The sequence below is a fragment of the Melanotaenia boesemani genome, chromosome 1 (genome assembly GCF_017639745.1).
Source record: "Melanotaenia boesemani isolate fMelBoe1 chromosome 1, fMelBoe1.pri, whole genome shotgun sequence".
Classification (NCBI taxonomy): domain Eukaryota; kingdom Metazoa; phylum Chordata; class Actinopteri; order Atheriniformes; family Melanotaeniidae; genus Melanotaenia; species Melanotaenia boesemani.
In genome coordinates this window covers 15,930,994-16,075,172 of record NC_055682.1, presented here as the reverse complement: position 1 = coordinate 16,075,172, position 144,179 = coordinate 15,930,994, and the positions used below count along the sequence as shown (strand labels likewise).

At 39.7% G+C, this 144,179-nt stretch overlaps 1 protein-coding gene and 1 long non-coding RNA gene across 5 annotated transcripts; both read left to right on the top strand.

The window, feature by feature from the left end:
* Positions 1-14,648: 14,648 nt before the first annotated feature.
* On the top strand, positions 14,649-15,495 carry LOC121646026. Its single transcript, XR_006011549.1, has 2 exons — positions 14,649-15,276; positions 15,360-15,495. It is a non-coding gene; the product is annotated as an uncharacterized LOC121646026 (long non-coding RNA).
* Positions 15,496-44,935: 29,440 nt separating this feature from the next.
* Positions 44,936-102,867, top strand: pcdh17 (protocadherin 17). Of its 4 annotated transcripts, none has more exons than XM_041990019.1 (6): positions 44,936-45,652; positions 46,374-49,170; positions 68,799-68,857; positions 69,281-69,453; positions 90,187-90,297; positions 98,053-98,124. In XM_041990019.1, the coding sequence occupies exons 2-5, from the start codon at positions 46,675-46,677 to the stop codon at positions 90,294-90,296; spliced, it is 2,838 nt and encodes a 945-aa protein (XP_041845953.1). In that variant the 5' UTR covers positions 44,936-45,652; positions 46,374-46,674; the 3' UTR covers position 90,297; positions 98,053-98,124. The 4 variants fall into 4 exon arrangements, with proteins under 4 accessions (XP_041845953.1, XP_041845960.1, XP_041845944.1 ...); XM_041990026.1 differs by lacking the exon at positions 98,053-98,124 and adding an exon at positions 90,387-90,443; XM_041990010.1 differs by lacking the exon at positions 90,187-90,297 and having other exon boundaries at positions 46,374-48,960; positions 98,053-102,867.
* The last annotated feature ends 41,312 nt before the right edge of the window (positions 102,868-144,179 follow it).

The following is a 144,179-nucleotide window of genomic DNA, read 5'->3' as shown; positions in this document are numbered from 1 at the left end:
TCCAGCTACCAGTACTGCCAAGTGCTGGGCACTGTGATATTTCCAGAAACAACCAAATTAATCCCAATCCTTATTATAGCTACACAAAAAAAAATTATTTTACATTACATAGTAATTACATAAAATCATAATTACAAAAAATAATTAGGAACGTCAAATCTTTGACAGCCCTTCTTTATAGTTGTTTTAATTAACCTACTGGCCATTACTATCTGTCAAGAGGCAGACAGGTTTGGACTCAGAAGATGACTCAGATACCCAGGGATAGGTTACAAACGTTTATTGTAATACAAGAAATGTGCAATCCAGTTCTTCTCTGGTCAGGCTTCTGTGGGTATGGGAGACAGGTGTCAGAAAGCAGGGAGCAGCAGATGACAGTGCGTAATTGTGTGGCTGACGTACCAGCAAGATGAGATCCAGCGGGTGAGGAGGGAATCTCACGATCTGAGCCAAGGAGATCCAGGGGGAAAACTGCTGAGCAAAAAGAGATTAGAAGCTGGATAATAACCCGCAGGTTGGATTGCTGACCAGGATGACAGCGTGGGGACAGGGAATCCTTGAGGGGGGTGAGGGGAGTAGTCCGTGATCCGTTATCCAAATCCGATAATCGATTCCAGAGGTCCGAGAGCCAGGAGATCCAAACAGAGACAAGCAGAGTACCAGACAGGGGACAGGCTGAGACAGAATCCAAATCCAAAAAGCGACTGGGTCAACAACAGACGGGCAAACAGGCAGAGAAATCAAGGCTGGAAGCGTACAGGGTAGAACCAAGACGATCTGGCAACTAGGAGAAGAAACAGGCAGGTATATAAAGCGCACAGCGCAGGTGGAGCGCATCAGCAATCAAGCCAGCGTGCTGAGCAGATGCCTTCAGGGTAGCTGGGGAAAACGGGCTCCGAACCACGGAACATGACAGTACCCCCCACAAAAGGGTCGGCTCAAGACGACCCACCAGGCTGACCAGGGAAACGACGATGGAAGCGGGCCCGGAGCGCAGAATCCACCACGAAGCGAGCAGGTATCCAGGACCTCTCCTCGAGGCCATAACCAGCCCAATCCACAAGGTACTGGACGGAGCGGCCCGAGCGGCGGGAGCGCAGGATGCGGCGCACAGTGTAAACAGGACCCCCACCCACGACCCGGGCGGGCGGCGGGGGCCGGGAGGCGGGCACCAACGGACAGGAGATGACAGGCTTGACCCGGGAAACATGGAACGTAGGATGAATCCTCAAGGTCCGCGGGAGACGAAGGCGCACAGCCGCCGGATTGACGACCTTTGCAATCGGAAACGGCCCCACGAACCTGGGAGCCAGCTTCCGACATTCCAGGTGCAGGGGAAGATCCTTGGCGGCCAGCCAAACATGTTGACCCACCTGGTAGGATGGGGCAGCCCGGCGCAGGCGGTTGGCCGCCAACTGGTAGCGCTGAGAAGTCTCCAGAAGCGCAGCGCGAGCGCGCCGCCAGAGACGGTGACAGCGGCGGACCGCCGCATGCGCCGAAGGAACCCGGACCTCCACCTCCTGAGGAGAGAACAACGGAGGTTGAAACCCATTCACGACATGGAAAGGTGACAGCCCAGTCGCCGCGGAGGGCAAAGAGTTGTGGGCATACTCCACCCAGGACAGGTTGCGGGACCAGGTAGAGGGGTTGTCAGAGCACAGACAGCGGAGACAGGTTTCCAGGGTTTGATTAGCCCTCTCCGACTGACCATCAGACTGGGGATGAAAAGCAGAAGAGAGACTGACCTGGATCCCCAACAGACGGCAGAATTCGGCCCAGAACCTCGAGACGAACTGGGGACCCCGGTCAGAAACTACATCCACCGGGATGCCGTGCAGACGGAAAACATGATCAGTCAGGAGATCCGCTGTCTGCTTTGCAGTGGGCAGCTTAGGGAGAGCAACGAAGTGGGCCATCTTGGAGAACCGGTCAACAATAGTCAGTATTACGGTCATGCCATTGGATGGAGGAAGGCCGGTAACGAAATCCATAGCAACATGGGACCAGGGGCGATGAGGAACGGGCAAAGGGCGCAGAAGACCAGCAGGACGCAGTCGGGACGTTTTGGATCGGGCGCAGACAGGACAGCCAGCAACGAAGTCACGCACATCTCGGCGACAGAGAGGCCACCAAAACCTCTGGGACAGCAGGTGGTGAGTGCGCGTGGTTCCGGGATGGCAGGCCAGGCGGGAAGAGTGGCAGAACACCAAGACCTTGGAGCGTAGACCAGGAGGCACAAACAACAAACCCGGTGGACATCCATCTGGGATGCCTGCAGTAGCTTGAGCCCGACTGACCTCCTCCTCCAGCTGTACCCGAGTGACTCCCAGACGAACACGGGCAGGAAGGATGAAATCCTCAGCTTCGTCTGCATCCACCCCCGGGAAAACAGTCTGACGAGAGAGAGCATCAGGTTTAGCATTCTTGTCTCCGGGACGGTAAGCGAGGGTAAAGTCAAATCTGTTAAAAAACAGGGCCCAGCGGGCCTGTCGCGGAGAAAGCCTTTTGGCCGTTCGGAGGTACTCAAGATTCTTGTGATCGGTCCACACCAGGAACGGTTCGGCGGCGCCCTCCAACCAGTGACGCCACTCCTGTAGCGCCAGTTTGACCGCCAACAGTTCCCTGTTTCCAACATCGTAATTGCGCTCAGCCTGGGTCAGGGTCTTCGAATAGTATGCGCAGGGATGCATTCTAGAATCGTCTGGACTCCGCTGAGAGAGGATAGCTCCCACACCGGAGTCGGAGGCGTCGACTTCCACCACGAACTGGCGAGAGGGATCAGGAGTGCGCAGAATGGGAGCTGTGGTAAATGCGTCTTTGAGGTGACTGAAGGCTGCATCGGCTTTCTCATTCCAGACGTAGGGATTCTTGACCGACGTCAGCTGATGAAGGGGGGAAGCAATGACACTGTAATTGTTGATATATCTGCGATAAAAATTTGCAAACCCCAGAAACCTCTGCAGCTGCTTGCGACTGTTTGGCGTGGGCCACTCATGCACAGCGGAGACCTTGGAAGGATCCATCTCCACACCCCCCGCCGAGATGATACTTCCCAGAAATGAGACCGAAGGACGATGAAACTCACATTTCTCCTCTTTTACGAATAACTGATGCTGGAGGAGGCGTTGCAGGACGGTTCGGACGTGGAAGACGTGTTCATCGAGGTTCCGGGAGAAGATGAGGATGTCATCTAAATAGACAAACACAAATGTATTAAGCATGTCCCGTAACACATCATTGACAAAAGCCTGGAATACAGCTGGGGCGTTGGTCAAACCAAAAGGCATGACCAGGTACTCATAGTGACCGTTGGGTGTATTGAATGCCGTTTTCCATTCGTCCCCCTCGCGGATGCGGACCAGATGATATGCGTTCCGCAAATCCAACTTAGTGAAAACAGATGCCTGCTGCAAAAGATCCAGGGCGGATGACATGAGGGGCAGGGGGTAACGGTTCTTCACAGTAATCTCGTTGAGTCCCCGGTAATCAATGCACGGTCGCAGCGTGCCATCCTTTTTATCCACAAAAAAAAAATCCCGCTCCGGCAGGAGAGGAAGAGGGATGATGAGTTTGGCCGATAAGGAGTCAGAGATGTATTGTTCCATGGCTTTCTTTTCAGGGGCAGACAGGGAATACAGACGGCCTCTGGGAGGAGCGGTGCCTGGCAGGAGATCGATGGCGCAGTCATAAGGGCGGTGTGGAGGGAGAGAGGTGGCTCTGCTCTTATTAAATACTTCCTTTAGGTCGAGGTATTGGTCTGGTACCTGCGAAAGACTGGGGTAGTTGGTCTCTGTGTCTTTTCCAACAGAACTAACAGGGGGAAATGATCGGAGGCAGGTGGTCAGACAGTTTGTGCTCCAGTTTATAATTCTGCCATTCTGCCAGTCTATCTGGGGATTATGAAGCTGCAACCATGTGATGCCGAATATGACCGGGATCTGAGGAGAGTCAATGACCAAAAAACTGAGGTTCTCATAATGACATTTATCCATAACCACCGCCACTGGTTCGGTTCTCATAGTCACCTGGTGAAGAAGATGGTCGTCCAAAGCTCGGACCTGTACAGGGTTTGACAGAGGGGAAACACGGAGGCCCAGCTGCTCCGCCAGATTCTTGTCTATAAATTCAGAGTCTGAGCCGGAGTCAATAAAGACAGAGAGTTCATGTTCTTGTCCTGCTACGGTCACCAGTATGTGGAAAATTGGTCGTGAGACGGATGGATCGAGGAGCGTTCGGCTCAGCAGGGTCCGCCCGTCCCCTGCTGAGCCCCTCCTTTTACTGGACAGACGCGGACCATGTGACCTGACTGACCGCAGTAAAGGCAGAGTCTGTGGGACATTCTCCGTTCTCTTTCTGCTTGGGATAGTTTGGAGCGCCCGAGTTGCATAGGTTCTGCGTCAGGGACAGAAAAGGGAGTGGCCCCTTTGACAGGGGGTGGTAAGGAAGCACTGGGAAATGCAGGAGAGTGGTTTGGGTCCCGGGTCCCTCTTTCTCTTCTCCTATCTCGGAGTCGTTGGTCGATGCGGATAGAGAGGTCGATGAGGGCGTTGATATCTTTTGGCGGGTCCCTGGCTGCCAGCTCATCTTTAATGCGCTCAGAAAGACCATTGTAAAACGCATCATAGAGGGCAGATGCGTTCCAAGAACTGTCTGCCGCCAGGGTCCGAAAATCTATGGCATAGTCCGTCACTGCCCGATTTGCCTGACTGAGAGAGAACAGGTTTCTGGATGCTTCCTTCTCGGGACGAATAGGGTCAAAAACCCGACGCAGCTCCTCCGAGAAGCTCTGAAAATTGCTGATGACAGGGGAATTCCGTTCCCATTCCGCAGTTCCCCACAACCTGGCTCTTCCTGACAGCAGGGATAGAACAAAGGCCACCCTGGCTTTTTCTGTAGGAAATGATGAAGGTTGTAATTCGAACTGTAGGGAACATTGTGTCAAAAAGGCCCGGCACTGACCTGGTTCTCCCGAATACCTCTCTGGCGGCGCCATGCGGGGTTCAAAGCCCGGAACAACTGTTGGGGAACTCACAGGTGGATGGGTTTCAACGGGAGCAGAAGGGGTCAGCTGGGAGATGCTTTTTGCCAGAGACTTGACCTGTACAATGAGTTCGTTTAAACCCGCTTCCTGTTGACAAATAGCCCCCTCAACCTTGGTACGGCAATCCATGGGTTCTGAGGAGTCCATTGTTTGGCCAGATCGTTCTGTCAAGAGGCAGACAGGTTTGGACTCAGAAGATGACTCAGATACCCAGGGATAGGTTACAAACGTTTATTGTAATACAAGAAATGTGCAATCCAGTTCTTCTCTGGTCAGGCTTCTGTGGGTATGGGAGACAGGTGTCAGAAAGCAGGGAGCAGCAGATGACAGTGCGTAATTGTGTGGCTGACGTACCAGCAAGATGAGATCCAGCGGGTGAGGAGGGAATCTCACGATCTGAGCCAAGGAGATCCAGGGGGAAAACTGCTGAGCAAAAAGAGATTAGAAGCTGGATAATAACCCGCAGGTTGGATTGCTGACCAGGATGACAGCGTGGGGACAGGGAATCCTTGAGGGGGTGAGGGGAGTAGTCCGTGATCCGTTATCCAAATCCGATAATCGATTCCAGAGGTCCGAGAGCCAGGAGATCCAAACAGAGACAAGCAGAGTACCAGACAGGGGGCAGGCTGAGACAGAATCCAAATCCAAAAAGCGACTGGGTCAACAACAGACGGGCAAACAGGCAGAGAAATCAAGGCTGGAAGCGTACAGGGTAGAACCAAGACGATCTGGCAACTAGGAGAAGAAACAGGCAGGTATATAAAGCGCACAGCGCAGGTGGAGCGCATCAGCAATCAAGCCAGCGTGCTGAGCAGATGCCTTCAGGGTAGCTGGGGAAAACGGGTTCCGAACCACGGAACATGACACTATCACAGCTGTGTTCTAAAAGGCATTAAATTAAATTATTTCTATTAAGCCCAATACTAATATTAGACACTAACTTGACATTTAAAAAAAAAAACATCTTATACTGCGTAAAATGCAAACACTGTTTTACTGCCTGGATTCACATATGAGGTACAAATCACTGTGCTCATGTCTTTAAGGTGCTAACTTATTACTGCATTCCTGTGATTTTCTCTGTTTAGAAGGCAAAGTTCAGATGAGTAAGTATTTAAATGATTCCTGCAAACTGCTTTATTGAAATTTGCACTCCAAATTTCCTTTTGATTGTGTCATTATGTACCACTAGAAAAAAGGATGTTTTTAATTTTCGAATTTGATAAGACAGTGATAGTCGAACTGTTAGGAAGCAGAATTGCTTAGTTACATTAGCAGGAAGAGTGAAGAGTGTAAAATAAGAAATTTTCCATCCTTCTATATTTACTTGGAAACATCATGAGCAAACATAGGGACAGTCAAACCACAGAAAAATATTTTCTTTTACCGTTTGTTATCATACCTGCAAACTATGTCTGTTAACAGAAGATTACAGTATGGGGCACAACAGCAAACTCAGATCACTAATAACTTCTGGAAATGCCATGTTGTGGACAGTAAAGAAAGTTAGCATTTATCTGGTAGGAACAGCAGAAAAATGTAGAGCTGTGGCTCCAGTGAGGGTTTTTCAGCGTTTCTTCCTTTAAAGTTGCTGATTAATTTAACATTCAAAGACAATGGTCTTTGTCTGGGCACTTTCAGATTATTTTAAGAGTATTTCTATGTAACTTTTTAAAGAAATATATTAGAAGTAAATATAAAAGTTTTCAAATATTTTAGTGCTATAAATTATACTCTAATCACAATCATCAAGTATAGTTCTATCCAACTAACCATCTGAAATCAACAAAAGAACGCACAAGCCACCAGTGTTTTAACCAAATCATAATATATATTCACAGCAACAATCTTACATGAGGAAATAAAAGTCAATGTTAAGTGTAAAAATCTTAATATTTTGAAAATGTACATTTTTTTGTACTGTTTCTACTTTTTCTGATTTTTTCTGTCATAGACAGCTGTGGTCGTTTGTGTTGTGATTAGGGGCGACAGAGCGCTGTCCGGAGTGGCTAAGGCCAGCGTCTTTGTCCCCGCCCCTGTGTGACTGGCACTCGTCTGGGCCAGTCAGGCTGCAGCCTACGGGGAAGCTCCGGCTGAAAAGGCTGCAGCCGAGGCAGGTCTGGAGGGGGAGAAGCCAGAATGGCTCCGGCCGCTCTCCCCCTCATGTTGTGCACCGGGTGTGTGTGTGTCGCGACCACCTCCTTTTCCACAATGGGTGCTTTAAGTGTTTAGTTGTGTTAAGTTTACTTTGTGGTTGTTTTAGTGCTGGGCTAGGTTAGTGTTTTATTGTGTTGTGACGATGGTAACTTTAGTTTATGGGCCTGCTGCTTTTGTTTGGTTATAGTTTCCTCACCGAGTTGCGGTTGTGACTTTGTGTGCACTCGGTGAGTGTTTGGTATAGGTTTTGGTTTGTTTCTTTCTGCAGGTCCGCTAACCCCAGCTCATCTTTATTTTGTTTTACAGGTTGTCCATCACTTTTCATGGAAATTGTAAATAAATGTGCTCTTATTATAACTTACCACCTGTCCACACCGTATTCTTTGCTACGCCCTTCCATACCCCTGAGTCGGGTCGTAACGGGGTAAAAAAATTTAATTTATTGTCTCTCTTAATATGTGTGTGATGTTTATTTACATCAGTAATCTCCAATATTAAACTATGTGCTTGAATTATGCATGCCCCTCGTCATCTTGTCAAAACATATCAGATTCATCAGGTTATGGATGAAGGATATCTACAGTGTCTGGAACCAGGATATTACCTGAGATCTTATTGGTCCTGTGAGTCTGGGCTTGTTGCATTGTATTGTGATTTAGAACTAAGAAGTTTGGAGCAAGGACTTAACACTTCGGCTCTTTGTTGTGTTCCTTAATCCATTTCTGCCATGTTTTTGCATTGCAATGGGCGCTACCTGTATCATGACAAGTATGATACACTAAGTGTGCTTGGTCTGCAGCAATGTTGATGTGGGTAGTAAGTCAAACAACCGAGTGAATACCACGACCCGAGGTTTAACATTAAAACACAGCCTTTTAACAAGTCGATCAATACTAGTCAAACATGGCCAAGAGCAGAGCTACTTTAGCCACTATGTGCGTGTGTCAGTATTTTTACTAATTCCACTCAATAATGTATTTTAATTAAAACTAACTAAACACACTGAGTGAAAGACATGAGGAGATTGGAACAAATCTGTATACAGTATTGCACCAATGCTAAATTTCTCCCTGTTTATGATTGTCAGTCCGTTTGAGCATGGAGAGGTAAATGTGAGTGTTGCATTTGTTCCATATGAGCACTAAGGTTTATTTAGAATGCAACTCAGACTTAGTGGAGCACATACAAACATGAACTTATGGTGCATTCCAGTTGTCTCGTAATATTGAAAGTAGGTGACATCATTCCCAAATAGTTGCCGTCCCAGTTGCACCAACTTGGAAGAAACGGATTCCTCCAAAACAGCCAATTTTTTTTCAGCATCTACAAATGCCGTACAAAACTAGAAAATCACAAACCCATTATAAAAATGTGCAGCAAATGTACCAGCAAATTTTTGTGATAATAATTCATAAACCACATATAATGACACGATTTTTCACAAATAAATTTGCAGTAATATGATTATCTATTACAACAAGTGCTTGAGTTTACACTTGAAACTTTAAATAAGTTTTAGTAAAGACAACAAAGGACTACAAGTAGTACTAGGTACAGCCATCTTTAAATCTGGAATCTTGTAGTTCTCATTTCACATATTCTTTCCAGTTTTTCACAAAAGCCATATCTCTGATTAGAGGCACTAAATGGCATTATCTTGATATATTACATTGACAATATTGGGTTAAATAATGTGACAAGGATTATTTTAACTTTTTTGTAGCTCGAAGGAATATTTTGAATCACTGCATATCAAACATTCATCAATTAATATGCTTTGCAGTTTAATTTATATCTGTAATGTTAAATATTTATAAAGTATAATGTAATTTTCATTTCACCTTACATACCTCATTTCATATGCTGTGATTGGTAATAAAGAATAAGATGGGATTATCACTCTGACTTCTAAGTCACAGAGACTAGTGGTGTTTCTTAAAATGTCTAAAAGTCTTCCTCATTCATTAGCAGCCATGCTAGCATCATTAAACAATAAATATGTTTAAATAAAGAATTGTCTGTCAGAAAAGGTCCAATAGAAAATGAAACAAAGTTCCAATCTTTTCCCTTGATGATACCGGAATACGCTACACATGTGATCATGCTAGAGTCAGTTCAGTTGAAATTAAGTTTGTTTGTATATTAATGAATAAATACAGAATGATTATAAACTGTTGAAAAAGAAATCTTCTGCCATGATCTATTGCAGGTATAGTTAAACCAGCTATTAAAAATTCCACATTTACTCTGGAAATGCTGTGTTAGAATAAAACACAGGAAGATTTTTCCTGCATTCATCTCAAACCCTTCCTGCATTTTCTTGGTGGAATGATTTAAGCCATCCTGAAGTCATGAGCAAGGATATCCACACAGGATTGCTCCATATTCTTCTATACAAACCTTCTATCACTCATAATGCCTACAGTAGAAAAGCCCCCACACAGAATGATGCTGCCATCACCATGTTTGACTGGAGATAATGCACTTTGTTTTACATATCAGAGAAGTTTATTTCTCTTGGTCTGAAAGCCACTCTGTTGCTTCTTAGCAAATTCTCTGCAAACTGTCCCAGCTGGATAATTTTGTGTAATAAATTACTCTCCATGATTGAAGGTAGTTTTTGACTTTGGCTAGCATTCAAGGGAACACAACACCTAGGTGTGCATACATTTTTGCTGAGGGTGTTGCATTTAAGGCTACGAGACTGGACACAGCTCACTTTTTCTTTACAGAAACAAAATGACTCACTGTAACATCTCACATTGAGGCTCTAAAACTCACAGAGGAAACTAGATTAGACTGATTACTTAGCTGGTGATAGTCTTTGGATGTCTGAATTCAACCAAATCTTCCCCTGTGCACTGTACAGTGATTAACAATACCAATATGCTGTAAACTGTGCATAGCAGCTAAATAACACCTTCACTGTCACGGCTGGATTCAGCCGTCGGAAGGAGGGAAGCAGGACCCAAATAGCAGACGAGATAATCGTAAATGGCAGAACAGGTTTATTTCACACAAGGGATCTGGATGGTCCGAGCTGGAGAGTGTCCGGGGTTCAGGTTCTCTGGGAGGAGAGGAAAATGGTGAGTGGAGTTCTAAACAACAGAATCCTGTGATGCCAAGCTGGTGAGCGGCTTACGGTATCCAAATGTAAACTGGAATGAAGGAGGAGGTAGGCTGTCACGGCTGAGCTGAAGGGTGGAAGGGCGAGCAGGCAGGTGGCAAGGTTTACAGCTGACGATCGGAGGAGGAGGACTGGAGGTCAGATGACTGGAATGCTGGAGTGTATCAAGGCTGGAGAAGAGGTGAGAAAGCAACGGTAAGTATACTAGACAGGAACAGTATTATTACTGGTAGCGGCCTGATTTACCACAAGAACAGTGAGATAATCTGGCGAGGTCTGGTTGCTCCTGCAGTCCTCATAAAGGGAGGCTTGATGAGGGTTGATGGAAAGCAGCTGCGGAGGAAAGAGCAGACCGGACTCCGCCCCAGGCTGACTGAAACCTGCACAGCCCCACCTAAAGCTCAGGTAGAGAAGGACATGTTGCAGAACCGTGACAGTACCCCCCCCTCAACGGGAGCCCCCCGGCGCCCCGGAAGAGCCCCCCCCCCCGGGACCGGCGAAAGGCAGTGATGAGAGCAGGGTCCAAGATGAACCGACGGGGCACCCAGGAGTGCTCCTCGGGACCATACCCCTCCCAATCAACCAGGTACTGCAGACAGCGCCCGCGGCGCCGGACATCCAGGAGGCGGCGCACAGAAAACACCGGATGCCCATCCACCACCCGGGCGGGCGGAGGGGGACCGGCCGGAGGGCACAAGGGACTAGACGACACAGGCTTGAGCAGGGACACATGAAACGTGGAATGGACACGAAGGGAAGCAGGGAGCCGGAGGCGGACCGAAGAAGGACCAACAACCGCCTCCACCTCATAGGGCCCCAAAAACTTGGGGGCCAGCTTCCTGGAGGTGGCTCTCAGGGGAATATCCTTGGCTGCCAACCAAACCCGCTGTCCAGGAGCGTACCGCGGAGCAGGGACGCGGCGTCGATCAGCCAGACGGCGGTTGCGGTCAGCTGTGCGCAGCAGAGCCATGCGAGTCCGAACCCAAACACGCCGGACCCGTTGGAGATGGTGCTGAACCGAGGGAACCGCGAGCTCCCTCTCCTCCTCGGGAAACAGGGGAGGCTGATAACCCAGGGAGGTCTCGAACGGTGAACAGCCGGTATCAGAGGAGGTATGGGAGTTGTGAGCGTACTCAATCCACGCCAGATGCTGACTCCAAGCCGAGGGACTGTCGGAGGCCACGCAACGGAGGGCGGCTTCCAGTTCCTGATTAAGCCGCTCCGCCTGACCGTTGGACTGGGGATGATAACCGGAGGACAAGGAGACCTTGGCGCCCAAGGCGGAACAGAAAGACTTCCACACCTGCGAGATGAACTGTGGTCCCCGATCCGACACTATGTCCGAGGGTATACCATGCAGGCGAAAGACGTGGTCAGCCAAGAGGTCTGCAGTCTCCGTAGATGATGGGAGCTTAATGAGGGGAATAAAATGAGCTGCTTTAGAAAAGCGATCCACTACAGTGAGAATAACAGTATTACCATGCGATGGAGGCAGACCCGTAACAAAGTCCAGGGCTATGTGGGACCACGGCCGGCCAGGCACTTCCAGAGGCTGTAGGAGACCTGACGGTGGTCGGTTGCCACTCTTATGCCGAGCACAGGTGGCGCAGGCTGACACGTACTCCCTGACGTCAGACCTCAGAGAGGACCACCAAAAGTGGCGCTGCAGCAGGGCGCAGGTCCGATGAACCCCTGGATGACAGGAAAAGCGTGCTGTGTGGGCCCAATGGAGGACTGCCGAACGGGCTGCAGCAGGCACGTATCGGCGGCCCTGGGGTCCGTTGCCAGGATCGGGGTCAGCGACCAACCCCTGAGTGATCTGCTCCTCGATCTGCCAGGAAACCCCGCCCACGTGACAGGCTGAAGGGAGGATCCGATTAGGAGTCTGTGGGTCCTCATCAGACGTGTAGAGACGAGACAAGGCATCAGGCTTGGTGTTGCGGGAACCTGGGCGGTAGGTGACAGAGAAGTTAAACCGTTCAAAAAACAAGGACCAACGAGCCTGACGTGAGTTTAATCTCTTAGCGTGCTGGAGATAGGTGAGGTTTTTATGGTCGGTCCACACAATGAATGGGTGATTGGCTCCCTCTAGCCAGTGTCTCCATTCCTCCAGCGCTAGTTTTATAGCCAGTAGTTCCCGATTACCCACGTCGTAGTTCTGCTCGGCAGCTGACAAACGTCGGGAGAAAAAGGCGCATGGATGCAGCTTACCTTCACCCTCTGATCTCTGAGATAGCACTGCCCCCACCCCGGAGTCGGAGGCATCCACCTCCAGAACGAATTGCCGATCAGGGTCTGGCTGAATGAGGACAGGTGCCGTGGTGAATTTCTCCTTTAGGCACCGAAAGGCTTGGTCAGCAGCAGGGTTCCAGCTAAAGGGAATTTTCACAGAAGTTAGTCTTGTCAGGGGTGAAGCAACTGTGCTGTAGTTGCGAATAAATCTGCGGTAGAAATTGGCAAATCCTAAGAATCTCTGGAGCTGCTTGCGGTTGGTGGGGACCGGCCAATCCTCCACTGCCTTAATCTTGGCTGGATCCGTCTTCACCTGCCCGCCCTGGAAAACATGACCAAGAAAGGTTACAGAAGCAGCGTGGAACTCACACTTCTCTGTCTTAACATACAACCGGTTCTCAAGCAGTCTCTGTAAAACCATCCGAACGTGCAGACTGTGGTCCTCTGGTGTTTTGGAGTAGATCAGGATGTCATCTAGATACACAAAAACGAACTGGTTCAGATAATCTCTCAGTACATCATTGATGAGGGCCTGGAACACCGCCGGAGCATTCGTGAGACCGAATGGCATGACCAGGTATTCAAAATGTCCTAGTGGTGTGTTAAATGCCGTCTTCCATTCGTCGCCCTCACGAATCCGTACTAGGTGATAAGCGTTGCGCAGGTCTAGCTTGGTGAAGATGGTCGCCCCCTGAATGGCTCGAAGGCAGAGGTGAGGAGCGGCAGCGGATACTTGTTCTTAATCGTGATCTTATTTAGGCCCCGATAGTCGATACACGGTCTGAGACCCTTATCCTTCTTTTCTATAAAAAAGAAACCCGCACCCACCGGTGACGATGAAGACCGAATAAGTCCTGCCGCTTGGGACTCCAGGATGTAGTGCTCCATGGCGGCACGCTCGGGACGGGACATGTTAAACAATTTACTGGTAGGCAGGGGCGCCCCAGGAAGAAGATCTATTGCACAGTCATAAGGGCGGTGAGGAGGAAGGGAAAGGGCCTTGGTTTTACTGAAGACGGAGCTGAGATCGTGGTATTCGGGGGGAACTGAGGACAGATCCACCTCAGGGACGGGGTCCAAGGGAGGCACACAATGAGGCTGAAGGGCGGATCTAAGGCAGTTTAAATGACAAAAGGGACTCCAATTCTCGACTCTACGTTCGGACCACAGGATGTGGGGGTTATGCTGGGCCAACCAGGGAAATCCAAGGATCAGGGGAGCACTGGAAATAGGGAAAAGGAAAAACTCAAGGAGCTCCCTGTGGTTTCCAGACACTATCAGGGAAATAGGTTTGGTCTTATGCGTGATCTTTGTTAAAAGTCCCCCGTCCAGAGCTGTGACTGTAATGGGCGACGGCAGAGACTCCAGAGGAAGAGCGAGTCGGGAGGCGACACCCGGGTCCAGGAGATTTTGTTCAGCCCCAGAGTCGACTAGGGCCGCGAGTTCGTGAGTGGTGTTGCCCGACTGGATCACAACAGGAAGGGTGAGACGTGGAGGAATGAGTTCTTGCGTCCCGCCCACCAGTACTCCCGCCCTTACTGGTGGGCTCTGTCTTTTGGCCGTACTGGGCATGCAGCGATGAAATGGTCCTTGGAGCTGCAATACACACATTCATTTGCCCTTATGCGGCGGAGTCGCTCCTCGGGACTGAGGCGGGCCCGTCCGATCTGCATGGGCTCCGGTGGTTCCTCTATTGTGGGTGACTGAACTGTTGATTTAGGTCTGGGAGGAAAAGGAGTTAATTCACCGAGTGAACGCCGGGTGGTTGAGCTGCTGGTGCGGACGTTCCGCTCCCTTCTCCGCTCCGCCATACGGTTGTCTAAGCGGATCACCAGGGTGACAAACTCCTCAAACGAAGATGGTATTTCTCTGGACGCCAGCAGATCCTTCATTTGACTGTTGAGCGCGTTCTGTAGAACGCCGTGAAGAACCGTAGAAGACCAACCCGTCTCAGCTGCTAGAATGTGGAACTCGATCATAAAGTCCGCCGCTGACTGATTCCCCTGTCTGAGGTTTAGAAGCCGCTGTATCGCACTCTCCTCATATTGAGGATGGTGAAAAGCCTTCTTAAAGTCATCCAGAAAGGTGGCAAATGGAAGAGTATCCAGGGAATTAAAACGGAAATAAGCCAGGGCCCATTCTAACGCCCTGTCTCGGAGTAGACCGATTATGTAGGAGATCCTCGAGGCGTCCGAGGAGAAGGAGCGCGGAGAACGAGAAATGGCCAAGTTGCATTGAAGCAGAAAACCACCACACTTCACGGGATCACCTGAAAAATGATCTGGAGTGGGGAATGAGGCGTCCCGAAACACTGGCTCACTAGTGACAGGATGAGGAACTGGAGGATCAGCCGGAGGAGATGTTTCCTGAGGTGGAGCAGAGAGTCGCTTGTGGATATCCTCCAATAATCCAAAAACCTGACCCAAGCGGAGATTTGTGGTGGCCTGTTGCTCGTCCAGGGAACGTAAAGCCTTCTCGTGCTCACCAAGCATTTGTCCCTGTTTGGACAAAGCCGATTTCCAGGCGTCTGCTGAGTCCATCTTGTTGGCCAGATTATACTGTCACGGCTGGATTCAGCCGTCGGAAGGAGGGAAGCAGGACCCAAATAGCAGACGAGATAATCGTAAATGGCAGAACAGGTTTATTTCACACAAGGGATCTGGATGGTCCGAGCTGGAGAGTGTCCGGGGTTCAGGTTCTCTGGGAGGAGAGGAAAATGGTGAGTGGAGTTCTAAACAACAGAATCCTGTGATGCCAAGCTGGTGAGCGGCTTACGGTATCCAAATGTAAACTGGAATGAAGGAGGAGGTAGGCTGTCACGGCTGGATCCTGAGCTGAAGGGTGGAAGGGCGAGCAGGCAGGTGGCAAGGTTTACAGCTGACGATCGGAGGAGGAGGACTGGAGGTCAGATGACTGGAATGCTGGAGTGTATCAAGGCTGGAGAAGAGGTGAGAAAGCAACGGTAAGTATACTAGACAGGAACAGTATTATTACTGGTAGCGGCCTGATTTACCACAAGAACAGTGAGATAATCTGGCGAGGTCTGGTTGCTCCTGCAGTCCTCATAAAGGGAGGCTTGATGAGGGTTGATGGAAAGCAGCTGCGGAGGAAAGAGCAGACCGGACTCCGCCCCAGGCTGACTGAAACCTGCACAGCCCCACCTAAAGCTCAGGTAGAGAAGGACATGTTGCAGAACCGTGACATTCACTTTGTAGAACAGTCACCATTCAGTGCTTCAGCTCTAAAAATATCACACTACTACAGAAAAGGGTTGTGATCTTGATGATCTCCACTTACATGATGACAATATGTGGATTGCCCTGGATATAAGATAATGGTATTTACTATAAATACTCATCTTGTGCAGGTGGGCACACACATGGAAATCCGCGTCTCACATTTGTCCTTTTGATTAATCTGGATTATTTCAGGTGAAAGTGTTTCAACTTATTTCCTTATATGAGTTGAGGGTAGTTATACAGTAACAAGTGAGAATTTTTTTTTTTCATCCAGACATATGTTACGTACTGCATGAGAGGTTCTTTGATACCAACCCAGAGTTCCATTGCTAACAAAAAAGGACCACTGCTCAGTTAAATCATAACTAAATAAATCAATAAATAAATAAATATAAGGGGGGTTATTAAAAACTGGGATGGGATGTCCTATAAAAATAATAAACCAATAAATGAATAAAGATCATGTAAAAATAAAATGGGAATTAAATGGTTCAAAGCAAGATCCTTGCCTCACAGACCCGCTGCCTAACACCTTTGATGCATCAGTTGTTGCCTGGACCTAGGCCCTTTGGCTGCCTGCGGTGCCGAAACTCCTCCACTCCCCTCCTTTGCCAACACCGGAAAATTTCCCTCTCTGTCCTTCTCTGGTCCTCATTATCTTTCATTCCACAAATCTTTTATATTTCCTTGACAGTGTCTGTGGCTCCAACCACAGAGTTTCCCACTTCCTCGGCCCTTCTCTTTTCCTCAGCTGTTCTCCATTCTGTCCTTCTCTTTCTACCACACCTGTTTTTAATAGGTCGTTACCTGACGATCCACCAGCCAATCCAGTGGAAGTTGAAGGTCATGTGTCACCTGCTGTAAATTAGCTTATTAGTGTTGTCCCAGTTCATTAAAACAATTAATAACATACCATTAAAAACTCACAGCAGACTTAATAGCCTAAAACAGTCCAACACATACAAGCAAACCCTGGGACAAAGTCTACACATGCAAATTGTAGTCCAGTCATATTTCCACACTTTGACACGTAATGCAGCACTTTCAAATGGACTGGAATAAAGCGTAATGCCATGTTTTATTTTAACTCAGGCATCAAAGTTTTCTCAGTAAAATTAAAATCCACTTTAATGTGGCCCAAACAACCCCTGACTTAGAAAATCCAAGATCTGCTACTGGGACAGAGAATTGCATCAAGCTGGGAAAATTTTCAAATGTGGTGGTCATTGCGCTTCACATCAATCATCAACTAATTCAAAATGTAATGTAATGAGTGATTAGTTTCATTAGAATTGTTTTTATGTCCATTGTATTTATGACACATGATGATTATACCAACAATTTTAGAAAAATAAGATTTTTGATTTGGCTTTTTAGTCTGAACCTTTTGTGGATGTAGGTTGCACAACGAGATGTTTAGTTTTTTTTCATCCCTTCTAGTCATGTTAGACATAAATATTAAAGTGAATAGATGGAAGAAAGGAGAAGGCTTAATGAATACAGCGTAGGACAAAAATTAGCCAAGCTTTGTAACTAGACACTCTGAAGCACTGACTCATTCTAATCAGAGATGCCCTTTAATGAGAAGTTCTGTGAATATAAGTGGTTTTATTAAGAAAGGCACAGGAGGATGGAAAAGTCAAGGGTCACGCCCGCTCACCTCTTTGGGCTTTGTTCTCCATTACCAGTGTGGTATACAGTGTTAATGGTTCTGTTTGCATTATGTTCCAACATCAAAGAGGAGCCTCATTTTCTTTCTCTTTAGTGGGAGAGCGGGTGAAGCAGCTGAAGAGGTGTGTGTGTTTGAGAAGACTGGTGAGAGTGTGAAAGGATGATGCTGTTGAGGGATAATGTGTGTTTTTTGGTTGCTAAGGAACTGTCTGGCAGACTGTCAGAATAAACAGAAGCAGAGAAAAGGATCAACGTAGAAAACCTATTTAGGATTTTTGTAAAGTCAGAGCAGATTCTTAAAACTTTTCACAAAAGAATTAAGTTGAACATAAACGAAGGGAGTGAGAGTGTATTACACATTTTTAATTTCACAAATTGAGTGAAGTCACAATAAGCAGTCATGAAAATCTAAAGTCAGTTTGAATAGAACAAGAAAAACATGCACTTTCAGGGTTTTCACTTTAATGTTTTCATTTGTCTAGTCTATTTTGTTTTATAGCTTTTAACTTTTATTTGCTAGAAATGTTAGAAAGTTGTTGAAAGAACTTGCATGTAAATATAAAATACAGTCTCACAGCAAAACATAAATATGAAAGCATAGTGTATTCATTTGTGTTCACAGACACCATTTCTGCTTTTTTTGTCATGCTGCCATTCACAAAAAATACTCCACACATTATCACTTTATTTCATGGTACAGGCAAAAGATGACATTCAAGATTTAAGAGGAGACAAAGTATGCATTTGGGGGTTAGAGGGATGAAACGTTACAAACAACTGTCAAGCAACTGACCTCAGCAACTAAATGTGTTAATTCTTTACACTGCCCACAGTGAAATAAGCAAAAGAGAATGTTTCTTTTTTATTTATTTTTTTTTTTTCTTCTTATTTTCCTTGCAATAATAATAAAAAGAATTTTATTTTTTTTTGTATAAATTGGTTTGTGTGGTGGAATCATCAGCCAGTTCCAGTTCAGAAGAGTGTGGTGATGCTGAGGGGCTTCACACCATACATTATCGAACTGTACCAACTGTCTAGCGAGTCAGACTCTGAGTCTGAGAGTGACAGTAGAGAAACAAACATGGCAGCAGCAGTAGCAAACACACAGCAGGGGAGCACAGATTGATATGCCTTTGTTACAGATGTTACAAAGAAATTATTTGTTCACAAATGTCATTTATTTAAAAAACATTTCTCTAATAAAATAGAACTATATACAAGAAAACTGAAATATTTAACTGATACTGTGATAGGAATACTGTGTAATTAAAGTAATTTGACATTATTTTAATTACCATTAGAATTTAAATGATTTGAATGGTGGTGGTTCTTTGGTTATAACATAGTTGAGCATGCTTATAGGTAAATGGAAACAACTTTTTGGTTAAATATTGCCATCATTTGTTACATAAGATTATTTATTCTAACCCCAGCCATGCATTTTTCATGGGTGGGAACAAAGTAGAAAAGGAAAAATGAGTGGAAATGAGAGAAAATCAACAGACAGAAAAATAGCTTGTAATGGATACATCTCAAATCGGAAATCTCTCACTTAATGGTCCAGGATTTAATTCTATCCAGCAAATTTATCCTTAATGGCAACTATCTTATTCAGCACAAATTCAATGAAAAGACGCTGAAAAGATGTTTAACAGCTTTGCCAGACGTCTATTCAACATTGGGATTTGGTTGAAAAGTGTGAGGTAAAAATGTGTCTTTTTCATGATGTAGTAAAGGTATTTTATTTTATTTCTTTTATTTTTACTTATTTACTTATTTTTTTACTTGTCCTGTCTAGCACCGTAGCAAGCAATATATATGTATGTATATATATATATGATAGAATAGAATAGAATAGAATAGAATAGAATAGAATAGAATAGAATAGAAATACCTTATTAATCCCTTTGGAGAGTCCTCAGGGAAATTTGGGTACCAGCAGCAATACAACACCAACAGTAAAGCAGGATAAGCACAAGATATAATATATACAGGTATAAAGTAAAATAAATAATAATAAATAATAATAATAATAATAATAATAAATAATATATATATATATATATATTATTTTGTTTACTATTTATTTATTTATTTATTTTTTACTTTAAATTATGGTATTTACATATTCTTACATATTATTTATTCCTTATTCTTTATTCTTTATTATTCATTTGTTTACACATTATCATAACTCCCCCACCCAGAATGGGCCAGCACCCACCACAATGTTCCAGTCGCACACACCGGGGAACCAGGGCACCATCGTCTACTACCCCTATGCCCATACCCTGTTTGTGAAGTTGGTTGTTTGCAATTAAAATTGAGGGGCAGTAACAACAATGGGAACGAGGCCGCATGGACTGCTCCCCCTGCACTGCACTACATGGAACGCCCCCTAAATGTTGTTTGTGTGCTGTGCTTTTTGTGTTTTGATGTCTAATCTGTAATTAAAACTGAAAGGCGAGTCGCCACAGGGTGCAGTCAATCAGGCCACTTAGATGGCCCTCTCCACTCCACCCAGCGTGAGGTGCATGCCTCCCTACACAACACCCTACATATGTGCATGTGAGAGAGTATGGAAGGAGAGTGGTCCAGGGATGTTAGTCCAGAAGGAAGTGAACTTCCTTCCAGAAGGTGAGCCACTGGTGACAGTAGGCTCCCATGTTGCTCTGGAAGGGCCCCCAGGGTATGGCTCTAATCGGGCTTTAAAACTTAGGCCCGACAAGGATCAAGCCCGACAGATTTCACCCGAGCCGAGCCTGACATTTTGATTGACATCTTTTTAAAAGCCTGAACCCGTTTACAGCCCGACATTTTTCAAATGTGCACTGCATGCACGCACACAGCTTTTTTGCCTTTTGTCAATAATGAGTGATTCATACATTTAAACATAATTTATTCATGACTAACATAAAGTTGGAACAAAAAAACAAAAGTCCTCCGTTAACATCGTTATGTCAACTAGGCAACTGAAAACTGAATTTGCCCCTTCTCTCAACAATCACCAATGCAAATATGAATAGGCCAACACGCTAAAAAAAACAAGTCTTTCTAAACTAATTAAATCCAGATAAATAGTAACTTAAGATGGGTGTTTAGCAGTAACATTAAAACAGAAGCTTTGCGGGATTTGCGTCAGCCTTTCTCTCCACAATCCGGCCTCAATGAGACAGTTAACAGCATCTAACAAAAGGATAATAGGCAATTAACAAATAAATTAGTATTTATAGTCTGTCTACATTATGCATTTAAGACTCAATTAATTATTTACTCATCAATATTAAGCTACATGTTTATGTGGAGGAAAATGATTGAATCCACTGTGGATGGCTTCAGCACAGTCCTGCGCTCAGAGATGGTGCGTCCAACAGCACTGAACACCCTTTCATTGCTGCTGCTACTGGCATGCATAGTACTGATCTGGCTATATTTGCAAGTTTCAGGTAGGATGGTTTGTTAATCTTCCACCAGTCAAGATCACCCATTTCATTTTCTATGACAGCAGTTTCAATGTAGCGAGTGACCTTGTCATCTTCCCAGTCAGCTTGACTGGTTAAATTTCGGCCAGAGGAATGTTGCGATCTTGTGGATGTCCTGTATTATCACTTTCTCCCACCAGAGACACATGCGATTAAGTGTTGGATACTTGTCTCCCTCAAGTTCCCGCTGTGCTTCATAGAAGGGCTTCAAAAAGTCCATCAAAAAGCCCAGTGTGTCTGGTGCTATTTTTTCAATGCGCGTGCTCTCCCCCCACGCCTCCAGCTTTTCGTGGAGCTCGTGATAAATGCCCTGTATAGAACTCAGTGTGAGGTACACTGTACTGAACTGAGTGTCGCCCATTTGCAGCAATGTTGTTGACAACTGCACAGCCAGTCCAGACTGTTTAACGTACCTCACTAATGATTTAGCTGCTGAAATGGTTTCTCCTATGTCTGGAGCACCGTCGCTTTGGATAACTCGGCAATGTCGAGTCCGTGGCGCAGTAGTGTATTAATGACATGGTCAGTGCAGTCCAATCTCTGGTATGGCCGCAGAGCTAATTTAATATTTGCCCCCTCATTGGTCACCCATACAATTTTGCTGAGAGAGGAAGCATCAAGGTCATTTTTTGTCACCAGTAGTTTCAATATTTCCCGTCTGATATTTTCTCCAGTCTTTGCCTCTTCCAAAGGGAACATTGTAGCTGTCAGGGTTTTATTCACCAGCTTCATATCCTCACTTATGAAATGGCATGTGATTGTCCTCTGTCCACATGTCTGTGGTCATTGCTACTGTGCCCTCCTTCAACAAAGACTTAAGTTTCTGTACTAAAGCTTCTCTCTTTTCCTCTGCCATGTCAGTGCACATCTTTGCAATTGTCACGTCACGGGGAATAACAGAGTTTACTGGTACTCTCCCATATGCAGCCCCAATATTTATTAGCTCTTGCGCCAGCTCTTCAAACCCCTGTCCATTTACAATATTAAAAGGCCTAATGTCTTTACAGCAAAAGCTGATACACTTCTCTGTCAATGTTTGTTTCATCTTTGCAGGGATGGGTTTTGATGCCTTAAAAAACGTTGTGATTTTATGTTGATCCTGGGCACTGGCATGTGTTGAACAGCTTCGATCAATGTGCCTTTTCAGCGATGAATTCCATGTCGTTTTGCTGTTGTATTTCAACAGAATGTCGCATCTTTTGCATTCCACATAACCCACTGGCTCATTACTGTTGTTATACACATGGTCAAAACTTTTCCACACCTCAGACTTTGCTTTCGCTGCAGGTGGAATCAAAACATAATTGCCAGAGGCTAAATTCCGTTTCACCTCCTCAGCATCCATTTCCGCATCTCCCTAACGCTAATTGAAACTCATCACCTGACCACTCATTTACCGCGCAAGCCCGAGTCCGACCTGAGCCCATTTAAAGTGAGAGAAATTAAGCCCGAACCCACAAAACCCTTTGGGTCCCGTCGGGTCCCGTCGGGTCCTGTCGGGTCCCGGGCAAAGATCTTGAGCTCTACCCCAGGGCAAGACAAGTCAGGAGCAGCCAGGACACACAGCGGCCATAGCCAGTGAGCCGCCACCAACCCCAGAAGACACAGACCCACCACTTGCCAAGGGGGAAAGGAGAGGAGGGGGAGGAGAACAGTGGGAGAACCCAGACCCACGGCCCACCACCTCTCCCTAGAGGAGGAAGGACAGATGCAGAATAGGCCTCCTTGGTGTTGGCATAAAACAAGTCCAATATTTTATTGTCTCTGGTGGGACAGGTGATGTTCTGTGTCTATGTTGGCAGAACAGATGATGGAGAGGCATGATTGAAGTCCCAAGAGATAAGGAAGAGGGCCTGTTGGTGCTGTGTCGGCAGCCTGCTGGAGACCGCTAGCAGGTTGTCAGAGGATATGTCCGCATTAGCAGAAGGGGTAGTGTATGCTGCTATCACAATAACCTGTGAACTCTCATGGCATATAATATGACTTCATGCTAACTGCCAACTGTTCAATGTCTCTGTTGCACAGTTCCTCTAGCTGAACAGCCAACAATAGAAGTTAGTCAACATTAATGTGCTTATACATTTAATACATACAATTTTCTGAATCACGGAGGTGATCTCTCATTCTCCACCACCTTGGGAGGTGTTGGTGCCCCTTGCGACCTAAGGGTCTCCAGCCCATAATCTGTACAGATGTATCTGTACACTGAGTGTCTATCTATCTTCTTGGTTATGGCCTTCTATGTATTTTTTTCCAGTCAGTATCTTACACCCAGCTATAAGGTGTTGGATTGTTTCAGGGGCTTCTTTACATAGACTGTACCTAAGAGCCTGCCTGGTATGGTAGATATGGGCCTCTATAACTCTGGTGCTTAAGGCTTGCTCCTGTGCTGCTATGATTATTGTTTCTGTGCTGTCCTTCAGTCCAGCCCTCTCTAGCTATTGGTAGTACTTGTTTATATCCACCACTTTGGCTATCTGTCAGTGACACATCCCATGTAGGGGTTTTTCCTGCCACAGTGGTTCTTCCAACTCCTTCTCCTCCAGTGACCATTGCCTGAGACAATCACTAAGTGCTTCAGCTCTTGGAGCCATCTTCCTGAGGTATTAGTGGAGCTTGGATGTTTCATGTTGGATAGTGGCCCTGATGCTCACTAGTCCTTGGCTACCATCTTTGCACTTATTGTAGAGCCTCTAGAATATGTATGTATATTTATGGACTCTAGACACCTTCCATGTTTTGTGAGCAGCTTTCATGTCATAACATATGTGGCCTGAACTTCCTCCTTTGGCCAGCTTATTATCCCAGCAGGGTATCTGGTCACTGGCAGAGCAAAGCTGTTAATTGTCTGGATTTTGTTCGTGCTATTGCGCTGACTTCTCAGGACTTGCTTTACCAGTTGGGAATGCCCTCTCTTTGTCACCATTCAGCCGCATTTCTCCAGTCGACATAACATTCCAATGTTATTGCTGTATATCCTCGTGGTGTTGATCAGTGTGCCAATGTCTTCACATTCTTAGCCTTTAGCAACCATGGGGATTGACGGTGATGGTACTGTATATATACAGTAGATTTTAAGGAAGTAAAATTGTGTTTGTTTTATAACGAAAATCTAAAAGCCCATTTTGAACTAAATTGATCAACTAAAATACATTTGCAATAGGATTTTTCTAAGATATACTTAATTCTTTTTATGACATTTTTCCCCATATCATTATTTTAAACCCTTAGAAAATAACAATCAACTTTTCCAGTACCTGTTTTAAAAGGATTTATCTAATTGGGATTGTAAGTGTTCACCATCATGTTGTGGTTGTGCCACGGCCTCCACAGCTATTTGCGGCTGTTTTAGTCAGTGGTTTGGTTCACACCGGGCATGCCGCAGTGCTTGTCAGAAGCGAGCCTATTTTTGACGGAGCACACATCCAGAACGCGTCAAACCCAGCAGCTCAGATAAGGGCAGACAGGAAGCAGACACAGGAGCAGTGTAAAAGCTTCCAGTAATTTTCAAAATAAAAGCCCCAGTGCACATTTGCTCTCGCTGAAATATGTAAACATTACGTCATTAATTAGTCAGTGTGTCCCAGTATTTTTTTTTTCATGGACAATGAGATGTTTATCCTGGAAGTGGAAAATCCAAAGATTCTTTAATTCTCCTGTAGTTTCGTGATCTCATGGATCCAGCTAGGTGGACTGTACTCGCAGGCGCTCCTCACCTGATATGCTGATATGGGGTAAGCAGTTAATGTGAAACCTTTAGCAGACAAAGCACATTGATTAATGTTTGCCCAAAAGTCATTAACTGTGCCAACCTCAGGTTAAGTTTGATCTAAATGCGGTCTGTATCAGATGTCTAAACAATGTAAATTTCAACATCTCTTTGGGTTAAATCTGGCCCAAATTTCACCATCCTTTTCTGGCTGAATTTGGGTTGCTTTAGACTACTAAACATCTTTTTTTGGGGGGTGGGGGGGTAAAGAAAATGTTTCAATGGACTGACCTGATTAAGGCATAAAACCAATGTCTGAGGAAGCCTGGTGTTTGGTGGGATGGACGTCATCATGTTGTAAACATAAACATGTAGAAACATCATCTCCAGGGTACAATGCAGCAGAGAACTACTGAAGAAAATTTTCAATACTAGACTTTCTTTTTTTTTGAGGTCTTTTGGATATCTGCTATGTTTTATATTGTACACCAACATATCTATTTTGTCATGAGATTAGGCTGAATTGGTTATGGTTATGGAAAAAAACTCTGATTAAGATATATTATATTTTCAGGGACAAGGAAAGGCATTCTTTATAACATCTTTAATAGTTTTTATTTGATCACATGACCCAACATAAACTGTAGCACTCAAGTAATGTAAAGCCATTGGTCAATGATTGCTTGTAGCTTAAACTATAGGCACAACACAGACATTCTTTGATTGAAAAAATAGATAGTGGCGATATAATTACCTATCTGAGGCCAGTTTGAAGGTTCATAAAAAGTCACAATCTAATGCTTGTTCATAACCTTATAAAGTTATAGGGGTTGAGTTGTTTTTAATGGTGAAAATCTGCTCTTCTGTTGTCTCTGTTTTGAGACTCAGTAAGCTTGGCTCCCTCTTCAGAATTTCTCTCTCCTTCTTTAAACTGAAAACACTTTGACCAATGTTTACTGCGTGTAGTCAATGGGAATTCATAGATACTTCAGGCAGCTACGAGCCAAATTGAAAATTGAAAAAGAATGAAATAGAAAATAAACAGATCCCTTGCTGCTCTACATGTATGTGGATGTGCAACAAGAATAGCTTTTTGTCCTTCCTTCGTTTTTTTTAAATCTTGCTGACAATAAGAAAATATGGAAAGACCAAAACAAATATTGTTTTCCTCACAGCACTGCAGAGGAACTAAGGTGACAATAAAGGACATTAATTTGAATAACTTTGATGTAGTTAAGGTGTGGGTCATCCCTGGTGAGAACTATAGATATATATTTTTCTGCAGACATGCACATTTATTTTTGAGGGGCAAGAGAAAGAGTTATTACTATGAAAATAGTAACCACAGTACTATAGTGTCTTGTTTATAGTCTTGTGAGAGACTACAGACATCCATCCATCCATCCATCCATCTATTCGTCTATAAGGCGGGATACACCCGTGATAGGTTGGCAGTCCAACATCGGGCCAAAACCACATATATGTGTAATCCAACATGCTTTCATACCATGAAAAAACTACTGTGATTTTGTCAAAACCCTTGGTATCTCTGAGACTCTGGGGGTTCATTGATGGTGGAGCCGTTATACGCTGGATGTAACAATATGAAATGCTGACAGTGAATGCCAAGGCAGGGTGCCAAAGCTGCCAAATATTCCTCAGATTTGCAACAACCAAAAAACAACAAAAAAAAATCCATTTTAGCAGGACTCAACATCACAATTTGAGGCCACACATAAGATTCAGACTTTATCAGCTTCCAGCAGGAAGGTTTTGGGTGTGATGGAAAGCAAAATACAAGTGAAAAGAAAATACAAAGTACAGAGAAAAAAGAAATTTAAACAAACAAAAGCTTTTTTAGATTACAACAATTAACAATAAACCACTTGAAAAGCTTCAGTGGTGGTAATGAATAAAAGAATAATGAATTAGAAAAATAAACATGTAACCCCCTAATCTGTTGACAAAGTTGGACAATTTTTTTGGCCTCTGTGATTATTTGTGGCCTATAATGAGGCACCACTTTCTGCATGATTTCCCTCTGAGAACAATTATTATTTGCACAACCACAAGAAGTGATTCATCATAAAAATGTAGACACCGATCGTCTTGGGATTTTTAACAAAGAACAAACAGCTTTTATGATGAGAACATTACTCCTGATGTGTTATCCATTTTTTAGCAGATATTTGAGTAAAGATGAAAAAGCCACATCTGACCAGCAAGCAAGCAGCCAAGCACTAGTGGAGATTAATACAGTACACTGAATAAATAATGCAAACCAAAAACAACAAGCTAAGAAACCACATGAACACATTAGAACTGTAACTGAAGGTATTCTGGGGCTGGAACAGACAAGGGTGCAGTAAAGACTGTACAACTAGGAGACTAGCCAGTTAGTCTTTAGATATAATCAGTTATTAACTGGAACATCCTGGTAGCAGTAGTTCTCCCACCTGTGTGGAAAATGATCAACAGCCCCTAAAAGCAAGTCTCACATGCAATGTCAGCACCATGAAAAGAACCTAAGTGAAGTCTAAAATGAATGTCATTGTTAACTTACTAATAGCTGCAAAGAAAATTCTGATATTGCAATAACTTCCAATTATAATGTCATGTGATTTTTTTTAAAAGAAGACTAATCTCTAAAAATAAATCACTATCAGCCACAACACAACAACCTCAATAATTTCTGGCAGTAAAACACCATAACAAGAAAGAGAGAGATCAGTCCTGCAGAGGTTTTTGAAGATAAGAGGGGACTTTGGTGGTCTGATAGCATTTAGCCCATTCCACCATCACTGAACCACAATTAAAAACAGTCTGAACTCACACTACCTTGTGTGTTGGGATGGCAGTACCAGATGACATTCCTAAGAAGAGCACAATTGTGGAAAAGGAGTATCAGCCTGTATGATTTAGTTTAATTGGCTTGGTGCAGACCCAGAAGCCTCTTTGTAGGCAAGCATGAATGAACTGAATTTATTCAGGCAGCCATGTGGAGTTCAGTGGAGTGACATGTGCTCTTTTTGGTTGATCGAACACCAGAGAAGTCATTGTGTTCAAGGCCATCTGTAGGGGTCTCTCTGTGCTTGCTGGGACACCCATTATGAAAGTAGATCTGTTGAGGTGCAAAATAACTACAGCCTGTACCAGGCATTGGATGGCTTACTAAGCCAGGTACAGCCTATTTTTTCAATCTTGTAAAATGTAAAATAATATGAATCGTTGTTCATTAATCCAGGATATCTTTAATATCCCACTGGGAGCAGTTTGTTTTACCATTACATCATAAATACTAGGCTCAAACTAAATACAACTCAAGTAAAGTTGTAAATAAAATATCAAATTAAAATCACACTTAATTGTTTAAAGCCTTAAAATCCTTTGATTTCCACCTAAAAAAAAGGGTAATGAAAGATGGGACAAATGAGTTCTTTGGTCTGTTTGACCTGCATGCTGGCAGACTGAATCTATGGCTACCGTATGTAGAAGCAACATGAACTCTTTGGGAGGGGGATGGTTTCACACATTGATTCAGTCAGGGTGCTCACTTTATGTAAGTGTGCAAGGTCTGATATGAATTGGACAAAGCTTAAATTCAGTTATAAATAAAAATAATAATAGTTTTTGTCCCAAAGGAGAAATGAAGTAAGATGTAGAACTTTACTCCAAAAAAACCTTCTGAATCCAGTTAGCGATTACACTTACCACTACATCACAGTTAAGTAAACAGTTAAGCAGGTCCTTCAATAACAAAGTAAAGTAATTTACTGATTATAAATGTGAGAGTAAAGAAGTGGTGGAGAGATAAGATAAGAGAAGCTGAGGAACAGTAAGAAGTAAGAAGAAACCAGAGAGGAAAACTCAGAAAGTCTGAGAAAACTTTGATTCCTTGACCCTTGGATTTTGCATTGTATAGAGGAAAGAAAGTAGACGGATTAAAGGGAGCTTGCAAAGACAAACAGAAGATGAGATGCGGTGGTGGTGGGATGTTAGATTCATACAGGTGCGCAGAATACTTAGTTATGAGAGACTGTGGTCTTGGTTTCTGACTCTGTATTCATGAACTACATGACAAGCTACAGAGTTATTCACAAATCTGAAACAAATCCAAAACAAGATGCAACACATCTTGTTTCAGATTTTGCCATTTCAGTGCACCATGTACAATAAGCATACTATTTCTCTCTTGTGCAGTGTGTTTTGACAGGGAAGTGTTGGCTGAAATCAAACATGGCACAATGGGTACTAGAAATGACAACTGTAGCATTTGAACAAAATTGTAGGCTACAGTATTTAGGAAATTTCCAGTCACCATAGAGTCAAAACCTTAAAAACAGTCAAATATTTAGATGTCCAGTAACATTTGTAGTTTATATATCTGAAATTATTGAATGAAGTTGATTATTCCTAAACTCTCACCAAGTCATAAAAACAAAACTATGTTCTTATCTTCTATAGTAGGAGGCACATCAGTATTCTGACTGCAGTACTCACTCTTGTACATAAAAACTTATGTTTCATACTTTTAATGTAGACCTCTGAGAATTAGTTCATTAAATTCTGTTGGCCACAAAAGTGACAAGAAAATGTTTTTAGTGTTAGTGTTACTGCATTTTGCTTTATATATTAATGCATTTTCAGCAAATATTGAAGCATTTAGGGCTTAATAGAAATGTGCTTGTTAACTTGTTAAATTGTGTTATGGGTCTCTGGACTCCATTTTCTGCCCTTCTGTTTCTTTCCTATCCTCCCCCTATGTGTTGTGTTTTGTGTGTGTGTGGGTGTGGCTGTTTCCTCTGACAGGTTCCTAAGGCACAGCTACTCATCACACCAGCAGTATATATAACACAGTCCATCCTTCATTTGGTGTCAGATTGTTGAACTAACATCATGTGGTATGCGGTTTACTTCATCTTGCTCATTTTACCAGGCCTAATTTGTGCATTGTCCTTTCAGAGAACACTGCTTAAGCCTCATTGGATCCCTAATACTGTAGGGTATATCTCACATCCTAGTCCTGAGCCATGCCTGCATTGACAGCCCTCTAGATGAACCCAAGAAGCCAAAGTTCATTTGTCTACCTGCTCATGGTTCCTACCAGTTTACAGGACTGTTTCTTCCCACAATAAAACCTGTTGTTTCCCAGCTGGAGATCCCTGTCTGCTCTTTGGGTCTGCAACCTTGCTCTCTGTGACATGGATATTGCCACACAACCATTGGTTTTTATTTTCTGGTTGCAACAAAGAGGATGGTTATGTCTAAATGCTAACACCGACACACACACACACACACACACACACACACACACACACAATGTTAATAGAATAGTTAAACATGTTAGCAAGCAAAGTATGTAGTGTTGAAAATGCAGAAGAAAAAAAGGTGGGTTGGTGTAGAGATGGTTCAACATCATCACAATATTTACCTTGCTGAAATTCAATCTACCTTCCAGCTCTCATAGATACACAACCAAATTATTGCATGGACCTCTCAAATGGAATTAGTTTTCCATTATAACAAACATCTATCATGACTGACACAAATCACAGAGAGATAGAGCCTTGCATGCAGAAATGCTGGTTATGCGCATTGATGTTTTTATGCTTTGGAGATGGGTTCATGACTTTCATGAGCAAGGCTTATTAGCAGTCTCTAAATGCCCTGGCAAATGGTTGCTCTATTTTATAACATGAAGCACTGGCACTTTCAAACAGGTAAAAGGGGGGTTTTAAAAGGACACATTTGAAGATAATTGCAGGAACACACAGGGAAGAGGATTCATAATTTACTTGACATTCAGAATTCTTTATTATCTGGCTAATTAGCTGCAGTTTGAAATTTTTCTTAATTAGAGCACTTGGTCTGCAAAGCATAATGGGACTGTGTCAGAATATATAAATTATATTTTTTGATAGATAGATAGATAGATAGATAGATAGATAGATAGATAGATAGATAGATAGATAGATAGATAGATGATAGATAGATAGATAGATAGATAGATAGATAGATAGATGATAGATAGATAGATAGATAGATAGATAGATAGATAGATAGATAGATAGATAGATAGATAGATAGATAGATAGATAGATAGATAGATAGATAGATAGATCATATTCTTCATCAATATAAAACAAGAATAACATCTAAAACTGAAAAATTTAACCATGTGAATGTGAATTCATCATAAAAGCTCTTCTAATGTTACCACCAGATGGTGCTAATGTGTTTGTCACCCTGTGTTTTCTGAAGTTTGATGTTCTATTTATGTGTTAAACATAAACATTGATAATGATCATTTAAATTGTCTTGGATAAAATTCCAACTGAAATAAGAATAAAAAGAAGATGAATATATGTCTGAGTTGCAGGGTTTTAGAATTTGTGTTCATGAATTCATTCATGTTCTTACACTAAATTAGAATGATATGGTTGGAAAAAAAAACTCAGAATGGATAATGCAAACAATACAAATTGAGTACAGCTTATCTCTGCAAACAGTTATTATAAGTCTTCCCTTTCCTTTCAAATATAAAACATCACACAGTGCACACAGTGCTCATACAAACTGCACTGAATACAAGCACCACAGTTCATGTAAGATATGTAAGTGATAACTGCAGGGTCTTTATGGAGTCAGAGGGTTGTCTCTGGCTGTTGTGTACATCTGCTCATAATGAACACAAGTCATATGCATACTTCAAGGCCTTGAGAGTCTACAAAGACTTGCATCACTTCTGAGGGAATCAGGTGCTGCACTTTAGCGTGATACACATCTGAGTGCAGGCACAACTCTATAGGGATGGGTTGAAATCTTTGTTTTGCTCTCAACCCCTTTGATATCTCCTGGAGGGAAGGTAAGGGGGGCAGGCCTTTGCTGGTAGAAAAAAAAAACATACAAAAGAGAATGAGAAAGCACGGAATATGAGGTGGGTGGAGGGTGTGATCATTTTCAGATGATGGGAAGTAAAAATAAATAAATAAATACTTATATTGTTGTGCCTCTACTGCCCAGGATTGTAGGATGGGACCTCAATGGATTACTCAGTTCAAGTGTTAGCTTGGTGTTATTTATATACCATGCTGTGTATAAGAAACAGTAGAGGGTGACATCAAGAATGCAAAATAGATACAGTGTCATCCGTCTGTTACTGTAAATATAGAACATTGAGCTCCACCCGTGAAACCACATTATGAACTTTGAGAGCTTGTAATTGCATCTAGTGACATGTAATCCTGACCCCTGAACAATCAATGTGTTCTCTGCCATACTTTTCAATCTACAGTACATATTTTATCTGGCATTTTAAATCAATATTTCTCATATTAAAAAATGTTTCAAATGTCTGTATCTAATGTGAATGTGGTCTCTTGTCTCTTGTACTGAGGCCACAAAAAAATATCACTCAACTCTGCAGGTCTGAGCTCTGCATGTTGTCAGGCAGCTATTTTTAAGGGCAAAATAAAAGATGGAAAGAAATGTGAAATAATGTTGGATTGAGGGAGATTTTTCACCATCAACCACAATCACGTTCATCAAAGAAGTCATGCAGCTATAAATGTAGGCTGGACAATCAGGCTTCTTTTTTTAAGAAGTTTTTTTTCCTTCCTAAAGTCAAAACAGCACTGTAATCTGTCCATATGGAAGACAAAACATAGCCAGAACAAGTTCCACAGTGACAGCTTACAGTATATACACTAAATGTTTGCTTTATCTTTACCAAACCACTTGTACATACAATCCAAAGATGTTGCTGTGTGATCTCCAGTCTATTCTAAATAGTTCAATTTCTGACAACACTGGCAGGTGATCTCATTACAATTATCTAACCCTCAATGTGTAATGTGAGCGAAGCGGTTCACTGAGAAAATTCAAAATTCAACTCACATTATGCTGCAGCAACAGCCCGTCCATCCATTCATTCTCTGCCATTTATTCGGAGTCGGGTCGCGGGGGCAGCTGCCTAAGCAGGGAAACCCAGACTTTCCTCTCCCCAGCCACATTCACCAGCTCATCCGAAGGGATCCCGAGGCGTTCCCAGGCCAGCCGAGAGATGTAGTCCGTCCAGACTGTCCTGGGTCTTCCCCGGGGCCTCTTTCCGGTGGGATGTGCCCTGAACACCTCACCAGGGAGGTGTCCAGCAGCAACAGCCACTTCAAGTCAAAATTGCTCCACCATGGAGAGTTTGATCAGGTCCAAACCAGCAACACTGACCATTGTTTTGCAAATGGGCTTAATATGGCAGTGATTTCCATATCACAATCCGAGGTCTCTATTTTTAATACTGTCAGCAAGTAACTGTACATTTAGAAGCAATCAAATCAAAAGTCCTGTTAGAAACAGTAGCACAGGCCCCAAGGGAGATTAGTAAATATTCTGGAATCAAACTAAGGAAATAGTCGGACAAGCAACATGAAACTAGCTGGAGATATGCAGCTGGAAAAAGTCTGTGGACAAGAACTGGGTACATGTGTACAATAGGTTCAAACTCATGAAATTCCAACATCTAAAATAGCTGCGTTAATGTGGACAAGGCCTTGGTCTAAATATGTCACCATAATTATACTGATGACACACAAATCTACATAACTATCTCACCAGCAGACTATGGTCCCATCCAAAAAATGATCAACTGCATCAAAGTTCCAGCACATCAAATTAAAGATTGGATGTGCCAGAACTTCCTTCAGTTAAATGAAAACAAAACTGAAATAATAGTTTTTAGATCCAAGGAAGAAAGATTAAAAATCAGTACTCAGCTTCAAATATTTAAGTTCAAAACTAAAAACCATCCATGATATTTGGGAGTTGTCATGAACTCAGACCTGAATTTTAGCAGTTACATTAAGACAGTTGTGAAGTCAGCATTTTATCATTTAAAATTTTCAAGGATTAAATGATGACTCAGCAGGATTTAGAAAAACTTGTCCATGCATTTATCTTTATTAGACTGGACTACTGCAATGCTGTCCTCACAGGTCTCCCTAAAACGTCCATCAGATAACTGCAGCTAGTCCACAATGCTGTCGCCCGACAAGGACCAAGAAAGTGGATCATATAACTCCAGTCCTCAGATCTTTACACTGGCTTCCTGTCTGTCAGAGAATTGACTTCAAAATCCTGCTGCTAGTTTACAAAGCACTGAATGGTGTAGGACCAAAATACATTCAGGATCTTCTGGTTCGTAATGATCCAACCAGATCCCTCAGGTCATCAGGGTCAAATCTACTTTCTGCTCCCATAGTCAACGTGGAGAGGCAACATTCAGCTTTCATGCTCCTCACATGTGGAACAAACTCCCAGAAAACTGCAGGTCTGCTGAAACTCTCAGCAGTTTTAAATCAGGATTAAAAATTTTTCTATTTGCTGCCTTTTATCAAAACAACTCTTAAATTCCCCACACTGGAACTTCATTTCTTGGATTTTATTTATTTTATTTGAGCTTTTTCTGTTTTTATTTAATTTGTTTTACTTCTTTTCAAAGTTTGTTTTTAATGCACTTGTTAATACGTCCTGCACTCTCCTGCAATGCTTTTAATGTTTTATGTAAAGCACTTTGTATTGTATTGTACATGAAATGTGCTAAACAAATTAACTTGCTTTGTCTATATTAATATTAAGTCATTTACTTCAGACGGTATAGCTGTGAGTAGCATTAACTTAGTTAATGCTAAGTTATGTTGGCTAACTATTATATGAGAAGACTACAAACTTTGTCACTAATGTTATGTGGCAACTTTGATCATGAGGTACACATCTTTTGTATTAATTTTTATATGATTTTTTTGCTGTTACAGTTTTTATTAAGGAGTGGTATATTGAAATATCAATACATTACTTTTCCATTTTGCAGCTGTGTGGCCAAAATGGCATTGAATGAATAAAACATATGATTTAAGGCAGGGTAAAACTATTTGTTTGTTTACTGATAACAAGTGCAAATCAGTAACAAAATGGGTTAGTAGGGATATGATTCAACACTGCAATCAACCCAACAACCATTTCTATAAATTTAAAAATTACATTTTTGCAAACAAAATATGGTTTAAGTTGTTTTAAATACTTTAATTTGTGAATTACCTTTTAATTGTTAAATGTAGTTAGACAAAGTAAATGGAGATACAATAGTGCATCTTTTTTTTGACAACAAGCTGAGAATTTGTCCTTTAGCATGGTGTATGTGTAATGAACTCCATCTTGATCCCTCCAGAGACGAAAGCAACTTGATGTGTTAAAAAAAAAAACTAGGATGAGTCAGTATTAATCTCGACACCAGCTCACAGATAAAATAAAGACATCTAAAAATGTTCCCAAGGTCTGAAATGCTGAAACTATGTCGTACTGTCAGTCCCATCTCCTTTAATGGGATGGGGAAGGTTACTCTGTATGGATGTTTGTCTGTCTGTGTGTCAGTTTTCTGACATAAGAGATGACCGAAGTGACTGCAGACCAGATGGGCCCTGATGGGGATGGCTTGATCAAGTGGAGCGTTATCAGACCACCCACTCCGGCTGACATAAGCTGTGAAAGCTAAGCGTATTAGGAGGCAGGGGGTCCACAGGGACTACAGAGCCTCTTCAGAGTAATATACTCATCAGGAGACAGACAGATACACCTGTTCACTACAGGGTGACTGAGACAGAGGTCACAGGGAGGAAAAGAGAAGAAGGAGTGGTTGAAATAGTGCAGAGACATAAAATAAAGGAGAGAGCTGTTGACGATGGGGGAGAGGGAGATAAAGAGGAAGAGACAGACATGCTAAGCTACAAAGGGAGAGTCTGTGACCATCCCCAGAGTAAAAATCGCCTTAGACAAGACAAGTTCAGCCTGCTCGGTTGAGTTGAAGCACAATCACCAAAGAGAAATTCTCAGATCCTGTTTTCAAATCCTCAGTGTTTTAAAATCAAAATGCCAATGCTACCCAGAAGTGTTGTTGAGTGAACTAGAATGATCAAGATCTTGGGGATAATTTTAAGGATAGTGGTTTAATATCAGGGATGATTGAGAGTTCTATATACCCATAACTATTTAATACTCCAAAGGAAAACAGTGCACAATCAAATCAAAATATGAGAGACTGGAATGTTTTTTATAGTAGAAAGACTGTGGTGGCTTGGTAGCCGTTGAGCTTTGACAGATGCTGGCAGCCACTCTGCAATGAACAGCGACAGAGAACAGAGGTGATAAAGTCCAGATAAAGTGAGATGGGATATGAAATCCAGTGAGAGACAGATCTACTCCTTCTACATACAATAAACCCAATGCAAGACAAATATAGACACTCTACTGGGTCACCTATATAAAATTGGTTGGTAATTTTCAACAGTCCTACAACACTTGTTCTTTCCGAATTGCCAGAAATACTGCAATGACCCATGTGATTCTATCTCCTCTGAAGAAAATCACTTTGACCCATTTTGATGTAAAGTAGTCCATGTTCTTATTTCTGTCCTTTATCATATAAAGGAACAGAGCAGATGAAACACAGGAGCAGGTCTGGACATGTGCTTGTACGGTTTTGAAATTATTCAGTGCCATTCCAAATGATATTAGACTCCTCTTACAAAAAGCAAGAGTCGTGTGAAATTATCTGTCTCATTGTTGTTACAATCAGACACGATTTCAGGGTGAGATTGTGCTTTTAAACAAAGATAACTTAGTGTTGAATCTTGAAGCATGACATAGCTGCCTTCCTCTCTCTTTTACTAGGTTCAGTAATTCATCACTGGCAGGTTTATTAAAGTATTAAATCACGAATTTGAGATTACTGTTTGTTGCACAAATAACAGACAACAAGCTGTTGATGTTGTGTTTGTGTTTTAGTGGATCATCTACTTCTTTTTTTTTAACAGATGAAACAATCCTCTACAATTTATGCTCATAACTAAATTTAGTCACCTTTTTAAATGTAGCTTACAGTGTGTTTACTGTTTAGCATTTTTGGAATGCTTGCACTTTTGCAGCAGAGCCTTGTTATGAAGAGAGTAGATGGTATTTTTCAGACTGAAAAGACGTGAAGTCACTTGAGGGACAAGATCTATGAAGCTGCAGATTTCATTAGAATTATAGTTGTCTTTCTTAAATTTTTCAGAAATCCTGCTCTTTGTTTTTATGTGGACTCTTTTCTGCATGCAAACTTCTCGAATAAAAAATTCTCTTTGTATGGCTAGATTTATTGCTTGATTTCTACATGGCAATCATTTTATAATGATTAATTTATTTAATGTTTTTAGCAATCGGTTCTAGGCTGCATAGTTGTATGATGTCAGCAGTGTTGTGAGTCTTAGCCCTTTCTCTGCTGAGTTTGCATGTTCAACTTTGCATGTGTGTATTCTCTCCAAGTACTTGCTTTTACAGTCCAAAAACATGCATGTAAGGTTAGTTGGTGACTAGGAGTATGAGCATGAACTGGCAACCAGTTCAGGGTAAACCCTGTTTTCGCCCAGTAGCAGCTGGGGTAGGCTCCAGCTGCCTGAATGGATAAAGTGGGTGTAAAAAAATGAACATTTCTATTTCCATTTCTTACAGCTAGAAATAAAATAAAAATGGTCTGAATCCAAAGCTTTGGCACCTACTTTTGTCAATACCCCATTTGGTAAGTATAAATTGTAAATAGTTTTGAAACCAGCTAGAATATTTGAGTAGTTCTCCATCCATCCTTCCATTGGTTTACAGGCTCATGGGGGAGCTGAAACTTATCCCAGATGCTATCAGGCAAGAGACGGGGTACACCGTTGACAGCTAGCCAGTCTATCTCAAGTCCAATACAGGGACAAACATGCTACTTACTCCAAGGGTCAATTTAGAGTAACTAATTAAACTCATATGCATATTTTAAACTGTAGTAGTAAGTACTCAGAGAGAATCTATGCATGCACATGAGTGGTTGTTTAGCAGATTTCTTGCCCATTTCTTCAGCAAAAACATTTTAGTTCTGTTTTTGAGCCAACTCACATGCACTGTCTATTAACTCACTTTCATTGATTTATAAGCAAAAGGTCACACTGTAAATTTTTAGGTGTGTTGTTTTTTTTTTTTTATCTTTTTTTTTTTTTTTTTTTTTTTTTATTATTATTTATTTATTTATTTGCTGTATTGATATTTACTTACAAATTTGCTCCAGGAAATTTTCCTTAAGTCACTCACCACAAAACAAGCTCAGGGCATGACAGATCAAACCCCGTGGTTATAAGAACAAGTTCATGATATCCTGATAAATGGATGTTCCCCCACTGAAGCCATAAAAATCTACTTTAACATTTTATGTCTAAATGACTCATTTTTCAGAATGAGTAAAGCTTAGATACTAATTTATAAAAATGTAGTGCAGAATAACGTAGTGATAATGCAGGAAACTTTATTTTCCTAAGTTGTCTCTTGAAGCTATTCTTTGTGTGGGTGTAGAACAGTGCACAACTACTGCACAATCTCCATAAACCCTCTGAAGAACCTTTGAAGTTTAATTATTTTTGATATTATGGGAAGTTCTGGTGGAAACATTTCTTGGTTGTTTGGACAACAACACGACCACCGTTGTTGATGTTAACCACTAAGTGGCATTACAAATGCAGAAAATGACCACCTGATAAAGTTTTGTTATCCTCTTATGTCCTGCTTTGTACAAAAAGATTGAAATATTCATCAGCTGGTCTATCCTGAAATGGCTATGGAGAAGAAATGAAATTAAAGTCTGAGACCTGAGAGCCCATACTGCTGCTCTCCATCAAAATTCTGCCCATGTCTATACAGTACCAGTCAAACTTTAGACACACTTTTCTGTTAAATCCAAATGGTAAGTGTGTCCAAACATTTCACTGGTAGCATAGTTTTCATTTTTAGGCTATAGAAGGTATAAGGAAATAATGAAAAAGTGCTCACTTTTGATTTGGTTTTCAGAAGCTTGAACTTCAGGCAGTGCCACTCTTGTAAAATCATTTCACACATCAGTGGTCAAATGCTTTAATGAATTGGACTATTAGTGTAAACATTTCAGTCATGCTATCAGAGTCTCAGTTTTCATTGACACAAGCAAATCATGTCAAGCAAATACTTTGGTATGCATTGTTCACATTATTCAGATTAACTCATAAACATTTACCAGGCAGAGAAGATGTACGTTGTCAATCTAAAGGCACAAAAGACATGAGAGTTGAGGAAAATATACTTTCTTCAATTTTTAATATTAATTAGCCAAACAAAACCCAAGCAAAACAAAGGTATTTATGTTAATACCAATGATGAAACTTGGTTGGCGAGGGGAAGGACGCTGGACAAATCATCATGGTTATATAAATGTTGGTGTATCATTTCATGTTGGGCTAACATATAAAAGCTTGCCAATGCCAACGGCCACAGTTGGCCTCATCTCCTCGTCTCAGCATGGTACCAGACTCTGTGGAGAGAAGCAATTATTTGGAACTCAGGGTGAATAAAAATCATTCTGCGGGTATTTTCACCAGCATGCTTTGCATTGCTGTACCAATATACTGTGTCCACTCGCAGTTGACTGAATCTGATTAAGCTCTTTGTGAGCAATAGATGATGTGATGCTAAAAAAACTGAAGGGGATAATCACAATTAACATCTCTTTCGTGTTCTGTTGGAGGAGAACAATCATTATTGCACTAAAAGCAATTCAAGAGCATTATTATATGTATCCAACACAGTTTTTTTCATTTCCAACCTGCAGAAGAAATGCTGTCCGTGTTATTTGTATAAAACCACACCTGACTTATAATTCTTATTTTCACTGTTGTGCACAAAAAGATAAATCTATCCACATTTCACACAAGAGACAGAAGCTTTCTCACTGGTGTAGCAGAATCTGCTACAAAGTAAGCAGTGACCAGGAACTGTGTATTGGCATGTGCAAACCACGAACATTTGGTTGAGACTAAACATGCACAGGAAAACAAATTCAAACAGATGCAGACTGTGCTTGACAATTAAACACATACTTTTCAAAGTCTCTGTTACAGAAACATTCATTACTTTCTGTCTTTGTGATAAAAAAATCAAAAATAAACACATCAACACATGAGGCAGTTTACTAAAACATACACAGAACATTTGGGGAAGCATTTTGTCTGCAGCCTAGTTCAGTAAATTATTATTCTTGGAGTTTGATGGCATGCTTTACACCAGGTCAGGAAGTTGTCCTTTGCAGGCAAGCTGCATAGGCGGATTCCCATGGAACAAACTGTTAAGTGGGTTGCACAGGAAGTCTTTCTGAATGGATCAATGCATTGACATCTGACTTGGCATCTGTACTCCCCCTCTCACCTGACTGTTTAAATGTGGGTTTAGCAAAGTTCAGCTTTGCTGTCAGAAATAAACTATTAGGAAGGTTTGAAAGGTGTTTATGACAATTTTAACTTTCACACAGTGTGCTTTTCCTTAACTCCTTCTACAAATTCTGTTGCTCTTCACATGTACAACTAAACCTCTTAAAATGATTCATTATGCCCCTGTGTTTTGTGTGTGTGTGTGTGTGTAACAGATTTTCATTTTATTATTATTATTATTATTATTATAGCTGACAAGAACTCTTAACTTGTACATTTGTAGAATAAAAATTTTACTACATTTTGAACAATTTCAGAAAGAAAACTTCAAACATTAAAAAAAAGTTAAACATGTAAAACTTTATGGGTTTTGACTGTTATTGTTGTCGTCTTTTATTCAGTTTGACAGCAACAGCTTTCATAGTCTCTTAAAGGAGGCCAGTAATTAGCCAGTAAAATATTCAGTGTAAGTGGAAAAATAAAGGTTGGACCAACTTCACAAAGCAGATGACACAATAAAAAGTAAAATATTACAGCTGTAAGCCTGTGGGTGTTTGAACTTGTGCCTTTGAAGAATAAATAAACACACTCTTAAAAATATAATCAGTAATATGATTTTAAAAAAATATGAGAAAAGAACATATTCACTATGGTTTTAACAGCCATTTGATGGGCTGACAGAATTCAAAGCAGGTGATTCTTTGGAAAAGTTCAGCAAAATGAACAGTACAATAGGGTTCCACACCTCCTCTGAGACAGAAAAGAATTGAACATTGTAAGAAAGAACAAAGCCACAGTTGTGAAAGTGTTAAAATATATATAGGAGGCAAACCACAGGCAGGTAAAAAGTAGCTGTGAAAGCAGTGACAGTTTGTTGCTGGAAAATTTCTCCATGTGTAAAAGTCAGCTCTGATTTTCTCTTCTTTTTCACCCCCCTCGCAGTGCTAGTAGAGAAAAAGAAAACACTCAGGCTCTACATGTTCCATTTTCATGGCTTAAACTTCTGTCTGGTGGAAGAGTGGGATACTTTTTATTGCTGGAGGGAAGAAGAAGACATGAAATCAAAGTGTAAGAAAGGGAGGAATAGTGAATTCAGAGATGAGTTAAATAGTGGAGGCAGGAAGAGGCCTCCTCTCTCTTATTACCACCTGAAGAAAGGCCATCGTCATTAGATTGAAATTTAATTTACAAAATAGGGTTTTAATGCAGCTGTTCACCAGCAGCCCATTCCAAATACGCTTTCTGTCAGTGCATTTCCTGAGGGCCATTTAATTGGGCTAATGAAGAAAGCTGCTAATGGCTGGGTTTATCTCTGGAAGCACTGGTGACATTTCATCAAGGCAGGTGATTTTCCAGGCGTTGCTTAAGCTCAGTGCATTTCATAGTTGAAAAGAGAGAGAAAGGGAGGCGGGGGTGAGGAGGGGGACAAACACGTTACTTGGGCAAATTAGGAAAAATGGCACTGTGGTCCTGAATAAAATGGTTAATCCAACTTCATTCAAAGCAGAATGAATCATTCTCAAAATATTCACATGATACTGGGAAAATCATCTATAAAAAGTAACATTTGGCTTGTTGCTAGTCAGCAGTTCACATTGGGCTTTTTAATTCTGGAAATAAAAAGAGAGGCAAAATGATGGAGCAAAAAAATAAAAAAAAAAAGGAAAAAGCACCACATTTAGATACACACACCCACAGACACACACACACAGACACACACATACATATGCACATAGAACAGATAGAGACAGTGATGTGACATTTACCTTCATCAGTTATCAACATCTTGACATTAGTACATCAAACCTGCTGTTTGATAATGAGCTTTGGTCGCCATCTGACTGAACGAATCTGACACTCTTGTCATTCGCTCCTGTCACGGGGAAAGGTCAGCGGGAAAGTCAAAGAGGTTGAGACCTATGTTTATAGATGATTATACTGAACAAAGCTGACGCGTGCAAACACCAAATAAAAGGTTTGATTAAACTTAGACTAAAATATGCTTTTATGAAGAAGCAATGGTTGAGTTGAGAAGAAAAGCAACACAACTCAAACCACTTTGTACCTGTTTCACATTGTAAATTGCAGTAATGTTTAACACAAACAGTTCTTTAATGAACAAGTTTTAATTTACTTTAGAGTTACTCTTTCTGCACATTCATTTTGATCTGTTGTTATAACGATCTCAAATAAAAAAGGCTAATTTTATAATCATGATCATATTTTTAACCTGGTTCAAGTCTTTATTATGTTTTATGTGCACAGAGTTTCTTTCAGCAAATGCATCTGATGCTTTTGATTAAATGACAATTTAAAAAATCTGATTCTGTTCAAAATGCACTTTAGGGCACACAGATAACTGTCTTCACACCGTTTAGCTCTGTCAACCAGCTGAAAATCACTGAAACAATTCCTACCATCCTGAGTTGCAGAGTCCCAGCATCAGCATCTCTCTGTCTCCTTGGTGTTATATCCAAACTAATCATCCCATCCAAATTCTGATTTGTTTTTACTCATTTCTCTAACTGTCATCAAGAAAGTGATCCTCCAGAACTGGAAATCAAGGAACTCATGTCACATTAAGCACTGGACAAATCTAATCTCAGAATGCATTGCAATGGAAAAAACAATGCTCACACTAAGCACCATCTATTAGCCTTCTTAATCCATTCATTACCCATTTAAATTCAACCAGAACATAGCTTTCAAACTGCATGTAAATATCAGAGTTTTTTGCTATGGCCTTCTCAAAAAGATTACAAATCACAGAGAGATCACTTTTAAATTATCACGGTAACTAAATGAGATCAGGTGTATCTATGGCAGGTTGTCCTCTGGAGAATTTAAACTAAGTGACTGTACATGTTGATTGGCGTTTCTGCTTCCTATTCTTTTCTGCTGACTTATATGTTGCCTTGGTAAATAATGTGAACACATCCACAAACAGTATATATGGTACTGATATCAATTAAAAATATATCACTCTGTTTTTTTCAGCATTTCATTTTGTCTCCGAACTCTAGCAGGAAATCTCTTGCTGTGAAGTGAATGTGTGAACTGTTATTTCCTTCTGTAATTCATTTAATTTCCATTATTAATAAGTTAGTTCTGGGTGACAATTGTGTATGATACAACACTATCAACATCATTTTTCCATTTTCAGCTTTGTACATTTTCACCTGTTAAACACCTGAAATATGATAAGATCATGCTGTCATGTGTAAGGATTTGTTTGTGTCTGTGTTTATGCAAAAAGAGAAAGTTGCTTCCAATATATTTATCAAAACATTGTGATTTGTTACAAACAGTTGTGAGACAGTGATGTGTTTGGATTTTCCATCACACAGTTTGCTTTGTATTTATTTATTTTGTATTTCCTTGAATTTATTTATTTGTTTGTTAAATTTATCATTTTTAATGCAGAACTTCAACTCTGATCTTAAACAAAAGGAAATAACTGGTTATAAAATACCAGACATGAATTCCTCTGAACAGAAACAGAATCATAAGCCATGTGCCACCTACAGATTATAATGCTGTGTTTTATTGTAAGCAACCATATATGTTAACTTGCACACACAATGCAAAGCGAGTCCCTTTGCAATCTAAAGCAACATCTGAAGCATATTGTTTTCACCCAGGAGCAGAAAGTCCCATCATGGCTTTGACCAATCGGTAGAGAGGTAACTAAAGTAGTAATTAAAGTAACATAGAAACTAACCATGGAAAGTTGATGAAACTCATAATTTTTATTAATAGATGTGTTAAGTGATGACATATGTATTGTTTAGAAGAATTTAGGCTTAGTTAATTAAGTGAAATTATGCCATAAAAAATTTTTTATAATTCATAATGTTGCCAAAGGTTTGCATTACACTATAATAATATACAGTGATTTAATGAGAATTGCTAAAAATTGTAAATATGAGTGATTTTGGTCAGTTCGCTGACTTTAAAACAGTGTTATTAGGGGTTTAATTTTTTCAGCTGTCTGCTTGGCTGTTCAATGGCCAGAGGAGGGAGACTGTTGTTGTGCCAGCCAGAGGTCAGCCATGTCTTGAGCCCGAGAAAAGAAAATCTGAAAGCTTGTTTTCATGCGTTGACAGCCTGAACACAGATGTTGATGTCCCAGTCCCTGGGCTGGTCTGTCCCTCTTTAATACCAAATGCCAGACCTACAAGTATTGCACCAGGTAAAGCAAGAGCTGAGGTCAAATCTGGTCTGCAGGGTCTATAAGGTCCACTAATGCATAATTGCTGAGGGCAACTGCTTTATTATGTAGCCTACTTCAAAGAAGTGGCTTAATGTTGCCTAATGTGTGTGTTGATTTGCACTTATACTCTGTTTTAAAATATATATGCTCTTTTCAAATTACATGTATTTTTATATTTTTTTTATCTTTCATATAAAGATTTACTGGAATTTTTGTACCTCTTCAGGACAAGGAACCATATATTGTGACTTAATTGCCCTCTTTTTTCTACATGAAAATGATCATTTTCTTAATGTCATGGATTTTTTTAAAAAAGTATTAATGTAATAACATTAACAGGCTGATCTATTGTTTTTTATTTATTTTAATGAATGTCCTATAAAGGGTTAAGCATTTTTATAATTAGAGATGAAGACATTCAGTAAACTGTAGATTAATTCATCTCCTCTGAGCTTGAACTGGTCCGTTTTTTTTTTTTTTTTTTTTTCCTACTCTAACTGAAAATTTCAAACCACTTTGGCCTGGCCCCTGGACATCCGTTGGTGACCGTGTCCAACGCACCGTTTCCTTTATTGTAGCCTGAGCAACAATGAAGTGTGATATTTGAAAAAAGACAGATCCGCCACCGGTGAACTACGAGCCACCAATCATTTGTAGTCTGTACCCACAGCGGCTTTTGAATCCCTCCTCCTCTTCCCACCTCTTCAAATTCATTGGCTGCCACAGGAGCAGCGACAATGTTTAATGCACCATGCGGCGTCCGGAGTTCAGTCAGTGAGAGGAAGCGCTCTCTGTGCTTAGGGCTGTGTTACGTGCTGAAAATAGTAAGTAAAGACTCTGCGTGTATATTAAAAAATAAAGGGGAAATTTTTCAGTTTTTGTCTGACAGCCACGGGGAGACTTATGCCAGGATGCGGCATTGTTGCTGACCACCTCCACAGCAGCTGTCAGTCTGTGCGGACTTTGACGGGGACAGCGGACAAGGACAAAATGCCACTACGGGAATCAGTAACTGTGTGTTGTCTCGGACTAGGGGAAAAACCAATGATCGACCTTTAAATGTCCACTTTTTGGAGCTACCGGACCAAACATCTGGATTTTTTCTCTTTTATTTTCTTTTTCTTTACAGAAAAATTCTAACAGTTTTCCATCCTGACGAACGGTGACTCACTGCAGGCAGAAGGCGAGCCGCTGCATCCTAATCAGAGCGCGGATAGGACTTCAGCTCATTGACATTACAGTCATACTTTGGAGCACTTTTATTTATTTATTTTTTATTTCCACTGCGCTGCACTGTAGCTGCCTGTGCGTCGGAGACTTGCTTTTTCTTTTCTTTTTTTTTCTTTTTCCTACACTGAAAAGGAGGATACGGGTGGTACCAAGTGAAGTGGTTAGGGAATAAAACTCTCCCTGAACCCCGCTGGAATTGACTGTTTTCCTATTTTACTGTTACATTTTTTTCCACAACAAATGGAGTCGTTTGTGTTGGTAAGATTATGCTTTGCATTCTTTACATCCCTACTGTTTTCGTAATTATCCTGTCTGTAGCTTCCAAACGACTCTTGTTTCACATCCTTGTCCAATCCATGCATGCGGATGCAACAGCTTCTTCCAAGGACTGTTGAGTCTCACTGAAAGAAAGAAAGAGGCAGAGAGCATCAGTGGAGAGAATTACACGGCTGTGCTGAGATGTTGGCAGCTCACTTCTGAATTTTTATACGGCTCATTTTAAATATCCGGATTATGCGGATTTGTTAATGCGTGTAAGAGGCTCATTTTATACTCACTTATTCAAATAGTCGCCACAATAGGTCATTCTGAGTTTTAAGCCAGCAGTGTTACCACATTTTTAAAGTTACCCTATTGCCGTTTCAGTCAGCATTCTTAACATGAGCATGGGTCATTAGTGATAGATTAAAAAACTGCACTCTCACACTCAGAATCATTTATTTGTATATGTGGTAAATAATTACCAGGAGAATCATTGTCTGCCTGTGTATCAGGGCTGCAGAGTGTCTTCCCAAGGTTAACTAATTGACAAGCTTCCCCCATAATTGTGGAGATGAATTACACATGAGCCGCGTTTCATTTTTGGCTTGGCTGTAGATCTGATTTCTTATTGGCGAAAGCGTGTAGCTCTTTCTTTGCTTATTCGATTCTCTAATTGATTTATATATAATATATATATTTTTTCTGTTTCCTTTCTTAGGTGGTATGAGTGAACACTTACTGTGGCTGTTCTGTTTGGAGGCTGGATCGCGATTATTGTTCAGATGAGTCTGGGTGCTCAGCTGAATATAAATTAGGTGTTCAGCACCACAGATTGCTTGCAGAGGAAGAGAGCGGCAAAGCAAAGACAATCTACAAAGACAAATGTCAAGGCCTCACATGATGAACAGAACTCTTTATTTGATTTGGAATAATAAAAGCATCAAATTCTGAACTAAATTTCAACAGGTCATAGAGAGCGTTAGCGCTTCACAGAATTAAGCTGCTTTCATTAAGTGGAGATGCATCTTTCTATTTTCTTTTTCCTCCTCTTGTGGGCTCAAGCCCTGACTTTGAAAAACTTGAATTACTCTGTCCCAGAGGAGCAGGGCCCAGGGACGGTGATTGGGAACATTGCCAAAGATGCCAGGCTTGGACTCGAACAGACTGGGCAGGGAGGACAGGGTAAGAAAGCCAACTTCAGGGTGTTGGAGAACTCAGCCCCTCATCTCATTGACGTGGACCCCCAAAGCGGACTGCTGTACACAAAGCAGCGCATTGACAGAGAAACATTGTGTAAGAGAAACCCCAAGTGCCAGCTTTCCATGGAGGTGTTTGCCAATGACAAGGAGATATGTATGATAAAAATAGATATTCAGGACATTAATGACAACTCACCTGTTTTCCCCTCAGATCAGATTGATATTGACATTTCTGAAAATGCAGTGCCAGGGACACGATTTCCTTTGACCAGTGCACATGACCCAGATGCAGGGGAAAACGGCCTGAAAACCTATCAGATAACACGCGATGATTACAATCTCTTTTCCTTAGAGGTAAAATCTCGAGGGGACGGGACCAAATTCCCAGAATTAGTGATTCAACGACCATTGGACCGAGAAGAACGAAGCCATCACACCCTCATTTTGTCAGCCACTGATGGTGGAGAATATCCTAGATCAGGAACCATGCAGATAAATGTAAAAGTTATAGATTCCAATGATAACAGCCCAGTGTTTGATCAGCCCTCATATGTTGTGGAAATTCCTGAAAATTCCCCTCCTGGTAAAGTCTTGATTGATTTAAATGCCACTGATCCTGATGAGGGAAACAATGGTCAGGTAGTCTATTCTTTTAGTGGTTATGCCCCAGAGAGAATACGGGAGCTCTTCTCCATAGATTCCAGAACAGGGGTCATAAAGATTCAAGGTGAAATTGACTATGAAGAGAGTCCAGTTATTGAGATTGACATCCAGGCGAAGGATCTAGGTCCCAATCCAATCCCTGGCCATTGTAAAGTCACTGTTAAAGTGCTTGACAGGAATGATAACTGGCCATCTATAGGCTTTGTATCAGTGAGGCAGGGAGCCATCAGTGAAGCAGCACCCCCAGGCACTGTCATTGCTCTGGTACGTGTCACAGACAAGGACTCAGGCAGGAATGGGCAGCTTCAATGCAGAGTTCTAGGAAATGTCCCTTTTAAACTTGAGGAGAACTATGATAACTTCTACACAGTGGTGACGGACAGGCCCCTGGACAGGGAGGTGCAGGATGAGTACAATGTCACCATCGTGGCCAAAGACAATGGCATTCCTCCTCTAAACTCCACAAAATCTTTTACAGTCAAGATTCTGGATGAAAATGACAATGTCCCTCACTTCACCAAGTCAGTCTACCTCCTTCAGATCCCTGAGAACAACATCCCTGGAGAGTATCTAGGTTCAGTTTTGGCACATGACCCAGACCTTGGTCAGAATGGCACAGTATACTACAGTATAATCAACTCCAATGTAAGTGGGGGTGATGTCAACACTTACGTTAATGTAAATGCAGCTAATGGCGCCATCTATGCTGTGAGGTCTTTCAACTATGAACAAATTAAATACTTTGACTTCAAGGTTCTTGCTAAAGATGCAGGATCTCCACACCTAGAAAGCAATGCTACAGTACGCATTAGTGTTCTGGATGTCAATGACAACATTCCTGTCATCGTTTTGCCGCTTCTCCAAAATGACACGGCTGAAATTCACGTTCCACGAAACGTCGGTGTTGGCTACATTGTTACTACAGTGAGAGCAGTGGATAATGATTATGGCGAAAGTGGGCGGCTCACTTATGAGATCTCAGATGGCAACGAGGAGCACCTCTTTGATATTGATCCAGTGACTGGAGAGGTGCGAACAGCCCACCCATTCTGGGATGATGTAAGCCCCATGGTGGAGCTGATCATTCGAGTGTCAGACCATGGCAAGCCAACTCTAACTGCCGCCGCCAGACTCATCATCAAGGCTTCCAATGGACGTCCTCCTGATGGGTTGCCACGCATGAAAGACAATCAGAACTGGGACATGTCTCTGCCTCTCATTGTAACTCTAAGCATCATATCTATCATGCTTCTGGCTGCCATGGTGACTATAGCAATCAAATGCAAGCGGGAAAACAAGGAAATCCGTACTTACAATTGTCGCATTGCAGAGTACTCGCACCCTCAGCTGGGAAAAGGCAAGAAGAAGAAGATTAACAAGAACGACATCATGCTGGTGCAGAGCGAGGTGGAGGAGCGGGATGCCATGAATGTGATGAATGTGGTAAGCAGCCCTTCCTTGGCCACCTCTCCCATGTACTTTGACTACCAGACACGCCTGCCACTCAGCTCACCAAGGTCAGAGGTCATGTACCTTAAGCCCACTGCCAATAACCTCAGCGTGCCCCAAGGCCACGTGGGATGCCACACCAGCTTCACAGGCCCAGTCACCAGCACTACAGACACACCTACTAACCGCATGTCCATCATACAGGTAAGAGAAATTGCACTCCTCACATTCACTGTTGTCATCATTTTCACATCACAACCCCCTAAAAGCTCCATTTCCTACTTCAACGTTTGCCCATTTGCTTTTTATAATAAAGAAAAGACGACAAGGACAGGCAGTGGAAGGGAGGTCTGGTAGCACTGAGAGAAAGAGAATAAAGGGAGGGGTAAGCATTAGGAGGATTAACAGTCATTCTAGTGCTCTCATAGAACAGAGCCAGTGACATCGACACAAATCAACTGGACATGAAATATGTCATGGCAGCTTTTTGAAATAAATTTTTTTGTAGTAATGTTTCATTTATCACTTAATCATGACCATTATTATTTGTGTAAGCAAAAATTGTAACTTGTGGCTAAATTAGAAGAAAAATTCTAAGAACAGGTCTTTTTGAGAACCAGTACCATTTTAAACTACCCAATTATTGCAAGACACTTGATTTTATAATCCAATAGATTCAGATACTTCTTTTCATTTACTTACCTTTGTATTATATCTATATGATAAAAGCTACAGCTGATATTAACACTTAACTTATTCAAATCACCAACTGCTATGTGTTTGGTATGTCATATAATTGTACAACTCTTTGTGATTTAGTCTTGTGATTTAATGCCTAGAGATAAGGAGATTGTACTTATTTTCACGGCTACTTTACAGGTCTTTGTGTGTAGTACCTCGGTGTATAAGCCTCTAACATTATAACTTCTCTGTGTCTTTGGCCTTAAGCCCATTAAATGTCTGTGGTGGCAGACGAGGATTAAAGTCTGCTTAAGACATGCTATGTAACACTTGAGGTAATGGCCAGTGATGGCAACGATTACTCTGATGTTTTCTTATTGTTCCTTTTGGGTCAGAAGACAGCCCACTCAAAGTCTGATTCTGGTGGATGTTTCTTCCAGTTAAAAAAAGACCCCCCCTCTTTTACTCTTTACTGTTACTAAGTGCTTACTCAAAGGACAATTGTTGGATTTCTTTTAATGATCCAGAGAAGTACACACATTTTATGTTCCCAGTTGAATCAGATACAAATAATAAACAGTTGGAGAGACTCTTTTTTATATGTTCTACCTATGGCTTTAGGCACTTTGGCTTAATCAGTGAAAAAGGCACTCTTTCCAATTACATCCCAATGGACTTCTACTGCTAGCGTCTACATTAAGCTGTCTACTGCCTTTTGTAACCCAGTATTTTCACAGGACGTAGATGTGATGATGACTGTGATCAAATGTGACGTGTTCCCACTAGGAAGGAAGGCAAAAATCTGTTGTTCTCATTCTTAGTCTTTGCTCTGCTTCTATTATGAACCAGCTGCACAGGGCAGGGGTCAGCAGAAAGACCGTTAAGACTTCCTAATCAGAGGGACAGAGTAATTACCAGTCCATTCCACAGGCAGTTTTTCTGCTAATGTGGTGATGATAAATTGGACTGTGTAAGGCAGTCACACATCCATTTGTGGACTTCCTTTTTTCTGTCCCTTAGACTGTCAAAGGAAAAAAAATAAAAACACAAGCAGCAGCATCAACAACATGGTGCATAGTCTCTTGTTTACAAAGGTCTCCTTGTCACATCAGGCGTGCATGGGCGCTCTATTGTATTATTCAGCAGAAACCTGTGTTGAGGGAGATGGCCTAAGGCATTAAGTTTCTTCTGAAGCCGTACAGAAACGTATCGCTTCCCTACCTCCTCCCTGCTCCATCCCCCTCTCTCTGTCCATGTGGACAGTAAGTAACCTGAGTCAGGAGAGTATCTATGGGAAAAATGTCAGGAAACAAAGACAGAATTCCCCCTCCATCGATCGCAAGGCCTCTCAGCCCATCTGTCACTACGGCTGCCACAGTGAGAAAGGTAAATAGGAAAAATAAATAAAGAGATGGATAAAGTGGGAGACCATTTCACCTTCTCAGTCAGTTTCACAAGGGCACCTTAGTGTTGCTGTTTCATCTGTGCCATGTGGAGCAACTGTAACTGTCTACAGCCTTCCTGTATACAGCAACCTGCCTGTAATGATGTTTTATAGCAGTATACTGGCAGGCAGGCTGGACTTGGTCTCTAGCTTGGAGAGAGGAACTTATCAGCAGAGCTCTGCTGGCTTCATCATCACTGTGCCAAGATCTGGTCCAGTGGAGAGCTTTATCATTTGTAAATAGAATTCCTGGGAAAAAGAAATGGATGGTACATAACCTGTCTTTAACATGCCTTAGCTTTTTCACTCTGTGGGCTTTTGACTTGTTTATTTGACTTTTTGCAAAAGTTATATTTGTTGTGATTAAAACTTCTAAGATTTTGATGATCCACATTTAAAGCCCTAAGTATTTTTTTAATGGTGTAATGTGGTCCATATAAAATATTTAGTTATCTCTTTAACCAAGTTCATCTGTTTCCTGTGACTGAAAAAGAACCCATGCTAGCAAGGTATTTCATGTGTCACTGGGATGAAGGGGTTGTCTGAAAGGCTATAAAAATTGCCTTTAGGTGGCGACATTCTGCCTTGTGAATGGTGGCATTGACATGAGAGTGGCAAGGAGAGAGGGAGCTCCAGAGTCTGCTGACTTGACATTGTCCCCTGTCACTTTTTAAAAGGGCCCTTTCTGCTCTAATGAAAAATGCCAGACATGAAGACATGAAATATTGTGTGTTTTTTCCAGGAACTTCTCCTCTCACAGCATTTCTCTACAGTTTTGAATGGCAGTCACTAAATTTATAACCACACTGAATGCTTGATATTTACAGGTCTCTTAGCACCACATATGAATTTTAAAAAGCATAAAAAAGTACAATGAAGTATGATTTTCGAAGATTTTCTCAAAGTGACTGGTTGCCATAATCCTGTTCATTCAGTATAAAGATTGATTGGAAAAAAAGCTGTTAAAAGGTGTGACTGAGATCATATAAACAGCATGTTTACTGTACAGGGGATTTTCACTCTTTTGATCTGTTCAGGTTGAGAATATGCATGCCAACAATTTAGCCAGAGCAGATGTTGAGAAAGGATGCTTCGAGGAATGGTCTTACTCTGCATAATTTAGGGAGATTGTGTGTGTGTTTGTGTGTGTGTGTGCGGGTGTAACATCATTGTGTATTCCAGGCATGTGATTTAAGCCTTTAGCTGGCAGGCTCCGTGACAGAGCCCCTCTCTTTTATGAGCGTGACAATCTTGCGTTTGTCCGAACCTTGAAACACCCTTCCTCTAAGAAACACACACACCCATACACACACACACACATGCACACACGCTCGTCCACACAAACACAAAGATGCACATGTTGGGCTGTTTTTAAGGATTCCAGAAAAGTCTTATCAAAGCCTCAGCTGAATATTGTATTGAAATTGCTCCCACACTTCAGTGGCCACTGAGCCAATGAATTGAAAAGCACTCTTCATTTCATTTCTCTCCCTCCATCTTTAGATAACTGCTTCCCTCTGGAGCTTCCTAAGGAACAAGTTTGGTAAACCTGTATATACTGTAGCCTGTTTGCAGACAGGATTTCTGCAGCTCAGCAACTAGGTGCACAAGCAGTCATTAAATAGAATGAAAGACAGTTCAGGAAACCTTCATTTTGTGTACATTTGTTCCCCTGTGGAGCTTCTGTGTCACTGGGCTTGACTTCTTTTATTCGAGTTTGCCAGCACATAAAGAAATATTATTCCTGCCTGAGGGGGTGTTTTCAGATTTCCTCAAATAAACTTGCCCCTACTGTACATAACACAACACACTGAATTTTTGAATTATTAATAGGAACTTTTATTCCTCTGCATGTCCCCCCTCTCCCCAAAAACTAATGTGATAGATACAACTGAGAGGAAGTGCTGCCAAACCACAAAGTGTTGCTCTAGGGAATAACACTAAATTGTTTTATCTCTCTTTAACACGAACAAAGAACTTTGCATTAAATATTTTGTTTATTAGCGATCGTCACAGCTGTTTCATCTATGGTATTTGTGGAGGTGGTCGTTTCCATATAGATGCGTCATAGTGTCTTGAAGCTGTAGCAGCTGTGTAAAGCACAGCACAAGCTATATTTGCATCCTCTTTCATTAATAAGTCATAACAGTTAACAAATCAGAGGAAAAGCGGAAGATGTCACGATAAACATCGGAGGTCTCTTGCTGCATATTTATGAACATGAGCGGAAGAGGATGGCTGAACACAGGGTAAGTGGGGAAGCACAAGCTACTTACTATCTGATATAAGCGGAATTTGAGAATTCATTTGTTTTTCCCGGATCTGTTTGCAGTGTGAGGCAGCACAAAAGTGAGAGTAGACTGTAGTAAGCTCTCAAATAGCCAATTCATTTTCACTCACCCTGCGTGTCAATTACTTTTTTAAGATTCACAAAAAGATCAAAAAACAAGAAAATAGGGACTGATAGTGATGCACACCAACAATGTCTTTTATCTTTCCACTCATTTTTAATGTTTTCATTGACCGGCTTTCCCATGAAAAATATTAAACAGACTGAGGCCAAAAAGCTCAGTATAATCGTTCAAAGATATATGCAATTAATAGTTTATTACATACATAGATATTATGCGTATCCAGAAAGTTTGCTTGAGGTTTCAGGCAGCCGTTGAAGTGAATATTTTATTCAGTGCAAGTTTTTAAAAAAAAAAATTCCAAGTAACCCTGCTAAATATTTGATATTTAGCCTCCAGACTATGTTCGCCACTACTCACGATTTCCCAGTGTAACTTTAAACAGAATACCAACATCAGTCTGTAGACAGACGTGGAATGGTCCTCCAGGTCACCCACTGGACATCCTGTCAGCCAGCTGTTGTGCATTCATATTAACACAGCACTTTGCTGTAATTTCATTAGTTTCTCGACAGACCTCCCAGCCTGGTAACGCATGGAAACAAAGGAATTTTTGATTTTCTTTTCTTTTTTCCCAAATGTAGAGAAAGAGACAGGAAATGAGAACACAAGTTGACCTCCACGATAGCCAGATTGGAGGGACACATTAAACCAATTTTCTCGGTTCAGTAGGAAGCAGCCAATTGGAGATGATATGGGCATGATAATAAGACTGTGACTTGTGTGTTTGTGTATGCCTGACTGTGTGATAAAAAAGGAAGTGGATGATCAGGGCTCTGATGCAGGAGGTTCAGAATTTCCTTTCTTTTACTTGAGTTGCAAGTGTCACCGATTTGTTTGGTTTATTTTCTGTGGGCAGGCTAACAAGTCCAATGTTACTAATTACTTTCCTATTCTTGCTACTGAAAGCATGACTGCTGTTTCTTTGAGCGACTGTCATTTTCTTTCTTTTTATATTTGTGCCTGTTGTCCATTGTAACAGTGTATCTTGTTTGCGTGACCTTGTTGATTGCACCAGTTGCTCATATTTCTATTACGTTGCTGGTGCATGCCTATGCAAAATGGATGTGTGTTTTTGGTACCTGACAATCCTTCCGCTGTAATCTATTTTCTTTTTAATATCAACCGCCTGCAATATCTGGTATTTCTGAGAGGAAAAGGAGGATTATGACAAAAAGATCTGCATGCTCCCAGTTACCTTGGTGCTGCTGGCATTGTGCTCAAACAAGTCAGGCACAAGGAGCCAACCTGGCATTAACAGAGGCTGTAAAAACAAGAGAACAAAACATAACCTTCACAGTGGAAGAATCTATGATTCAGCTGCCATGTACCTACGTGTATGTGTTTTTATGTACACACACACACACATACACACACTCACCTGTGCTACCACCAGCTGTGCTCAGAAGCACAAGTCTTGCTGGTTCCCTCAGATTGAAATGGGCTTCCCTGTCAGGGCCCGCTGCCCCCTGAAGGCTTTAGATCCCTCCTGGGGTCTTTAGACTCAACGTTTTAAGCAGCAGGGTGCCTTAGATGCAGCATAAGATGGATATAGATAGAAATGTCCACGCAGTAATCTGCACTGAAAAATGCCCGGCACTCAAAGGGTTGCACAGGTGTGCATGACATGGTGATGTATTCTTTGAACTGCCAGCAGCTGGGTCTCCTTGCTGTAAATCAAACCCTCTCAAAGTCAAACAAAGTAGAGCTCGCTCTGCTGTGTCTTGGCACTGGTCCAGCCCATGAGAGCTTTTATTTTTGCCACATCTTCTTTCACTGTGCCCCCTAGGCATGTGCTGTAGAAACAACACACAGCTCAAAGAATGACTTATGTGAATCTGTTCTCACCTTCTATCTCATTAGTATAAGAGAAATGATTTATCCCCTTCTGCCTGAACCTCTCTCCTTGTCCTTGCCTTTTACAGTTCAGCACTTCTTCAGCTTCATCAGTAATGTGATTAATTGTTTGGAGGGATATATCATGCATACCATCTCATTTGCTATAATTTCACCTAACTGCATGTCAAAACATGCGGTTATAAAATGACTTCTCTCTAATACAATCACTGGGATGCATTACTGTCAGGTCACAACGGGGAAATTATGATTCGCTTTGTAATTTGCTGAGCACTTTTCTGAAGAGTGTAATCCTATGTTTGTTTGCTCCTGGTGTGTTTGAGAGGCTGACACTCCCCCTCGTCTCCTCTGTGGATGCCTATATCTGTAGCACAGTTTGAAATCTGACCCCAATGTCTAAAGGCCCGTGTGTGTCTGAGGGGAATTTACAGCCGCTATGTTTTGTAGTGGCTGTTATGTGTTTGTGGCAACAGAGGGGGAGTGATTCTGCAGTCTGAGATGTTATTGCCCAAACAAAAGGCCCACTAAGTGGTGGTTACACAATTTGTTGTCAAACGCTGTCCGCTTCCAGGGGTAGAGGTGGCAAGGCTGGGTACTAATGGCATGTCTAAAATAGTACATTTGACTGCTCTCATCTTTTTTTGCATTGTACCACACAGGCATACTCACTGGGTTTGTGTCTTAGAGACATCTTTTTGGGCCCTTAAGCATTCAGATCAATTGCTAGTTTGCTTTGGTTTTCATTGATTTTTTTTCTCTGCTTGGTACTGAAATACTGTCTCATTAACTATTGCTCTGAGCATTGTTAAGTTAAAAACTAAAACAAAACAAGAAAAAGGACCTATTGCTTTTTCTTGCTCTCTGGCTTTTGCTCTCCTTTTTTGATACCCCTTCTTTCTTTCTGCTCTTGTCATCTCAGATAAGCGTTGCAATTGCTCATGTTACTGACGACCCAGCCAAATTCATAATGATGAGATTATCTTGTCAACAGTACAGGGTGTATATGTCTGCTGTATTGATCTGCGCAGTCCTAATAAATGAAGTACCACGATGGAAGCGTTGGCTCAGTGATAACTCTGAGCAGATCTCGCTATATATACTCTCTCAACGCTGCTGAGATGATGAATGGAGCTTTTTTTCCTCTAGTTTCTTTCTTGTTTTTTATTGTGTCTCAATTCATCTCTCCTCTCCTTTCCTTTCCTCTTCTCTCCTCTCTGAGGTCATGCTGTCATGTTAAGTCGATGTGCTTGCAGGTGGAGAGACATGGATGCTGCTGAGGGAGGAACCTATTGGGTAGACTGCAGGAGAGGGAGAGCGGGGAGGAAACAAATTAACAAGGCCACAGCCTGTGTGTGTCTTTGAAAGACTGAGGTTTGAAGGGGAGTTTATGTATGCATTTGAAGAGAAGGTCAAAAGGGTTTAGAGCCTGAGATTATGTGTGATTGTTTCTTCTGTGGGCTAGCTGATTAATGCTAAAGCTGCTCTGACAGATTCCTAATGCACCATAGACACACTTAAAAGAGGCTGAGAGGAAGTGGTGTCCAACTCTTTGACAGTGGAGCATTATTCTAAAGCCTTTTCTGTCAGCGTTTGCCTAGGTGCATAGACTGTTCTCTTCCTGCCTATCTCTTCTTTTCATGACTCTTCCCTATCCCAACCCCATTGACCTGATATGTAAATGGAAGATAGGTCACCTTGATATGAAACATAGTCCATCTGTTATGTGTGTGTAGTGAGAGAGGGAGACAGAGTGGGAGAACCCAGGTGTGTGTGTGTACACTTGAGCATGTATTGACATTAGACACATGCGTTCAGTGTGAGTCGGCATTTCTGTGTTTATATATCTGCATTAAGCCTTGGTTCTGGGTTTTGGGAAACATCTAAGATCCTTTCTTCAACAGAATTACTCCTTCTCTATCAGTTCAGAGGGAATGCTTTAGTTCTTCAATGTTTTCATTCACAGCTTCTGTCTTGTTAATTCACAAATAAGTCCACAATTTGTCCATGCTTTGTTTCAACACAAAATTATTAAACACTTGTTTTACTCAAGAATTTGTTAAAAGTACCCAGTATAAAGGATTAATAATGCGAGTTTGGTGAAGTAATGAACGTATGCTCAAGTCAAATTCTGGTTCACAGCGTGCTTATTTCTATGTTAATCCAAACACTGAAAGATATGCATGTTTTTTTATTTTATTTTATAAAGGCTTCTTTTGTGTTCCAGCCTCTTTTGACATTGTTCAATTATGTGGTTGTTTCTAATTACTTTTATAAATCCCCATCTACTGAAAATGGAAAACAATGTAAATACATCAGGAAGCTTAGATTTTACAAAACTTTGTTTTGCATAATAATTGATGCTTTAACCAAAACTAAATGACAAAAGTATTTATTAATGCTTCATTTAGATTATGTGAATGGTGAAAAATAAAATGAAAGGAGAAAATACACACTTTGGCAGTATATTTAGAAGTGCCCCCTGTTATTGCTAGAGTTACTGGAGTACTGTAAGAATTTTCTTCTGGACTTTCTGTCCAGTTTTTATGCATGTTCTTATTTTTGGTTATGTATGTGGTCTCCTCTGTATGTATACTATGTGGTACCACCGTAAAAACTGTCAGTTTTTAGGCTGAGTTGGTGTTGGATTAATGAGGGTGAATCAAGGTCAGTGCTGACACAAGATTTCCGTTCAGCATAAAGCTGTAACTATTGATAAGTATGTAGTGAATGATTAGCAGGTAACACACCAAGATCACATCCTGCACCCTCTTTTTTAATGCTTTCCACAAAGTTTCAAAGGTATATTAAGAATTTATCATTATCAAAAGTTCCCCGTTCTTGACTAACTTTTTCCCAAATTTTACATTTTCTTTTTTTTTCAAATAAAGTAATAAGGCTGGTCCAAGACCAGCAGATAAAATATGTCTGTGCAAAATTCCTCAAGCAAAAAGAAAATAAACAGCAGTGCTGTTTAGAGTGCTGGCAAACCACTGCTTTTTTATTTATTTTTTTATTTTCCTTTTTTTCTTTTTGCATGTGTGTGTGTTAGAAGGAATAAATTTTGATGCCAATGGCTACATTTCATTGTTTCCTCCTGGGGCTAAACTGCCACAGATGTTTATTGAGCTGATTGAAGTGGAAACATGCCGTGTTGCTTTCCCCCTTCTTCTCCTCTGCAGAAAAGTTTCTTCTGAGCTGATGACGGAGATGGCAGCAGATAGTCACTTTGCTGCTGAATTGTTGTCAGTATTGTAATTTTAAAGAAGATAGCTGTTAGGAAATAAAGACTTTTGGAAGTAATATTGCAAAAAAAAAAACAACAACAAACAAAGCAAATCTAACAATGTCTTTACTTCAGAAAGATCAGATCAAGGAATGATTTTTGGCCTTTAAACTGAAGACCATTATTCCATATAATTATTCATTTTTAGAGACGTGCCATTTTTTAAGTCAGAATCTTTTTGCCTGAATGATATTTATTTATGATTCATCTTCTTTGGATTTCAAGTCCTGATCCAGTCTAATTAGTGTTAGGGTGCACTTTTTTTTTAATCATGCTGCACAAACACAGGAGTAAGACACATTCCCAGCCACAAGTGCATTCATATTACTTTTTAATGCAATGAAATATGCGTGATCTTTTTACTATGTTTCACCTATGGAATTAAATATGTGTTAAAAATAATTTGACGTTTTTTGGAAATACATCGCAAAAGACATAAAAGTAATTTCAGATATTCCGAGGGACTCACCTTTCAAATAATAAGTGTATTTCTTCACTGGGTTATGCACACACAGACACAAACAGGCTGCATTTATTTACTCAAGAGATCTTTACCCTCACTGTCAAAGGTCCATATTATAACCCTCACTCTAACCTCAACTTAGACCTGCCCTTGGCCTATCCTTTAAATAAGTCCACCCGTAAAATATTAATTATTTTTTGTTTACTTGCTCTTTGTTACAAAAAAGTGAGTCTGTTCTGCACAATAAGACTGAGTAAACAGATTTATTTCCCTGCAATATGAATAATACAAGTCCCACATGCACACACACACGCACTTACTTGCACACACATACATTTACAGATTCTCTCACACCAATTCCCTGGTCTGGTAGAAGAGGATTATGGCAGACTTCTCACTCAGCTCCAAAACCCTAGGGTCAGTCATATGAATTCACTCAATTTGAATTTAGTTTGCAGCTTGTTAGAATATGAATTGTGCCAATGCCACCCAGATGAAACTGGAATTAATTTTTCTGCTTGAATATCCCACTCGCATGGCATTTTGGTGATCCCACGGTCTACTTGCCTAAAGAAAAATGTACAGCAGCTTGTTAGGCATTGCAAAATTACAATATTGCTTCCCAAGGGCTTTCTTTTTTTATGTAAATCAGAAATGGGAAAAGATGACCTAAAACAATCCTGTTACAATCAGACAACAATAAGATTATATTTGCTTAAAAAAAATCTCTGGTTCAGTGGGCAATACTGGAACAAATATTTGGCACTGATAGAAAGAAAAAAGAGTCATGAAGTACAAAATATCTCATTTTTACAAATACTGCAAACACAATATAGTCATACATCTATGTGATCTTTGAGTGTTAAAATTTTATTAAATTATCACAATACTATTATCACTACTCTCTAATAATGATTTGCATTTAGTTGGATTTAGATGAGAATATGTCCTTTTTTGAAAACATACATGTATGAGAGTAGCTGAATCGTATTTTTCACCATGTTTAAACTTGTTGAAGCAGTAATGTAAGATTCTTAGGCTACCTTTACACTGCAGGTTGTAATGCTCAATTCTGATTTATTTATTTTTTGTATGGTTATTCACTTCATGATTTAAGTGCGCCCTGTCTATGAATATGGGTCACATATGGGGAAAAAAGGTTGGGTTTGGGCCACCTTTGCCTGCAGTGTGAGCATAACTTTCAGCCTTATTTATGCTTTATGTTAATTACAGAGCCTTCTGTTCATCTCTTGTGTCCTTACGTGCATATTTAAGTCAGTTCTTTTGAGAGCCTGCAGATATGTACTCAGATCTAGCAAACAATGCGGTACCATTGGAAACCACAGGGACAGTGTTGTACAGTATGACTCGTGTGTGACCAGTAAAAGCAACAAAAAAGAAAAATAAATTGTGATGTAATTAATGGCTGCACCGAGCACCAGCATCGGCTGCACTCCCTCTGTTTATATTTTTTAGAATGTCCATTATCATTATCTCATTTACCATGTTTGTTATTGTTTGAAACTGACATCAAAACTCAGAGGTGAACTATTGTCATGTGATGTTAGACAATGTTTGATATGGATGTACTTCACCTTAAAAAAAAAAAAAAAAAAAAACCTTATATCATAGGGTTAGGTGATATCAAATATACTGTATATATCCTGAGAAATTTTATGTGCAATATGTAAAATGGCTATATTGCGAACATCGAGTAAAATCTCACATGGCAGCATTTAAATCTATATGTGATTTTCTACATAGTTTAGCTTCTCTCACTCACAGCAGACAGACAGCTGAGAAAAAGATACATAAATTAATTAAACCAGGCTATTTACTTTTTATAATAAAAGGACAAAATTTAAACCTGTTCTAGAGCATAATGTTAAATTTAGTATTTTCCCAGTGATTTAGAGGAGATTTCAAAAATCGGGATGCATATCGTGTATCGGGATAAAGCTAAAAAATATCGGGATGTCAGTTTTAGACTATATTGCCCAGACCTAGGACATATCAGTTTCTTTATGTCAAGAAAACGTAAATGAGGCTTCAGTGTCTTCTTAGTCCTAGCTGTAATACATTTATTCAATTTAAAATAAGCCCATTTGTCATTAATAGAACATATTATTTTTCCTGGCTTCAGTGTTTCCACCATTGCCTGTTTTGCAATTTTGCTGCTGGTGGTGTGTGCCAGACAGAGGGGAAAGGCTGCAACTCAAAAATACATGTTATTAAGACCAAGATGTACTAGAGAACATTCAGCAGATACAGTATGTTTTTTTATTTTATTTTATTTTTTTCCCCATACATTTGACTCACATCAAAAAGGCTTGGGTAACATGGTTATTAATTTGTTTAATGATGTGCTCTCTAGTATTCCTTTTAAAAGCAGATTTGTATGCTAATAAACACACTCTCACTTGGTATGCTTAGCCATTAATGTGTCACGGTTTCTGGGTTTTGGTGGGTGTTTTGATTGTTTAGGATTTTGGTTTTTGTCATGATTAGTTTGGTCATGTTCTTGGTTTGTAGTTCTTATGTTCATGCTTTAGTTTTCAGTTTTGTCATGCTTGGTTTTCCCTCTTGTGTTCCTGTGGTTTTCTGTTCCTGCCTCGTTAGTTCACCTGGTCTGATTAGTCATCCACTTCACCTGTGTCTTGTTACTCCCTCTGTGTATAAGTACTCCCGGTTTTCAGTCATTCATTGTCAGATCCTCATTTTGTCATGTTTGGTTTTTGTTCTCTGGAGTTTATCCCCGTCGTCTATGGTTGCCTGTCTTGTGTTCCTGGGAAATAAACCTTTTTACCTGCACCAGTTCTGCCTCCTGCCTGCATTTGGGTCCTCACCTCCACCGCCATTCGTGACAGTATGTGAATGCATGCAGCACAGATTTAAACCTACCAGTTTCCAGTGTGGCAGCTTATCGTAATCTTTACCTGAGGGGATGCTGGTCAACATTATGCTTTATGTGTAAGATGTGTAATGCTGTTTTTTGTTTTTTGTTTAGATAAGATAGATAAGGTTGGTTAATTTAATTACAAATTAATCACCCCATTAATAAATCAATTACATCCGATAGAGATAAAAACAGACATTTATATATGTTCTTTTGTCATTAGTAGTAAACAGATTATCCTGTATTATTAAATACTCATTAAGACATGGTTTCTGTGTGGTTTTATTCAAGCTGGATTTAGTTTCAACATTATTGAATATTTCATGAATTATAAATGGATCAGGTCTTTCGATTTCCAGTGCCTGCAATAATATGCATATGGATCATGTGTGTGTAAGTTCATACACTATCTGAGGAGGTTTGCATTTCATTATGTCCTACGTGAGTTGATTCTCAAGGTGACAATGACAGGCTGAAGAAGTTTAGTAATGCGTTGTTGACGACCTCTCAGACTGAGGGTGTTTTTGTCTTTTGTCCGCTTTAAGTAATTTAGTCACTGAGATTAAATGGCAGACATTATTGCAAAGATGAATGTGCTTTACAAAAGAAGTCTTAAAACTGATAGACTCTCAAAGCTGTGTTAAAATCAAATGCAGCTATCTGGTTTGGATGTAAGAAAACTACCTCAGAAATGAGACCAGAGTAGTAATTTGCAGACAGTAGAGAAAATTATATCTTGTGTTTTTGCAGGCTCTTCTTCAAATAGAATAACTGCACGTCTTCTTTTCCTATTTTCTTTTTACCTATCATCATTTCAGACTGTGGTTAGAAAAGAAAGTCCACATTTAGGTTTTTCATAACTTGTGTTTTAGTTGAAGTATTTTCTTTTTGAGAGTGATCACAACAAAAGTTGTACCACTAAGACTTATTGATGTTTTCCACTGGTTAGCTAATAGGCAGCTATCTGTCAGCTTTGTGGTCAGTCAAAACGCAAATCAATCAGTGCACATTATTAATGATTATTGAAACTATGGTGAGCAGCAAAGAAGCAATGGAGAGGCCATAGTCTTCATGCAGCTCTATTAGAAGCCTTCGAAGTATTACTTACTCGAGAAAAAGACTAATTTGTCATAAAAGTTAACATGATGCTCATCACACCCCAATGAATGAATGCAGGTTTAGGTGAATTATCCAGTTATGGTTAACAAAATCAGATCATAACAATAGATTATAGCTGTTCAAATCACTGGGTTCATAATAAGACAGAACTTTAAAAAACAACTACATCGGTTTTATTCAAAAATAGAAAACAAACAACAAGAACAAAAAAAAAAAAAAAAAACAACTCAAATTGAGTTTACTACAGTTATAGATGGGGAGCAGTGGAGAGTCCTTTACATGACTCATTGCTCGGTATGGGACAAATAACCATTTTATTACAATCCTTTCTCTAGTGTTATGCCAACCTTACACTGTTTCACTGCGTTTTTCTGGCTGAACTGAGGTATTTCTGAATGTATAATTTTTCAGATGTCAAGCCTGTTCCAATATAAGTTACCTGAACGTATATCACAGTCGTAGTTGCCTGCCATTTGTGACAAATATTGTGGACTCACTCCGGAAAATCATTCCGTATTCTGCTTATCTGTAATACTGTGGTCTGACTGGGGGAAAAAAAAGCATATTGAGTCAGTTATGAATGCACCTGAATGTTACACCTCACAGATACCAAGCAACTGGGGATGTTGGAGCCTGCATCTAAATATTGTGTATTTGGATTATGAGAGCAATAACTAATCATTTGAAACACAATAAACATTTACTTTTGTGAAGTAAATATTACTGAAAAATGACTTAAAAATGAACAGACTATATGATTTTTCAGGGTTACAGAATTAGTGTTGTGGCTCAGAGGAACAACCCAGCAGACTTGTGGGAAAAACCCTTTTTTAATGATTCCCAACAAAATCCTTTCTTGACTTCAGTTTATTTAAAGGTTTGTTAAGCATGCATCCTTTATGAGCATCTTCACATTTGGGAGATACAAGTTAAACTGCTATTTTAAACCATTGTCAACAACACAGTTCACTCATGTACCTGTGAATTGTGGGAGAGGGTGTGTTTGAATGTTGCTGACATGCAGTAGATTTTAAACCAGGAGAGAATAACAAAGATAATTGTTGCAAAGTTTGCATATTTTATTTTTACTGGTTTTGGAATAACTTTGGGGAAAGAATAAGGGCTGCATTGTAAGCAAGAAGTATTTAGATTCAGCCACAAACATGTACATCCTCTTAATGCCTTTACACACTGAGATGGCACTACAATGACACTTGCGGTGCTGATGCGCACCTTTGCTCTTTAGTTACACTAACCAAACAACTCTGGCATAGTACTAGTCTCAATATGCGCTTTCCAATAACATACCTGCTTTGAAGGACCTACAGGCAAAGGAATGTCTACTGACAATTTGGCTGACTACCTCAACTCCTGCCTCAGAGGTTTAACAATTTTGCTCCTCAGTTCCATCTCTGTATCCAACACCCCTGTCAGACATGTGCTACTTTGCATTCATCTGACAGCAACTGAAGGTTAAACTCTTCACAGACTGTGATGCTTTTCAACATCACCATATAACTAAGTTGAAACACTTTTCACATCTGAACTGTGTATAAAGTCATAGTTTTAGTAGTGGGTCTTAATTTCACATATGGGTTAACAAAACTAAAAGACTTGTCCAAAACTTTTCTACTCAGTGGTTTTGTTTACCTTTATTCTTTTATCCTTTATTTTGCTTTGCTTAAGAGGCCCCACATCGGGAGAATAGCATCACTCATGTATGTTCAATGAAACTATTCCAGTCCCATCGAATAGCAAATATTGTGTGCACACAGCGTTTGCCTGCGTCGTTGCCGAGGGTATGTCTAAATGGATCCATGAGGAGCATTCACATTAGTGTGACCAATGTCTTAATGACAGAATGCCGACAGTTCAACAGATTAATGAAGCCATTAATGTTACATATCCAGTGTCTAAAAAAAGAGCATTAAACAGAAGAACAAGGAGCCAAAAAAGACATAACAGTCTGGCACGAGAAGGACTGAAGTCTATCATAGTTTACTGGTATCCTATTTGTTTTCTTTCCTTTTGTTTTCCTGTTTTACAATCGTTAAAAACCACTGATGTTGCAGATCATCTGCTTGGATATGCCATCTCACCTTGACATCATAATCTGTCTTAAAATGTAAAGCATCCCTTCTTTAAAAAACTTCTCAGGTAAGTATTGTCTAGGATCAACAGCTTAGGTGGCCATGAGAACTTGTCAGGCCTACGTGTGTTTGAGATACATTATATTCCATTTACTGGTATCAGCAGCCTCATTGTGTCACGTCATAAAACGTCCTTTAAACCGGAACTCTTTTTAGTTATTTGGAAGGTAGTGGAAGATACTTAGCAGGCAGTGTACTGGCTTTAAGTTCTCTTTATCCCATTGATTGGATAGTCTCTTATCTCAAGGAGGATATTTCAATGCTAATTAGATCTGATCACTTACAATTGCTCCTCAGCCACCAGATAATCAATGCAATCTAATTATTGCCTTGTTTCTCCACCCCCTTTCCTTACTTCTTTTATCATAACCTTATTTTACTGCCTGACCCCTTTTTCCTGTTGTTCCTCATTTCCGACGTTTGCTCCATCCCCTTTCTCCTCGCCAACATGTTTCCGTTCCTCTGAACTCAGTTTCTTTCAGCTTCTCCTTCATTCCTATTTAGCTGCTGATCTACTTTGAGAGTTTTCTAGACCCCACTTGCTGATAATGTTTCTCGCATAACGTACAACAGATACTGTTTATTAAATTATATAAACTTTTCTTGGCCTGCTGACAAGATTATGGCTTATTAGGAATCACTTACACCATCTGCACTAAAGCAATGTCTGTACTCACACCCAAACAAACAGCGTGAGAGTTATATATGTTTTCTGGAAGACAGTAAGGGACATATGCATGTATCATATATAGCAGAATAGTTAGATGGAGGGGGTGTTCTCCTATTCCTGTGAATAAAAGAGAGCTGTCCAATGATGCGTGAAAGAGAATCTGCAATTTGTCCTCATGTACCAATAACATATATACACAAATAGAATATATAATATAATATATATAGATAATATAACCCCATAGAAATGAGCAATGCCCCAAAATGCACCAACATGCCCTGAGAGTAGAATAGCACTCCAATATTCTCATCCCATTTGTCTCAATTGGCTTGCTGTCTGAGCGGTCAGTCTTAGGGCCTCAACGGGAATACAGAATAGAGTGCAGCTTTTTACACTTACTCAGCCTCACTGTACTCAGTATCTGTGTGACCTTTGTGGCCTTGCTTCATGAACTAGATACAACAAATCATTCACTGCACTCCAGCAACATTCCTAAATATCCACCGCACCACCAAACAAAAGAACCTCCACTGTGTGGAGTGGACTGACAGAATTATCAGATTCAGCTACCGTGGAATGGACTCAGCACTTGTCTAAAACTTTAAGGTCAAAGACTCACATCTACTGTCAATATGGAAGTAAGATTTTTTTAGGGTCATTTCAGTTACGTTCAGTTCATTTCACTTGAAGATGTTTCCTTTTATGAGCAAGAAGCACGAAATAATATATAGTTCAAATGATGCTAAATTAATTTACGCCCTGTATGATAGTTTATCACATCCCTCAAATTATCCTGTATTCATTGTGGGCTCTGACTGGCTCAGTACAAAGCAGTTCATACCGCCCGTTATCGACCCATTAATTGGAAAGGGGGCTATTGTAGTAAAAGGGCCTGGGCAGTATAGACAGACAGGAAGAGATGCAGGCTTAAGATCAGCCTGGACTCTTAATTGGCAGGAAGGAGGTTTCTATGAAGTGGTGTAATGTGATTTTTATTGGCATGTAGGAGGTAAAAGGCATACTACCTTAAGTGTGACATGCACTTTGTTTCTTTTCAGAAAGAAAAACTAGTTGTGAATAACAGCTTGGTGATTGTGTTTCATTTCATACACAATAAAAACAGCATGTTCAGTGCAACCTTGTCACTTCAGCTTATCTATAATATTTACTGCAGTGCGTGACAGTAGCTTTTATTAAACATATTAAAGGAAAAAAAAATTATATAAAATATGTACTTAAATAATATAATATATATATATTATATTATTAAAGTTATATTATTAAACTCTTGCTTTTCTTTTTTATTTTCAAAACTTCTGTTGTCAGTGGATGTTCTCATTTCATTGCCAAATGCTTTGCGCCATTCATTCTTCTCTCACTTTATGGTGAGATTCCAGCCTTTGATACATTCTGTGGGTGTTTTCTTTTAATATTGTTGAAGGTTGAAGTGGAATAAAGTGTTTAGGTGGAGATAAAGATGTTTGCAAAAGCATGGAAGGTCAAAGTACCGAGGTGGCCTGTTTGACCTTCACACACCCTTTTTCATACTGAGCCACCGCGGTGCGTGGATGACATTGAAATACTCGATCGACTGAGAGTCAAGCTGTGCATGTGAAAAACCCTGGCACAAGGAGACATTACTCACTAAACATGACATTTTACCGCTACAGATTCAAGACAGAGAGTTGTGCACAACATAGGGTAATTATTTGTGTTGGCGTGATGAATACTGCTACAACAGCATGAAAGCAGTCTCTCTTTCATTTGTTTCCATCATTTCTGTCTTTATGCAGCAGGGAAATATTTTATATTCTGGTAATAACTTGAGCTAAACAAATGCATTTTATATTTGGTATATTTCTTTTTGGCTGATAGCTACAACTCTATTTTCAAAAAGATTATTTTTTGATCCATATTATATTCTGTTTTTGATTTACATTTAACACATCTCAACTTTTTTGGGTAATGAGCTAGTAAGTGCCAAAAAGCACACTGGGATCTTTTTTGACCTTTTAACTTCTAACATAAAAAAAAACAAACAATACACTGTGCATTGATATAATTACCAAGAGGTTGAGACAGTCTAGGAGAAAGACGGAGTACTTCATTGCCGATGTGATTGATCCAGTTTGTATGGTGATGCTGCATGCAGCTCTGAGCGTTTTGGCCTTTCTCACATATATCATAATGCTTATTGATGTCATTGTATTTGTAGGACTTGGGAATATTGCATCTCTGTGAGCCCATTTTTGTGCTTTTTTTTTTTTTTTTTTTTTTTTTTTTGCTGTTGTTGTCATCTTATTGATCTACATAAAACAAAGTCCCGTGTGTATGACCAAGTGGCTGAAATCAAATAAACACCACACAATTCAACACATGCAGTGCCCTGTTCTTTGCAGTACAATTTATTAAAAATGGTGAAAGACAGTGTTGAGTTTCAGAGTCAGCAATTTCTGATAGGAACCAGGAGCAAATTGAATTTTAATTTCTGCACAAATCCTGCTGTAATTTGGTTAGTAGATGTCTAGCTGACGATTTGGCAGCGCAATCGCAAAGTTTTCTATTTTCATCAAGACTATTGTCCTAAGAGTCATTGATTATCTGATGTCTGCCAGATCTGATGTTTAACTCTGTGGTTTACTCTCCGATGGCTAATTATTCTGCTTCATGCAGTTAATGAAATGCTCAAACCTTTGTGATATAGAGCTCAGACTTTCGATATTTTTTTAAAACCCCTAATCTGTCTTCTGCCTCATTTTTTCCTGCATAATTAGTCACATGTCAGTAGGAATTCATGTTTCACAGCAGGAATCGTTTCTGTACAGCTTACTGCATACTTTCTTCTCTCTTCTCCACAGACGGACAATTTCCCCACTGAGCCTAATTATATGGGTAGCAGACAACAGTTTGTTCAAAGGTAAGGGTTGAAATCTATAACCAGTCCCTACGTCTCAGACCTTTGTGTTCTGTTCTCCAGTGCTCCCCACATTTTACTATAACAACGGTAACATTACTGACAGTTAATGGTACAAGTAATAACAAGAAAAGGAATTAGATTAAATTAGCTTCAGTAGTGATCACTAACTGTATCCCCTATAATACAAAATATTCAGATATTATTTTTGCTGCACGAAAACAAGTGTAACAAACAGTAATATTATATTCCTAGTTTATTATTATTATTATATTCCTAATATTATTTTCCCAGTTTAATATTTAAGAATGATTGTCAGTGTTTTATTCTTTTTTTTCTCAAAGTTCTATTGTTGGTTTAAAAAAATCTTAGCCACAAACTATGTGCTAATACTTTTAGCTTTTTTTTTTTTTTTTTTTTTTCTAGTAGTTCAACATTTAAAGACCCGGAGCGAGCAAGCCTCAGAGACAGTGGTCATGGCGACAGCGACCAGGCTGACAGTGACCAGGACACCAACAAAGGCTCCTGCTGTGATATGTCTGCAAAAGAAGCCCTCAAGTTAAAGGCTGCAGGTGTGAAACCGCCACCACTGGAGCAAGGTGAGCCCTCATCGGAAAATATGACTGGATTAGAAATGAAAGATGCAGCGCAAACCAACACACGTGGACCAAATGACCATCGGGTCGCTGTTGTGTGCTGTTACTTGTGATAATGATAGAAATTTCTAACTTGCGTGAACACTCACAATCTGAACTATACTCGGCTACTTTATTTTCCTACTACTTTGTTCTCTGGACTTTTCTCATTTAAAGTGCATGTGGTTTGTGTATTGGAGGGTGTGAGTGTGTGTGCATTCTATACACGTCCTCAGTTTATCAAAGCAGACAAGCCCATTATGTTTTTATAAGCCCAACTACTTCAGCTTCTCCATTTAGTCCCTCTTCCCTGAGCACCCGTCTCTGAAACTTTGATAATGGAACATGGAAAATGACTTAGTGAGCGGCAGACGATGTAGCCTCGTAGTGTGGTGATTAAATATGAATAATTATTCTAAGCACTGTGGGTCGGGCAGATTACACATGACATGTGTAGAACAATAACTCCCCAGATATGAGTTGTTGCAGTCACCCCCAGCCACCTCACATGATTAGTGCAGGGTCAGGGACGGCAATATAGTCAAGATTATACATATAGCAGGTGTAGAGAGATGTAATGGGTGAGGGAATGTGGTGAATTTGTCACTGTAGCTTCATCCAAAGATGTGCTTCATTACCTGCTTAGCAAAACAGATTTTCCCAGAGAAGCCCAAATTTACTAAAATATCTGCACTAAGAAATTTGTATCTCACTGACAGCATCCAGAAGGATGGCCTTGTACACTAAACATGGATTCTCCGTAATGGTGCTATTAATCCAGAGAACAGAAGGGCTGTTTTACTTCTCACGGAAGGACACTGACAATTTGTGCAACACTCTGTGTTGCAATATGCATATCTGACTAGATAACTTTCCCCCCCCCTTTTTCATTGTTGTTTTAGAATGAAAAAAGCCACACACGTTGTCAAGAGAAATTGGCCAATTAAAAAGCTCCATATGTTTCTCATTTTGAAAATGCTCTAATTTAATTGTCCATGAGAGACCAAAAGGATCACATTCATGCATGCAAGGCTCATGACAGAGGAGCTCAGAGTAATTTAGGTAGTAGTCACTTAAAAAAAAAAAGCCTGTGCAAAAACAGTGGTTTTGGCGTGTATTTCCTCTAGTGCCAGCTACATCCTGTCTATGTACTTCTCAGTGTGTGTGGTCCTCAAGCTGTACCCCCACAGTGACTTTCGTTCCACTTCCCTACCTCTCCTTGTTTGGGAAAATCAACTAGTGAGATTAGACAGTTAGCTGACTGCAGCTGGCTGTGTTTAGCCAATGACATAGGGGCTTAGCAAAGCTGCGATGGAGGGTGGGAGCAGGAGGCCAAGGCATGGTGCAAAGGCAGTGATGAGGAATGAGGGGTGGTAAACGTCATTGTGGCACTGGTCCAAGGCATGTTTATTACCTTGCAAAAATACTATCTAAATACTCAAGTTGGATTTAACACAGTGAATGTACAGTTTATCTTCTGTCATTCAAGCTACAATGTCCTCTGCTAATTTTATGCCCTGCTGTTTAAGAAGAATCATAAGATGGATATTTTGTGGCTGGTAATCTGAAGAGTTGTTCTCTTTGCTGCTTTGTCTGAGCTAACCTACTAATGTGCAGGTAATGAAGTTGTCATAAGAGCAATTAGTGAGGCTTAATGAAAAGAAAAAAAGATACAAAGGAAAGTTGGATGCACATAGACTGCACCCTATACACAAAAGCCCTCATGTCTGTCTCTTATGTATTGAAAAAGGGGAATGAAATCTTGTCACTGGTCACTTTCCCTGGAGACTCTCCCTACAAGCTTATTTTCTTCACATCTTGGCACTTAGCATCTACTTCATAGGTCTTTCTCTGCTTTCCCCATCCCACTTCCCTTTACCCCCACCTTCCCCTCCTTCAGCCTATGTTAAGTCCTCTGTTTCCCTCTAAGCATAGCCCTACCAATTACTCTGTAGCTCTCTCTGCTCTCCTGCCAGAACACTGTGGCCTCTTTCAGTTGCTCAGTATAAACAGGACTACAAGTGCACAAAGCATGTAGTTCAAGTCCTAATCAATCTCCAACCCTGTTTCAGTTCTCAGCCTTAAAGTCAGTAGGTTGTAGCCTTTAGTTGTTACACCATTATGTGTTTTTCTCTTTTTTCCCATCTATTGTCTGTTTTCTGTCTGTGTCCTCCCTACTCTACTCTACTATTCTGTATTTGTGATATCCTCCACTAACAAGCATTACTTATAAAAAAAATAGAATGTAGTTCACTATGGCTTCCTTCCAGACTACATAATCTGGATATCTTAGCACCACAGATTAGCCTCAAATTGATTAATTAGCCTTGCAAAATTAGTAGCAATGTATTAATTAAGCTTAAGTATATCAAATACATTTTAGCCAGTTTTAAACAACGATTAATTGATGCTCCAGTACGCCTGCAGCAGACATTAATACGGTCTTGTCTGGTTCTACCGGAGTGGCTGGCAGCACATCGCTTGCCTCTATGGAGATGACTGCTACAGTCACTATCATGAACAGACAGGCGGCAGTGGTGTGGGGAGATGTTACCCACTGATAGGGCTGTCCAAGCAAATGGAGAGGGGGTGAGAGGGATGATTGAGGCAGAGCAGGGAGAGGGATGGACACTGTTCGGCTGTACCATCTGACCTATCCTAGTTGCTGCAACTGGATTATGATAATCAAACTGCCTCCTGCCTTGTTTTAGAAAGAGAGAGGGATGTGTGGGATAGAGGAGGGGGAGGTTGGAGGATAATGTGATACTACAAGGACAGTGTGGATACGGTGAGGAGACAGCAAGAGATGCGTTCCTATGACAGCATGGCAGAATGTGATGAAATGGACTTTTCTCTATTATTTGCAGGTTTGGTGATAGAAATCTCGGCCCCTGCATTATCAGTCACTTTATGAACAGGGCTAAATAAGGAAAATGTCATACAATTGTTCTTATGCATGCAAACACATCCTAAGAATAATGTAAATGGACACAAATACAGATGCAGCATGTAGTTCATATATAAATGATGATGTTGGCATTATATTTAGTTCTTACTAAGCCCTATGTTGCAACAGTGCTTGCCTTTTGTGTTGGTGTTGAGTTATTTATTGTATTAAGAATGACAATGAGAGTCAGGTTATATAATGCATATGCATGTTGCACATTCTCTTGCATTCAACATGCAAGAGAATTTTCTAAATGATCTATTTTGCCTTCTGATAAGTTAAGCACTGACATAAAACTGTATGTTTCTATGACATTTAGACTCCGTGTGGTTGTTGATATTTATTGTATAGGACTTTGTTTTTCCATTCACTTTGTTATGGAATCTTAAAGTCCTCCTTTAATAATAATCAAGTTTTAACCTTGTTGACATGTCCATCAGATGTTTTTTTCTTATGTATTACTAACATAATGACAATATTAGTAAGTTAAAGATATTTGAGTTCCAAGTAGAAAATCAGGGAAATTAATCCTGACTAATTACTTCTGGTGTTTTACTGTTTACAGTCACATCTGCTTTGATAGACCTAAGAAATGAGAAGCTAGTTGGCTAAGAGGTGTTAGTTAATCTAAGCTGGGAGGAACTACTTGGTGTGTTTTGTTCTTGCTTTGAAGGTTGAAGACATGATGTGCTTCGTTTATGGTTGTCACCTCACAAAATTATTTTTAGCAACAGAAGTGAATTCAGGTTATTTAGAGACACAGGGTTTTCATTTACTAGTGAAACTAATTTGAAGTGATCCTTTGAAAAGCTGCAAAAAAGAAATGGGATCCAGACACGCTTCTATTTTTTCTACAGTTTGCAGTGTATAAACTAAAAGTTAGAGTTCTTACCTAAAGTAGGAATAAGAACAATAAGAGGTAACATGAGAGAAAACTTATGCAATGCTGCAACATTTATATTTGTTCAAGGTTTTAATAATTTTCTTAAGATCATGCTTTGATGATGGGTGAGTTGGACCACTATGTAGTGTGTTTTTCACCACAGTGAAAATATTGTCAGTGGGGTTAAGGTCTGGACTCTGTGGTAGCCAATCCGCTCTGTGTGAAAATGATGTCTCATGTACTCTGAAGCGCTCTTTCACAAATTGAGCTTGATGAATTTTGTTATTGGTGTCTTGAAACATCACTGTGCTATTGTGGAGGGAAAAAAATCTAATCATTGGGTATACTTGGGTTCTCTGTTAGACTCATTTTTTGGGGCACATAACGTTGATGGATGTAGATCAGATCAAGTGAAGCAACCCCAGATCATTTGCTTTATCAAAACAAGATAAATTGACTTTTTTTTCATTTTTAACAGCGTGTTCTCCTCTATCTCTTTACACACTGCTGTAAGTTGTTTCATCATTTCCAGTTTAGTTAAATAACTAAAAACAACAAATGCACTACAGTATTTCTGAATCCTCATCGTGCGCTGTAACATTTCCAAGTCAAAGAAGGGTAAGACTGCTTTTTCATCTGTAAAATCATGAGAAAATTAAGTCTTTATGAGTTGCTTTTTGGAATAATAGGTTTTCTCTCTCAGTCCACACTGAGACCAAACAAACTAAATATTAAGACTTTAATCCATCTTAAATATTAACTCATCTCCCTTGTGGCTGCCTTAATCTTAAGACTCTAGCATTTACTTCCAGAGCACGTGGAGTCTTTGCAGTCTCAGGCTTTGCTTTTTTTTTTTTTTTTTTTTTTTTCATTTTATCCAGGGCAGTTAATTTGAATCATAGATGGACCTTTGATTAAAATAAAAAAAGAAGAAAATAAAAGAAAAAAGAAAAGTGGTAGTTGCAAGATTAATTGACTGGTCAGAAGTCACATCAGATGCCCTTTTTTACACTTGTAGCCATGGCAACCTCTATCCTGCTCACTCTGGCCTTCAATAAACCTTTATCTGACTCTTTGAAAAGGGCATTTCATTCAACATCATTCATATTTCATGGACAGATAAATGCAGACACGTTTTCTCAGGGTGGGCAGATGTGGATTACATCTGTAATTTCAGCACTTCTGAATTTGTATTGAAACAGAAAGCACCCCAATCAGCATGTTATGGCTTCGTTATTGACATTTCCCTTTTTTGATCCAAATAGTGCACTCAGGATAGATATAACATAGCGTAATACTAATTACAATTAATAATGCATGCATCTGGAATATGGAGATGTCTGAAATAGAAAACACTTTCATTATGGCTCACTAATCATAGTGCACACATAGGTATTAGCATTATTAGTGCAAGATCTATTCACTTATTTGCATCAATAATTGAAAACAAGACACTTAAATAAGCAAATGGGCAAATTGTAGTTTCCAGTAAAGGTTTAATTGAAAACAAAAGGAACAAAGTGGCATTTTGAGAGATGATAAACACAGTTCACAGTACAAGCGGTTTAAAAAAAAAATAAAATAAAATAAATAACAGACCAAAAAACAAATGAACAAAGCCACATAAACGCTAGCTTTGGAATGATGGGCTGTTTGAAGATGCACATCCTCTGAAACTTTTCCAGTGGGCTTTGAATCCAAAGTGGAGATGTGATGGAGCTGTGACTCACTCATATCATATGGACAAACAAGATGACTTTTTGACATTAACTCATCCAGTGAAAACCTAAACAGCAACAGTTGCTGCTGCTGAGCATCTGGAAAGTGATAGCTGAATGACATTTGATAAGCCAGTATTACAATCGGTTCATTTTTTGTATCTTTTGTATCATTTTATTCAGTATGTTCAAGATTATGATACATCATATTCATAACGTTAATACAATTTTACAATATAATCGAGAGCTTTATTGGAATATTGCAAAGATAACTGAGCCCTTTGTGATAGTGTACATATTACATTCAATCAACAATAATTTCTAATTGATATATAAAAGGCAGTGATTACCAAATCAACCTACAGTATATGTTGTAATGGTTGAAATTATTATTTCAAAGCTAAAGGCAAAACCTTCACTATTTTAAAACCTCTGTTAGGTTGTTCACACCATTGCAGAGAGGGCAATGTTAATGAGCGATGCTTCTCGTGATGTTAAAGTAATTGTTCTGCAGGTTAATGGACAAACAGCTGCTGAGAGAAAAGCTTCATCTGAGAGCACTGTAATTATTCAGTTTAGTAACATTACTCTAAACAGGTAGCATATGGAGGAGTCATGGTTTCATGTGATGCCATCACATCCGTCTGTTTTTACAATGATTAATTCAGGCCATCGGAGTGTGTTTACACCCGTTGTTCCAATGGAGATATGCAAGCACGTCATTTCAGTGAGCTTGGGTTGCTTTTGATGTATTGTGGAGCTCCTTCTTTGCCTGTTAGTACTTTTCATCAGTAATCATTAATGTAAAAATTGGGATCCATTTTAGAGTCTCTTTATGAAGAATCCATTGTGATTTAATAGCTAGCTACTTAAGAGTCTATCTAAAAGTCTGTAGCATGGCCGAAGGGAGTAGATTAGAAAAACAAGCATCATCTGAAAACAGCAGCCAGATGCTCATGTGTCTCCTTACTGTTTGTGCGAGCTATAAAAGCAGAGAGGATTTGTCTCTGAGACTTTCATCTTTTCCTGCCCCTCATCTCTTCAGCTTTTCCATGGCCTGTCTCTGGCCGGGCTGATAGCCTGATTCATGGCAACATCACTAGCTTACTTTCCTTGTGGGAAAAATAAAAACCATCAGCAATCTGGATTCCAGGATGCATCACTCAAAGTCAAATAAGATTTGTGAGTGTTTTTTTGTGCCCATACACATGTGCTAGATCGTGTGTTTCACCCCATTCTTAGAGGATGTGGCCGTATCGCACAGCAGTGAGGCGATTTACGGCTAAGCTAGTGGAATCCTGTGGAAAGCCTAAAATCTTATGGAGTGAAGGGAGGGGAACTATCACAGTCTGAGGATTTCTTCCCTCTCATTATGGAAGATTCAAAGGGATTAGTCTATTTTCTGTACCACACAAAGTTTTATTAAATTCCATTGTTATGATTGCAGTTCATGGAGGGTAATGTCCATTCTTGTGTCCTTCCCCCCGTGCTTACTGGGTGTGTTTCTGGGTTGGACTGGCTGTGAAGTGTGATTTCCACTTCAGCCCGCCTGCATGGCGGATCACCCCCTGATCCTCGTTCAGCTAGAGTAGCCTATCTCCAACACAATGGCACCACAGTGTTGAACAGGATTGATGAATATCTCTGACTCTTACAACTTGGGCTGTAAATCTCTGACATTATCCCTTCACCCTTGTAGCCACAGTGGATAATTACAGTTTGTTTATGGTAGTAGTGTGTAAGAGCATGTCTTATTTCACTGCAAATGCCATTATAACCTCTCAAAATAACATCATAGGAATTTTCTTCTCCAAAACTCTAAAATGGAGTAGGAGCAGTGGACCCTAAGTGGGTACAGATGCCCAACCCGCTGTCCTTGCACCATATTTGCACTATATTTGCTATAATAAGAACATGTCAAGGTATTATTCCAAGTCTGTACTCACTCATATTACATTGAAAAAAACACATTAAGCTATTGTAACTGTGGAGATGTAACTCAAGGAGGATGAGGATTAGTCCAGTCACGGAGATTAAAAGGTAATCACTCTTTGACCATATTGTTAAAGCATCATCCACTATTATAGCCTTTAAAACCACAGTGAAACGTATTTATTTATTTGTTTATTTATTTCTTAAGTCATACTCAGCCTTTAGGTAAAGAGATTTGCATTCAATGTAATAAACTCACATTGTTATGCTGAACTCTGCAGCTATAGTTCCTTTTTTCATTGTTCTCATCATAGGCCGCGCCTGATGGACTAATTTGAATGTGTTTGTTTTAATGCCTCATCTCTACGTAACAGAGCTCGGAAAGTGAGGCCAAGGCTGTTTGATTAGTTTGCATATCTCATGTTTACACTTTCTACATGCACACAAGCTTGTTTGCTGTAAACACACTAGTAACCCACATTGTCATCCAGAGTGCATGATTTCACTCTGCTGAGTCGACTGGAAAAAAAAAAAAAAACTCTGCAGAACTTGTTTCCTACACAGACAAACAGCGCATTGCCTCTAAGGAGCAGCAGAAGAGACAATCCAGTGTTTATCAGCTTCATCATCATGATAGACATGTTTCTGCTCCCACTTGTTCTCTTGGTAATCACATGATCAACAACCTCGTAGATGCGGTATCTGTGCTACAAATGAAATTAATTAACATTGTGTGGCTGAGCCCCATGGCAGCACAACCTACTTTTTTTCTATTTATTTATTTATTTTTGTCAGGCATTAACTTCTCACTGCAAAGCCTTGTTAAATGTTTAAATCCAGCACAAACAATTAGGATGTTATCTCAAATTTTAATGCAGACATATTTTAAAGATGAAAGCTCTGCTGATAATTTCAAGGAGGGAAGATGCCGTGGTTCAGTTTTTCATCTTGGTACACAGTGTGGCTTTACTAAAAACAACAAACAAGCTTAATGGACAGTCGGAAACAGTGTTTCACAGCGCTCTGCTTGTATCACTGTGTGTTTGTCAGATATCTAGACTGAACAGCAGCAGTAACTCCTGTATGCACGTATGATTTCTAAAAGACTGTGTAGAAGAGTTTTAGAACAAATGCCCTCGCTTGTTTTTTTTTTTCTGTTTTGATTGATTACTGTGAAATTTTGAGTTGCTGGGTGTGAATTGACCCTTTTCCCACCAACTTTCCAGGAGTTAAAAAAGGAGCAGTCACAGCAAGAGTTAGTTTGTTGTTACAGGCCCTCTCTAGGAGTGTGTGTTGAGTAGAAGCAGCAGAATTGTTCCAGCGTCTGCTCGCAGTGGGTGAAACATGTTGTCCTGCACAGCAGTAGGGAGGATACTACGGAGCAGATTATAATGATACAGAACATCGTCACTCCCTGGATCACAGCCCCTCCACAGCCATCTGTCCCCTTTCCATGGACAGCCGGGCATGTGTGTATTTGAGTGTCTGTGTGTGTGTGTGTGTGTGTGTGTGTTGGGGGGGGGTAATGTAATTCTAGATATTAACTGTGCTCTTTAACATATGCTTTGATAGGCTTCTTTCGCCCCCTCATTTTTCAGCCATAAATGTAATCGTTCTTCTTTCTTTCAGCACTTTTTTTCTGGGTCATTCAGATTTTAAGCAAGTTGCAATTTATTTCATGAAAACACTAAATATGTGCTGCTGACGAGCAAAGAACTGCTTGTTTTGTACCACAGATTAGATTTAAATGAGGACAAATGAACCAATTTGATAATATCACAGTTTTACAGGCAGAAAAACACTGATTAATACTCCAACTTTACAACCCTTTTAGATTTCTGTCAGAAATTCTACACTAATAACAGAGCTGCTATCTGTAGCTTTTTGTCTTTTCTTAGCAGAGCATTCTTCTTTTTATGGAAAAATGTACAACGTTTTCAAGCTCTGTGGCCTCACTTAAAAAGACATACTGACTATTTGTGGTTGATTTCCTTTAATAAAATTGTACCATAGTAAAGATTCACTTTACCAAAGTGTTATATTTGCAACAAATAAGGGGAGACGGATCCTTTGCCCTTCATTAGAGACCTTTTGACATCATCAGGAGAACTGTGGCTCCAACTCAGCATACAACAGGCATTACAGCAGCTCTGTGACCTGTCAGAGTCTGTGCCCTCTAGCAGGGCCTTCAGGTAATGCTAAGTGCTTTGTGCATGCACGGAATTACAAAACAGGATTAATATTGTTTTTATCAGGGTGTTTTTACTTAAGGAATGGAGTCTTAGAGGCTTAAGTGGGACTGTAACACCTGCAGTTGTTATAAAGCCCCAAGGTGAGAAACACATGCTATTTTCCTTGTAAGAAAAGAAAAAATTAGGATGGGGTTAATGATGAATTCACAGAGCAGAGATAAAATAAGTAGCAGGGTCACCTCAGCTTGCTAGCAACTCTGAACAAAAAGCGAGTCATAAAAAGGGGACGTGATGTTATAAATTAACTATCTAACCCTTCCCAATTTAAGTTTTATTGATTTGTTTTCTTGTTTTTATTAGTAGTGTAATACTTAAAACAAGGATTTTGGTTTTGCATGGAACGACTCTCCAAGAATTCTCTATGCTGAGCCAATAATTATGTTACGCCTTTTACGTCTTAAAACAGGATGTGAAATTAACCACTACAGCTTTGGTGTATTACAAGTACCATGGGACAAAGTCACACCTCCATTCATATCCCAGAAGTAGAGATGCTCAAAAACATTTTCTGGCTAGATAATAACAATACAGTGGCAGATGAGGTTATGGATAGCACATGATTTTATTTCTGATCTTGCCCGATGTTTATTAAATTCAATTCAATTTAGTTTTATTTCACAGAAAAGTAATCTCAAAGCACTTTACAGACATAATTAGATTGTAATCCAGTTTAAACAAATCTACATTAGTCCATTTTATAATAACTGTGTTCATTCAAGCCAATTCATAAAGAATAATAACCTATCTAAGAGAAACCAACAGATTGCATTAAATCTTGTCTATGCACGAGAGGTGGGCAACAGTGGAGAGGAAAAAAAAACCTTCCTTTTAAAAGGAAAGAAAAATTTGTTTTTACTGAGACATTAAAATTGACAGACTGAAGTCCAAAATAGCTTATATTAGCTTGTAAACCCATTGATACACAGTAGCATCTTTGCTTCTATAAGCAAACTAAGACCCAGCTCAGAGGCACCATCTGTAAACAGGCAGTTATTATACTATTGTTTTGTATGGATTTGTTGGTGCAGTCACAATCAGCTGACATATAAATAGATTTCTGTAAGATTTTAATCTCACAGTGCTGTAGTTTGACTTGTGTGATATATGATATAAAGTACTGTGCTGAGCTCTGCTATATTAAGTGGCGTAACATTATTAATTACAATAACACCAAAAGACAGATTGCTTGATCAATTTTGTGCAGTCTGCAACAAAGTGGGGAAATTGTTCAGCTTTGATTATGTGAAAATGAAATGACTGGTAAAAATTTCCCTAGACAGTGAATTCAGCACAACTTCAATCACAGAAATACAAGCAGAGGCCCCTCTGTCTGGGCCGTTTTCATGCCAGTGAATATTTGTGGTGCCCTGGGGCATTGTTTCCCCGTGTTACACTGCATCAGGAACCAGAGAGACAAATGGCCTCGGCCTGTCCAAGGCATCAGGACTTCTCCTCCGTTCAACCATAACTAGTAATGTCCTTTCATCCATTGCCTGCAGTGCTATAGATAATGGAGTATTTGAAAAAGAGGAAACGCTAAAGCAAAGAGGTGGATGGAATGATCAGAGATGTCAGTGTTTGAAAAAGTATATAGTTGTAGTGCTATGTGTTATATTTATGAAATGCATACAACCTTGAAAGTGGGCTGAAAACCCTCAAAACGAGGATTCCATGATGAGAGATAAAGCTACATTGATGTATGGATGGATGGATAGATGAAGATGGGCGGGACAGCAGGCACGCTCCATGGGAGATTGGCTTAAGTAGCGTGGTGCCTGGCACCCAACAGTCAACAAGAAACCAGTTCAAATCCTGGAGAAAAACCTGTCAAACTAAGGACATATCCTACTAAGACATGCCTGAGACCAGTCACACTCAGGAGGGTACCTGCAAGCTTTATTACAAAGACTGTCATTAGACCAGCTCCTTCAGAAATTCATAATAAGTATTTTTAAACACAGTTTTCCATCAGTAGTTAATTGTGGTATTTGCATGGATACATGCTAGCTGTATGAATTTCATTAAATATCTCTGTTACACATGTGACACTGAAGCTTTCCCAAACTGACAGAGATTGAATGCATGCTCATATGTGTGCCTTTGTGAGGATGTGCAAATGGCGACTGGGAGTGTTTTTCCCTGATAACCTCAGTTTGTTACTTTTTGATCCTGCTAAATTAAGATAACGGGCTTGGTTAATTAAACTGTCACATGGCAATACCTTGAGGAATTGCGAGGCCAACACAGCTTTAATTGGGTGGCTGCTATTGTCCCTGCGTTTCCTCCCTTCTGCGAGAACCTAACCCACAGGGGGGAACAAAGTGCTCTGGCTACTGGTGAAGGATAGATGAGCTTAAGAATGACTTGTATGAGCTATGCAATGAAAACGAGTGGAGCAAATATGTGTGAAAAAATACAGTCCATGAAATCTAAATATATTTAAGTCACTTAGTACATCATAAATCTAATATATAATGCCTGCAGTTGCTCCATGATAGGGTCAACACCAGATTAGAATGAACATGTAGAGTTTCCATGGTTTGTTTGTTTCTGTTTGCCTTAATGGGAGTTGTGTAATTTTCTGTACATTGTAGCTGTCTGCTCAGTGAATTAGTTGCAAGGTATTCCAAAGCCCCATGGACAATGTCAGCAAGCTTAAGATGCGTCTGTAATTACCAGCAGCCAATTAACAGCTGACCTCACCATCCCACCCCAAACCACAACAAAGATCTATTATGGAGATTTAGAGGGCTTGTAGTGAAACAACTAAGTGTTATGGATCTTCTTACAGTGTGCATGAATGTTGACACCTCTTCAGAATTCAGATCTCTATGTAGACAGATGACTGTGTTGCAGAGATGCAGGTTTTTCTGAACAAACACAACAGTCATTTGATGAAACTTTACATGTTGCTCCCTGTAGTTTGCTTCAGATGTGCTGATGAGTATTTACTGCTTTAGGGAATAAGTAGCCCTGGGATTATTGCAAGATCTCAGCAAAAATGCGGGGTTGTTGTTGCTGGAAGAAGTTTACTTGGCAGCACAAGGCCCATTCTGTGGGGATGTTTTGAAAACACTTGTCCATCTGTCCCTGAAGGTGACCAAAATCTGCCTTGATTAACAAGTGGGAAATCTGGGTGATGGTCCCCTGTGCTGCCTCTCATCCCCTCCCAAGTGAGGATCAAAGAGGATGAAGTTTTGAGCCAAGGGATAATCTAGTTCCCTAGATTGTGATAATGCTGCTCAGGATGATCATGTGGATGAGAGCGGGTCTGGGCGTGCTCGTGACTGTGGTTTTGTTCTCAGATGTACTTGCCTGTGTGTTAGTGCTCAAAAGAGAAAAAGGCAGACAATAGCAGAGTGAGCCACTGAACTGGCACACAGGCTCGTGGAAGATACTCTCTTGCTGTAGCTGTATCCAGGCAACCGTCAGAATTTATAACATTTTGAACAACAGGTGATTGCCTCTATCTTTGTTTCACCTAAAGAAATTATAAAATGTTAGATTTTTTTTCTTACTTTAGCCTCAAGTAAATGGAACAGAATAAACTAGCAGAAAATGCCCGTTTCAATGTGTTTTTTTTTTTTTTTTATTGCTGTCCCATCTTCTTTACAATTATTTCAGTAACAAAATGTTTGGATTATTTCTTGAAACATTTCAGTAGGATTACAATCTGAAATGTAACCTGGCTGTTCCATAAGCTTTAATTTCTTCTTTTGGAATCATTCCCTGGTAAATTAACTATTGTTGTCCTGTTGAAAGGTCCACTTCCAGTTCAATTTCAACTTTTAGACAGATGGCCTCACATAATCTTCAAGCACTCTTTGATATGATGCAGAATTTAGATTTGAATCAGTGACTGCAAGCTGCCCAGTCCCCAGGGCAGCAAAGCAAACCCATACCAGAACATTTCCACCACGCTTCACGCTTGGTATGAGGTTCTGCTCCTGTAAACCCATCTGTGACCTATACCAAATGTCTGTCACAATGGCCAAACAGCTCTTGTCTTTGATTTGTTTGTCCATGACCCTTTATTCCAAAAGGTCTGGTCTTTGACTAGATGTGTAGAGGCAACCTTTATTTTTTCTAATGTTCTTTTTTTTTTCTTTAAAGTTGGATGATTTGGTAATTATTTGAAGTGTAAGCTACTTGTTGATTATGCTCTTTACAATGGAATCATTTGTTTTTTTTTTTGTTTTTTTTTTGGAGGTCTCTTGAAATCGTTTGACCTAAACATAAGTATCCTTAACTTTTCTTTTTTTTTTTTTCTTAAAGACCTCAAAGAGCTTTTTGGAAGTTTTTGGATGGTGAAACCACAAACTTCGGCAGGCACGAAAACTGCAGCTTATGAATGCCAGAGGATCATGGGTTTTAACAAATGCAAGGGATTAGTTACATGTTCTGTTTGACTGTTGACCTCTATGTGCAGGTTTTATTTCAGTGAAGATCAACAGTTTTCATTGGGTTAACTTATTTTTTGCATGACTGCATTTCATTTACTAACCCGTTGTTTAGCTGAAAAGCATTTGCAGTGTGACATATGATCAAAGCCTAGAAATTTCTTCCAAATAACTGTGACACAGTTCTGTTTGCATTCTGTTGTTTTTCCCTTTTTCTGTTACTCACAGTTTGTGAAATGACAGTAAGCCTAAGCTCTGCTCAATCTCATTTTAGTTTTAAGTTCCCTGTTGTTCCGCATGATCTCTTCCCACCCTGATCTGTGTCTGGTGTTGTTCTCCAGCTGTTCCATCAGGACGACAAGTGGTTCAGGAAACTCCCTCATTGTTCGCTGACCAATCGCAAACACACCAGAATGCTGTCAACGAGAATTTTCCACCCAGTGGTTTGCATTTGCCTGCACCTGTGGTTTTAACCCAGAGGGCCGAGGATGCAGGAAGGGGGTAGCGGAATGGGGAGAAGCTAGTCACTGGGGTGGAAAGGCAGTCAGAGTTGGGATTAGGCTGTCCTTCTGTCTGTCGAGATTAAAGGAAATAGATTCATTGTGAGTTCCCCCTTTTTTTGTTGTGGTTCCTTCAAAGTGCATCACTGGACAGCTGAGCCGCACCATCCGTATTTGCATATTTGTAGTTTGCATGAACTCAGTGGAGCTTGGAGGCAACTTACGGTTGTGTGTGCACGTGTGCAATCAGGCGTGCTTGTGTGTCTGGGCATGTACTTTGTAATTTGACAAGCAAAACCAAACCCTTGTTCAAACAAGCTAATAAACAAGACTGGAAAAACCTGCACCACAGGCATGTAAATCTTGCCCTCGAATTACCCAGACATTTAAAACGTTTGTTCTCCAAAATTTAGTGGAATGTTAAGAAATTACTCTAACTGCCTTCACTGACTTATGACTTGTTGTTACACTGTATCATACTGCAGTAGAGAGCCTTCTGTGGAGAGTTACTAGGATAGATACTCAGTCTGCACTGCAGTGCTTTGCAAGCTGGGTTGTGAATCTTATCAGGCAGAGTTGTGGTGGTGGATTTTCTATGTCTCTGTGTGTTTGTGAGTCAATGTGTGCATGTGTGTGTGTCCAGGCCCCTCTGGAGTCCATTAATCCCAAATCTAACAGACACACTGCAGAAGCATCCTTTGATGTGAGCTGAATCCCTCTCTGGAATATGGTATGCAGCTTCACTTCTCTTTTCCTTGTCAGGAATACATTGTTTTGTCCCCCCCCCCCCACCCCCCCCCCCAACCCAGCTCATGACGCCAATGCTTTCCAGCAGGACAGGTGGCTGCCGTGTTAGGAGTTTGTTTACAATCCAGGTGCATTTTCGCCAGTTCTCTGATCTGTAATTTTACATCTCTGAGCTCTTTTAATCCCATTCTTATCTTGTGTAAGCCCTCTAATCTTTGACCCTAATCTTAAACCCGCTGAATAGAACGGGCCAGTGTGGATTGAGAAGACTTGTTTTTCTCACCTTCAAATTCGGTGCATACATTTGTCGCAGAGAGCTCGGGTCCTTTTAGCTTTCAGGTTTTCTGTCTCTGGAGCTGCATCTGAAAGGTGCTTATTGCTATATATTTCTATTTGTTTTGTTTTATTGCAGGAGCCTTGTCTTGAACCCAGCCTCTTTTAGATCCTCATGCTCATAACTCACCAGTCTCAGGAGTAAAACCGATGGAGAGGCAAAGAAAGTATAAATTAGATAGTGAGATGGAAAACGCATTTCTGTTTGAAATGATTATACCCCCTGACGGGTATACTAATAGACTGTTATTGCATTTCCGTCAGTTTCTTTTAATCTAATCACACATATAAACAGATGAGTGATGGTGTCAGTGTGTGTGTATATTTATCCACACAGAGACATAAGCAACCAGTGTCTAGACGGCAAACACCAATTTGGCTAGGGCACAGAGGAACATCAATGCTAAAGCAATGCTGCTGAAACACGAGGCATGTTCTTCAGTTTTCACATGGAGGGGGCGAGATTGTAGTACCAGACAGACAGCGATAGGAGGAGGATGTGGTGCAGCAGAAAAGGAGGAAAGGTTGGCAGAGCTCACCATGGCTAATACATCCAAAGTGTGTCAGTTAGCTCTCTAAATGTGTTAGGCCCTGGGGCTAAGAAAGCCAACACCATCGACTCAACCCACCTCACTCCACCTTTCCACTTAGCCTCTGTTCAACACCCGCCAATATCCTTAGGGGAGTTACTCTGCTGCTCATTGGCACAATTGATCAAATGCCTTCATGCTAAAGTGTACATTTTTCTCATTGTACTTAGTCTCGTGAGAACATGTGCTGGAGGATGAATTTAGAGTAGTTTGGTGGTTTGCTGGAGAAGTAGTGACTTTGTGGCCAGTTTCTTCTTTTGACTGCTACATCACACTATTTAGCACTCAGTTAGACTAAAAGTGGTGCAGTCATATTTACAAGAGATCATGATGGTGATTATTTCATGTATATGCAAATATGCAGTTTCATAAATGGACAAAAGAAGAGAACCTTTCTGCATATTGTGCATTCATGAGTGCATATTGTGCATTATCAGTGTAGCGGAAACCCCTCTTTGCCAAATTACATGTGAGTAGCACATATTTCTGAATTATTTAAAGGAACTTTGATCGTGCAGGAACATTGTCTGCTGTGTTAATGTCTGACTTTATGTGCTCTGTTTGAGTCAAATTGGAATAAAAATAAAAAAATATTGCACACTAGTAAGCAGAATTGGTCTGTCAGATTAGGCTGTTTGAAGTCATATCAGCTACATGCTTTAATTCTCAATATTCCCACTGAGATATGATGGTGTTATTTTGGCTGAATTAATGGGAGAGAGGTAAACAACGAGCTACAAATGCTGCTGAAAAATAAAATTTCTGTTGGTGGTATCCCTCTGCAGATTTGGATCTGAGCAGAAATAAGTAACACATTAAATCAGTGGATTCTGTCTTATCATTTTTATTAAAGCAAGGCGCCTCACAGAAACCAGGAGTAAGAATTGGATATTTTTAGATTTTTCTACAGTATGAATTCCACATTTTTTAAGATTTGTATTGTGTGTCATGATATTTAAGAACAAGTTGCAGATATTTTCTGTTGTTTTGGATGTATAAAAGAGCACCACCATTTACACATTATACTCATCTTTATGTTTCCTCTTGAACTGCATTAGTATTGATTACCTCCTATGTACCTTCACTTTGTTGAGTTTCAGATGTTTAGCCAGCAAGTTGAAGGTATTGTTGTGGAAGCAAGGTGTGCCAAAGGATTCCACAAACCCCACTTTTTTCCATTGCAGCCTTTCTCTCAGAGCCGAGCTCCATTCAGCACACAACTCCAATGCTAAAATGATCAAGGTAATTTGAAACCTCAGAACCTTATTGCAATAACAAGGACAGCACTGTTGTAGTGTGTGTGCTGTATGTGCCACTGCAGTTAGGCTTCTGCTGAGAGAGAATCAGAAGCACTTTGCCTAATCCTGCTAAAGCAGTACACATGAGAATGATTACTTGCACAAAGCCATGACACCCTGAGTTGTTCAAATCCCTTTTGTTCAAAAGAGAGCAACAAACAGAGCGAGGGAGACAATAGAAGAAAGTGAATTAATTCCGTAAATGTGTCAGTATTGAATGCGTGGTGGATCTTACTAATATTTCGATTTTGTGTATTAAACCTCCACATTTTTCTCCATTCTCTGCTCTTCCTGTTGTTTTCAGGCCATTCATCAGGACAGACCACTCAATCCAGACAGTTGATCAGTTCTAGTTGTTGTAAATAGCGTCATTAAAGTATCCTTGTTAAAATGTAAAAATTTGGTGGAATGAAGTACTTCAAAAGACAACCCCCCTCTGAATTAGTAACAAAAGGTTTCCCCTCATTCTCTCTTTAATAGGGTGATTTAAACCTGTTTTCTTCTTGGATAGAAACAGGATTTCTGTAATGAGGTGGTGAGTCATAGATTCTCTCGGCTTAATTTTTTTAAATTCCCTGCCCCCCCTCCTCTTTTTTATTTATTTATTTTTTCTCTTCCGCTCTCTTTCTTACTTTATGTCTTGTGCTCGCTGTTTCTTTAAATGGGCCAAGGCAACTTTCTTTGCCATCTACTTTGGGAAGGAAGTAGATTAAGGCTATTAACTGGCAGAAGGATGCTGATCAGCCTCTCTGGTCTCAGATCTAATGTCTAGGCCATATTGTGGACTCTTTTTCTCCTAAGGCTCTTCAGCATTCTTCAAACACAATGTGGTTGTTTATTTTGTGTGTTGGGGGAAGTGCTGTTGGACGGAAACAGCCCATCTGATTTGCACAAATATGACCAAACATAATTCCAAAGTGCAGTTCAGCCACCAAAGCAGCACAAACAAAAGAAAAAGAAAAAGAGTGTTCGCTCTCCTCATGTCTGTAAAGAGCAAGTAGTGATTAAAAGTAAAACATGGTGCGGACGTGCTGTGTCTGTGTTTCTTAAGAGCATGCAAGCTGCGATGCACACACAATAAAGACAGGGAAAACACTAGCATACTATATTTAGATGACAAAGTGCCACAAACTCAGGCTAAAAGGGGAAGAAATAAACAAAAGAGGGAAAAGAAAGCAAGGCGGTCCAGAAGCATCCCCTGTCACGGTACAATCCCCCATGTCCTAATTACACAGGCTTAGAGGAAACGGAGGATTAGCCACCAATTCACCATGCTTCTTGCCTCATCTTCTAATAAGTCCTCTTCTTGTCTCCTTGCCACCCTTTGGTGCCACCCTCTGTCTCTCCAGGTAAAGGTAGTAAGATATTCCTGACCTATAGCTTTTTGTCCCTCTTTGCTCCTTTTTTCTTTTACAAACATGTCTGCCTCAGACAACAAAAATTAATCCTTTTAGAAAAGTAGGCTGCGAAGCGGGCCTGCTTTGTTAGCTTTCTTTGTCATTTATATTCAGCGTTTGGACTGAGTCTTTACATCAGTGATATACAGGATCACATTCTTCTTTGTATTTCATTTCTGTTTGCATATGAGCTACATAAGTTTATCTCCTCATCTGTGAATGTGCCTAACATGTTTTATCCACAGCAAAAGTTCATTTAAATTGCAATGCAATTTTAGTTGATTTAAAGGCTTTGATTCTTACTCAGTATCCAGCACCATCAGGCAGGCATCCGATTTGGTCCCAAATTCAACAGTGACCCCAAACACACAGCCAAAGGCTCACATAGAGCTATCTTCTGCAATGAGAAGAACAAAGAGACCTGCAACAGATGTCACAGACTCTCCACAGTTCTGATCCCAACATTGGAAAGTCAGTGGGATTAAATTGAAAGTGGATGCAATTGAGAGTAAATCCAGAAATCAGCTGAAAGTTCACCCGGTGCTGGGGACAACTAAAATATCCATAAAACTCCATTTAAAGGGAAATTTCAAAGCTTTAATTCACAGTGAACTACATGCATTAATGCTTTCTAGTTTCAAGTTTACTACCTGTGCTAAGAATACACTGGTATTCTAAAAACAAATGTAATATATTTATATGAGATCATATATATTACCAAACTATGCTGAGTATAAATAGCTTGATGACAGCAGGAATGATGTTGTGCTGCACTCTTCTTAGACATCTATATCTAATAGCTCGCCTGTGGCTGCTCCCTTGCAAATGCTCCACCATTAAAACACTTTAGGGGTGAAAGAAAGAGCAATCTATAACTAGAGGAAATGTGAATTATAGAAGGTCTTAAGTCGCAGGTTGGAAAAGAGGCTCAGGTGTTTTGATTGGCTAAAGCAAAGATCTCCTACAACTAACCTTGCAATATTTATTGAGTGCTTCTGACTGCTGTCAAGAGTGAAGGCTCACAGCTGCTCTTTGCATAAAACAGCTTCTTTTTTTTGTCTTTGTTTATTGTGTGGTTCATTGTTTTTTTTTATTTGTTTTTTTTAGGAGCCATGTTCTCTTTTCTCCTCACAAAAAGATAAAAAAAACATTTAGAAGTGGGATAGTAGTCACATGTCACAAAATGTCGTTACAGATTAACATCAGTTTACTTGTTCTCAGCACTTTTTAGCATTCGATGCATTCCCATGGCCGTTTATTACTGTTAAACCTGTTTGTCTGGATTTTTTTTCCTGACATCAGGTTTGATTGTCAGCTTGTAAAAGAGAAGCGTTAAGATCTTTTTTCCACAACTGTCTGCAGGCTGACTTTAACGGTAAAAGATAGTAGGAATTTTGCATTATTGAGATGATTATTGAGCACTTGCCTCATCAGTGAAAACACTGATTGCCAGGAAAAGCTATTTGTGTTTGGAATGAGTGTGTATAGATAAGGTTAATTAAACAAACTATTAATATGTGCTCTAACTGCAGAAAAAGTGCACAATCCATTCAGAGACAAACAGGCAACAAGTACACAGGTGCACAAATAAACACATGCAGCCACATGTGTTGGCTCTTATGTAACAAGGCAGGTAATGGGTATTTTTAAAGACACCATCCTGTATTTTAGGATGCCTTGCCATTGCTTTGTGTTAACAGGAAAGTGCTGTATGAGGACATTAAGCTGGCTGCCCAGATGCCCATCACCCCTACAAGACACAGACTTCCTTCCACCCACACAGCACACAGCAATGCTTGCTCATCATTGATGTTGTGAGTTTGTTTTTGTTTGAATGTGAGCTTTCACTCCGCCTGGTTTTGGTCATTCTCTCTCCTATGCAAAAACACTTTCTCCTCAGGGTGTTCTCTGAGCAACTTAGCCGGGCATTAGCTGACAGAGGGGCCTGCAGTTTGTGGGGAAATGCCTGAAGAGAGGGCGTGTTTGATCCTAAGATAACACGTCCTTGATTCAGTCTGTGCATCGCCAGCTATCACTGCGCCCTGCCACTGCTGCCAAGCATTTCCAGCTATGCAATGGTATTCTCCTCCCTCCCACTGTACTAAAATCTATCACACTAGATACAGTTTTCTTCTTATTCTGCCAAGTAATCTACTTCACTTATGGCAGAACGTTGAATTAATAATTGTATACTTACCAATATTTTGTATTTGTTTAAGTTCTGATGAGATCTGATGTTTTAGATGTCAGATCAACAGGAGTGTGGATGATGAGAAGGAAAAAAATGCATATGAACCTCCAGCTTGCTCTGCATAACCATTTTAAAATCAAATCATGGGCTCAATTTACTTTTGTTTGCACATTCAAGCAGAGCAGTAAACCAGCATGTAACACAAGTCCCACAGCAAACTGTGATGAAAAAACCAAATAGAGCAGTTTCATGGAAATACAACTGTACTGCAACCTCTTGGAATAATGTTGGCAAAACAGGTCTGTAGACAGCAGCCAACCTGCCCTGCACATTTCTGGATACAAGGCATAGAATGCGGGGGCCATACATTGGTCACCAATAAACCCATTTGACGCTCTTTCAAAATCAAAACACATGTAGAAAATCACTCATGTAACACCTGAAAACAACAGTTATGCTGTCCTTACAGAACAATAAACCAGCCTCTTGTCTATGAATAATTGGTTTGGTTTAAATTTGCTTCCACAAACTTAAAAAGCATCAGCATTAAGATCTAGCTCAACTGAAGCTCTCCTTTGATATTTGTTATCTAATTCTTAGAATTTTGTGAGTTTGTGCCTCATCTTCTTAAAGTTAGCTTGCAAAGCAACAAAACCAAAGTTCTATCATGAAGGAGAAGACACCACTCCTGAGCGGTTTGGAACACAATATTAGTCCAGGCTTCTCTCCCATTACTTAATAACATTACTTTGAAACACATTTGCATAATTTCTGTTGCTGTTGCTTGTTCAGGCACACCTCAAGAAAAAAAATGAGCAGCTGTTTTCACAATTTCTGACCAATAAGCTGAGAATTCAGAACACACTGGGAGAGAAAACAAAGGTTTTATCTTAAAAGAAAAAATATTAGATTGTACAGTATAAAAAAAAGTAATGTTTTTAAACGTTTCTCTAAAAGACTTCAAACGTCATCCAGTTAAACAATAAATCAGCATATGAGATCCTTTAATAAGGTAATGTGACATTTTGATGCTCAATTCTTTTCATTGTTATCCAAGTCCAGTATTGTTTTGTAGAGCAGCTACCTGAAAAGTCACAAGATATTTGCTAAACATTTGTCTCAGCCAGAGTGGAGACTCTCTCATCTGTGCAGTTCAAATATTTTATTAACCTGATTGGCTGAGAAAGCTCAGAGAAAGGTGGGAGGGGAGGGGGGTTGCGTGGATCAGTTGGGCTAGATAGCAGTAGGAAAGGAGATTAAAAACAAAATAACACACATGCACACGTAGACACACACCGTGAGCTCCCTCAAGTGAACAGGTGCACTCATGGTCTGTCACAGATGCTCTGCTCAATTCGTCAGCTGCCACTCCTCCTGTCCACCTTGGGTGGGTTGGGGGATATCCACCGCAGCACAACCTCAATGCTCTCACACATTATCTCAGATCATCCTCCGGTCTCCGAGGCTACTTGAGTAGCTCACAGAGCTGTCTAATGACTACCCAGGTGTACATGATGTGAAATGATTCACCGCTACTGAGAGCTGTTTGGAGACTTTTACCAAATTTTTAAACTTAGGCAGCATGTTACGCCTGCATTGGTTTGCCCAATGTTCAGCTTGTTGTCATTGTTTTGCTAATATTAGTGTGTGAGTACAACACTCTGCTGGTTGATCCCTCCCTTCCTGCGAACCACAGCGTGTGACAGAGGGACATTAATCACAAGGCTGGGTAATAAAGTGAGGAGGGATGGGCATGTAGGGCTGGAGGGGGGGCAGGCGTCAGGAGGGAGAAAAGGCTGTTTAGGGAAATCACACCATGCTTTATGACACACTGACACACAAGAGCACTTTTACACTTACAGGTTTTAATGTATACATTTCACACACCATACTGTTAATTTCCACTCTGCAAAACCAAAAACAGATAAAAAAAATGCTTGTAATTTTAATAAATATGATCAGCAGCTTGGTGTTCGTCAGTGCTGATCCTTCCTGCACACTTACATGCAATGTTGTGGTCTTGCCTTTAGTATCAAAATGTTAATTTAGTAAATGACTTCTCCTGGATGGAAAAACTGGAATATTGGAGCCATTCCCTAGCAAGGCTAAGATGGAGGCTGGAGTCTAATGACTGTGAGATAGTTTGGTAAACAACAGTTTGACCCACAAATGAGTGGTTCTCTTTGTTTAGTTACAAACTTCTTTCTCTTTTCTGCATTTATTAATGTTATTTTAGACTATTGGATATCTGTGAGAGTTAATATTTAGATAATGCATATGCATCCTTTTTCCAGTCTGTTCTTTTATTTTGAAGGCCCTTGATACTGGTTCAATCCAACTGAAATAAGATATGTTTTAAATTTCCATGGTTGTTGTTGTTTTGATTTCATGTATTGGTGACCAGTATATGACCTCTCCAGAAATGTGCAGCTATTTCTATGTAGTTTAAATGCACAATAGATACCAGTATATTCTGACTGCTTATTACGCCCTCTGTGTTATGACACATCATGCATATATTTTGTTTTTGATGCTCCAATCTGCAATTAAACACAAATACTCATTAAAATGATACATTTTTTTAACCCAAAATCTATTCCACAAGATCCGTCTCAGACATGTTAAAGCCACGTTTAAAATTTTGCGTGTGCGCTTAATTTTATACAGACAGGAATTAGTAATTAATCCTTCATTTATTTTTACTTGCCTATCTCCTTCTTAGTTTTACTTCAAAGTACAGTTAATACATAATCCCGACAAATATAGTAAATGATTACTTGCATATGATCCATCTTTGTAGCAGAATTAAAGGTTTTTATAAAATAGTAGATTCCTTTGACACTGTGTCCTTTAGCTCCTACTTAAAGATTTCTTACTGCAGCTACTTCAGATTTCTCCCTCTGGTGCTTTAATATCGGTTTCATGCGCTCTTAGCATTAAAGATAACTGCCGGCTACAGAGCTGTCCTATCTAAGTCATTGTTACCAAGTCTTGAAAATCTGCCCTCAAGCAAGGCAATTAACCCTGCCAGAGGTAGTAAGATAAATCTGGCTGCTTGCTGTTAAGAAAGCATCCACAAGTACAGAAGAGCATATGGAGTTTAATTAAACCTTTTTTGTTGACACTGGAGGTGCAATACTTGATTTCAATCAGGGATTTGGGTCAAGTGTCTTTGGTAGAGCTGCAAAAATAGAAACATCAGCTGTTGTTGACTCGTGATCAGCCAATTCGATCAGTGTTTCACTGACAGGTTGCTTAAAGCTTAGGCTGAACCGTACCTTTCCCCGTAGTTCTGAGATGTTTCGGTAACTGTTGTTTTAGATGACAGTTGAGGATTTTTAAAGCACATTTTCTTGCCACCTGACATCAGAGTCAAAAATCCTTTCTTTGAGAGTTTCAAATTTAAGTTTTCTTCAAAGTTTACAGGTAAGAAATACACCCACTGGTTGTTTTATTAAGTACACCTGTTTAATTACTTGTTAACCCAAATACATAATCAGCCAATCACATGCCAGCAACTCAATGCATTTAGGCATGTAGATATGGTCAGACAACTTGCTGATGTTCAAACTGAGCATCAGAATGAGGAAGACTTTGAATGTGGCATGGTTGTTTCTGCCAGATGGGCTGTTCCAAGTATTTCACAAAATGATGATCTACTGGGATTTTCATGCACAGCCATCTTTAGAATTTACAGAGAATTGTCTGAAAAAGAGATATTATCCAGGGAGCCATGGTTGTCTAGATGGAAATGCCTTGTTGATGTCAGAGGTCAGAGGAGAATGGGCAGATTGGTCGGAGACGATAGAAAGGCAACAGTAACTCAACCACTGTTTGCAACCAAGGTATGCAGAATGCCATTTCTGGTAATACCAACTCACAACATGTCCAACCTTGAAGCAGATGCGCTACAGCAGTAGAATAACACACCATGTTTCACTCCTGTCAGCTAAGAACAGGAAACTGAGGCAACAATTTGCAGAAGCTAACTAAAATTGGACAATTCCTGGTCTGATGAGACTTGATTTCAGCTGAAACATTCAAATGGAAGGGTCAGTGTTTTGGCGTAAACAACATGACAACATGAATCCATCCTGCTTTGTATCAGCTGATGGTGGTGGTGTAATAGTGCAGAGGATAATTTCTTGGTACACTATAGGCTCCTTAGTACCAACTGAATATTGTTTAATTGCTACAGCCTGCCTGATTATTTATGACCACAGTGTATCTGTCTGTCAATAGCTACTTCCAGCAGTATAATCCACCATGTCATAAAGCTCAGATCATCTCAAGCTGGTTTCTTAAACATGCCAATGAGTTTACTGTACTCCAGTAACCTCCACAGTCATCGGATCTCAAACCAATAGAGCACCTTTGAGATGTGGCAAAACAGGAGAATCTCATCATGGATGTCCAGATGAAAGATCTGCATCAACTGTGTGATGCTTTGCTTTCAATATGGACAAAACTTTTGAGGAATGTTTCCAAAATCCTTCTGAATGAAGAATTAAGGCAGTTCTGAAGGAGAAAGAGGGTCAAACCCAATACTAGCAAGGTCTACCTAATAAAGTGGCCGGTGAGTGTTATTCTGAAGATTTTTAAAAAGCACAATGTTTACTGGAGAGGATGAGCAGATTTCTCATAAAGACGTTTGGTTTTCAATTTCAGATATTTCTTTTAAAAAAAATTAAGTATTTACTTTTGTTTTTTCCTGTTTGACATCCTTCTCACTCACAACATTGAACGTCATGCTTCACTACGCTCACAGTTACCAACTTAGTGGCTTTGTCTTTTCAGACACCCTTTCAGAAGGGAAAAAAACACTGTGTGACAAATGTAGCAAAACATCTCTCTGCTGCTCCTCTTGTACATTCACTGGCAGAGAGGAATGAGTAGCATGAATGAGCTTTTTGCACATGCACAGCGTTGTTTTTATGGTTCGTTATCCAGACAGCAGCTGTGCACTGCGTGAGAAAAGAATAAGAAATGACCAAAAGACTCCCCTCTCTAAAACTTTTAATAATAGCTGTAGTTTTCAACACAAACTCCAAAGCTCTTAAGTAATAAAGCTAAAGTGTTCGCATGACTCTTTTCTTTAATTAATGGGTATACATTTTTTTAAAAAGACGGTATCCATCCTCATTCTGATGCTCAGTTAGGACATAACATTATTAATCTGATTCATCATCATACTGAATCCAATCATTGGCCAAGAGGTGAATCAAATTATGACAAATGATGGTATGTTTTAATTTATCTCCTAACATAATTTATCTTGGACAATACGCCGTATTGAGAAACTGGAGAGGGAGAGACAGAGCTCACACCTGGTAGCCCATCATCACAGGCAAATGTGTCCTTGGTGGAGGCCTCTGCCCATCCCAGAGAGCTGCTGGAGCCATTGCGAAGAAACCGAGAGAGGGAGATGAATGTCACCCCTGCTCTCATATGTCATATTGTTAGCCGTAGATATGAGGAGAACGCCTCAAGGTTGTACGTGCAGCAGAGACATGAATAATCTATCAGAGGTTTCTTCCAACTAAATAGTGGGAAATGTGTCTGCATGGATTATTTATGCTTTAATATGCACATGGTGAATGGTCAATCGCCTCTAAGAGCATGAAGACATTGTAGGGACCGAGTTTATTGTTTGTGTGTGAAATTCATGCAAGCTGTGTGTGTGAACAACAGTGGTTGTCAACGGGTAAGCGTGGTTAGATGTCAGTTCCACATTTTGAACCTGAGTGATGGATTACAGCAATAGTGTGTTTCGGTAAGAAACTGTATTCAGGTCTGTTTTTTTTATGTAAAATCTTTCCACTAAATCATCAATCTCCATGCTTTGACATGTTTTTGGACAAACACAAGCATACACACATGCACCTCTACACTATTAAATGTAGTCTATTCCAAATTGGTCCTCTGCTTCCCAGCTCACCTTTTTCCTCCTCAGATGACTGCCTTGACATGGGAAATGCCAGGCTCTCCTTGCCAGCGCTGTTTGGCTTCTTCAAACATTTGTGAAGTGTTAAGCTCATCTCTACAGCTTAGAAGGGCAGTCTCTCAGGAATCCAGGCTGCTGACCCATAACACAGTAAAGACAGCCAAGCCAAGTGCACTCAAGCACATCCAACTCTGCCTGCTCATTCGCATCAACGCAAGATTGTATTAGTCCCAAGTTTGTGGTCTTTAAGGCAGCACTCTCACCATGCTGTAGAGGTTCATGTATTGCATAATGGAATTGATGGAGTATCTTTAGAGCCCCTAACAGTAATGCTGTCCTCCCGTATTTAGTTGAGCATAATAGTGGAAATGCAGAGCTCTGAATTGCCTCATTCTAACTCCATTAAAAGTTGCCTTCCAAACAAAGCTGAAGAAAACAGTTTGAAGTCATATGTTGTTTTATATATATATATATATATATATATATATAACAGAGTTGAACTTGAACTTAACTAACCATATATTACATATTAGATGCATATTAGATGTGTGGCTGAAGATGATTTAAGTTTATATAGTTTATATATACAGTCCTGTCTTTTTGTGTTCTCTCTTGATTTCATCCCACTCAAAAACTGTAAAAAGAAGAAAAAAAAATCAATTTATAGGACAATAGATGCTTTTTTTCCCATTCTTTCTTTCTTTGCCCCACAATTTCTCCCTTCACTTCCAGGAAGAGGGGAAAAAATATGTTTTTTTTTTCTATTTTATTGTTATTTTTTTAAACCAAGTTCTGGAACCATTTGACACAGGCATGAACACTCCCATAATCAGCCAGAATGTGCATCCTTCTGAATAGAGATGAAAGAAGAGAACACACGCTCTCATACACACATGTGCAGGCACACGGCAACAACAAATAAACAGGCACAAACACACGGGGAAGAAGCACAAGCCATTTGGCAGAGCCTCTCTATCTAGGGAGGGCTTCAAAGCCCACTGACATGAATTTATGATAACGGCACTATGCCTTTGCCAAACCTCAACCGTTGTTGTTTTTCTCCTGCTCCCTCCCCATCTTTTCTGTATGCTCTGCCATCCCCTTGATCAGGGCTTTGGAAAATGCAAGCAGGTGTCACCCTGTCCTTTTGGAAAGCCATGCACATGTACGCGTGTGCATGGGCATGTGTTTATACGTGTGGTAAGAGAGGGGCATCCTTAGCAGGGTGTTCCTTTTTTACTTAAACTCTGTAGGTTTTTTTTTCTACCTCGCTAATGTAAAGCTCCAGCTCCTTCTACAGTTCAGTTCAATTTCATAATAGAAGTATGATTCAATTACCCTCTCACTGTGTGGTGTTTTTTCTACTTTATACACACTACTGACTAAAATATCACTTTTCTCTTCTTTCATCCTCTTTCTTTGTTTCTACAGATGAGGATTGTGTGAATTGTACAGAGGAGTGCAGAGTACTGGGTCATTCTGACCGCTGCTGGATGCCTCAGTTCCCTGCTGGTGGAAACCAGGCGGAGGGCATTGACTACCGCAACAACATGTTCGTGCCAGCTGGAATGGAGACTGTTCCCGAGACAGAGACCTATGAAACTGTAAACCCCAATGGCAAGAAAACATTCTGCACTTTTGGCAAAGAGAGGCGAGATCACACCATCCTGGTTGCCAATGTCAAGCCCTACCTGAAAGCAAAACGTGCCCTCAGCCCACTTCTCCAAGAGGTACCCTCAGCGTCCAGCAGTCCTACCAAGGGCTGCTCCACTATGTCCCCCTGCTCCTCAGTGAAAAGCCCAGCAGATGGGGCTGAGGGCAAACCTCCCCCTGCCTCCTGCTCTAATCACTACGGGCCTCCTGATGGTCAGTACTTGTCCCCAACCAAACAAACCAGAGACCAAGGGGGTTACCCATCCTTGCCCCCCTCAGACCCAGTGGCCAAGGTGCTTGCAGAGGCTCGCTCCAGGATCAGTCAGGAGGCAGCAGGTGAAATGGAGTGTGTCTTGGAGCAGGTGGAGCCAGACGCAACCCGCGATGGAATGGACGCTGACCAGGTGGTGAGGGACATCGACAAACTATTGCAGGACTGCAGAGGAAATGAGGCTACTGGCACACTCAGGAAGTGACACAAAGGACTGCAGCAGAAAGAAGTAGGAAGGTAGAGAGAGGAGTAGGATGCTATTCCAAAAACTCTTGTGCCAAAACTGTCACCAAAACAAATTGAAAAGGTTAAATGGCTCTAATGACTGGGGCTCTTTTCACTGTATTTGTTGTAGAAAAGTACCAACACTGGACAAAACATGTATCATGTCAGTCATGTAGCACCACTTCTGGTGCTGTAAGACCCCTACCAACAAAAATGAACTGACATCTGATTACTTCTGAATTTATAGTTTTTGTTTTGAATTCTTAAGCAAATTGCAGAGGTTTCTGCCTCTGGCACCTCGCAAGCTCTTATCTAAGTGCCCACCAGCTCATACGTGTGTTGTTCATGGTCTCTCGTGAAATCCTACATATCTAAATGTGTGTAGGTGGATTTCTGTTATGTGTGATGGACATTGAAACTAAATGGAAAAGGACTACTTGTGGTCAGACACGACAATCGATGCAGAAACAGTGAAAAACGCTTATCTATTGGGACAGTGAAAGGCCAAAATACACAATGCAACCGTATCTTTTTCTGAATTTACTGTACTGGCAGGCAGAGTGACGGACCAGACCTGTACCAGAACGTTTGTAATGGAACTAGAGTTGGAGCTGCTTCTGCTCTCCACTGGAGGAGGATTATTAACAGTGTAACCATGTTTCACCTGTCATTTGTAGCTACATGTGTAAGCTGTGTCTGTCTCACACCTCTATTTAAATGTTCATGTTGCTGAGCAGTGTAGTTGCACGCACCGACTACACATGTGCTCTACACTTTGCAGATACATATGCTGACATACTCATATGCACTGATTGCCCACCACACACACACACACACACACACACACACACACACACACACACACACACACACACACACACAAGAATGCTTACCCACAATTATCCATCTATGGAATTGTCTTATACATGTATACCATCAGCTTTTAGTCCCTTGTGTACAGTGAATTATCATGTGTGTGACTATGCCTTAAGGCAACCACAATGTGTATAAAAAGGGACATTTTTCCTCAGCTGTGAAAAGATGATATCTATATAATTATATAGATGACTGTATGTATGAATCCATGTATAGTGTCCAAATATTAACAGAATATTTATACATTTTCTAAAAAAAAAAGAAAAGAAATGAGGAATCTCAAGAAAAAAGGTGTCCTGGAGTTAAGGTCAAGTGTGGGGTATTAACTCAAAGAACTGCAAAGGACACTGCCATTGTTTCAAAAACAAATATCCAGAAATATGAATAAACAAGAAAATGTCCCTTCACATTATCACTATACATAATATCATTATATGTGTATATGTATCCAATCTAGATGTGTTTACATAAAAAAAACGGACATATTTTTTATTGATTTTACTGCAATTTCTGTGCATTTGAGCCAAATTGTTATGTGTACAAAAGCTATATTGTGTATTTTATTAAATTAATATATTGTTGTGTTGCAATATACATGGGCTTGTATTTGGCAAAAGTTGCCTTAGTAGCTGTCGAACTCTGTGAGTTTGCTTTAGTTTGGGGTTTTTTTTTTTTTGTTTTTGTTTTTTTTTTTTTTTTTTGTTTTTTTTTTTGGTGTTTCCCTTTTTTCATCTCTAATTCTGCATCTTTGCAGGCTGGCTTCAGTGCTTTTGAGATGTCGCCTCTTTTTACCCTGAGATCCAGCTGGATCAAATACAATAACTGTTAAAAGCTTAATGAGCCAGCTGATCTAGAATACAATTCAAAACAACAACAAAAGCAACAACCACAAGGAAACAGTTTAAATATTTGAATATTTTTTACTGGGCAAATTTTTAATGGGGCAGCTAATTTTTCTTTTACAACTAATCTGAGATTTTTTTTTCTTTTTTTTTTACATTATATTTTTACTTCCTTTCCAAAAAAATGAACCCAGAAAAAAAAGAAACCTGCCATATGGAAAGTGGAGTGGTTTCCTTGGTGATCATAAAACTGCCTTACTGTCTCTGCAGAGAGCTTGTTGTATCTGTGGAGCTTTGTGACTGCTTATAAAGCCCTGGTCCACCAGAATGTGCATTTTCTATAAAGGACCAGAAGAGGTTCTTTTCAGCAGTCTGTGTTGTTTATGTATGTACTCCTCAATACATGTTTGAATTCTCATACTTTGCAGAGAAACTTGACATCAAAAATTCTATCTGAAGTTATTTTGGATTTGATGTCTTAGCTGTTTAGGTACTTGGTTTATGTAACCAGGTGTCTTCACATTCAGGCTTTCTTAAAAAATGATGATACAGACATTTATTTTTTGAAAATTTTGGCACATTTCGGCCACTCTGAAATAATAGTAGGAGGTGCTTTTTCTAATAATCTCTGACAGTAAAATAAGCAGAACAGTAGGCTACTAGATTAGAAGTGTTTTGGAAAATGTGACCACAATCACCAAATGTATGTAACATGCAGTCATGAGAGGGAACAGTGACTTCTGTCCGTGGCTGCCGGACCTGGCTGAGCTGGAATTTTAACAACGAATATGACATATTCTGTCTTGTAGACATATAACATCTAAGTGTGCTTGCATTTCCCTTTTTTTTCTTGTTTAGCTCTATGTTTCTACATTCTCCTGTCAGTCTTCCCTTTTGTATCTTTTAAGCCTCATGTTTTATTTTTGTTATTCATTTGCTTACTTTTATTCTACTTTAGCTGTTTGCTCTTTCGCCTCAGAGGGGCAAAGTAACAGCTGCCTTTTCTTCTCTCTTTCATTTGCAAAGTATTGGGTTTAAGCTTACTGTTGCTTTTTTTTCCATGGAGATGGCAGAAGCTGTTTTTAGAGATGTCTTGGAGGTTTTGAGGAAGGAGGAAAATATTTATAGTTTCTTTTAAATTAAATTTTTTTCCAGCATATCTCAAATATCTGGATGAATCAAGCAAACCTCACATTCTCATCATAAAAACAGTACAAACGGTTAAATATGCTGCTCGAAGTGCGCATTGCAGCTTTGATCCTAACGGAAATGCTGCTGCGCACACTCGCAAAAAACACCAAGGCATTTCAGCAACTCACTGCCTTTCATTTAAATTCATAACCCATGAAAATAAAGGCTGAAAGAGAGCGTAAAACACTACCAAGACAAATGTGACTCTTCCACACTTGTCTTCATGGTTTATTTTCTTTTTATTTCATTTATTCTTGCTACAACAGGCAATTTCTGCACTGTTCTGTGTGCGTGTGCTTGATTTCCTTTCATGCCCTTATTGTTTGACAAAACAATTCCTTTCATATTCAATTTCTGTTTCCTGTAGATTTCATTCCAACTCGCGTTAAACCTCATGCTGAGTTCCTCTTTTTAATTTTTAACATTAATTACCAGAAGGTCAACCCAGGATTTAGTCATTTCACTCCAAGCCTGGCTGCCGCAAAACGGTCACTGTCACAATTCAAAGCGCTGTCCCCTCTTATGGTACTCCCTGGGCTCGGCCACCGTTTGCGCACTCACAAGCTGAGCGTAAGGAAATGAGCTGGGTCCAGTGGATAGAAGGAATTCTCTAAAGCCATGGCCCCTTTCTCAGGCTATTTGCTGTTTAATAGAGCAGACGCTGCTGTTGAGGCCAACACATAGTTTGGCCTCCAAAGTTTAGAGATTGAGCGCAATGTGAGGCCTCTCGTTATTGTCTAATTACACTCTGGCATCATACACTGTTGGCAGTGCATTACTCAAGCCTAGAGTGGGATATTTTTGCCCACTTGAGACTGCTGGCTTTACCAAGTGATTAGAAAAGGGCCTTGTTGAATGTGACTAACCACCTCTGGTCTATTACTCACACTGATGCAAGTGCACACAGACTCAGTCACTGCTTCTCACACAAACACACACACATAGAGAAACAATATGCCTTTTTGGGTTAGTTAATGCAAGCACCCCGTGTTTGTCAGTGTTGTCCCCACACCCCCAGGCCCACACTGATAGCATAGGACTTCATGCTACAATGGGCAACTGGTGAAAAGACCAGAAACATTCATTTGTATGGATTATTTCAACTGCTACTGTCTAAAGGCTGTGTTCATTGTGATCTATCTGAAAAAAAAAAATAAAAAGATAAAATAAAAAAGCAATTACTAATAACGTTTGCTCTTGTCCTTGTATGAGTTGGTTGAGGGATGGTTAGTCATGGCTCTGATTTAATTTCTCTCCTCCCCAGAGATAACCGCACACACCCGATACTTCTGTTCCCCCTCAAGCATCTACACAGCCAATTTTTCCTTGTCAAATAGGATTGTATTGTTTACTTTCCAAGTGCCAGTTTACTTTTGAAAAGATAAAAACGAGTTGGAAAATATTTTCAGTTGCAATTAAATGCACATATGCAGGCACATCCAGTCAGAGCATGCATACACGCACTTCCACTTACTTGCTTTGGGCAAATGATTCTCCCTTCATCACATTAGTTCACATTTTTTGCCACACAAGATTACTGCTCATGCTTTTTTTTTTTTCTAATTGCTCAGAGGCAAATAAATTGGCGCTTGAAATTATGTGTACTAATGCTTCTCGGATAAGATTTTGCATTCTACCCCTCAGCTAGATTTGCATTCAAAGGCCAATTTGAAGTCTCCGCAACAATCGCCTCTGGTTAGAGTGATAGACTTTATGCTTCCCATTTGTTCTGTCAAATCTGGTTTACTTAATTCTTAATTTATGCCTGTTCGATGATAGATGTGTAAGAGTGTGACCTTACTTGAAGTGTTTGGTTTCCCAAGACAAAATACAGGCTAACTTTTTCACATCTGCTGGTGTATTAAGTATCTGTGGGAAATAGGTTTTTAATGTCTTTGTTGTTTTTTTTTTCTTTTAGTGTTTCCCTACACAAAATGACAGACAACAAGAGCTAATGATACGTTTATCTATGGGAAATTTTCCATTATATCTTTCTAATTGCAAAAGTGCATATGGTTGTTTCCTTTTCATCGTGCATCAATCTCCTGTCTAAGATTAAAGCTACTGCTTTCCCAGACTCCAATCCTTTTAAACATTTGCATATAACCATTGTATCTTTCCACTTCCCTTAATCTAAAATAATTATCAGATCTGATATGAAAATCACAAATAAAAGAAGTTTAACACATTTATCCGAGTGAAACTGATAAAATATATTTTTTTACGGATTTAAATAATCTGTAAAGACAAAGTTGAGGCTTCATGTGTGTCTAATTTGTTGTTCCAGAAGAATCATCTATTATCTGAAGGGAACCCCATTATATTATTTTTTTGTTTTGACCATGGACAGATTGTTTTGCCCCATGCTGGATTTACAGACCATTGGTATGCATCAAGGCTCGTTTTTCTGTTGGAGTCTAACTAGTTGCCTCGAGGCAGATATTAATTAAAAAGATAGCCGTGGCAGTCTTACATAAAACACCACATCTAGGACTGCAGAAGGTCCATGTTAGGCCGACTCATTTTGCCCAGTGGTCAGAGTTTTCTTTACACCCAAAGCATACCTGTGAGCAAATAACAGGCTGTCTTCTTGTATGTGTCAATTACTTTCAATCAAGAGCTCTAAAGGTCACACAGCATGTTAATGAAACTGCAAGAAAGTGTAAAATATGAATGATGTGGTGAAATGTATGTAGGGCAGCACAAATGCATAGCCATGAGGTAAAATGCAATCCAAACATATTTAGCCATTGTTAACGTGTGTCTTAAAGCAAAGTACATTTCAGAGTATGTGTCCAGTCAAAACTGATGTAATTATGTTGAAAACATCAAATTTAGTATACACGTTAATGCATTAAGCATTCGACTTTGCAGGGAGTTTTTGTGTATAAAGCCCTCATTTAATTGTTTAGTCTCAGCCAAACTAAGGTGGAGACCCAAGTTTAACACCAGATCTTATTTTTGCATTTTAATCAAGGTCCTTGATTCAAATAGCTGCACCCATGAGATTTAATCAAGTGCTGTTCTGTATTGAGCTGGCTAAAAGGGCAAATGGAGAGAAGATCTTTTCAACATGGAGAAGAGAAGGTATTCATCATACTCTATTGTTAAAGGACAACGATCCTCCCTTCATTTGTGATGGTGTTCAGGAAGGTACGGCAAATTAGAATATGTGCTGCATGACTGTGACAGCGAGTATGTATGTATGTGTGTGGAAGTGAGGTTGAATAAAAGAGACATGAGCTGCTAGAAATGTGAATGTGTGTCTTGCGACACAACCCCGTCTCCTAGAAATTATGTTTCTATATAACTAAATTGCTTTCCCAATTAGGCTCTACCAAGCAGGTAAATGAGCTACACTGGAGTCAGCCAGCAGTGGCTGGGTTGGATGGCAGGTGTACAAAGCCCAGGACATTCACAGCAGTAAATGCAGTCAGCATGTAGACTCCAAACCTTAGTTATGCAAAGGAAAAGGCTTCTTTTTTTTTTTTTTTTTTTTTGGTAAAAATGTTAATACATATTTTTAATCTTAAGCCACAGTGGATTTTTTCCCCAGACCTTAAACAAAATAACCATTAAAAATAAGTTTAACGCAGTTAGTCCAAATCGATATGTGTGCACGAATGAAATACACTGGCTGAATGAAATATCTTGTCATTGTCTCTCCAAAAGTTTTATACACAAATAAAACAGTAATTTCTGTTGATTTTACTAAGACAAATTAGACAAAACAAATATGAAACAGGGATACAGTTTGTATCTGTAGCAACCGTGAATCAATGGATATTTGAGGGGAAAGCTTTCCTTAGAGAAAAGGAGAAAATTCTTTAATCATGGTCTTTTGTGATGTCGTCTTATTCTCTATTCTTTTTGCTTGGATCGCCTGGAAAAATTTTAAATATTCTGTGCTGCTGCAAGTATAACATCAGATAATATTGGCTATTGATACATAAAGTCTGTGAAGTAAACAGTATCTGCTAACAACTGTGATGAGAATGAGAACACAGCATGTTGTATCTCTTTCTGCATTGTGTGAGATACTGTTTGATTACAAACTAACAATGACATAGGAACCAGTTGAAAAAATATATATATTAATTTTTGTATGGTGAATAGAGTCTGAACAGAAATTAGCACGTCTTATATATTCAGCCATTCAAGCAAACTTATGATTGCACCCGATGTCGCACACTGCCAACTCTCACATTTAAGTCCTCTCTACAATTGCAGTGAGTGTTCAAGTGTTTCTCACCCCAAGCAGAATCGAAAGCAACCAAATAATGGCTCTAGACAGCTTCTGTGAAGGGACCAGTTCACATCAGTGGGAAAAAAAATACTCGATGAAAAGGTCAATAAGCAGCACGGGAAACTTAATATGAAGTAGACATATGAATTCCATCACATGGATTAATGCCCCTGGCAAAGTACAGGACTGACTGACACTGCTGAATCAATTCATAAATATCCAATGTCTTGTGTGTAAGACACTTGAGTGCTAAGGGGACCTTTCACTAAATGCCACGTGGACTTTGAAGGCAGTCCCGTTCACCTGTTTTGCCCCTTGTTATTGTTCATTTATTGTCACTGTGCATTTTTATAATGAAGCTAGAGATTAAATTATTTCAGTTTGTTGTCTCACCTCCATCAAGATTATTGCCTTAGTTTTTGTATCTTTTTATACATTTTACAAGATGGTTGATTCTTTACAAAATGTAAGCATTAGTTATATATTTATATATATATATATATATATATATATATGTGTGTGTGTGTGTGTGTGTGTGTGTAAATCTTTGTTCAAATAGACCTAAACCTAATGAGAATTGTTTATTTTAGCAATCAATACAAGTTATTTTGTTGTTAGACTTTGTTGATAGTTTACCACAGAGGCCATCACAGAAAGGATTTGTTGGATGAAAGAAAAGACGGATGACTGTATGTCTGCGCGATGACAACAGGATGTGCTTCTGACCAAGTGCGAGGAAGAAGCAAGAAAGTCAATATTGCCGTAACCAAATATGACTTTGGGGACAAAGTTCTTAATGCTAATGCTGTTTGTCCCTTAGCAGAGTTGCACCATTGATCCTTTGCTTTAATATCAATTAGCTATGCTGTTATTAACTGAGCTTTGCCACAGCATAATTTTGATCATGTTCTTAGGGTTATGTCCAGAGCTAAATACATGAGGTATAAATGGGGGTAGTGGGGGTAATACATACACACATTCAAGTACACCCACACTTGCCAATAACTTTTTCTGCACGATAAAACACAATGATGGGAAAAATAAATCAGTGGGACAAATGATTACATTTACCTTTAATAGCTTGTGCCCTTTATCTGCCATAGTTGCTTACTTTGTTTGAAAAGAACACAAATGACATTTTTAAGCAATTATGTGATTCAGTTCCCGTAGTGCTGGCTCTTTGTTTGGTATTTCTCATCAGCAATGCTGTTGTCTTCAAACAGCTTCACTGTGCCATAGAAATGCAGAGTAAACCATTACACAGAGATTCATTTAGTTTCATGTGGACATAACTTTGGAGGTTTTATTTTAGTCAGATCTCAGAATTGTGTAAAAGTTATGTTTCTCTATAATATAACAGTGATACAAAAATTTTAAAATGGTAATGTTTTTCATTCCCTGTTGGTTTTAACTGGACAGCTTTCAGGCAATGGCATGTCAACCAGTGCCATGTTTATGTGAGCCAAACCTAATTTCATTTAGATTTTTATCTTAAACCTCAAGAAACTGTAACTCGCAGTAAAGTACAGAACTGAAAATGTTTGGACCAAGACAATGTTTGAAGCCCATCCCAGCAGCTACTAGGTGGGTGTACCCTGCCTCTCTCCTTGCCTCTACGTGACAGGCAGGGTACACCTGCTTTGTAGCTGCTGGGATAGGCTCCAGTCCTCCTATGACTACATTGGAATAATTATGACCCATAAGGGCATTCTGCTAACTACCACCCTATGTATGCGACAAGAAGGAAATACAACTCCAATTGGCTTTTCAAAACCAGAGTAAACAAGTGATGAGGTAGAGAGAGTGTAAATAAACACAGTGATTTGAATTTAACTTCTGGGTTACGTTCAGTTTGTAATAGAGCAAAAATTTACCAATTTACTAATATCTCGTTTCCACCAACAGGTGCAGGTTGTGACCCTTCCGTTGGGGAACCAATTTGACCTATCAAACCCAAAAGGGTGGAGCTTGACACACTGGGATCCCCTTATTGGTTAAAAGAAAAAATGTCACTAACCATGCTAACTGGCATAAAAACAAACCAGGAATGGCTCCTCATTTAGAGCAACAGATTTTCCTTTAGTTGTTTAAATCTCTGTTTAAAATTGTGTTACAAAGCAATGCCAAGGAGAAAGAGCAAAAACTGTTCGATGACTGCTATTCTCCTTTGTTTCTGAGACATGTTTTGGTTATGGTTTGGTGTAGTTGAAATGCATTGCGGTGCGATGGTGTCATGCTTATTACGTGGCAGAGACATTTATCGCTATCTGGCTGCTACTTCACCTCTCAGGTAAGGCTATAGTTGGTTGTGGGAAAGCAAGAAGATTGCAGTTTAAACATATGTGCAACGTTGCATCCCGACCTGCATCCATTGGTGGAAATGAGACTCAATGTATCTACTAAAAACATGCACTTACCTTGGATCTTGGCAACATCATTGCTGGGTTAGGATTAGAAAGCAGTTGTGGTAACAGCTGAAATATGTTCATTATTTGATGTCAGTCTGTGCACGCTCTAGTATGTACAACGTCTATGATGTGTTGCTAAGTTGATGGCAACTTTTAGTCCTGAACATCACTTTCTTGCTGCAAAATTACTTTGTAAAGGTTAAAAAACATCATAGATAGGACTAATATACCTTCTTTCCACTATGCCATTGTCACCATTTTGGTTTCACCAATGCATTGCTCCCACACCTACAAGAACCCAATTATATAGGTCATTATTGCCTGCAAGAAGAAATAACCCACTGCATTGAGAATAGTCTCTCTTATACAATATTAGAAGTATTATTTTTAGCTGTGCAAAATCACATTTGGGACAGTTTCACATATTTCTAAAGTCTGTTTACAATTAAAGTAAACTGAAAAAGAAAACTTGATTGCACGTAACATGATTGAAGGCTTGGAAATGTAGTAACCTTTTATTGTTAAACTGCTGTGTTTTGTGCTGTGAATCAATGAAGCTATTACTCATTGTGATGTAAAACCGTGTTGTATAATTCTATGATTTGATGATGGGCAAGGCAAGTTTATTTGTATAGCACAATTCAACGACAGAGTGATTTAAAGTGCTTTACAGAAAATAAGAAGCTTAAATTAAGATTAAAAACAAAAGAGAAAGGATAAAGAAAGAACATTAGATACAAACATTATTAAAAACATGATCAAATTGAAAAATTCAAGCCTAGGAGGTAACAAGAAAGTTCAAACCATTTTTCGTCACTTTGAGGTCAGTTGCCAGGTAATGATTGGCAGCAGCAGTTTGCTTAAAATGAGGTAAGCATCTAGAGAAAGAAGGTGGAAGCTCATCCAGGCCAAACTCATGCGTACATAGAGTCCTTGGTTTATTTCCAGCCATCTCAGTCAAAAGTCCATTTTATGAATCATGCTTTAAAATAAAATAAGGTGTTACCATACATTTTGTAAGGCAAGGCAGGTTTATTTGTATAGCATATTCAACAATGGGGTGATTTAAAGTGTAGCATCAGAAAATAAGAAGCACAATTTAATATTAAAAACAACAGAAAAAAGAAAATGAAAGAAAGTTAGATAAAAATAGAATTAAAACATGATCAAGTTGAAAATTCAAGCTTAAAATTAACAGATGCAGAGTTGAACTTTATCCTGGGTCTTTATCCTGGATTTAAATAAACTGACTGTTTCTGCTAATCTGAGGCTTTCTGGGAGTTTGTTCCAGACATGTGGCGCATAGAAGCTGAATGCAGCTTCTCCATGTCTGATTCTAAGAGACCGGATCTAGATGACCTGCGGGGTCTGATAGGTTCACACTGGGTCAACCATTCTGAGCTTTATAGACCAGCAGCAGAACTTTAAAGTCTATTCTCCGACGAACAGGCAGCCAGTGTAAAGACCTCAGAGCTGAACTGATGTGGTCCACTTTCTTGGTCTTAGTGAGGACTCGAGCAGCAGAGTTCTGAATAAGCTGCAGGTGTTTAATTGATTTTTTTAGGTAGAACCTTGAAAAGCACTGTTACGATAATCAAGACAACTAAAGATGAAAGCATGGACTCGTTTTTTCAGGTCCTGCTGAGACTTTAGATCTTTAACCCTTGATATATTCTTAAGGTGATAGGATGATTTTGTGATTCTCTTAATGTGTTTCTCAAAGTTAAGGTCTGAGTCCATCAATACACCCAGATTCCTGGCCTGGTTGGTGGGTTTGACTGAAGCTCTGTGGTGACCTTTAATAGTTTTTCTTTGGCTCCAAAGATAATCACCTCAGTTTTGTTTTTGTTTACCTGAAGGATGTTCAGGTACATCCAGTCATTAATCTCCTCAATGCATTTGCCAAGAGCCTGTAAGGGGCCTCGGTTTACTGGTGACATTGTAACATATATCAGCGTGTCAGCTGCGTAGCTATGGTAACTAATTTTGTTTTTCTTTATGACCTGTGCCAGTGGGAGCATGTAGATGTTAAACAGAAGAGGTCACAGGATAGACCCTTGGGGAACTCCACATGTAATTCTTGTCTGCTCAGATGTAAAGTTACCTATTGACACACAATACTTTCTAAGTTTTATTTAAGAGCAATATATTGTGGTCAACTGTATAAAAAGCAGCACTGAGGTCCAGTAAGACTAAGACTGACATTTTTCCATTGTCTGTAATGACTTTGGTCAGAGCAGTCTCAGACTGTGGTGCTGTCTAAAACCTGACTGGAAGACATCATAGCAATTGTTTTGTGTTAAAAAGTCATTTAGCTGATGAAAATCGACTTTTTCGATGATCTTACTTAGAAATGGAAGATTTGAGATTGGCCTGTCATTGTTCATTTGTGTTTTGTCATATTTAGTCCTTTTTTTTTAGCAGAGGCTTGATTACAGCTTTTTTCAGAGACTCTGGGGAGACACCTGAAATTAAAGACAAGTTCACAATCTATAAGAGATCTGGCTCCAGAATCTTTGAGACCTTTTTGAAAAAATCTGTTGGCAGGATGTCCAAACAAGAGGCGTTCAGCAGATATAGGATGTCCCCTAGATCTTTGCTGTTAATGGGATTAAACTGTGTCATGGTATTTAAACTGGTTTTCAGTGGACAACATTAACTTGCTGTTAATGAACCAACTGCTTGATACATGTAGTGGTGAGCACATGACTTCCTGAATGTAGCTCAAGAACTGGCTCCTCCCCTTAATTAGAGCAGCAGCATATAAGACACCTGCTGACCTCTTTTCTCTCTCTGCTTCCTGTAATTGCTGTTAGTGGTGGTGGTGGCTGCCTTTTAAATCCCTGGCTTGTTGTCTGCTTTTGCCTCTAGGAGTGGTTACCTGCTGCTGTTTTGTGCTGCTTTGTTTTTGTATTGGTTGTTTGGTTTTGTTTTTCTTCTGTTACAACTGTGTTTTATTAATATTATTAGTTTCCTTTTCTTTTTCTGTATAAGTTGATTAAATTGGCTTTATTCATTTTGTTGTAGTTTTAACTTGTGCTTTTCTTTTAGACTGCTGGAGCCATCGGGTGGATGGGCTAAACACTCATGGTTGGGAATCCCCATTTTGTACATGGTTTGGCATACTGGGTACATGAGGGCTCCATGTTTTAAGTTTGCAGTGAGGTTTGTTGTGTTCACGAGTTGAGAATGGTGGCATACATGGGCACTTCCCCCTGTTGGCTGCCCTCCACTTGTGGACCCAGCTAGTCTCATATTTTGTTTAGCCACTTAGTTTTTAGCCTTTATTTTTTTTTAGCTCTGTCTATTCAACAGAAGTGAGCCCATGTCCTATTTCCTAGGGTCCTACACTCCAGGTGGTGTTGTTGGTCCTCCAAGTCCCACCATTTTAAATAAAGAATTAATAATTTTAACTGTCAATATCTCCATTTTTTGACAATACCACTCATCACCCCATACCACTATGCCACATGCAGATACTGTGCATCTAGATATGCTTTCTTTCTGTCAACAGCAGTGAAGTTTCTGCAGCTCAGAGTTCACTTGAATGATGAATGCTTCTAGCCAGAAAATACTTCATTTGGATGACTGATGACTGAAAACTTTGGCCCTGAGAGTCAATCGACCAGTAAAAATCTATAAGACATTTTTCTGTTGGCACCTTTTCAAAGGCTTTGTTGTGGTCAAACTACTGGCTTTACCATGAGTCTAGTATGTGAAGAAATGGTAATTTGGCAACTTATGGTCAGATGAAAGACCAAAGCTTCTGCCTTCCTCCATTTGTTTTCAAAGTTTATGGGTCTTCAGTATGAACACAGCAGTGGGTATGAAACGAGGACGTTGGCCCCTTTTGAACTCAGACATGGCTGACAAAGGCGATTAAAGCTTCTGACAGCTTGCCTGCATAGGATTTGACCGTCCTTTGGAGCTTTAAACCCCCTACCCTTACCCCCCCATCAATTGAAAATTTGTCCACTGAAAAGCGAGCGAAAATGAATTGTGCATCAATGACAAGTGAGACACAAAGCGATCAAATATGAATCAGCAAGGGACAAACAAACAAAGCGTTGCTAAATAAGCAGAGTAACAGACAGAGGCCTTCTCCTCAGCTAATGGCAACTGCAAACAAAATGGGCCTTGAGGGATTTAAAGGGCTGCGGCTGACAGTTAAAGCAGTCTTAAGCTGATCTATAACAAAGTGAGAATGTGATCCTTCCACATAGCACCAACCTAGACAAGATGAGAGGGTGTAAATAACAGGCATTCCCCTGAGATGTGTGCCACATAACACAAAGACTTCCTGGTTTGGGTGTTTGATTTTTTTGAATGCTACCTGACATTTACTAAACCACCTGCTGAGAAATTACCTTTAATAATTCTCTATTTTGTTACACCGGTGGTAAATTTATTTTTGTTGCAACTCAACTTTGCATTATATAAATTAAATCAGGACATGGTGTACATAGTGCATTATGTACTACAGATTGCCTTGCCTGTATTTGGGCAGTAATGCTTCTTTATATTAAAAGCAAACCTGACACTGAAGCACTGCCTCAAGATAAGTATTTGAAGTCAAAGTTAAATCATGCTAGCCTAAGGTTATGCAGGAGGGGAAAAAAAGAAGAGAGAGAGAGAGAGAGAGAGAGAAAAAGGAAACAGTGGTCCATTTCCATTTATGTGTCTTTCTGTTCTTATCTGGTCAAACATCCCTGCCTTCACATCTCTGTTACCTTAATGGAAAACATTAGAGATGCCCTTCTAATGTTTCAACCTTTGGATATGCGACTCTCTTTCTGCCTCTCTTTGTTTCCTTCTTTCTCCCGGACCACCCAGACATTCTGTGTGTGACGTGAGTGTTGCACATCTGAGATAGTATTACAGCTCGCATCACAGCCCAGTGCACATCTGAACACCCTGCTTTCAAGTGTCCGTTGAGTGACAGAAGGACAGTGACTTGCTGTCTCAGATCCGCTGTATGACACAATGTACTTGTCACCAGTTTACAATGAGGTGTCACATTGTACATCACGTTGTACAAGGATATGAGCTCAGGCAAAAGATTCCAGTCAAATGACTAATTTTGTGTCTAAAAATTCTTTTCTAAATCTTAACCGACTGATGCATCAATTTACTGATCAATAAACTACTCAACAAATTGTGCTATTGATAAAACTATTGATTTATTTTACACCAGCTTCATATAACCAAGTTTCCTACACCACAGTTGCTACTGAGACACATCCATATTTCATTAGAAAAGGACAGGCATGTGCATTCATTAAAATTGAGAGAGCAGAAACACAGGAGCCGAGGAAGGAACAGTATTGTTATTCTGTGTCTGTATATCCAACATGTACTATCTCTGGCGGACTTTACAAACAACATTGGTTGTTCTATGAACACATTTGAAGTCATTAAGGTGTCAGTTTTAAGTAATACCAATGTTCACAATTATATATATTCTATGATGTGTTATATCTTGTTCTTAATTATAAAATTAGCATTATTGACAAACCATTCCAAATGAAATGAATGAAAATATGAAATTCATGTCTGAAATAATTGGTAAGATATGAAAGAAGCTCTTTGTGTGCATAAATGTTGCATATCAACACATCTACAGTTTGCTTAAAAGGGTACAGGTTGGTTCACAATAACTACAGAACTTCACTAGATCTCCTATAATGTAATTAGGAAATCTGTGAAAATGTTAATATAAATTTCAAGTAGTTCCACACAACAACAAAACAATTTGAACAAATGGAAAAACAATTCATGTTCTTTTTAATTCTCAGGTTGTTTGTTTATCACCTCCTAAGTCATTCTGACAAGGAAAAAGTCTTCAGAGGGCCAGATGGTTCGGTCTGACGTACATGAACCGTTAAATTTCCAAAGGTTGAGATCGTGCCACGGGTGGCAAAGTTGCATCTGGTATGGACTGTGTGGTATCTAGACCACATCCATTCCTGATGGCATCGTCCAGCACTACAGGGGCCCCCACTGATGCCCAATGATGACTCAAAGGGTAAACTGAAGACCCAGCCAGTACCTGCAAAATGTCAAGAAGAGGGGAGAAGGACAAATGTAAAATAAAGCAAGAAATGTTAAAAAAAAAAAAAAAATTGGCTTAGTTTTACATGTTATTTAAGCGTGTCATTGTGGACCCGCACAGTCAGATACCACAAATATATCAGCAACAGACAGAACGACACACCCTGCAACTTAAAAGAAAAAAAAAAGTGCTGCAGTTGTTATTTTTTAGATGTAAACTCTCAGTGCTTTGAGCACATGAAAATCCCACAGACCTCCACTGTAAGAGTTTGGCAACATAATTCTTCCTGGCAAAGATCCTAAAACCCTTGGCACATACAACTCCATCTATCTGCATTGCAAGATATTACTTTTAGAATATGGGGAATCATGTTTATTTGTAACGCGAGCAAAGTGACATTAGTTGCAGCTTTCACTCTACACCTGTGTGCCAATGAATTATTTTTTTGGCACATTAAACAGAGTACAAGAACTTTCCCTTGGAGAGCAGATTGCACTCAACCGATGACTGCTTGTTGTCACACATAGGTTATGTAGGCCAGGATATGTAGACCGGGGAGTACAAAAGAGAGCACTCAGCACCACCCCCTAAAAACTGTTCATAAATACTGCAGGGTGACGCTTTGTCTTTCTGCTGCACTGAACCTAACCTCACTTACAAGACGTCTGTGCTTTAGCAATGTGTTTCCCAGCCATACACACAGCTTACAGCCTGACAGCCCCCATATATTCTGATGTATTGTTGTTAATGTTTAAACGCTTTTACTGCCATGCCAATACAAAGCACAGTAATGTACTACCTCGCAAGAATGAGATGTAGAAATGGAAAAATAAGGTGTAGGAAACTTTTGAAGACTGAAGTTGGGATGTGACTGATCAGACTCCACAGCTCTCCAAATCTGATGTTTTTATGTGTGGAGATACAGCTTTTACTGACATTATTTATCTAGTTTGTGCAGCTGACAGCATAAAGCTTTGCATATGCAGTAAGGCTCTGTGGTGAAAGTGCCGAAGTTGTGCTAAGCTCTTTAAGGTCATGACAGGTTTTAAACAGTAGAGAAGGTGAATCACACACTGCACACACCTGATTAAAAAACTTAAACCTCTCTGCCGAAGATGTTACTTCATTAGACAAGATGTAATTTAAAAAAATATAAATCTGATTTCGACAGGAAAATGTTGAGGAGGTTTGCATTTCAGCATGAAGTCTGACACTTGTTTACATAGTAAATTCAAACCTGTCCGGCTTACAACTTGATGTAGCTGCTTACGTGGATGAAAAGTAACCCCATAAAAGCCTTTATTTGCATAAAACCTTTGATTTAGCACAGATGAATGCACAGGAGAAGGCAACAGCCGCTTTGTTGAGATTAGAAGACTTTATTTGTCACATTAGTCAGAATTACCCGTGTTGGTGTCAGGAGAGTGCAATAGGAGCAGAGGAAGAGGCACTCAGAGAGGAAAGGTGAATAGAGAAGCTCAGTGAGGGAGAAACACTGCAGGGTAGATAGAAAAGCAAAAAGGAAAAAAAAGAAAGAGATGCATTCATTCGACTTCTCATTGCCTCATAAGGTGCTCCCTCACCTCCTCCCACTGATAATAACTATATCTGCACAGCTTGAGCCACAGGAGAGAGAAAAAAAGCTCCCTTTGCTCCTGCCTTCTACTTCCTAGGAGGCCTTGATGTGTTGCAGATGCACCCGAGCAGCTCTGTTGGACTGTACCTCTTCTCACCTCAGTATGGTGGCTGGAAGGATGTCTACTATGACAGCTGGTGGCCTGTTGTGGTGAAGGAGGGCTGTGGAGTTAGATAAACTACCTGCTGATGTCTGCTTTAGAAGATTTTGGTGATGCTGGCAACCACGCAAAAACACTGAACCCAACTGAGAGATAGGCAAAGAGATTAAAGGGCCGAGATGTGTGACAGGATCTTGTCGACCATATGTTGTCTTGACTTCTGGTGTAACCTCTGTTTGGATTAAGTTACCACTGGCTGCACCACAATCACAGAGGTCATCCCAGACCCACCATGTAAACAAATTGGAGGGACAGGGAGAGCGAGGGGACACATAATCAACCAGTTGGCGTCACCAGTCCTAATTCTTGTGTCTCGCTTTGCTGTTTTGTTTATGAGCAGATGTTAGAACAGATGAATAAAATGACATTGAAAAGGGTCAAGCTACGTTGGCTGTGCTGCAAAATTAGCAATAACTTGTTGTGACCAACATTTCTAACAACCAATGCAGTGGTTACTGTAAATTACCTCTTTATTTGTAGACTGGATGTTGTCTTTCTTTTCTGTAGGATGAAGGAAAAAAATACATTATCGTCTTGACTCAGTGACCCCCCCACCCCCCCCCCCCCCCCCCCCCCCTTTGTGCCACAAAAGTCCAATTTTCCCTTCCTGGTACTCACTGCTGTGCCAGTCATCACTTCTCAGATCTTACAAACAAAAAAAATCTTCTGGCACCTGTTTATTTTTCACCTTTTCTTTCCATCAGGGTCAGCTGGTTATCCAGGTTCTACTTCCACATTATAGTGGGTTTTAAAAGCATTTTTTTCCCCTGTGACATGAGGGACATGTTGTTGTGTACCTCTGTCGCAACCTTTATCTACTGTTGTGTAAAACAAAGAAGGCTAAGCACTTCTAAACTGATGAGATAATGCACCACGCTGTTGATACCACAAGCTCACCCTACTTTCCTTCCGTAGCATTTTGCCTGTCTTTTCATTATTTTTGCCTCTGCTCCTCTCAGCTTGAAACTCCTTTGCCAACTTTTCCCTCCTCACATTTCTCTCCCTTCCCTTCTCAGCCCTCCCTCTTCCTTCACATCTCTCCTCCTCATACAATGCTACAACTACATCTTGCTATGCTTCATGAATTGCAATGATTTCCAGAAATTAGAGTCACATGCCACCTCTTATCCAAATATAAGTATGTGGCAGGCTTCCGTGTATGGTTGTCAGTCAAAACTACAAGCCTCCACTCATCGCAGTGCCATAGGTGTTGATGAGAAAAAGACTGTAACCTCTATTCTCATACACGCATTCTGCAACAGCTCGGCGGCCCCATCAATCCCGCCTCCATCAGCCTGACAGAGGCGTAATAACACAAATCGCTGTGACTTTCAAAATGCAAAATGAAGGCAAATCAGTAGTCCACTCACATCCTCTACCATTCTCACTATGATAGAAAGAAAATCAGGCAAGGTGGTGTTATGAATAACAAAATGTGCTTTCATGGTTACAGTTTATTATCCAAGAAGAGCCTTTTTTTCCAAACTGATTTTCTAATGTTGACTTAATAAAACGAGTTGATGTAGCAACAACAACAGGCAGCTAAAAGCTGGATAGCCTGACACCCACTCAGGGTTTTAAACTCTCACTGCATTCCAGTCATTGTGGTGTTTTCTCTGTTGCCAACTGTGCAGCATTCATGGAAAAATGAAAAGTTTGGTGCCTTGCTCAATTACACTTTCATGGTGACTTTTGAGAGTGGGAGAGGTATTTACTTTATTTCTCATCAGCCCTTTGGCAAATATTCAGAAAGAATTCTGTTTATTTAACCTCCAAACTGAGTCAAATGTAGACAGTCCTGGGAAACCATCACAGCTTGTTTAGAGAATGATTCACTTTGTTTAGAGCCTGAGTGCTGAACATTGTCAGATTAGGTCATGCAAAGCTGTTGGATGCAACACAGATCTGAAGGACAGATCTGGTCACTGGTACTGCCTAGCTTTACTTGAATTCGTTCTGTTTGTTTTTTTTTTTTAAGCTTTATTGTCCCCTTTTCAATGCAGCATCCTCTCAGGTCTTATTTGCCACAAGGGGCCTTTTTGGTTACTCAACTTAAATTGGTGGAAGCTTCAGCTGTAAACTGTTTTCTATTGGCTTCCTTATCATTCCAGAAACGATGTATGAGCATATGCTACACAGATCCTGCCTGGGGGCAGTCCTTAGGTTATTTTATCAGTACTGACTATCATGAGCTAACTCTGTCAGTAAACAAAAAGCAACAAAATATGTCTCAAAATATATGTGACCATTTTTAATATCAACTATAACTATACAGTAAACAGTGATAGTGCTGTAAAACTCTAATCTTGATTTTCTAAGATGTTCTCATCAAGATTTGTGTAGAAAAATTCACTTATCCTTAAGCAGCTCCATTTAAAATAATTCCCTCTTGTGGCTCTGTGATACCATACTATAAATTGCATACAGATAACTTATTACTTTTTGTCTCTAATTTATATTATGTGTCAAATCTTTAGTAAAATCCAGTGTTGGGCATTATATATGACAATATCTAATCTAATTCTAATTTAGGATTTTTTCATTGATTTCTAATATATATATATATATATATATATATATATATATATATATATATATATATATATATATTATTTATTATTATTATTATTTCTTTTAATAAAATGGTTACATACAAATGTTTGCTAGCTTTGTGTTATTTACTTAACTCGTTGCTTTGCTATGCTGGAAAATTGTTTGTTTGATCTTTTTTTTTTTAAAGAAATCCTTAAAAGCCCAGATGTGAGCTGTCCGGGTTTGGATTTCTTTTTACTGAATGTTCACTTAGTTCACTTAGCCCAGTTTTGTGTTACGATTGTCTTTGGTTCATTTCTTGGTAGAAGAAGACAATGGCAAGAGTTCCACAGGGTCCTGGTGGGATTCAGACAGCTTACAAAAGACAATCTGCAATAAGCAGTCAAAATAAAACTATAAGAAGCGCAATAGCTTTGGATTATTTTTCAGAACAAACACCAGAAGATTTTATTTTTAATTAAAATGTCTAATAAGTAGTGTAATTAATTAATATTTTCCATTTAAAATGCACACAAGAAATATCTGAGTTCTGTAAGCGTGATCATCAGCTGATTTTGTGCTTAACATCTCAGGAAAACCTAAAATAAGCCCCTTGTCTCCATGATGGGCTGTGACTCACCAAAGTGACTGCATGGGCATACAGGGGCCACTACCATGCTGGTGCATTCCTTAACCAGAGTAATGACTCCATCTCTCATTTTTATAGCATGATAATGTCACATACCACAAGGCTATGGCTGGTCAGGAATGTGCTCACAAACATGACAAACTCTGCTTCTTTTTCTGTCAGCAGATCACATTAAATAAGCAGCAGGCTGCAGTAAGCAGGGACACAGCCCTTCAACTGTAGGGACATCAGGACCCTGTGACCGGAGGCCGTTCTTCTGGAGCCTCTGCTCAACGCCAGAACACCTCTGACAACTCTAAAGCAAAAAAAAAAAAAAAAAAACTGAAAAGAAAAAAAATGTTCCAATGACATTAGAACACTATGACAGTATATACATTCAATACTTTGGATCATACAGTATTTTATGAATTTATCCTCCATCCTTGGCAATTTTTCCATTTTATTTTTCCCAGTGACCTGAAAATAAAACAGGTAAGTGGCAGGAATTTATTTGTATTCAGCTACAGAAATTAATCACAATTATGGAAAAAGCAAGGAGAGAATCCATCAGAGAAAAAAGAAAAATGGAAAGTGTGGATCAATTCCAACTTCTCTCATCACCCTGACAACACCATCTCAACCGTAGAGCATAATGGTGGCAGCATCATGCTGTGCTGATGCTGCCACCATCTGGGAAATGGTTCAGAAATGTGCAGAATCTAAAAAAACATTCTCTAAAAAAATCTGTATAAAATCTTTCAGAGAATTCAGACTGGAGCAGAGGTTCAACTCTCAGTGAATCAATAACCCAAAGCATACAGATACTCTGGAAACTTCACTTGAGTGGTTTTGGTGAAACATTTAAATGTCTTGGAAGGGTCAGGATGATTGAGAAGCTGTTGTACAGTTTCTAGAATGCACACCATTAAGACTAGTTCAACTTAAATGAGCTGGTGTTGGGGAATGAGCATAAAATCCAAGTGACTAGATGACTAGATGCACAAAGCTCAGAGATTCATATACTCCAAGGTAGTTACAGTTGTAAATGCTGCAAAATAAATAGGAGTAATATACAACAAATTATTGCCTTAACAGGAGTGAATACTTCTGCACAGTCAAGTTCTTTTATGATTTTTTGTTTTGTTGTTCACGATCTTGCTTGTTTCCCAGACAGAAGTAATATGCACCTTTGTGAAAGTTGCAGGCATGTTGTGTTAATAAAACCCTGCAGTTTTCATTCTAGATTATAAGGGAAAAATTGCCAAAGGGGTAAATACCAGGAACCTGTGTGAGTATTTGACATTTTCATCACCTTTTACCATCTGCACAGTAGCTGCTAAAGCGTGTTTGGAGGGCAAAACAAGGTGCAAGTCAATGTTAAAAGATTATCCTCCCATTTTAAACCTTTTGTATATACAGTATTACACATGTTGCATGACATAACATCTGCCAGTAATACTAAGATAATCACTGATGCTAAATATAGACACCTGAGTTGCCAGTTTCTACCAGTAGAGAGCTTTCAGGGGAAAGAGGTGTTTAAGGGATGTGTGCCAAATGCAGTTTCAGACAGAAACATGCCAGGCCAACTGTTTGGATTTAGAGTATACAAAAGCCAGGAGCAAATGAATCAAGTTGCATTGCCTTAATGGAATCACTGAACTGCCCTTTATTTAGCTATATATATATATATCTGTTATTAATAAGCCCTATTTGTCACATTGCTTCTGTTTGGTGGTAAATATCTTGAATAACTGGATTGTTTCCTTTTCTTCATGCATGAAATCAAGAAAGCAAAAATAACTGGGAATGCCACCTTGGACAGTTGTATAGGAAAATTATTAAAGAAGCGTTTCTGTGTTGTAATTTTATGAATATACAACTTCATTACTTAATACAGTACTAACAGCACTTTTTCTCCTTTTTTGAATAGCAACAGAATAATGTTACACATCTGCGAAAAAACACAAGTGACATACTTATGAAAAGAAAACAGACCTTGTTATGATGACACAAAGCAGCTTTTATTATTTATGAACTGAACACACTTCATGACAAAACATGCATCATAAGGCAGCATAAAGTGTACACAAAAACACTTAACAAGTGAGCTGTTTTGAAGCAGTTTTAATGATATATAATTCCATTTTCTTCTTTAATGTTACATATGCCACCTGAATTTATCTTCTAGATTTAATGACCAGACTTTAGTTCTTATTTTTCAGTCGTTATGTAATATAAAAATGCATACATTGTGGAAATTGCACTTCTTTATGTCACATCCTGTCTCTGTGGAGTCCATATGTTACACTTTATATGATATTTAACGCTAATTTATCTGTTGGTCAAGCAGGTTAGCAGCTAATATAAAGTCTGGCCAAAACTGAGAAGTCATTCTTTGGCATCAGTGATATCCCCCTGGTTTTAGATGGTTTGTCAGGGTTTGTCAGACGACAGGGTAAATAAATAGGGTGAATAAAAGCAGCTGCAAGCATTTTTAAAGTAATAGGTGTGTTGCTTATGAAAACTTAGTAGACTAGACTACTGTAACGCTGTCCTTACAGGTCTCCCTAAAATGTCTCTAATCGAGTCCCCACTAAGACCAAAGAAATGGATCACATGACTCAAGTCCTAAGATGTTTACACCAACTTCCTTTGTTGTCAAAGAATGACTTCAAAATAATGGTAGTTGTTTAAAAAGCACTGAATTGTTTAGGGCCAAAATACATTCAAGATCTTCTGGTTGTGGTTCCTTTTCAACCAACCAGGTTATCAGGGTTAAATCTACTTTCTGTTCCCAGAATCAGAACTAAACATGGGGTTTAGCTTTTATGCTCCTCACATGTGGAACAAACTCCCAGAAAACTGCAGGTCTGCTGAAACTCTCAGCTCCTTTTAGTCCAGGTTTAAAAGGATTTCAAACCTGGACTTCAATGATTTGCCACTGCCTTTTATAAAAACAACTGTTTTTTGCAAGTACTGTACATTTTATTTCTTGCCTTTTAACTTGTTCTACTTCTGTCTGCATTTCATTTATCTTATTTCTTTTTAAAGTATTTTTTATGTACTTTTAATGGCTCTCGTGCACCCTGCTGCAATGCTTTAATGATTTATGTAAAACACTTTGTCTTGTCTTGAAATGTGCTATACAAAAAAGCTTGCATTGCTTTACCTACAGATGTCTGTCAGCAAGATAAAACCAAATTAAAAGCTGTCAAAATTAAAACTAGATTTCTAACACAAACTGATGATTTTTATTTAATGAAATAACAGTTTGCATCTTGATAAAAAAAAAATAACTGTATATTCTTTACATAAAGTCTCATTATGAAAGCACACTGTTACTTTCTATCTTGAGATCAGAGCTTTTTGAGCGACTCACTGGACTCCTTGTTCTTTTGGTCAGTTTCAAGTTGCATATAAAATTTGCCTTTGATTAAATATCACGTTCAATATTTTTCTAGTGTACCATTTATGTATAACTTTTATTTATTCCCTGTGCTTCAGTTTTTATATTAACTGCTTTTTTCTCAAATATTTATCAAAATTTCCTTATTGATAGCGCTAATTTTTGTTATTACTACGAGTTCGAACTGGCTTTAACCTATTAGTAAAACATGTTCCATCTTTTGGGAAGAAGTCAGCCTGATTTGTCTTTCATCTGCTATTGATGTCTGTTGGTGCATTTTAGCTGCTGTTAATCAGGAATTTGTTTCAAATAACTGTTTAATCTTCCAGTTGACTATGTGCCCATTAATCCCGCCAGTTGTTTGCTGCTTCCTTTTAAGGGACACTACTAAAATTTAGCAGATTTTTACACTTCATTGTCCAACAAGACTAATTTGGCATCTGCTTGCATCCTGTTTCTTCTCTGAGCCCCCACTCCAACAAATGAAAACCAGGGGGATGTTGATTCTGTCATTAGGTTGTGTGTGTGTGTATGTTTGTGGGTAGGCTGGTACCGTTTGGAGAGCGGGTCAAAAGCTTCTTTTATTTTCCTTTGTCAGATTAGGAGAGCAGATGGGTGAGGGAAGGGAAAGAAGGAATGTCGTCGCAGCAGACGTGGACGACTGAGCTCACCCGAGGGAGCTAGGGTCACTGCCTGGATGTGATCAGAGCTGAAAACCAAGCCAAGTTTCAGAGGGAGCGATTGGTGGCTGCTCTGGAGTGGCAATTGCTGTGGACACCAGTGCACAGGCTGTGGGCGAAGCTGTGGGCTTACACTGAAACGCTCAATGGGAAAGACAGGGGCGTGAAGAGGCTTAACCCCTCATAGAGTAAAGAGCCCTTTTACTGCTGATTTTAGCTGGAGATGTGAAGCAGAGGCGACCAATCAGCATCAATTATCTATTTTATCATCAGTATTTATTAAGGCTAGGGGTTTTCTTTATTTGGCAGTTATTGCATGGTTTGTTTAGTTTTTTTATGGTTTGTTTGCTTTATTTTTGGTTTACCCTCTTTTTTAAAAAGAGACTGGTCTGACATAAACTTTTAATGGAATTACTGAGGCCTTGCTTTCTCCACTGTAATCACCATACTGGACCTGGCCAGGGCCATGCTGCTGGACTTTTTTTTATCCAAGAATACTGAACCACTTGGACATTGCAATATATTTTATTTTGGTTGTTTGTTATTGTTGGTATTCACTGTCACTTTTTAATAATTTAAATTGTTTATTAACTTTATTGAATAATACATTATATATTGTAGAACTTTAAGGTCTCTTGTGGTGCTATTGGACCGGGTGAACTCCCCAGCAGTGAAACCTTGATAGTGATAGTTACATCTTACGCTTCTGACAACTCTTGCCTTTTGACTTGTTCTGTCACTTTTCAGTTTCTTTTCCTCACTTCCTATAATAATGCCCTCTTGGGTTCCTTTGCCGAGTCAGCCATGATTGCGTCTAAATCACCCACTGTGTTGATATCCAGTTGCAGGCGTGTGATGCAATGCCGTAAAGCACAGCTGTCAGTTAATGCTCCAACGTGGAACACAGTGTGGTTTCTCAGCCCAGAGATGCTGTAGGGCAATGGTTGCCACGGGAATGTGCATAATGAACATTAGTGTACCATCAAAACGAGTCAGAAGCAGAGTTTTAAGGTCAGAAGTAATATTGCTGTGACTGCATACAAAGATCTTAAAAAGGGAATGTTTTATAGATATGCCATTTGCTTTGAATATGAGATAGATCATAGAGAATATATAACACAACCTTCTAAGAAAATGCTTTGTATTAAACAACTGCTTAGGGGAGAACATTGAAAAAGCACATTTAGTACGCAGAAAATTAATCAGTTTTAAATTGATTACCAGAGTGACACAGATACTTTAAATTTCACAACTGGTTTTGACCAGTAATAGTTTCAATTCAGTTTTAAAGAGGTATGAAGCAAAGAACATGCAATCTATTTGTGAATTAATATTTTTGATCTATAAATGAAATACCAAACCAGTGTAAACACCAATACTTTTCTTAAGTAAGAGCACCCAGTAGATGTTCAAAGATTCCTGTGCACATGCAATAATTGGCTGAGAAATAACAGCTTCAGGCCTTTATAACTCCTAAGCAAACATATTAAAAATAATAGAAGCAATGTTTGCAAAAGTTTAAAGAAAAAAAATGTCAAACAATACAATATTCACCTGAGAGCAAAACCCTAAAGATAAATTTATAATGTTTTCCTACCATACTTCCATGTAGAGATTATCAGAAAGTATTATTTTATACATTTAGTACTCCATGTAATCAATAGAGCATAGTAACATGCAGGATATTGATCAAAGTCAGGTGAAAAACCTCCTGGTCTCTCTTGCACAATCAACATTCAATTTAATAACAGCTGCTTTAGAGCAATGTGAAAATCAAAATTACCCAAAACACATTTGAAAATACACACCAGTAAACTCAGACCTTTGACAAAGGCAGCATGAGGCAACATATGTAAGGTTTAACATCGTATTTTATCAGCCAAACAGGCTGGTGGACTTGGCTTCAGCAGTCCACTCCATCTTGGCTTCTGCTTGGGCAGTTATATCAGTATCTGTCTGGCCAAACCAAGCACAGGCCAGTTCATATGGTCATCTAGGCAGATCATTACTTTGGTTTAAATTATAGGTTTAGTGGTAATCCTTGCATCTGTTTTCTGAAAAACTATTTAAACATTGCAACCCTCAATGGTCTTCCAGGTACATTAACCATCCTCTGTATGCCAACAGGCTGCATTCACTCGACAGTTGAGAACTTCAAATCAACAGGCCATCTGTGAATAGATAGAAGGGGGGGCTGGGTGGAGCGGAAATAATTCTCCATTCCAGATGTGACCCTTTGCCAAGCTTGGCGGGATGAGGACTCTGATATAAAGGGAGGGATTGGAGACTGACTGGAACTGCACTGAATGGGGAAGGACAGACTTGTTATGTGCACATGACTGTCAAAAAGAGGGCATTGAAACATATAACGTCTGGCTTTGCGGGCAACGTGGCAAGACAATAAGGGCTCAGAGGCAGCCAATGGCTGGTTGGAAAAGCAAACTTTGGGGACTGAGGTGGGAAGGCAGATGGGGCAGGAGTCATGGCCAGTCGAGGACAGCCATATGTGAGAGGCAGCTGATGTGTGAAGTATTATGCCCAGCAGTTGTCTTCTCTATGCACTGCTGTGTATGAGGGCACCTTGGCCCCCTCAGAGCCACATAGATAAACAGCATCCAAACCTCCTCATTTACAGCTTCTCATTAGTTAAAGTGGGGAGGAGGAGAAGAAGGAGAACAAGCCTGCCTATAACCCTGCCACTCCCACTAGAATGAATCAGTGTGTTTTATACTGTGTTGAGTTTTAAGGTAATATTTCATTTCAGAGCTTCTGTGACCTCTAGATTGTTTTTGTGGACAACTGCTGAGATTTTCACGACCATCCTTTTACATGTCCATCAGTCAGCCTCATTGTCATTCCTTCTCAAAACTATGTAGAGGAAGATTCAATCATTTGTCCCTTGAAAAATGTCCCTGTGACTTTTCTATTCTCAGAGCAATCTTTGAGACCAGCTGGGCTAACTTTATTCTTTTATTGACCTTTTTTCTTCTATATTTACTTGACCGTAAAAGAGCACTTAAGAAATTGTTTATTTCTATTTTCTGGGTTATATGTTTGTATTGAGAACTCACCATTTTGAGAAAGCCTTCTTATACTCTTTGCAGTTCCAAAGATATCTGTCAAAAAATATTTCAAACATTCAGAATCATCAAGATAAGAAATCTTAATATTACTTTAGATGTATTATGTAGGTCCAAATAGCGGCAAGTTTTATGGTCGTATGCCAAAAATTTACAAAGTCTTTGTTGAAAGCTTCTGTTGAAAATATGCAGAATCTGAAAAAAAAAAGGGTCTGTCAGTCATACAGAAGAATCATAGTTGGTATAGGATGAACTGGTGTTTTACTCCCAGTGAACAGAAGAAATTTTCCACTGATCCCCCAGCTCATGTCAAGACATGGAGACAGATGAAAGAAAGGAAAATTTTTGTTCCATCTGTGTGTCCCTGATATTTTAAATCAACAGTACCTTATTAATGTTAGTAGTATATATGTCTTTTTATTCTTGACCAGCTTTCACTTTGAACAATTTTGTTGACAGTGCTACAGTCTCAATGCGTACATCACTTGATAAGGTTGTCCCTTTGAAAAAGAACAAGTCAAGAACACAGAGTTCAAAGTTCAGAAGGTTATATTGTGCGTCTTTAATAGAGGAGGAAAAAGAACATCTACAACAGTGGTGCCCATGTCCAGTCCTCGAGTCCTACTATCCTGCAACTTTTAGATGCAGCCCTTCTCCAACACACCGGAATCAAATGGCTGAAATCCCTCATCCACATATCATTTAGCTCAGCAGATGCCTGGTAACGAGCCATCCATTTGAGTCAGTTGTGTTGAAGAAGGAATGGTCTAAAAGTTACAAGATAGTAAATCTTGAGGACCATACTTGGGCACCCCTGATCTATAAGTTTTTTTTTTTCCAGCGCTGAAGTCAGAGGTCAACTGACAGAGACAACAGGTCAGAGAGGGAGAACCAGGCACTCATCCCCACAGTGGCCCTCTCAAGCTTGTCTTGGGGGGATCCCAAGGAATTCCCAATAAGGAAAGAATATAATCCCACCAGCATGTCCTGGGTCTTTCTTCCTTGTAGGACATGTCTGGAAAACTTCCAAGAATAGGCGACCAGAAGGCATCCAAATTAAATGCCCAAACCACTCAGATGACTCCTCTTGATGTAGAGGTGCAATAACTCTACACCAAATTCCCTTCAACATGTTCTCTGGCTGAGCCTGGCCAGGAAACTGGAGGAAACTCAACTTTAACCTCTTATAATTATGATAATGATGGATCACTTTAAAGTGAATATATTACTTATTTACTACTCATTTATACTTAGTGATGTCAAGCTACATGTGTAGCCACAGCTGCCCAAAGGTAGACCGACGAAAAAGTGGCAGCCAATCTAGGCTGAGGAGGGTGAAGTGTTGTGTCCTTGGACACAACAATAGATTGACTGGGGGGAGTGACATTCAAACTGCCAACTTTCCAGACAGCCTGCTCTACCACCTGAGCCACTGTTGCTCCACCCCACTATCCGCCATCTCATTCTCAAGGTCACTACCTAAATCTTATGACCATGGGTGAAAACTGATCTGTAGATAGACCAGTAATTTGAAACCTTTGCCTTTCAGAACACAAATCTAGCTTTGGACATAATGGACCTACTACTTTGTAACAGCAACTCCCTAGGAAGACACTCTATCCCCCCTTATTGAAAGTGAGAACCACTATCCTTGTCTGCCACCCCACAGGTATTGTCCTGGACCTCCATGCGACGGTGAAGTTTGAATGATTGTGTTTTTCAAGACAGCCTAAGATATCCAGAGCCTTTAGCATTATAGGGTGAATCTTATCCACTCCTGGTGTCCTGCCACCATGGAACTTTTTTTTCTAATAATGCAAATGTTACAGTATAATGGTTGGCATAAACTGTAAACCTGATTGTTGAACTTGAGCTTTACTCTCCATGTACTGTTATTGCTACAAATAAGTTTGTTATTTTCCTTTTTCTTTTCCATCACCGCTATTTCTAACCTAGTGTTACAGTGTGTGTTGTATCTATGCCCTATCTTTTCATCTCCCAATCAAAGAATGCAGATGACCACCATCCCTGAGACCAGTTCTGCTGAAGGACTCTTCCTGTTAAATGGAGTTCTGTGTGCATGCTCAGGATGAATTAAACTTTCTACTCCAGTTGATGTTATCTGCATGTTTCTGTAACAGTGAATGAGCATTATATCAGTATAATTATGATAAATTTGACTGAATTGGATTATAATGAATTAGATTGAAGTGAATTGTAATTTATTATATTGCTAATCAGTACAATCGTGTCTTTGAATTTGAAATGTGCCATTATTTCATGAATAATGTTCTATATTTTCTTAACAGTGGCAAAAGTAATATAATTGAAAAGTAATCTTTTGCTTTAAAGGGATTTTGGTAATTTCCAGTTGTATGTTAATAGGTTCAGGTTAGGTTATTTATTTTTCTTCACAGTTTAATAGATTGAAGTAGGGGCCATGGCTCTCCTTATTTGACTGACTATATGAGATATGAAAACTTTGCCATGAGAATTTTTGCTTTGTAGCCTCAATGACTTTCTGTCTGACACCTCCTCTTGTCTGATGTGTTATTGTCAGTAGTGGATAGGGCTGCTAATGACTATTCTGATGGTTGATTAGTAACCGACTATTAAAACGACAAGTCAAACAAACAATCAGATTAGGTATCTCATAATTATTAAATGGATCATATTTCACTTTCAGCTTTGAAATCTTGCATGAGGTTGTTATATAAGTCCAACGTGCCTCCTCTTTAAAGGTTCGTTCATTGCAGACGTATTTCCGTGGTACACAAGGTCCGCTTTACATATTGTTACGGCCCTCCACAAGATCCAGGGGTTCAGGGCCGATAACAAAAAAAAGGCTGGACGAAACCGTAAAATATAACCAAAATTTATTTACAAACTCGGGTTCAAATAATACAACCAAAAGCCACAAATACAACAAAGGGTGTCCTAAATATAGGTTATATAACTCCAGCCAAAAGAAAAAGAATAACGGAAACAAAAAGGTATATTACAATTACTGTTATACTATGTACAAAAAGGAAACTTAACCAATGGCTACTCACAAAAGGTGAGAGCATTAACTATATCCAAAACGATAACTTAAGATGACTCACACAAAAACTGGTGAGAGTCTCTGCTCAATATCAACTCAAAAGCACAATGGTGCACACAATTACTCAAGACAGGAATCAAGCTCACGAAACACACTCTAAAGTCTAGCGATTACTCTCCAACACCCAGCCTGGCAAACTGTGCGCCCACGGGAACACAGCTGCCCCGATTGTTGGGGCCTCCTCCTTTTTGAAGGCCTGGCTTCTCCACTGGATTGGTTGTAGAACCTGGAGGCGAAGACTGAGCAATCATTCCAGCTGGCACGGAGTAGAAGGACGTCTGGCTGACGTCAGAGGGAGAGGCGGTTCCAGCTGGAGCTGCTTCAAACCCACAAGGAAATCTCCAGACAGCCTTACTCCCATGGGCTGTAGACCAGGGGTCGTAACAATATCTCACATGTATTTAAATTTATTTTGTAAGTTTAATGTGAAGTTATTTCAGACTTTTGACGTCTTTTACCGCCCTTTTTTTCCCCTGGTCTGCCGCCATATTTCTCCCCTGGCAGCGCATGTGCAACTCTCAGCAGAGATAAGAAAAGAAGATGGTGTCTTACTCTGTAGTTTTTTTCTTCTTTGCGCATGTGCATTGTGCAACTCTCAGCAGAGATAGGGAAAAAGACGATGTCTCACTCTGTACATTTTTCTTTTGTTTTTTTTTTGCCAACAATAGTCGACGGGTAAATTCAATGTCGATTATTTTTATTGCATGGCACAGCTCAGCAAGGTAGAGCGGCCGTCTTGTAACTTGAGGGTTGCCGGTTCGATCTTCGGTCAAGTCGAATTCATGTCAAGGTGTCCTTGGGCAAGACACCAAACCCCAAATTGCTCCTGATGGTTTGTGGTTGAGCACCATGTAAGGCAGCTTCTGCCATCAGTGTGTGAATGTGTGTGTGAATGGGTGAATGTGATGTATAATGTAAAGCACTTTGGGTATCGTTCCAGGTACAGTAAAGCGCTATATAAATACGGACCATTTACCATTTTAATTGTCAACTATTGTCGACGTCGACTTATCGTTGCAGCCCTAGTAGTGGGTTTATTACCTTTTTACAGTGGTAAATAGGAAAGGCCTCACTTTGGACCAAATAAACAGATGAACCAAAGGTGTCACCTTACCAAGTCCAATAATAAAGTTGCAGTTTATTCAGTCAAGATGTGTCTGCATGTATTAAGAAAAATGTCTGTAATGGAACCACTTTGCTGAGTGCGCTTTGAGGATATCAACCCTGCCACGCCCTCTGATTAGGAATTCATTTTAATCTCACCCAATGAAAAAATGTTCCATTGGCTGTGGAACTGCCAGAAATACAATGTGTATATATATGCCTAAACAATTTGTTTACTATAGCAGAACCCTGGGATGTTGGATTCTCTGGATAGTTTCAAACAAGCCAATCCTTCATCCTTCAGATCACTTTTTGACCTTGTCTGTGTACACTTTTGAAATAACTCAGGTTCTTTGAAGGATGTACTGTTTCAAAGCACATGCAACATTCACTAAAATTAATGAGACTACTTGTTACCTCTGATTGTTGTTTCAAGTTCAAACCTCTGGTGTGTGGGTGATGATGTGCCATTTCTTTTCAGGAACCGGGCTTTCAGAATGCAATCTATTTTAAAAGAAAGGGCTTTCTTTCTGCAAATAAAGATGCATGTTTGCATAACAGAATATTTTTGTTAATGTTGTGGCCAGAACAATGGATAACAGCATAGATCTACATGACTTTTCACGGTATGTGTACTATTTATCACAAAGCTGTAAAAATATTCATTAGATAAATTGATACTTCCCCAGAGAAATTCAAGATTAAGATTCTCCAGAGAAATCCAGTTTCCCAAAATCAAAAAGGAAACACAACAAAAGAAATGGCTTGCATTATACCTGCCTGACTAGAGAGTATGTATGTTGTTTAATGAAAAGGCTATGGCAAACATTCATAGATGAGACACCTAATTCACATTGTTCCAGTCCCCCTTGCACTAGACCAAAAAGCTTTAACTTACTGGAAAATGAACAAGGAACTTGTTTTGTGATGTCTGACACAGAAACTTTGGGATTTGGTGTGGACTTCATGGATTTAGATTCCTCAGACTCATCCTTCTATTACTAACTCATTTTGGAATCTGTGGAATTAAACATGGGATGAGGGAATAGGGATTGCTTGGTCTGCAGTAATGTTTACCGTCTACATTAATGTTAAGACTCAAGGTTTCTTAGCAGGCGACTGCAATGTAACAATGTGACAATCTTGTTGCTGATTAGAAAATCCCATGCAGCATAAACTCTGATGAAGATTAATGTATACCTGGAAACATTCAGAGTCACCTCATCTTATGCAGCACTTAAAATACATCCATGCTGCCGTTACAACTGCTGCTAATCTGCTCAGCTACACACTGCATGTGGCCTTCATGTTGTTCCCTGATTCATTTTCCTACCCATCAGTATGCTGCTCAGTCATGCGGCTCATGTACGAATTGACTCTAAATGAAACATGTGATTGGTTCAACTTCATATTTCCACTTTTATCAATTGATTTTCTGTCAGATGTGTAAGACATAAACAGCTCTGTGGGAGGTCACTTCATTGATTAGCTCAAAACTCAAGCTGTGTGCTTTTACTTCAGTGACAGGCTAGTGGCAAAAAAAAAATCATTCATTTCTATTAGTGATTAAATATCTGCATTATGAAAATGGAACTTGTCATAGCCATTAAATTACAATAATTTAAATGCTGCAGAGTAAAACAGCATCAGCGCTACTTGTGACAAATCAGGGCACTCATAACTGTACAGTTGTGTATCTGAGGCAACCCACTTACTGGCCTCTGGACATCTGGTCCACGAATAATGAACTTTGCTTCACAGTAAACTCCTGATGTTGCTGTAAATATCATCATACAATATGATCGGAAATGCACAAATGTTTACACGTTAAAAATATGACATCATGTTGTATGCTTCTAAATGGAAATGAGTGTGCATGTATGTTTTTGTTGTTCCAAATGGTTTTATATTTACTCATCTTGCTCCATTTTTCATCGTGCAATGTAAACATAAAATGAACCACAATAAAAATATTCCCATGTATCTTGTCTTCCTACCAAACTGTGAGACTGTGGGTGTGACATTTCAGCCCGTGAGCCCCCCACCCTTTTTTTAAAGCATGAGCTTAAGTATAAGCATGTTTTTACAGTCATTCAATATGATCTTAAAGCTAAAAAAAAAGTATGTGCACTGGTTAATGCATTTTATGGGTGCATATACATATTCTGAAGCAGATTGCAATGTCAGAATCTACCTTTCTGGAACTGCACCCACTCCTACTTATGCTCCTTGTTGCAACAGTATTCCCAGAACAAGGCTACTGATTGCGCCACACAGACAGCTGGGCCTAGATGTACGTGCAGCTGCAATTTAAACCAAGCCAATAAATCTTTATCAGCTGCTTTCTTGGGCTCTCAAGTGTGTCTTAAAGACATATATGTATCTCCTCTTGTCAGAGCCTTTGGTAAATCTGCTTCGGTCTACTCAGGCAGCTGAACACAACGTGTCTAACATGTTAATAAGAATGTAAACAGTATGTGTGTGCATATTTGTGGACATACTGCTACAGAACTGACAAGAATATAAACAAGTACAAATATAATTTTTAAATATTAGATTCTGTAGCTTTAGCTGTGGATTTGCAGGAGCAAGTAAGCTTGAAAATTCTGTTACATGAAACAAGCACTTGATCACTTGATGTTTCTCGCCAGTACTCTCCATTTGGTTATCCTTAGTCTAGACATCTTGGACATTATTTAAAACTAATTTCAGGACTTTGTGGAGAAATGGTCGACAATCCAGAATATTTTCCCTCAAAAGTCAGTATTTGCTCTGACAAAAAGCAGAGGAGGGTGGATGGCTGCTCTATTTGCTCAACTTCATCTTGTTGTTCTGCTTCAGCAAAGGTTTTGTGGAGTGAACATTTCCCATTTGATCTCTGCCATTTCTCCTCTTCTGTCATTCAAGCTCTGCCCCTAAATGATTAACCTCAGATCATTCATACCTGCAAATAATCACAGCCAACATCATTAACCTGGTTGACCTCCCGTTCCCTGTCCAGCTCATTTTTCTCTACTGCTGAGCCTGTTCTTCTGCCATTCATCACTCCACCCTGACATGATCTCCAAATACCATGAGAGGAGAACAGCGTGTCTTATTGATCTCCCGTCAATGCCTAGGACTGACCAAGAAGAAAGTGATATAATGCTTACACTGTGGTGCGAAGAGGAAGGGACAGCTCTCTGTTACTGTTACTACCACAAAAAAAAAAAAAAAAAAAAAAAAAAAAAAAGCTCTGCTGCTACTGTATGCAGCTTATTAAGTCAGAAACAAAGATAGAAAGTTAACCAACCACAAAAGGAAGCATATCAAGTGGACGCTCATTGCACACACACAACAAACAAGCTATGCTGCTGTCCATGGTGCTGAAGGAAACAAAACAGATCAGCTGTGTCGTTTGGAAAATTTAATTAATTAAATTAAGTAAATGAATAAACACACACCACTGATAAATTAATGCTTTTCTTTACAAGAAACATCAGGAACTTTACTGAAAAATGAAATGTAACCTGAAAGTGAACTATTTTTAGGGCTCCCCTTAAACTCTCAGCTGAATGTCTTTAGGTGAGCTCCTCTGCCTTTCAGGGGAGCCGAGCTCCTCTTAGCCTCCCCATAATGTTTGTGGCATAGGTTATATTACGCCCATTTAGATATATCTGTATTTCAAAACTCTTATCACAAAAGCCATGATCCTCTAATTATAACAATAGATCTAAGGGTGCTTCTAAATGTACAATAAGGGTGGAAGTGTAGTCAAAGATAGATTTCAATCTGAAGGCGAAATTCATCCATCTCTGACAACATTTTGGAGGTTTGCAACATTTTCTCTTACAAGAGGCTGGTCTCCATTCTTTGTCCTGTCCATTACAAAATTGTCTCCTGCTTTTAACAGGAATAAAAAGAGCTGATGGACCATTACTGAACTTCTTTGAATTTTTGAGCCAATAATGTAATACAACTTTAAAGCTTCTTGTCGTCTGTTAATGCTTTAGTTGGTAACACAGTTTTAGGTACTGTCTACACACAACAATTTATTAAACAGACTAAAAAAGTTTATTGAATTAAGTTGTACAGGGGTAATATTTTAAACAAATTTAGTTCAATCTAAAATGATTACTTACATAATGTGGAATTTGTGAAAAATACTTGAAGGTAAATCCTTTTGTGTTAAACGGTGCATTCTGCAATTATGCTTTATGAACAAAACAGTACTCAGTACTAATCAACCCGATGGGCAAGCTTTTCTTTTCAGGTGCCTGGTAGAAGGAGCTGGATCATTAGCCAGATTCAGTTCACCTTGTGTGGCTCCACCAGCTGCTGGTGGTAAGCCAGTCCAGTGGCCACGTTCTATTGATAAATACATGAACTACACTTTGCATTGTGCGTTCCACAGAAGTACTCAGAGCAAAACTGTGAACCTAAGAAGCAAAAGGGTGAAGGATTCCCTCATAGAGGATGTGAGTTTCATAAATTTTATGAATGATTGGGAAGACAAGTTTGGCCAAGTTTTGGCCAACAATAAATATGCCTACATGATGGACTGTGGCCAAATCAGTACATGGAGTAGTTCATAAAGGTGGCTGTTGTGAAACCTACCCTCTCTACTGGGTTCCAATATTTTTGGGATTAGTGCATATACATTTTTATTGTAGTTAAGTTAAATAGTTAATAATCTGTGACTTTACAGAGCAATGAACAAAGTAATATTATTATTTTATTTTTTCATATCTAAGACATTAGTATGGCGTTTAGATGTTTAACCCTTTAATAGCCTGCTCTGTTGTTTCGTAGAGCAAAGTTTTCAGTGACTATAATGAACTTCATTAAATATTTGTGGAGATAAACCTACCTGACCTATCTCTACTACTTGGTCTAAGTATTTAATGTCAAAAGTAAATGTTTGTCATCAAATTACTCTTTTTATTTTGAAAAACAACAACAACAGCAAAAAAAAAACAAAAAAACAAAACAAAACAAAAAAACATTTTAAAACATTGATTCTTACTATTATTGTCCAAAGGAAAAAATAGATGCAAAGAAATATTTTTTTCTGTTCCTTTTTACTTAGTGCAAACTTTAAAGGAATACTTGTCTAAATACTTAATAAACTCACTGTATAACATATAATTGCTCTTCTTGAAACAGAAACTTAAGACAGGTCTTCCTACTTTTCTCCATGTTCTGTGGCAATGTTACAATGCCTCATGACAGTGCCAGAATATTTCTGCACAGAAACACCATTTGCTACCATTTGCAGCACAGACAGTAGAATATTTTTTCTGCGGCTTCTATTTCTGATGTGTCTGAGTTAAAATTAAAAACATAACTGCTGTCATTGACAGTGACAAGAAAGGACAGATCTCTGTGGAATGGTGCCTCAAGACGTATAGTACTGCAGGGGCATTGCTAGAAATAAGGCTACTGGGGCACAGGACCCCATCGCTTAGATCACATTTTTTAATTGTAAAGACCTGCTTTCTTAATAAGACAGCAATGTTATGTTCCATCTACTTCTCTTTCCTAACCCAACTACTACTGCTGCTTCCAGAAAACTGCTGCTGAAACTCAAAAACCAAATAACAGATATAATGATAACATGGATGTAACAGATTGTTTTCCATTTTCCATTAGAAATCCTCTGAGTCATGTTTTGTGCTTTACCTCTTGCCTTACTGTGAATGTCTTCTGCCCTGCATCTTATAGCATGCAGGCTGAACACTTTCCTGGTGGGCAGTACCACCTGAAAACTTTATTTTCTAGTTGATGCACTAAATTTAGTAATAAACTAATTATTATTACATAAGTTTGAATATTTCCATCTGTTTCATTTGCAACCCAAGATCACTTGGTGTTAAGATTTTAGGTTTGTTGCATTCAGTTATTTAGATGACAACTGCATCTTCACAATCCTGAGACCATGAGGAATCCGCTGACACTAAATATGTCCCGGTTGATCACTGTGAAAGAGATAAAATATGGATACATATTCAAACATTTTTTACTGCGACATCTCAGAGTCAAATGATTGTAGAAAACAACTTTAATGAATTTATGATATTAATTTATCTGTGTTGTCCCTAAATGAATCCCAACATCCTGCTACTGTCAACTCAAACTGTGTGTTAGTCCAGGTGTGCTGCTCACCTCACTTAAAAAAAAAAAAGTGAGGAAGCAGCTGCTTCTCGCTTCATTTTCTTTCTGTCTCCTTTTTTTCCCCGTGTCTCTTGTGGCTGTCCAATCACACAAGATGGGCTGCGTAACTCAGTGATAATGCAGGTGTGGACTAAACCATTGTGCACTATTTTAAAGGGATAAGAGGGGCTTCAGAAACACATCAATAATTACTGTAAATGGAGAATTTAGAGCAAACTGGTGCCTGTATTTCCATGAAACTACATTATTTGAATTAACCCATTAGTCTAAGATAACTTTCTTCTGTCATTGTTACTGTTATATCATCTTATACCTCACTGCTGGATGGTTTACTCTTGAGGTTATACAGGGGCACAGACCCCTGGTACATACAAGGGAATAAGGATTATATCATTAAGACATCAGACTTAGAGGCAAGCGCTCTTCTCAAGCATCAGCATCTTGGGCATTTTCAAATCCTCTGAATGACAATGATATATTAATTAGTGCATATTGATGATATCTGGTTGTTGCAGTCATTGTACCCTCCTGAATTCTTTATGTCAGTATTTAGTGCATTTCTATACCACAGTAGAATTTCTTCATTTAGGCAGGTGCTGCATATTTTTAGGTTTTTTTTCTTACATAAACAACCATTTTTCAATGTGTGACTTTTCTGTGGAGTTTGATTTTATGGCCACATACATGCAGTTTTAGGTCACTGAAAATGTTCCTTTTAGAAGAATCGTGGATATTCAGAAACTCCTTTCGCAATGACTCACGTGTAGCAAAACAAGACACTAGTGCAAACATCCATATTTTCTGCCCCAATTGGTTTTTCCAGTGAATACATGTCATCCTATAAAGTGACTGTTATAAATAAGTACCCTACTGTATTCACAGCACCACCTGCTGTATGAGTTTTCTCACTGGTCTAGGTCTCAGCATTGAAATGATAGATGAGTCTGGGTTGGTTCTAGGTGGTACACTTCAGGGGAATTTTTCAGGTTCTTTTACAGATCATAGAAAAAACAAGCAACAAAGCCTCAGCTCAGTATTTACACTGGCAAGTCCAAGGCCAGAGTATGTAATTGGTCCTTTCAGATACTTTTTCAGGCATGCTACCGTAATGTTTACCTGGATGAAGATTGTTTTCACTTTACGTTGCTTTTGAGTAAAATGCCTGTTTGTGTACTGAGCCATACATGATTCAAGGATGATATCCACTGTGTACATCTCGTTTGCATTTCTTTGATGCAGAAAACCAAGAATATGAAGGTGTATGCCTTGACAGAATTTCAAAGCATGTTTCTCTCTTGGAACAAGTGTATTTGTAGTCTTAGTATTAGTCAGGGTTTCTCAAAGAATTACCTTTGTGTGTGACGTGACGGATGTATGCTGCATGTGCACTGGTGTCTCTCTCTTCCTTGGTCACGTTGCATTTTGGTTTTCTTTGAGCTGACCACCCTCTGGGTCATTCAAGTGCCAGATGTGCAGACAAATATTTACACACAGACATTCACAAGGCATGAAATTTGGTTGTGTATTTCTTTCTAATGTTATGATCCTGTTAGAATGGTTAACATGCTAAGAGGAGACATCAGTTATGATACTGAATGAAACTAAGGTTAAAACAAAAAGCTACATTTTTAAGCTAACTGAACATGCAAGCAGGTACCACAGCTGAATGACTGTGTACTAGATGTTCTGTTTAACACATCAGTTTAGATGTTGCCTTAATCTTGTGGTTTTACTGTCATGGTCTAATTGGTGCTTTGTTGGCCAGGTCCCTGATCATTTCCACCTGTGCTTGATTGCTCATGTGCTGCTCACCTGTTTCACATGACATTTAACTCTCCTCTGCTCACTCTCCAGTGCCAGATTGTCTGATGCCATCTGCCGAGTAGTCCAGCGTGCTTTACCAGTTTTTTTGCCATTGTGTTTTATGGACTTTTCTTCCCAACAGATTCCTGGCTTTGCCTGTCTGGAATTCTGCCTTGTTGTTCTTGACCCTTGCATGCTTTGACCGCACCCCTTCCTCCAGCCTTCTGCCACTCTTCTTCACCATCTTGCCACCTATTGCCCTCATCTGGTGCACCACAACCTCAGTCAGACTGCCTCTCCAGGGAAACCAGGTTCTCTTTTCTCATTATTGTGAAATAAAACTTTAGAACTGTTCAATCCAAGATTGGCTTATTTCAAGTCCATGTTTTACAGGTCTTCACACTTCCTAAAGAGGTACAATTTACTTTTATAAAATAATTATTTTTGGCCTCTAAGGTAAAGTTTATTTTACTGGTGACTGTATCTCTCTCAAGATTGGATTGTTGAAGGGGGTTTAGTTAATTGTGCTAAAACTTTCCACAAAATATCCAGCAAAATTAGTCAATATAGCATTCATTTTCAGCCAGATATATCTATTCATTCATTCATTCTCTGTACCTCTTGGTCCATCAGGGGTTGCGGGTAAGCTGGAGCTTATCCTAGCATTAACAGGTGATATATATTAAAAGATCATTATTTTTCATGGTATAGGCAATCCTTAAATATAGTAGTAGAATTTAAAATTTTGTTTAATTTAATTCTCTTTTTGCAAGTCATTTCTATGCATCCTCTCACCTAATAAGGCAGGCTGGCATTTCAAGTCAGATAAGTTGCAAACAAATTTGTTACCGAGCACATTATTATAGTTTGCTTGCAATGTATTGCTGTTCAAAATATCTGATGCTCCCATAAAATATCCCCTTGCACAGACCTTAGCTTTTTTTGTTCTTGCTAATTTTGTTTTTCCCCTTTTATTTTAAGCAGTCAGGGCACTTGTTTAAAGCCTGTGTTCACTTAATACGTGCATCCTATAACCACTTACATGATTTATTAACATATATGTCAACTTTCTTTTCATTTATCTTTTATGTAAACTTAACCACAGAATGGAGTCTAGATACACCATCATTCATTACATAGAAAAAAGATCTGACAGATTAAATAGCATCTCGTGACAACTGAATGTTTTGCTAAGAAACTATGGGTCTGTCTGTAACTGAAATGCACCAACTTCCTAAAGACAATGATTAAGTACAAATCTAGTTGCCTTCATAACATCAGTGGTTAATTACAAAAGGACAGAGTTTCATTACATCACAAATGCTGACGAGTAACTGCTTGGGAATACAAGCATGGAGCTCATGGCATTAATTGTTCCCCAGAGTCCCCGAGTCCCAAGCTGACTGAGCATCTGCAGGAACAAACCTGATCACCAGAGGTCCCAACCTATGATTCACAAGCCCCAAGTAATCTGATGATGATGGCTCACTGCCATCCACCAAGGTCTCATTGGGACCTTTGAGGTGGCCCAACAATAGCAACATGGCAGGAGAATCTCAAATGAAGAGCTAGTAAAACACTAAGCAATAATGAAGCTGATGCTGGACACAGGTGAGAAGGCAGATGTAGGAAGTCAAGTTATTATAACTAGTAGGGCAATTGAAGGTTTTGTAGTAGACAAGAACAGAACGCAATCCTGGGGAGGAAGGACATGGCTGAAGGTAGGGATGGAAAGGCATGGGTCAAGAAAGCAAATAAAGTTTCTGCTATTTGACAAAAACAATAAAAACCCCTTCCAGCTACTAACCTAGTGTGAAGTGCAAGTGTGATGTGTTCAAGTTCAGTAAAAAAATTCTGGTGAAGTAGGAGGCATTGCATTTTTCAGTTAATGCATCTGCAAACACATTAATGCTTTCTGAGGATAAAATGCAAAACAGTTCAGAATGTTTGCATACTGAATAAATGCAACCAAAGATTATTGAATTAGCACAGTTTCAGTGTTTGTATTGACTTCTTTGATCCCAGGGTAAGAATGTTTGTTATAGTAAAAATTGCTTTGAATTCTGATATAGTGAGTTTAATTTTTAATACTGAAAGAAATAAACTAGCAGAAATTTAAAATGTGCACTAACCTGTAAAAATTACTTTTAAAAGAAGCAGGAAAATAAAAGGTAAGTCAGCACTTAGAGTTGAACCATCTTCTCTCCACTCTCATTTATCCAGCTGCATGAGACTCTGATGGCCTTGGGGTCATAAGCTTTAATCTCTACAGGGTTCCCTTATGGATTACTATCAGTCTCTATGGAAACTGTTACAATTACTTAGAATTTTATCACTAACCTCAGCCACATTATGTTGGCCTGCATTTGTACAGTGTCTCCACTGGCACACTTAAGAGGATTACATCAATTTTAGAAGCAGAAATCTCACCACCCAACCCAACAGATGTAACAAATCCCACCACATTAAAGCAAAGAAAGTGTCTGAGGGGCCCTCATACTTGAGGGTCTCCAGTATACTCGGTTGAGATAAATAAATGTTTCTAGAACAAATATCAACCAGTTTTTGACTAATTTTGAAAGTCATTTTGAAAGACAGGACCAACATAACCATGACATGTTCTGTTATGAAATCAGATTCCCATAGTGATTTAACCAAATCGTCATTGTGCTTAAACAAAATTATTCAACCACTATTACATTATTGGGCTGGGAACTGTATCCATTGAATCAAATATAGTTTTTAGTATATAGACCACATGAATTATGTAGCTGAACATGAAAAATGAAGTTTTCTCAGTTTCGTAGTCAAAGAGCATCGCAAAAGAGGGAGATAATGTAAGATAGAGAGAGGCTGTGTTCGTTCTATTTGTTCAGTTCTTTGAATAATTATCCATTAACCAAGTGCAGCTCAGGTCTATGAAGTGCTGGCAGAGGTCATCATTGGCTCCTACGGACATGTCCGGGAGAGACAGCAGCAAACAGAGGGCACGTCAACAGGCCAACACAGTTCACCAACAGTGCATGTGGGCAAAAGGTCAGTGACCCCTGCTCTTCCACAAACATGTCTGATGTCTGCACATTGTCCAACATGCAGTTAAATAGTCTTAGAGCTATAGTGCTGATTTTTTTTTTTTTTTTTTTTTTTTTCCTTTTGTGGAGTAATTATTTGGGATCAGTAGTTTTTTTTAGTTACTGCTTGTAATAATGTGGAATTAGTATGTTCATTTTCTTTTTCTTTGTTATTTATTTTTTATTTTTACTATCCAGCACTGCTCTATATTTTGCAGTGCTGGATAAAATACTTTTTTCTGATATAATCTGCTTTTAGTTTTGTTGTTTTTTGATCTGAAAAGCATTTAAAATGTTTTTTGTGTTTACTGAAATGTCATTTTGGTTAATGCAATGTTGCTTTTTGAGTCACACTGTAACCTTCATTAAAACATCTTTGTTGTTTTTAGTGGAGGTGTTGTGCTTGGTCCAGATCTTTTCATCTCCATGCCACAAAAAGTGTCACAGTCATGTGTTTGTAATATATTAATTAGCAGAAAAGAGTATAGCTATATACTTATAAGTATTCTGTCAACATATAATCAAGTGTCCTTAAAGTTTCCAAGCAGAATACAGATAAAATTATCCTCCTTTCGAAATGTCTAGTATATGTTTATTTCACTATAAACATTAAGTGCATTCGCTATCCCATGTGCTTAAGTGTAGCAGATCTGAGCTTTAATTAGACTTTGACTAAGCCATTTAATAGTCCCTGTCCCAATCTGCATGTGCAGGCAGGTACAGTGTTAGTGTCAACTTTGTGAAAACACTCTGCCTTTTTTCATTTTCTCTGTGGGACTTCAGCATACATGAATGTATAACCATGTCATTAAGTGACTTCAATAGTAATCTGGTTCATATGCAGGTTCATATGCATGTTCTTGGTGTCAAGGGGCATCAAGGGATCTCAGAGAATGTATTCCCAGAGTGTGTCTGTTACTATGCCTGAGTGAACTGCAATAAAACAGAATAAATTTCTATCATTGCCTGATTTTTTTACCTCTGTTTCCAAACGTATAACACCATGGTATTCATAGTGATCAATGGCAAGTATGCAATGATTTAAAGCACACATTGGTCACGTTTATATATATATATATAAAAAAAAGAAGCCTAGTTTCTAAACATTGCTTGCACTAAAATACACTTCCTCTCTTGTTTTGTGAGTAGCAGGGTTTAAACTTTGAGCAACAGTTAAAAATAAAACCCCACTATTCTTTTTTATCTTCCCTCAACAAAAATATAACGTATTGGAGTTTGAAAGGAAAAACTCCCCTTGACTTAGATATCATCCTTTCCAGCTTTATCATGATGCAGTGAAACAGCCAATCAACCAACCAGGATGATTTTGTCCGAGCCTGTGATTGGTTGAAATTGTGGCGCAGTAATCACACTGAACCAAGTTGAGTGAATAATGACAAAAGTGAGCACAGACAGTTCACTGAGAGCATGTGCATGTGTGTCTGGCAGTGTGCAATAGAAGACAACATGAGAGGGAAGATGAATAAAACGGAGGGAGAGGTTTTTCCTCATGAGTCTACACAGATAAGAGCAAACACAGAAATTAATTTTAGGTGCACAGAATTTTTTATTGTTTGCTCAGATGAAGTTATTTTCTCCTCAAAACGTAGTTGATATGTGTGAAAAAATTATTTATCTGCACCCAGAATGCCCCTCTGCTCGATCAGGAATGAGGCACAATAATTACAATATACATTTCAGACACAATTTCTGATAGATCCAAGAAACAGAAATAAATGTGAATGAGAAAAGTTTTATTTGGAATTTGACTGTTAATATACACATACACTTCACAGTTTTTACAAAAAGACATAAAAATATGAACTTGGGAGCTTGTATAGTGCCTCTAAAGCCATTTGAGTCTGGTTGATTGTATACATGCAGAACTAACTTGCATTATTTGGATGTGTCAATCAAGTTTCAAGAGCTTAGATTTCATTTTACTTTGGTCAGACTAACATGTTTAGACCCATTTTACATGGTAAGTTTTTGTTGGAATATTTTTGTATATTTTGTATATATTATTTTTTTCTTTAATTTTCTGGTGTCATAAAAATGTGCTCGCTGACTGACAACAAAGCTGTTACAGCCACAAATAAGAGTTCATATTGTTGTGTAATCAACATTATTTTCATTCACTGGTCTGAAGTGAAGAACATCACAGGGGAGTTTTGAAAGAGAAACTATGAACGTAAACATAAACTGAATGCCACTTCTTCATGTAAATATGCAAAGCGGCTCTGATTAAATGAGTGTCTTACTACCAAAAAAATATTTATTGTTTAGCTCTGTTTAGAGATGTGGCTGCAAACTCATTAAAAGAGCAGTTGATGTTGCCTGCACCCACATCATAAAAGGAAGATATGCACAATATATGATGTATTGTCACCAAATTGATGTAAACCTGGAAAATGTGGCATCATTTCACATAAATT

Excerpts from the sequence above, each read along its gene's own strand:
- pcdh17 (XM_041990001.1), top strand. The coding sequence starts at position 46,675 with ATGCATCTTTCTATTTTCTTTTTCCTCCTCTTGTGGGCTCAAGCCCTG. Across the intron at positions 68,858-69,280 it reads AGACAACAGTTTGTTCAAAG|TAGTTCAACATTTAAAGACC; the intron begins GTAAGGGTTGAA and ends TTTTTTTTCTAG. Across the intron at positions 69,454-98,052 it reads ACCGCCACCACTGGAGCAAG|ATGAGGATTGTGTGAATTGT; the intron begins GTGAGCCCTCAT and ends TTGTTTCTACAG.